Raw genomic sequence first — 135,665 nt, forward strand, 5'->3', positions numbered from 1 at the left:
TTTTTCTAAATACAGCTAACTGTTAAATGACCTAACACATTGTCAACTTATTCAACATAATCTGTGTAAAATTGAAAATGTAAACATATTCATTTTTTTTTACCTCCAGAAATGATAAATTATCATTTAGATAGCCAGTTTGCCAAACTCATAGCTCTAGTTGTTGGGTTCCTGAAAATCGTCACCCTGATATCCGCGCAAACGCGTTCCAGTGGCTGACGGTTTGTTGCTATATTAAGATGGACCTGTGCCATTGTGGAGGAAGGGACATCTTCTCTTCATGTCTGTGTTGGACGCTGTGACCTCTGAGAAGGTTTTACATATTAATGGACAATACATCATCTCAAAACGAGAGCTCTCACTCTGTTGTCACTGCAAAATTTAATGAGTGTCAAACTTTTTTCTACGCAGTGTGTTCCAGCTGTATTTTTAGTTGTACCTCTGTAGCACTGAAGGTATTAGCCTACTTCTGTGAAAGACTTTTGCTTCCCAACGGTAAAGCATGGGAACAATTGTCAGAATACCTGGAGTATTAGACTATATTCTTCCTGAAACGCCACCGTGCCAAGGTTGTTAAAATTTGTAGTTTTATTTCTATTTTATCCTTTTCGATTTAAGTTTCGATTTAAGTTCGTTCTCACTGTTTTAGTTTAGGCGTGGTCATTAATCTGGATAAATTTGAAAACACATCTTTTTCTCTGTTTTTTTCTCTAGGTTTTGGCCTTCCATCCACACCAAAATGTTTTTTGTCCAGCAAAAACCTTCCACCAAGTGGATACATTTGAAAATGTTGTTGTTGTAGTGTGGACAGGAGAAACGGAGATATTTGAAAACAATTAGGTATTTGTTGTCAAGTGACGTAGTCATGTGATCTAGATGGCAGCATTGTTGTGCCTGATATCCACTTTGATAGCGTTGTTAAAGATACAGTGCTATGAAATAGTATTTGCCCCATTTCTGATTTCTTCTATTTGTTTATTTTTCATACTAAATTGTTTTAGATCTTCAAATGAGATATAAAACAAAGGCAACCTGAGTAAACACAAAATACAGTTTTCAAATATATATATATATATACACAGTACTGTGCAAAAGTCTTAGGCACAAGATGTTTCACAAAAGCATTTGTCTTAAGATGGTTATTTATATCTTCAGCTTTAGTGTGTCAATAGGACATATAAATGTTAGACTCCCAAACATTACTTTTGCAAATAGACAAGATTAGAATAGAAGAACAGGGAGCCCTGCAACAGATGTCATGGCCCCCACAAAGCCCCCCACTGAACATCGTGTCAGTCTGAGATTACATAAAGAGACAGAAACAATTGAGACAGTCTAAATAGATAGAAGAACTGTGGTGAATTCTCCAAGAAGCTGGAACATCCTATCTGCCAACAACCAAGAAAAACTGTGTCCAGGTGTACCTAGGAGAATTGGTGCCGTTTTAAAGGCAAAGGTGGTCACACTTAATATTGATTTAGCTTTTTTATGTTTACTGGACTTTGTATGACATTAATTGATAAATGAAAACTATTTATGGCGTTATTTTTGAAGACATCCTCACTATGAAACATTTTTCACAAATGCCTAAAACTTTTGCACAGTACTGTATATTTTTTATATAAGCAAAAAAGTTATCCAACACCTATATCACCCATGCAGAAAACTAACTTGCCCCTTAAACTTAATAGCTGGTTGCGCCACCTTTAGCAGCAACAACTGAAACCAAACGCTTCCGATAACTGGAGATCAGTCTTTCACAACGCTGTGGTGGAATTTTGGCCCATTCTTCTTTGCAGAACTGCTTTAGTTCAGCTGCAATGGAGGGTTTTTGAGCATGAACTCCCCGTTTAAGGTCCTGCCACAGCATCTCAATCGGGTTTAAGTCAGGACTTTGACTAGGCCACTCCAAAACTTACATTTTTCTTCTTTTGAGCCATTCAGAGGTGGACTTACTCCTATGCTTTGGATCATTGTCTTGCTGCATAATCCAGTTGCTCTTGAGCTTCAACTCACGGACTGATGACCGGACGTTCTCCTTTAGGACTTTCTGGTAGAGAGCAGAATTCATGTTTCCCTCAATTATTGCAAGTCGCCCTGGCCCTAAAGCAGCAAAGCATCCCCACACCATCACACTACCACCACCATGCTTGACCGTAGGTATGATGATCTTTTTGTGGAATTCTGTGTTTGATTTACGCCATATGTAACGGGACCCCTGTCTTCCAAACAGTTCCACTTTCGACTCATCAGTCCACAGAACATTCTCCCAAAAGGTTTGAGGATCATCAAGCTGTGTTTTGGCAAAATTCAGACAAGCTTTAATGTTCTTCTGGGTTAGCAGTGGTTTTCGCCTCGTCACTCTTCCATGGATGGCATTTTTGGGCGGTGTCTTTCTAATAGTGGAGTCATGAACAGTGACCTGTATTGATGCGAGAGAGGCCTGCAGTTCCTTGGATGTTGTCCTTGGCTTTTTTTGTGACTTCCTGGATGAGTCGTCTCTGTGCTCTTGGAGGAATTTTGGAAGGTTGGCCACTTTTGGGAAGGTTCACTACTGTGCCAAGTTTTCTCTATTTGGAGATAATGGCTCTCACTGTGGTTTTTTGGAGTCCCAGAGCCTTTAAAATAGCTTTGTAACCCTTCCCAGACTGATGCATTTCAATCACCTTTTTCTTCATAATTTCTGATATTTTCTACCTTGGCATAGTATGAGGATGAGACCTTTTAGCCAACTTCATGCTGCTGAAAAAGTTCTATTTATGTGTTGTTTTATGTTAGATTTTGTTTGAATTTTTGAAACCGTTTAATATGAGATATACACAAAAACGGAAGAAACCAGGAAGGGGGCAAATACTTTTTAACAGCACTGTAAATGTCACAAATGTACAACCTTTTAACCTGTTTAGCATGATTCCCAGTCTACATTTTCACCTGCCTTTGCCGCAGCAATGGACCCTTTTCACACTTCCGCATTTGAGAAGCGGAAGTCATCATAGTTGGGTTAATGTTGGGTAAACACTGCCGAGGTGTATGTGTTTTCACAGTCCTTAAATGTTTTGCCTGGATTTACATTTGGAGACGTTGACTGCATCGTCCATCAACGGTTAAATCTAAACTCAGCAAAGGTTACAAGTTGTTTTTCTAGGGTTATCTGCACGAATACGAAGGTAAGTCGATAAAAATAAATTATTATTGAGAGGTGAGGTAAATCAGCAGGCACATATTTATGTATTAAAGGAAGGATCTACAACTCTATCCCCATAAATTGCAAAAATGCAAAAAAGAGGGCACAGTTAACAAATCTGTGAGATACCTGATGGGGGGCGACGCAGGATGTGAATGGAGAAACCCATGTCCTGCTCCATCAGACTTCTAACCCTGTAAAACACACACACTCGTGTCGGTTGTGATGTGTAATCATTCCAATGAAATTGTGACGGTACAGCACAGATTTCAAAGCGTTTCACAATTCCACCTGTGAAAGACTGCTGTAAGTCCTCATATTGAAAATACTGTTCATAGACGAAAGTGCTTCCTCGTTTAATAGCGAAGTTATCTTCTTCGCGTTTAATTGCCTGAACCCACCGAGCTCGTACAAAGTTCAGCATCTTTTGGAAATTCATGGAAACACAAATAGTGCAAATTTGTGTAAATAGGAACACTGTAGTGGCACTGGTTATTACCGTTCTTTCCGATCGCCGTCATAGTTTACCTAACTATGACGACATCTGCTTCACGAACGCGGAAGTGTGAAAAGGGTCCATAGCTCCACCTGTTCATCCGCCCATTTGGAAAACTCTGTGTTATTCCAAGCTTTAAATACACCTGACGGATATGACGCAGGGCCACACTTATCACGTTTTTATTTATTTTTTATTTTATGTTATGTACAACGTGCATCAAATGGTTTCTGATATACATAAATGAATATGACTGAAACTGCAAGCATGTGTTCGGAGAAAGGTCATAAACGGTTGAAGCAAAACCTAGGGATGGGTAAACGAAAAACATCAACAATTAACCATGAAAACACTTAAATTGCGTGAAATTGCATCGACTTCAAAACATTTCACACCAACTGAAGTCCAGTAACAACTGTATGCTGAAATAAACTTGCCAAAATGGGGCCTCAGTTTTAATTTAATGATTTATGGTGGCATTTTGGGTAGTAATAAGGGCTGGACAATACATCGAATTTTCGCGCTATAATTGCGATGAGTTTGCTGACGATACATTTATAAAAGGGACAATTAAAAAAAAGCAATATCATGAATATTGCTATGATATTAATGTGCTATTTATTTGGCCATTAAGATTCATTGAGCGCTTAAGTAGACTAATTTCACGATCATTCAGGGCTGCGAGATGAATCAAAATAACGATATGGTTAAATGTGATTATAAAATTGCAAAAAGCTGCGATTAACGACAGGTAAACGTGGTCTGTGTACTCTTCAGAATTAATGTGTGACATGCTGTTCTGTAAATAGGGCAGAAATATATTACTTCTATATCAAATAAATCTAATCCTGAAAATAATGATAATTCAGTATTATATTATAATAATTCAGTTGACTGGGTCAGTTTTTGCACACCTTCTTCATTCACAAAAAATATTTTAGTAAAAATTTATGAAGGTAAAAATATGTATCATTGAAAAATAAATAAAAATATAAAAAGTTTACATCATTGAAAATGATTAGATCTCATTCTCCCTTCATTTAGTGAAAAACTGTGGGTAAAAAAAACAAAACCTTTATTATTTTTAAATATATATATTTATTCAATGCCTTCAAAATGTTGAATCTACTTGGCTACAATGGCTGTTTGAATGAAATGGTGTTCCTCTGAATAAAAAATAAATAAAAATCACTTTTTCACCCATTTCAGAGCAAATACATAGATATCAAGGTATATATCGAATATAGTCAATAGACTAAAAAATATCGCGATATCATTTTTGTAACCATATCGCCAAGTCCTAGTAGTAACTTTTTGAACAACTGGTTAGAGGAGGACTTAAATCAGAAATGTATACTGTGACTTTCGGTTCGGTATAACAACAGCTCTCAACATTGTACAAAGAGGAATAGAAAGCATTAAGGATGTGTTCTTGCATTAAAAACAGGTAGCTGGTGTACAACTGAATAGTGCAGAATGCAGATGCGTTTTAAAAGTTGAACTATTTTTAACTTTACATGCCATATTAAAAATGCAACACTCATGTCACAAGATGCAATGAAATACCAATTTCAAACCCCACATTAAATCACAAATTCGAAGTATATATAAATTAAAATCAGCATCAGGCTCTCACAGGTGGAAACGAGCTCGATCTTCTCATGGATTGATTCTTAAACCAAAAATTACTCATGCTCATGCTGTCCCAAACCCATATGTCTTTCCCAAAATCAAGCTTTCAGCCTAATTCTCAAAACGTAATCTTACATAAAGGGTCCGATACTTTATAAACAGTGATTTAGTATAGCGTTTTTATCAAATTTAACAAAGTTCAGGATATATGCTTTGTTTCCAATCATCTGAGTTTAATGTTTTGGAAACATGAAGCTACATGTGAATGCACCATCAAGAAAACCTTCAGTAAAACTGGAGGAGGAAGTGATGATATCTGTGAACCGTTTGCAGAGATAATTCCGCTTCGACAAAGAAGTATATCTCCATGGCAAAGTGAGCGTGAACTTCACATTTTTCCCAAATGAACAAGGCAGTGCAGTACACCTACCATACCTCCTTTTGACCCTGGAAGACAAGCAAGCCTCAAAGTTAAATGGACTAAATCTTAAATTAGGCAATCTAGTATCTTAAGAGTTTTGTGGTGGTGGTGTATGTTGGAGTTTTTAGGGGTTACCATTATGGTGAAGATACGCTTAGGTTGAGGACAGGAACAAGTTAAGAATGTTCTATATTGCTTTACTCATTGAGCAATTGCAATGCTAATCAAAGCAAAGTGCTACCAATCAGCATGCATTCAGCATGCTTGCCCATTCGGGCCAGTGCTGCATTTATAACATTAGTGTTAATAACCAAATAACCAAGTATTCTAACCGAGGAGCGAGCGTGAGTATATTTATCTCGCAAAGACGCGCAAATGCATAATATACTGGACGCGCCAAGGCACAGTCGCGTGCACACGCAAGATCGTGCAGACACCGAGCGCGCTCTCCTAGTACTGTCCTCGCTCTTTTCCAAGTGTCTTAGCAGCAGCTATTACCAATGTGTAGAAAATAGCAGGTAAAAAACCCACTTAATGAATTTCGTAGCGGGATTGCATGTCTTGTGCAACATTTTATGTATCCCCGCACATTCCGTGTTCACAGTGAGCGAAATCCCCACATTTTTCGTTTTTTTACATGTTGGGGAAAATTAGTAATCCGCACATTGGAACACAAGAAATCAACAGTTTCTTTCTATAGGACTTAAAGTCCATGTCTCTATGTGCATAAGTCTCATCATCATCTCTCTCCGTGCAGTGTAGACTGTTTAACGTGCATGCGCTCTCACGGGACAGAGCGCAAGTTTTATTCTCACTTTAAAAAACAAACACATTTTCTCTCATTAATTCGCCTTTATTGACCAAGCACTGAATGAAACGTAATAAACTCTGTTAAACCCTGATTATACAAGTGCCTGGAAATCACGAACTGCTCAATATCCAAAATGTAAGTATACATTTAATTAGGTAATGTTTCAAAACGTAAACATTAATTCGACAAGATAATGGTGTTTGATATGAAAAGCAGCAAGATCACTATATGGCTATTATCAGAGCTGTTCAGCTGCGGGGTGAAGATGAATATTTGAAACAGTCTACTTCATATCATCCTCATGATACACCAGTTTCATTTCTCATTTCTGGAGCGTACAGGTATTTTTGTTTTTGTGCTTGTGCATCAGTCTGTGTAGGTCTTTAGGTTGTCTGATTTCATGTTATATACACATTCTTAATTCACAGATTAGGCCTAATATCTCCCTAATGTATATTACACATCACAACCGATTTGGTAGCAAGTCTCTTCTCAGGGATTCATATGTTTATTACATTCAGCCAATAATCACATCTTTAACTCAGTGATTAAATCGTTGATCCTGTGTGTGAAAACAATACACACGGCCAAACGTTGCATGACTAAACGGGTGACCGAAAACCCATCATCTCCTCCACAGAGCTCTTGGCTTAAAAACTCATGTGTAAATGGCAGTATGGCTGAGGTTAATATGATGTATTTACGAATTTATATCTGTAAAGTGCTTATATGGGATTACATAAGGCATAAATCATATCTTGCAAATTATAAATGTGATTCAGTTTGGGGGGACACTGTCTTAAAAACATAATATATGTGGGGGCCTGGGTAGATCAGTGGTAAAGACGCTGGCTACCACCCCTGGAGTTCGCTAGTTCGCATCCCAGGGCGTGCTGAGTGAATCCAGCCAGGTCTCCTAAGCAACCAAATTGGCCTGATTGCTAGGGAGGGTAGAGTCACATGGGGTAACCTCCTCGTGATCACTATAATGTGGTTCGTTCTCGGTGGGGCACGTGGTGAGTTGAGCGTGGATGCTGTGGTGGATGGCGTGAAGCCTCCACATGTGCTATGTCTCCGTGGCAACGTGCTCAACAAGCCACGTGATAAGATGCGCAAGGGTTGATGGTCTCAGACGCGGAGGAAACTGGGATTCATCCTCCGCCACCCGGATTGAGGCGAATCACTACGCCACCACGAGGACTTAAAAGCGCACTGGGAATTGGGCATTCCAATTTTGGCAGTGCCAGTAGCCCTGATCTTGTATGCTTATCTTTCACCAGTAAAAACTGAGCATGGGACTCTGGTTGAGTTGGCACAGACTGACCACATAGCATTGTCCTGATCTTTTTGTATAATTCGTTAAAAAAAAAAACAAAAAAAAAACTCACTAATCAGTCACAATTTATCAGTTTATGTGCTCTTAAAAACCTTAAATTTGCGAGACATAAATCAGGGTAAATACTGATCAGAATCAGAAAGCCATTGAATTTCTTGTTTTTGCACTGGTGTGTGTGTAATGAAGGCTTGTCCGGACCGTGGCAAACAATGTTGCCCTATTGCTATCTCAATTAAACAAACCACATTTATTCAACAAGGAGTGACCTACACAGAGGGCCATTGTTACCAGTGACACAAGGCACGTCTAGATCTTCACTTTGTCCCTCACAATCAGGCCAACGGTCACATTAGCATCACTTTCAATAGAAGAACAACTGCTAATGGCGGCACGTCTCAAATCCCCAGTGCAGACCAGCGACAGATGTGGATAGCAAAGGGGGAGGGATGTGCGAGATAAGGGGCTGCCACGCGAGAGTCTGTGAGACACTATCTGTGACCAACTTATGGACAAAACGGTCTCCTCCCGCTAGTTAATCCATAAAACACACTTAAGTGTATAGTTAATTTACCTCAACCTCATGTTGTTACAAAACCGTATGACTTTCTTTATTTTGTGGAACAACAGAGGTTAATTTAGTCCCCTAGTCCCCATTCACTTTCATTATAGAGAAAAGAGTGGCCAAGACAAAATTCAAATTCAAAAGTTCACCGTTCCAGATGAAAGAAAGAGTGAGTAAATGATGACAGTTGTCATTTTTGGGTGAACTATACCTTTAAAACCCCATACGAAGTTTGGAGATAGTGCTTCTGTGCACAAGAGGAAATGCTATTTTTACATTTGCAACCCAAATTTGGAGTAACCACCTATATTAAATAAGCGTGTGTCCATGTCATGTGACTAAAACAACCGTGGACTCTGAAGCTCTAGGGGACGTCCCTACTCCTGGTCTTGTCGGGAGGAAAGAAAATAATAAATAATAGGGAGGGGTATGCAGTCGGAGGGCATTTAGCTGATTAACATCGCGCAGCTGCAGTAACCTACAAACAAAGGCCAGATAACATTAACAGACTTGAGCAACAAGGTGACACAATGGTGACTGAGTTCAGAAATGGGGCGTAGGAGTCATGACACATGCGTCCGTAGGCCCCAAGGTGAACGATGTCTCATTTAGAATGGCATAATGAAACTACGCTCAAAAATGCTGTATAAAATTAGGGGTCGGCGGTATGACCAAAATCATATATCACGGTATGAGTCATTTTATATAAAGGTTATGGTTTATATCGCTATCTGTCAATTTTTGGCTGGTAATTGGACCAAAAATATTTGATATATTTCAGAATTATCTAGTCAAGTCAACTTTTATTTATAGAGCACATTTAAAAACAACTGAAGTTGACCCAAAGTGCTTTACAGATCAAACAAATAATGACAAAGTTAAATATAAAACATAATAAAATAATCTTTAAATACAGCATCATGTTTTTATCCATTTCAAACTATTCAATGATCTATTCAAAAGGTACAGAATAAAAATTTTTAAAGAATATTTAAAAATTGTTAATGATGAAGCTGGAACTACACATGGAAAGGGAGACTATTCCATAGATTAGGACCCATCACAGAAAAGGCACGATCACCCTTAGATCTATAGCGGCAACAAGGAACCCTCAATAAAAGTTGATCAGAAGACCTGAGCGCTCTGGTGAGGGAGTAAGGGAGTAGGTCATTGATATATTGGGATGCGAGACCAGATAGTGCCTTGTAGACATAAATCAGAATTTTAAAATCGACCCTGAATTTCACAGGAAACCAGTGTAGAGATGCTAAAACTAGGGAAATGTGATCTCTCTTTCTTCACCCTGTTAAAATTCTTGCTGCCGCATTTCAGGTATCGGGATCAGGTATCGGTCCAAAGAGTCCGATCCAAATTCGATACTCATGTTAGTTACTGTCAAGCTCCATAAAAGAACCATAAAAGCACCATTAAAGTAGTCCATATGACTTGTGCATTTTAGTCAAAGCCACTTAAAGACATGCGATAGCTTTGTGAATCGCAAAACGCTGCGTTTAATACGTAAATATACAGTATGCATGCGCAGTGCATTTTAGTTAATGGCGCTGCTCTGTTGACACAAATACTGTACATAACATGCGCAGGCTGGTGAGGCGGTCGCGGCTATTTTCAGCCCTCAGAGCTCGCAGCTATTTTTCATATTTGAGGCTACTCATGAACAAGACTTCTCAGATGTAGATGCTCAATAGATTGGTTCACTTATCATGGCACCGGAGGAACATTTTACCAGAATATGAATAAGCAGCTAATTAAACTACTATTTGTTATAATAAAAGATTATAACAAATCAGTCATATTCATCGAACATGTCTGTATGGGCTCGCATAAAAAAAAAAAAAAAATTTTAAAAATACAAAAAAAGAGAAAGGCCGAGTGCTCGACCGAGCGTGAGACAGAACGGCACGCTGAAAAACAAAGTATACACCTTAGCCTTTTGATTAGTGACTGATTTTAAGAAATGTGCAGGTGAGTTCAGCATCTCTTTTAGACTAAAATAAATTTACATTCACATTTTATGCACTTGGCAGAAGCTTAAATCAAAAGAAAATTACAGTGCATTTTATTACGTTATGTTCCTTGGGAATCGAACCCAAAACGTTGTCACTGCTAGTGGCATTCGGTATGAGATGAGCTACAGGACCACAAATTAACCTCTTCAAATACTGCAACGTTCAGTGTCGTAATGCAGTACCGCACAAGAGCTTCCTGTGTCAAAACAGCACCACTGACTAAAAACACAACCTAGTTTTCTAGTTTTCAAGCTTCTTCCGAGTCATACAAGAATTATTCATCACTGTTATTTCAACATGCATGAAATCAATGAAGCACCATTGGAAACATAACAGACTCTGTGCTCTTTTCTTCACGCTTCTTGTGTGTTTAGTTTCATGTCTAAGGCAGGACATCCCTCAATGTCTCCTACACCCATCCGGGGAAAAATCCATTCAGCCAATCCACATCCTCATCAATGAGCACTTCCGTTCTTAACAAGCATAAGCATTCCAAAACGCTTCCAACACATTCCAAAAGTGTTCTGCATCAGTGTCGTTGACGACCAAAAGACTTAACCTGAAAGACAACAGACTCAAGTGGCCCTTTAACGCGCACCAGTGGGGGGGATTTATTCACCATTCACTTGAGTAAAAGGCTCTCTCTGGCAAGTAACATCATGCAAAATAACATGACAAAAAATCCTAGATTTAAACTCATAGGGCCTTCTACCTCCAGTTCACCTTACATCTCAGTGTTCAAGAGCTTGACGCATAAACAAGATGCATTATTTAACAATTACAATTATTCTGGCAATTTTTACGAAATACATCACATAATGAAAGTAAAAAATTGGATGTGAATGTCTGCTCATGTTGAAATGAATGATACCTCAAATTGTGTAGCTTCTTGAGAAGTGTGCTACTCGTTTCTAAATTATCTAAACGAGAATATGAGAAGTGATTTTCATCTGGCTGACGAATAAATCTGATAGATTTGTATTGAAGGTGGGAGCCGAGTCATTTCAGACCAGATTATAATAGAGACTTGGGAGTTGGGCTAGTGTGCGAATAAACTGTCCACCCTAACAACCACCCATAATACCCTAGCAACCACTAGCATAACACCTTAACAACTGCATAGTAATGTGCTAGAAACCACTCATAACACCCTAGCATCCGCATAAACACTACGAACCATATGGTTTGCCACCCTCTGTTTGGTAAACATTGGCACATCGGTTTAACTCAAGTTTAATGATGCATCTGGACCACAAGATTTGGCAAAGAAAACAAAGTGTCAAACAGACTTGCAGTTACGACCTCCGCTAATGTACCTGTATGGCTGTGTAGATGGATACGCTCCGCCTGCGTTTCATGTGGGTCAACTCGATGACATCACAGTTCTGCACGCGTTTAGTGTGTAGTTGAAAATGGCAAGTGGAGAAAACGAGCCGCTGATAGAGAAGCCCTCTCCGTTATTCAAGTCTTGGGGGGCCTGGGTAGCTCAGTGGTAAAGACGCTGGCTACCACCCCTGGAGTTCGCTAGTTCGAATCCCAGGGTGTGCTGAGTGACTCCAGTCAGGTCTCCTAAGCAACCAAATTGGCCCGGTTGCTAGGGAGGGTAGAGTTACATGGGGTAACCTCCTCGTGATCGCTATAATGTGGTTCGTTCTCGGTGGGGCGCGTGGTGAGTTGAGTGTGGATGCTACGGTGGATGGCGTGAAGCCTCCACACATGCTATGTCTCCGTGGCAACACGCTCAACAAGCCACGTGATAAGATGCGCGGGTTGATGATCTCAGACGTGGAGGCAACTGGGATTCATCCTCCGCCAGCCCGACTGAGGCGAATCACTACGTGACCACGAGGACTTAAAAAAGCACATTGGGAATTGGCCATTCCAAATTGGGGAAAATATATAAGCTTCCTGTCTTGGAACATTTTCTTTTTGCAGTCAATTACAACAGCGATGGTCAAAAAACATTTAGAAAACAGTCGCTGTTTGCAGACATCACTCGACGCAAGTGCCGTATACTGGTAATACATAGATATATGATTAAAAATTGATGCTGACGTCAATCGGAGATAGTGTGTGGTGCATAAAGAGCCACAGGTGATCCCGAAACTACACACACTCCCCTCTGTTTTTAAGCAGGCACTCAGTGCTAATTTGGACAGAGATGAAACAATAATTAAAGCGTTTGGGGTTTTCATTGCCAAAGTTAAGATTTTGGATTTCAGCATATGATTAAACACTCAAGCCACGTTACGACATCCCTTCTTGTATCCATTTTCAAGGCCGTAACCATGTCTTGAACACTGGGTTGGACTAAACCATTTTGGGGTTGGGGGATCGCAGGTGTTGAGGTCACAAATATAATGGTCCTCTCTGAATGCAATAATTTTCTGAATTAAGGCTTTAAATGCAATAAAGGCCCAAAATATGATACATTTTGGTTTTGAAAGATAAATGTTTTTTTGTTTTGTTTAAGTTCACACAGTACAAGACAAACATGTTTCAGTCATCTTTTCTTTCTTTTTTTGTGCTGTCTCAAAGAAAAGACGAATAAAATTGTAATTTATTTTCATCACTGATGTATCTGTAAAAAGGCAAGAGAATTTGCTGTCTCTGCTCGTTTCCATTCCAATAGCCTTTTACTGATAAAATGGTGTGCATCATGACGTCATTCTTAAAAAAAAAATACAAAAAATACAAAAAAAAAAAACACTTTGTCACATAAGCTTTGGTTTAGTGCAAAAGAAATCTGCTCGAGGTGTTTCCATACAGAATTTAGTATATTGCAAATTGTGTACCTTACTTGTCCCAGATGTCCCCACTTGTGTAAAATGGAGAGATTACTGAGGTAATTTAGTGAAATTGGCCAGTTTACTGTCATTTTAATTTCACTTAACTGCAATCATAATAAACATCAGAAGACCACGTCGAAATGGAAAAGTATGCTTGTCTGTGTTTGGGATTATTAGAAAAAACTGATCGGAATACCTGGAAATATACAATAGAACTGGTGGCACGAGTGAGCCTGTAATGCTATTTTTCACTCTTGAATTAAAATATGGAAAGTCCGTTCACATTGTCATTTTATTTGTCCCTCCGAAAAAATATGTTGTGAAACACGGGGCTGCAGTCTGAACAACACATGAAAACTTCAACACTCCTCTTTTGTATGTAGTCTACTTTTCTAATTTTTCTAACCAAAACAAAATCACACTTGCTTCTTTCTCTTACATTGGGAAATAAACACTAGATAGCATGAAACGCTTGACATGCATAAACATGCATAAGTCCATACATAGCATCCAGCGTTATCAGCAGTCGTTAGGAATTTACAGTAAAATTCTGACCACATTTCCAACAAAAAGGCCATCAAAACATGGACTGTTTGAACGCAAAATTAGGTCAAAAATGGCAAAAAAGAAACAGCTTTCTCTAGAAACTCGTCAGTCAATCATTGTTTTGAGGAATGAAGGCTATACAATGCTCGAAATTGCCAAAAAAAACTGAAGATTTCATACAAAGGTGTACACTACAGTCTTCAAAGACAAAGGACAACTGGCTCTAACAAGGACAGAAAGAGATGTGGAAGACCAGATGTACAACTAAACAAGAGGATAAGTCCATCAGAGTCTCTAGTTTGAGAAATAGATACCTCACATGTCCTCAGCTGACAGCTTCATTGAATTCTACCCGCTCAACACCAGTTTCATGTACAACAGTAAAGAGAAGACTCAGGGGTGCAGGCCTTATGGGAAGAATTGCAAAGAAAAAGCCACTTTTGAAACAGAAAAACAAAAAGAAAAGGTTAGAGTGGGCAAAGAAACACAGACATTGGACAACAGATAATTGGAAAAGAGTGTTATGGATCTTAACCCCATTGAGCTTTTGTGGGATCAGCTAGACTGTAAGGTGTGTGAGAAGTACCCGACAAGACAGCCACATCTATGGCAAGTGCTACAGGAAGTGTGGGGTGAAATGTCACCTGAGTATCTGGACAAACTGACAGCTAGAATGTCAAGGATCTGCAAAGCTGTCATTGCTGCACGTGGAGGATTTTTTGATGAGAACTCTTTGAAGTAGTTTAAGAAGTTCTGAAAATGTTTTTCAAATTGTAATATACATTTTTTACCTTATTAATGGCCTGACTATACATTGTGATCAGCTGAATGGCACTTTGGTGAATAAAAGTACCAATTTCTTTCCATAAGTGCAAAATCTGTACATTATTCCAAATTTTGGCTGCCAGTGTAAATCTCTCTACAACAAATGAAAAATATGTGTCACTAAACCAGATGTTTTATAATTCTGGTGGCTAGCTATGAACATATACTATATAAACGTAGCTATAAATCAACTTGCTCAGCAAGATTCCCTTTGAACTGTTACTCCACCATGACAGTAGTTGACCCGAAAGAGAAAACTGACCTAGAAGTAAAAGGTTCACGCTAATGCAGACTATAGCATCTCCTTGCTGCAACGCTAAGAATGCAATGCAAAACTGAGCTGTGCTATGAATAGTGGCCTGACACATTTCGAAACATAACACACAAAATCGAACTTGTGTATCTAAAAGTATTTCCCTTGCTCATAGAGCTGACATAAGTAACTAAAATTTCTGTTAATCGACCAAGAGGACACAGCTAATTATCCGCTAATGACTATAATCACAAAATGGCCAAATATCGGTTAATTAATATGCCTAGGTCTGGCCGATATATATCGGCGTAACACTAGAGAATTCACCCAGCTATTAACCTTTTAATGGAGTAAGGCCAGGCCAACACAAAGAGAAAAGCTTCAGCATGTAAGACATACAAAGACATATTTTTGTAGGGCAAAAAATTGGTCTATGAATTGGAGACATAACCATTGGCATAATCCAGGTTGTTATGACTCGAGCCTTGGGGAATAGCACCAAAGATGCCTCAATCACTGAGCAGACTTGCTCTTAAAGTGATTATCCATGAACAGATTGCAATATGTCAATGAGGTCAAGCTTCCTGTGAATGGGGTTCATATGGAACCCACAGCAGGCAACGGACAAGCCTCTTTTCAAAATGCTGCAAGAATGGTTCAATGTTCCAAGCATGAACTGAGATGTGCCAATCAGCCACAGTTAACGAAATTGTTTCCCTGACACAGGTGGTATGTAAAGCATGCACGTGAACAAAGACTTCTGGCAGTGTAGGTGTTATGACTCGCATAACCCATGACGGTGACTTTCAGTAAGTTGTTTGTGACGATTTCTACTTTAAAACAGAAACTGTGCTCCATCCATTGACATGGCTGACGATGGATTTAGGATCTGACACTAGGCAGGCCGTTTCTGTAAATCAGTCCATGTCAATAATCTCAAAATGGCCAAATATCTGCCGATTAATTAGCCAGACCAATATATTACAAAACAAAACCCACCTTAAGTGTCTTCATTGATGCCCGAAAACTTAAGAAAACCAATGGAAACCATCTAAATGATCGCATTCTCTTTAAAAACTCTACTTAATGGCATACATCAATAACTAATAGTTTCTTCAGAATGGATAGTTAGACATTACAAGCAGTGCAACATTCATTACGCCATCTAAAACTATTTTAAACAACTTTCTAATTCATATATAATTATTTTACATTTTTGTTAAATGTTAATTACTTGAGAAACGACATGGAAAAATATGTCAACACCATATGACTATTAAAAAGTGAACTGCAAAAAAATGATTAATAATTCATAAGACATTTTAAAAGAATTGGTGACCATTTACAGCACCTAAAATATCAACTTTTCTTTAGAACTATTACATTCAAACACATTTCAATTTAAACATTTGATGTTGAATAATAAAAAGTTAATGCCCATGTTTTTGGTCAACTAGACATGTGAACAGACAATAGTATCTTATCACGACAGAATGGAACCAGTTGGAATTGTTGTATTGTTGAAGAATTCGATCTTTCTTCACTTAGAACGCGATTCCGCGCGAATTCGCGTTGGGCGTGTTGGAATGATACGATGATACAACGTAACCATTCACAAAAGTGAAGCCCGAAACAATGCTAAATAAAAGAAAACATCGTTATCTCACTCAACCAAAACACTTGAGCAAGATCACAAAAGAAGAAGTTTGAAAGGGTCGAGCACGTGGCAACAAGCGAAGGAATGTTCACGTTTAAATTATTCAGATTGTCGCGATTCCGCGAAATTCGTCATGTTAACGACAACAAACACGAGCTCGTGAGAAACAACACAGCAACCGAAGCTCAGCCTGATATCCGCCCATGCTTTCCACATGAACTTGCATGGTATAATGGAACTTTTTGCGCCACTCATATCAATATAAAAAGTCCATCGATCGGATAAAAATCGCCAAACTGAAATACATTACTCACGTTCATGCAGGACGATCCGGTTGTTTCCAGTGAAGCGCTTCAGTATTCGCAGTGTTCTACCTCAAACTGAGTGAGTGTGATCTGCAGCTGCTTCCTCCATCCGCGCTGCGCACGGCAACGCCACCAAACCCCTTTGCCGTTGCCAAGGCAACAGACCCACTTCAGCCAATCACAATCCCTACCCTTCAATACCCCCTGGCAACTGCTGCAGCGGTAAAGCCATTCACTCGATTTCATATATTTTCATTTTTTCCTCTTCTACACTAAAGTCTCTGTAGAATCCCTACAGACCCACGTGAAGCTGAGTCTGTTTTTAACAGTGTTAACCTGATCCTGGATTATTTTGTGCCATGTTTCACACTATCCTGGGTTAGTATTGCATGCGTATTTTACTTTTGGCACTGCAATTCAAGTTACAAGGGTATCCCTGCTCAGGAGGAGGGCTTCATAACCCAGGGTTAAAAGTGGTGCTTACCAGCTTTCAAAAGTACAAGTTTGAAACGGTGCTTAACCAGGAGTTAAAGGTGCACTCAGTAATTATTTCCTCATTAAAAAAGTTTTACTCTTAAAAAAATGAATTGTCATTTTTAAACATATATATAAAATCATGAGCACTCACATTATAATGAAGACTCCAGTCATAACAGTAACCTTATAAAAGATGTTTTATTCTACATGGAGAGGGTCCCCTCATGGGGGCTGCCATTTTAAAATCACATGACCAGCCGAATACTGCTCGCTTAATCTCAGTAACTGCGCTGTTATTGGAAACTTTCACTCTTGGATTAAATTCATCATGACTGACTGTGAATGTCTACAATGGCATCTGTGACTGAAAACTATTAATTTTGAATGATTGATTTTGAATCATCCATGCCACAAGGTGTCACTGCAAGTCCTAGATGACACAAGCAAAAAGTTACTGAGTGCACATATAAAAGTGGCCTTAACGGTTTACAACCTGGGTTAAGTGTAATATGAAAAGTCACATAGATTGCACTTAAAGTACGTGATTAATAAAGCAATAGGCCATGAAAGGTTAACATAGGAACTTGGCGCGTTAATATACAATGTGCAGTCACAGGTGTGCATTTCTCTGCATTTTAAAACAGCTTTGAATGCAACTCATCTAATCAGACTTTAGTATCAGAACTATCAGTTTTATATGGTGCCTTAATCTCATCATGGAATAAATTGCGAGTCGAAATTGTGAGATATAAAGTCACAACTGCGTGATATAAAGTCACAATTGCAAGATATTAAGCCGCAAATGTGAGATATAATCTCACAATTGTGAGAATTAAAGTCATAATTGCGAGATATAAAGCTGCAAATGCATGATAAACTAGCAATTGCAAGATATAAAGTCTCTATTGTGTAATATAAAGTCGCAATTGCGAGAAATGAAGTCGAAATTGTGAGATATAAAGTTGAAATTGACAGATATATTGTGATATATTGTGAAAGTCGAATTTGCGAGAAATACAGCTGCAAATGTGTGATATAAAGTCTCAATTATGTGATATAAAGTTGCAATTCCGAGAAATAAAGTCGTAATTGCGAGAAATAGTCGAAATTGCGAGATATAAAGTCAAAATTGCGAGAATAAAGTCGCAATTGAAAGGTATATTGTGATATATTATAAAAGTCAAATTTGCAAGAAATACAGCTGCAAATGCGTGATATAAAGTCTCAATTGTGTGATATAAAGTCACAATTCTAAGAAATAAAGTCAAAATTGCAAGATATAAAGTCAAAGTTGAAAGATATATTGATATATTGTAAAAGTCAAATTTGCAAGAAATAAAGTCGAAATTGCGAGATATAAAGTCAAAATTGTGAGAAATAAAGTTGCAATTGAACGATATATTGTGATATATTGTAAAAGTCGAATTTGCGAGAAATACAGCAGCAAATGCGTGATATAAAGTCTCAATTGTGTGATATAGTCAAAATTCCGAGAAATAAAGTCGTAATTGCGAGAAATAAAGTTGCAATTGAAAGATATATTGTGATATATTGTAAAAGTCGAATTTGTAAGAAATACAGCAGCAAATGCGTGATATAAAGTCTCAATCGTGTGATATAAAGTCAAAATTCTGAGAAATAAAGTCAAAATTCTGAGAAATAAAGTCGCAATTGCGAGAAATGAAGTCGAAATTGTGAGATATAAAGTTGAAATTGACAGATATATTGTGATATATTGTGAAAGTCGAATTTGCGAGAAATACAGCTGCAAATGTGTGATATAAAGTCTCAATTATGTGATATAAAGTTGCAATTCCGAGAAATAAAGTCGTAATTGCGAGAAATAGTCGAAATTGCGAGATATAAAGTCAAAATTGCGAGAATAAAGTCGCAATTGAAAGGTATATTGTGATATATTATAAAAGTCAAATTTGCAAGAAATACAGCTGCAAATGCGTGATATAAAGTCTCAATTGTGTGATATAAAGTCACAATTCTAAGAAATAAAGTCAAAATTGCAAGATATAAAGTCAAAGTTGAAAGATATATTGATATATTGTAAAAGTCAAATTTGCAAGAAATAAAGTCGAAATTGCGAGATATAAAGTCAAAATTGTGAGAAATAAAGTTGCAATTGAACGATATATTGTGATATATTGTAAAAGTCGAATTTGCGAGAAATACAGCAGCAAATGCGTGATATAAAGTCTCAATTGTGTGATATAGTCAAAATTCCGAGAAATAAAGTCGTAATTGCGAGAAATAAAGTTGCAATTGAAAGATATATTGTGATATATTGTAAAAGTCGAATTTGTAAGAAATACAGCAGCAAATGCGTGATATAAAGTCTCAATCGTGTGATATAAAGTCAAAATTCTGAGAAATAAAGTCAAAATTCTGAGAAATAAAGTCAAAATTGCGAGAAATAAAGTCGCAATTGATAGATATATTGTGATATATTGTAAAAGTCGAATTTGCAAGAAATAAAGCTGCAAATGCGTGATATAAAGTCTCAATTGTGTGATATAAAGTCAAAATTCCGAGAAATAAAGTCGTAATTGCGAAAAACAAAGTCACAATTGAGAGATACAAAGCTGCAAATGTGTAATATAATCTCACAATTGCGAGAATTAAAGTAGAAATTGCAAGATATAAAGTCTCAATTGTGTGATATAAACTCACAATTGCAAGAAATAGTCAAAATTGCCAGATATAAAGTTGCAGTTGTGAGAAATTAAGTCAAAATTGAAATATAAAGCTGCAAATGTGTGAAATAAACTCGCAATTACAAGAAATAAAATCGCAGTTGCGATATATAGTCGTAAATGTGTGAAATAAACTCACAATTATGAGAAAAAGTTGCAATTACGAGATATAAAGGCGCAAATGTGTGATATTAACTCGACAGATGTAAAGTTGCAATTGCTAGAAATTACGTCGAAATTGAGATATAAAGCTGCAAGAGCATGATATAAACTCACAATTGCGATAAGTCGAAATTACAAGATATAAAGTTGCAACTGCGAGATATTAAGCCGCAAATACGTGATATAAACTCGCAATTGATAGAAATAAAGTAAACTGCAAGATATTAAGGTCGCAATTGTGTGAGATAAAGCTGCAAGTGCATGATATAAACTCACAATTGCGATAATTAAAGTCGAAATAATGAGATATAAAGCCACAAATGCGTGATCTGGCTTCCATAAATGTTATTATTAAACATATAACTATAAAACAGACTGTGTGTTCTTAGATAAATTGGAATAATAATAATGGGGACTGTGTCAACTTCCAACCTGTAACCTACCTATCAAGCAGTATGTAGGCTGAGGATTAAAAAATCTAGGGCTGGAGAAATAACTGCATTATGGGATGACCTTGTTGCTTGGAAGCATCTGCCCCATCTCACCCATCTGCTGCTCTCACACATGGTTGTAAAGGCAATTGTACATTGCACAAATATCATACCCTGACATTGCCTAAAAATGGAGGCAAAACGTAATCTCAGACTGGATTTCCTCTGTTTGCACTACAGGCAAAGAAAACCACTGTATTGTTGATTGGATGATTACTGATAAAGAGCTTTCAAGCACCAGTATCCTAGTACTTATGTGCTATGAAACCCATTGTTTAGTGATAATGCCAGGGGATTTAACCTAGAGAAATTCAGGTCAACACTTGGCTGCTCGTAAAACAGGAAGAACAGGATTTTTGTAGCCATTTGCAAGCACAGTGGAAAACGTTTAAACAAACCATTTCTGTTGCCGTTAGTGTTAACCCAAAACCACACAGATATCTAAACACACAATATTCTTGACTCTTTAGAGCCCATCTGTATTACTCAGCTGCTCAGGGCAATTCAAGCCATTTTTAATTCAAAATCTCCACCACAGCTTACAAATCAAATATGGTGCCTTTAGATGCATCACATTATACGTCAATGTCCTTAGATCACAAGACACATGAATTATCAACATTGACTGTGTGACGATGCTTCAAAAATTCTCCTTTTGTGTACCTCTGAAAATACAGCTGCATGAGTTTAAGTATATAATCAAAGTATTTTAATTTTTTTGATGAACTTCTCCTTTTTTAATGTTTAGGGTTGGGGTGAGGAATTGGGTTTGTTTGACTGAAATTTTGTTCCAGCACCAACAAATGATGTTGGTCCAGGAACATGTTCTACCTCAGCCACAAAAAAGGAATATTGTTCAAATTTATAACAAAGTGTGAAAGAACATTGCAGCACAAGGCATCTATCCACCTGCGTCATGTTCTTTCTGTTAACTCGAGCATCATGTTACAGATCAGAGCTATTTTTAGAGCTTGGAGGCACTTTGTGAGATGCCCCGTTCTCCCATAAGCCCTCCAGTTATTCCCAGCAATGCTGAAGATGCAATACCAGCAGTTGGGAGATGAGTTACTGAAATCAGCTTGCCAATAGAGCTGCTTAGAAATCAGCTTTTAAAAGACAGTTATTTGACTCTGTGGCCTGTTCAGGTCAGACTGAAGAACAAAAGATAGACTTGAAGGAGACTGGGCATGAGCAATTGAGATATGAACAATGTTTGTGCCTGGTTCTCCAAAGGATGCTTTTGAGCAATCATGTGAATAAAAGAGAAAGTGATTCATTAAGGATGTCCAGGGGTTGTCTCTGAAGTAGAAGAAAGTACGAGAAGTGAAGGGAATCGTACGAAATGTAACAATTCTGATTCATTAAAAAAATTCTGGTTCCATTAACAATTATTTTAGGAAGAGTTTTTATGGAAATAAGAAATTCAGTTACCTCTTTGACTGATGTATAAGTCTTGTTGGTTCATGTAAAAAGAGCCATCTCGTAAGAGTCATTCTTTCGGAAACCACACTACACTGGTCACGCTGTACGTTTTTGATTCACTAAAAAGAACTGACTCAGAGTAATTTGTTCAGGATCAGACTATACTGGATGCGCTGTGTGATATATGCAGGGCTTGAGTTGAGGGGGGATTCGAGGGGATGCCATCCCCCTTGTTGCAAGAAATACTAAAAAGCATCCCCCTTGTAAAACCACCATCCCCCCTTACCATCCCCTTTAGAGCAGTTGTGTGATGTATTACTTAGAACTAAACATGAAAGTAAAATATTTTCTACGTTTTATAAATAACAGACTGTAAATAAGGGCGATTAGCCGGTCAGAATTAGATTGACGTGTGGGGTTGCCAGATTTCTATAGTTGAAATCCCCCAATTATATCTAGACACTTGAACAGTTTGGAAATATTGTGCCAGGGTGACACTTTATTCACGCAATCTAGCAACCTTGAGCGTGCAAGCTCTGTCCACTGCAAAAAGATGCCGGTTTCTGAAAACACTGGCGAATAGGTATGTCGGAGTTTAGCGATGACTTGTCTTTCCTAGTGTTCACATGAAACTTACGCCACTGAAGGCAAATTTTCAAAAACTTTGCGCACTTTCAAAAATGGCCAAAAGAACAGTTCAAGAAAATATTTAATCTTTCTTTAAAAAGAAGAGAACAGAAGGTACGAGCTTGCTATGACGAGTGTGAAGCTACAACATGTACATGCTTTTAATTCAAACAGTTTTCAGGGTTTCGCCCATAAACTCTTTTGTTTGTAGAAAACGTTTTTACACCACTGTTTAAGCATCCTTCATAGAAACAGCCCAAACTTCCTTTACTAGTTCAGTTATTGTAGTACAAAAAATGTGTGGATGTGACAGTGGGCGAAAAAAAACTTTTCATGATCATAACGTGGATTCTTTTTACAAAATTCATCATAGAATACAGTAACAGAGGGTAACAGGTGCATATTATGGCCATGTGTCCTACGGGTTAATGAAGTGATGCTCATTTTTGTCCAGATCTATTAAATTAAAAATACATTAAAAAAAATGCAATTCACACAAACCATTTACTTGAATACGCCTCTTCTATGATGAGCATATTTTCAATTTCTTTCCATTTCTTTAAAAAAGCTTAAAGTCATATTGATATTTTTTCTGGGGCTTAAAGTGAAAGATGTCATGTGGTGTCCAGAGACAGTAAAAAAAATAAATAAATAAAAAGTCAAAGTCTCATTAAAAGCTGAAATTCCTGAAAAAATAAATGTTGGCATGACTAGTGCAGAATAAACTTTTTTTGTTTTGTTTTCTAAAGAAAAAAGGGATACATAATTTTTTAGGGGCAGTGGTGGCTCAGCGGTTAAGGCTCTGGGTTACTGACCAGAAGGTCGGGGCCCCAGCACTGCCAAGATGCCACTGTTGGGCCCTTGAGCAAGGCCCTTGACCCTATCTTCTCCAGTGGCACCGTATCGTGGCTGACCCTGCACTCTGACCCCAGCTTAGCTGGGATATGTGAAAAAACAAATCAATTTCACTGTATATATGCAAAAAAACAAAACAAATTTATGTATAATGTGTGACCAAAATAAAGGCTTCTAAAAGCAGTGAAACAATTTTGTTCTAAAATATGATTCATATTTACACATACACACCACATGACAATCGTATGTTTCTGGTATGAGAAGGTTGTACTCTCTTTAAGGTCTAGGTCACATCTAATTTTCATAACACATGTTTTTCTGAGTTCTTTCTCACCTGGAAGTGTCTTGGAAAGATGTATTTTCAATGTTTTGTCTATTACTTTTGGGGTTGTTCCTGGAAATCCTTTGTTGGTCCTGGAACAACTTTCCAATCAAACACTTATAGTCCTAATCTAATCTGTAGCCCTAATCCTAACCATAACCATAACTCACCCCCTAAAATCAGAGGGAAATTATTTTTTAATTTCTTATTTTCTAAGCCTAACCCTAAAATCTGATTGGTTGATCAAAATGCAGTTTCGATCAGAAATAACAATTAAAGTCAATTAAATCAAAATGAACCCTATTTAATTTCTTAATACACTTTCCTGGTCTTATTGTGCACAATTCATCACCGCATTTATTCCAAATCTTTTTAATTTTTGCTTATTTTAGATTTTCGTCTTTTAAACTTGCTCCACCTTTGAGACAACACTCCTTTTCGGTTGACGTCACCAACACCTTAAACCACCTGTCGTATAGGGACCATTTTTCACCATCCAATCAATTTATAATGGATAAAGTCAAGTCCTGTTATTACATATTTCCTCATAGACTAACCTGTTTCATCTGTATATACATCAGATTACGGAAGTAAAATGGGTTGTAAAATGCTGTTTCATGTTTACATTAAGTGTGTTAGGGATACATTGAGGGATACATTAAAACAGCTGAAACCAGGTCATAATTTTTTTAAAGAGAATTGTTGGGACACACTTAGTGAAACCAGGACTGTCTCGTTTAAACAGGGATGTCTGGTCACCCTAACTAGACATCAACAATGAGGAAAGCGAGTCAATGTCAAAGGAGATGCTGGAGAAATGCAGTGTGCTTGCTGAAGTCAGCAGAGGTTGACCAATGGATGGATGTCCCCCAAGACGGAGATTTGGAAGGGTGTGTCCATGCAGACTAGGAGTGGGCAGTCTTTGTGATGGTCAGAAGCCCTGCTGTTTTAATAGCCCATAAATCTAAGCATGCTGCTGTAGTCAGCTCACTCAGAGTCTCTCATGCAGAAAATGTATCAGACCATTTTAAAGTGAGCACAAGTGTTCTACTTCACACTGACCACATGTCCGGAAAGCCAATAGGCACTATCCACTCCATTTCAGCCGGCTTAAAGCTCAAAGCCCGGTTTTTTCATTAGATACTTTACTGTGCTATAAGCTTAAGCTGGTTTGTTGATCTAAAAATAAATGCAAAAATATTTAAAGGGATCGATCTGCCAAAATGAAAATTCTGGCATGATTTACTCATGTTGTTCCAAACCCATACCTGTATGACTTTCTTCCTTTCATAGAACATAAAAGGAGATGGTGACTAACATTCCACCTAACATCTCTTTTTGTGTTCCACGGGGTATGGTGTTAAAGTTTCCATATTTAAATTTTTTTTTTTTTTTTTTTTTTTAATGAATACAAATCACATAAACTGAAAAAGTAATATATGAAATGATTTATTAAACTGTAGTTTTTATTCATTTAACCCTATAAAGCCGTTTGTATCAAATATGATACACAATGTTTGATGGCTCCTGTTTCACTCTCTGTTCAAGCTGAAGAGCCAAACAACCTATGGTATGTAAGTTTTACATGTTTATGGCACCATCTAGTGGTTATTTGTGAAAAAATTGGTTTCAATGTTTATATCGACCTATTTAAAAGGGCGGCGGACTTGTGTGAAAATGGACTTTTATGTTGGGATAAATGCAGCTTATTTTAATCAAGTAAAAGTGACATTTATGATTATATTGTTACTGATATTTTAAAATGAGTATTTGCTGAATACAAGCAACTTATGCTTGGTTACAGTTTTGTATATTATTTTATTGAAAAATATTTATAGACCAAGAAGAGGAAGTTGTCGTGGCCAAACTCTCAAACATTTGGTATGTCTGAAAAGTCCAGGGAGTCCTCTGATAATACCCCAAGATTTACCACTGCAGAAAAACTTAAATAACAAATGTCATATACAAAAATTAATTGCTGGGCCTCAGGAGGATAATGACCTTTAAAGCCTAATGGATCAAATATAATACATAAAAAAAAAAGGGAATTTTTTTATAGTTGTCTAATGGAACTAAAAATAGTTTAATGTAATATATATATATATATATATATATATATATATATATATATATATATATATATATATATATATATATAATTTTCTGACAATTTCATATGTCAGGCTTCACACTTTTACATTTGTAATTTTTTTGTATGTATAATATTTAAGGATTTCTCAATTCAATTTTATACAAATTTGTTATGCAATTGAAACTTGTAAAAAAATGTGCTTAAAAAATATGCCTTAAATATTTTTTGGAGTGAAGAAAGAAAGTCATACCAGTTTGGAACTATATGAGGGTTAGTAAATTACGACATAATTTTTTATTTATCACAAAGAACAAATCCTAATGTTTCTTTTAACTTCTGAACAAGATCATAATCGTTCACAATCAGTTGTGAACACTTTCCAGATTTACTTCAGCATGTTGAATTTATGCTGTCATAAATACAAATCACAATCACATAAAAAGAGTATTGTCATTTAAAGTTATGTAAAACAGACAAAGGTCAAAGTACCCATGGTGGTTTGGATGTTACATCATGTTAAAAATGTCTTTAAAAGGTCTGACTGCTGTAGTAGACACCATGCACCAGAGGGTTAAGCTGGTTTTCTTAGCTGGTTTAAGCTGGTCTTCCAGCCTGACTAGCTGAAAATTGCCCAAAACCCTTTTAAAACCAGCCAAAAGACCTGCCTGACCAGGCTTAGGGACCAGCTAAGACCAGCAAACCAGCTTAGGCCGGCTTAAGTTGTTTATTTGTTTGTTTCAGCAGGGTTCTAACTTTCCTACATGAATGGAACACACTTGTTGCTGTACTTTATCAAAACAAGCAGTGACACTGTATCTGGCAGTAGCGAGTTATTGAATTAAGGCAGCTCTTTAATGTACTCTAGTCTGCAAACCCATCTCTGCACATAATATCACATTAAAGCAAGACGCATGTCTGTAGGTCTATCATTTCACATGCAAACTTGCTTGACCTACACACCATCCTGAATAAATGCACATACATTTACGTATTGCCTCTTTTTACATCCACAATGGGTTGAAAATGGCAGACTAAAAATGTCTTGACTGCCTTGATCTCTCTGTTATCGAAACATGATGTACTGTAAAGTGATAGACTACATAAATTGTGCTTGCTTTGCAAAATTCACTTTTGCCATGGCGATGCTATACGGTTGCTAAAACGTTCTGAGAAGCATGTTGCTATGCATGCGGTTGCTAGGGTAGTCTGTGTGATTGTCAGGGCATTGCTACGCGGTTGCTAAGATGTTCTTGTTAGCGAACTATCTGGTTGCTAGAGTGTTTTGGGTGGTTCCTAGGGTTGCTATGTTTCTGCTAAGGTGTTTTTTTGTGGTTGTTAGCACATTGCTATGCGGTTGTTTGGGTGGTTAGTAGGGCGTTACAATGTGGTTGTAGGGTGTTCTGAATGGTTGTTAGTACATTGCTATGTGGATGATAGGGGTTTCTAGGCAGTTGCTAGGGTTGCTGTATTGTTGCTAAGGTGTTTTGTCTGGTAAAAAACTTCAGGGTAGTTGCTACCCTTACATTTGTAGTTTAAGATGAAATGATGCGAATTTGTTCCGTATTTAAGATGGTCAGATGGCATCACTGCGAAATCGTTCCAGAGAGATAAACACTGATATAAGTTGGGAATTTTGCCTTTGGTGGGTAAGGGGTTGTCTGAAAAGTCCACACATTGTGCTAAAGCATGCTAATACTTTGAAAGGTTTGGTAAGGGACCGTCTGACATGCACACAAAACCCCGCCTTCACTAAATGGCAGTTTGAGAGCATTTACACAGATAAAGGCGTTAGGGCGGTCAGACCGGGTAAGCAAGAACTATTTGCATTCACCTGAGGGTAAGTGACAACTAACTGTGGCACTCCCATTGGCCATCTGCTTCGCCTTTATTTCTAAAAATACAAATAAATCCAGTGTAGGTTTGCATCCATTTTTGTTGTTCAGTGTTGCTATGATTAGCATTGAGAATACTGCAATGATTTTAAAGGGATAGTTCACCTCAAAATAAAAATTATTTAATAATTTACTCACCTTTATGTTGTTCCAAACCCATATGACTTTCTTTCTTTCATGGAACACAAAAAGAGATGTTAGTCAGAATGTTAGCCTCAGTTACATTCACTTTCAATGCATTTTTATTTTCCTTATAATGAAAGTGAATGGCTTTCAGTCTATAACATTCTGCCAAACATCTTTTTTTTTTTTAATCTACAGAAAAAGTAGATCTGCTTAAACTGTCATCTCATGTATTATTAACAATTTTGTTACAACTTTGTTGTAATTCCTGCAAAAATGACCATTTAAACAACTTTACAGCTCAAATAATACACAAAATTTAACAGAAGAACTAATGTAAGTGCTATTATAAAATTATAAACTGCACATTTCTGCCTTTAAAACCTCAAACAATTGGCCCCATTCACTTCCATTGTAAATGCCTCACTGTAACCTCGATTTTTGCTGAACATAGAATATTTCTATAAACATTTTGGATGTACATGCAATGCTTAAAGATTAGCCATCAACTTAAAGTTTTACAACACAACCGGGCATCTTCAGGACAGCTCTGTGCATTAACGCGCTCTCGGTTCGTCAAGATGTGAATTGTGGATGGATCTCAACGGGTGGCATTTGCCAGACACAGAGAGCCTTATTAAACACTGCGACAGTGGAGTGTGTTTGCTTACAGAAGCCTCGTGTTTGACAGCTCTTTGTGTGTCTCGCCCTTTATGAAATGTGTCAACAGCTCCTGCTTGACTCTTATTTGTGCTGATAGACACATGAAGGTAATAAAACACTCGACATGCAGTGGAAAACACACAGAAGTGCTGCCGTGCATTTAACCAGCAGGTTTGGTTTGATATTGCTTAGATATAAATATACAGTACACTTATACACATTGTTTTTAGTGCAACATTGATATGATGTGTGGAGTATAGACTGGCCCTCGAAAGACATCAGTAAAGTCATACAAAATAAGCCAAGATGGGAGTGTAAACACATGAAATATATACAGAAAGTGAAAGCAAACATGCAAACTGCAATTGAAGTGACATTCTAAAGAGATCTTATCTCTCATTCTTTGAAGTGGAGTGAAATATGACTCAAATGAAAAGTAAGGTTTCATGTAATCATGGTATTTAAAATCACATTAATTTGTGTGAGTGTCTGTTTGACTGGCTGTGTTCATCTATTGTTCAAGTGTCTCATTTGAACAGCTGCCCAGTTCATCTAACAAAAGGTATTCTTTAAACAGCTCTGCAACACAATACACTGTTTGTAGGAGCAATCAAAATAGCCTATTGATCTCCTGTTGTTTTATTGCTCCAGTGGCCATTTCAAACAGGCCAATGAACACCTTTGGAAGTTTATTAAGTGAAAAGAGCATGAGTTTAAGTAGCAAAGTCTAAAAGGAATGATATTTAACACATCTATCTGTCACATTATTGTGCTCAAGTATTTTTAGTGGTGTTTGCTAAGGGACGTATCTCTAGTACTTAGGGTTAGAGATTTGTTCAAACCTCTTACCCTAAGTAATAAACTTTCACAGCACAACTTATCCTGCACTGTTGTGCTACAGACATGAATAATACCTTGTGACGAAGAGGAGGGCGTGGCTGGGCTGTAATGAGGGACGCCCGGTGCTGAATCAGACCAATAAAGAGGATAAAGAGGAGCCGGGAAGCCAGTTCGAGAGAGAGAGAGAGAGAGAGAAAGAGAGAGAGAGTGAAACTGTGTTTCAGTTGGAAGTGTCTATGTTGTAATTAAAGTTCGTTGAGTGTTCATCCGGTTCCCGCCTCCTCCTTTCCATTAAGAAGGGACCTTTTACATAACTATAATCACGTGACTTGTTGAGAAGAGGTCTATTATTACTTTTCTAAGCAATCCGACTTACGATTTGAACCTTCTACTTTTTGAAACTTTTCACTTACATTGAAGGGGGACCCCTTAATAACCACATAGGAATAACCTAGCAACCACCTAGAACACCATAACAACTGCATAACAACATAGCAAAAAACAATCAGAACACCTTAGCAACAGCCTGACAATGCCACAGCAACCACTCAAAAGACCCTAGCAACTGCACAGTAACGCACTAAAAACCAATCAGAATACCTTAGACACCGCATAGCAACACCCTTGCAACCACCCACAACATCCTAGCAACTGCATAGCCATCTAGCAATGCCATAGCAACCAACCTAGCAACCCTATATTTACGTGCTTAAAACAATCAGAACACCTTAGTAACAGCATAGTAAAGACTCAACAACCACCCAGAACACCATAACAACTGCATAGCAACAGCTAAAAAAAACAATCAGAACACCTTGGCAGCAACCTGGCAATGTCACAGTAACCACTCAAAAAACCCTAGCAACTGCATAGTAATGCGCTATAAAAACAATCAGAATACCTTAGTCACTGCATATCAACACCTTTGCAACCACACACAACATCATTGCAACCGCATATCAATATACTAAAAACCTTAACAACCATCAAGCAATGCCAAAGCATCCATCCTAGCAACCCTATTGTTATGTGGTTAAAATAATCAGAACACCTTAGTAACTGCATAAGAAAGACCTAGTAACCACCCAGAACACCATAACAACTGCATAACAACATGCCAAAAACAAATCAGAACACCTTAGCAACAGCCTGGCAATACACTAGTAACTACTTAAAAGACCCTAGCAACCACATAGCAATGCACTAAAAACCAATCAGAATAGCTTAGTCATAGCATATCAACACCTTTCCACCACCGCATAGCAACGTAGTATGCATAGTATAAAATACATAACAATGTAACTTTATTTTTTATTATTATTTTCTCCCCAATTTGGAATGCCCAATTCCCAAGTCCTCATGGTGGCTTAGTGACTCGCCTCAATCCGAGTGGCGGAGGAGGAATCTTAGTTGCCTCCGCGTCTGAGACCATCAATCCACGCAACTTATCACGTGGCTTGTTGAGCGCGTTACCGTGGAGACTTCACGCTATTCTCCGCGGCATCCACGCACAACTCACCACACGCCCCACCGAGAGCGAGAACCACACATTATAGCGACCACGAGGAGGTTACCCCATGTGACTCTACCCTCCCTAGCAACCGGGCCAATCTGGTTGCTTAGGAGACGTGACTGGAGTAACTCAGCATGCCCTGGACAATGTAACTTTATAACATAAATAGCTAGTATGTGCCTTACTTTGAAGCTTATAACAATAATGATAATTCTCTTCAATTGCCTGGTCCAGTTCTTAATGGCAAAACTGGCCTGGCCAAATAATCAGTGAAGGAAGATGAATGAATTGAAGCTGCTACAACGAGCAGCCCCCTCAGCTGGATAAAATAAACAGCACACGGTAGGCTTTGCTGCTCGGGCTTTCTTGCAATGTAATATTTCACTATGAACGCTGTCTTGAACACTCGGGAGAAACGGGGACAAAAAAAAAACCGGGACTGTCCCCGGAAAACGGGGACGTCAGGTCACCTACCAAGCATCCAATCAAAAGGGCCTAAAAATTGCATAGCAACACAGCAAAAAACAATCAGAACACCTTAGCAACAGCCTAGCAATGTCCTAGCAACCACTCAGAATTTAAATTGTACAGTTATAGTTTTTCTGTATATACTGTATTTATGATATATACACATCAAAATTAAAGGTTTACTTTAAAGTCTATTCATAGCAATGCCATAGCAACCACTCAAAAGGCCCTTGCAACCACATAGTAACATGGCAAAAAACAATCAGAACACCAAGCAACCACCTAGCATTTTGGCTGCAAGTTTGCACAGACAAGCACCACTTGGACAAGCACTCACATTTTCTTCCAAAAATGTAAAAATCCAGTGTTTATGATTTGTTTATAGTAGTCATTGGTTATTAGTATTTGTCAGTATGAAGTATAGTGCTTATCTGAAGTAACACAGTGCACTAGAGACTCTCTTTTTGTAGCTGAGCCCCTCACCCACCCACAGCCTCGGGCACAAGAACACTTTTGTCTTATGGGACAATTGAAATGCTGTCTGCTGCTGTCACTGGCACAATCATCGGCCCCAGTGTGGGCTGCAGCACATGCTAAAACAGCGACCATTGTTCTAATGGAGAAGTTCACACCCCAGACAACAGCATGCATGACTGATGAGTGTAAATATCATGTTTGCATGCGTATTTGTGTCTTCTATATGGGAAAGGTGGGGTAACTTGTCCAAAAGAGGAGGACTGTTGCATTTGTCTCATAAGTATTAACTTTGCTGGAGAAATTAAAATGGAGGCAAATGAGACAGTTGGCATACAGTAAGAGAATAAAACTAGATTTTCACATTTTATAAAGAAAACGTGATTTGAGTTTGCTCTTGCAAAACCTGCGGCCATGATTTTAGTGGACTTCTCATTGCAGAAATTAATAATATCATCCCATTGTTATATCTAAAAATTACAATATTTTCTTCTTTGAAACCTCTTCAACTCAGCAGACCCATCGGAGGGTCCAAAAGGGGGCACTATATTGCAAAAAACAAATGTATGCTTAAAATGTTCAAGTCTCCCGGTATATAAGTCAGGCATATGTGGTATCGTTAGAAAGCTTAGAATCGGAGCTTTCCAGAGATAACCATCACTTCTGCATTTAGTTTACATAAAATAACATAATAAGGTCTGAAACATTCGCTTTGCAAATCAGCGCCACCTCAAGGTCATGTGGTAGAAATATTAATATGAATTGAAAATTATTTTAAATAGCACTTATACAGACAAATCATATATCAAATGAAAGCTCATGTTCTCAGAAATGTGACTGCATAGTTTATTTTGTCGCCCTAATACCACAGTTTGACAAATTTTCAAAACAATTACAAAGTGAAATGTGAATTTTGTGAGTCATTAAATACAAACGTCTCTTTTATGCTCCGATCACTGCTTCTGTAAACCTCGAATAGCTAAACACTTTATATATGCTTTTACCTTAGGCAGTTCCCTAATAAAATAGCCATTTTTTACTTGTCTGTGAGCTTGCTTGTGTGAATAATCCAATTGTGGCAGAGTGGAGGGCGGGACCCGGCCCCTAATCAGGCTGATCAAGCCTGAGAGGGATAAAGGCGACCAGAGGTGGCAGTTTGAGAGAGAGAGAACTGCGGGCAGCTGCCCTGCATGTGTTTAAGTTTGTGTCTTTTTGTTCTATTAAATGATTATTTATATTGTCAAGCTGGTTCTCGCCTCTTCTTTTCCCTTTTACCCTGTTACACTGGTGCCAAAACCCAGGAAGGAGGAGGGATGCTCCGTAGTAGAGTCCTTACCACTACCGTCCACCGAAATCGGAGCAGCAGCGGCCATCCGCCGGGGAACGGAGGAGCCCGGCTGCCTGAAAGCGGAGCAATGGCCACCGACCGTGAGGGGAGGAGGGGCTCCTAGCTGACCGCCTGGAGCGGTCAGGTCCGCTGCCAGGGGCGGAGGAGTCCCCTACAGCCGCTAAAACACGGCGGGGTCAAGAGAGGACCGCCGACCGTGAGCGGGGAGGGGCTCCTGGGCGACCGTCTGGAGCAGGGGAGACCCCTGCCGTCCACCGAAACCGCGGCGGGGCATTCCGTCCACCAGGGGCCGGAGGACTGCCTCTGATCCGCCCAGAGAGGCATGGCTGTCGTCCACTAGAGGGTGGAGGAGTGGCCGAGGACCAAGCCACGGCGTATCAGAGAACCACCGTGTAAACATTTTTTTCTCTCTCCTCTCTCTCTCCCGCTGTCGCTCTGTGTTGGCCTTCCCCTCTCATTTTTTTTTTGTTGTTATTGTTGTTGTGTTTCCCTTCCCTTGTCCCCTCCCAGATCCAGAAAGGCGGGGATGACCTGCCAGCAGACAGGGCCAGAAAAGTGGGGGGGTGGGGGATGTACGTCATGCCGAGGGCTCCCCGGCCTGAAAGAACGAGGGAGGAATTTGGCAGGGTGGCGGACCGTGATGCTGCACACCAATGTTATATCTTAGATGTCCAGAACACAATATGCAGTCCAGCAGGAAAAGCATACTAATCAAATCACCAGAAATATATGTAATTGACTATTGATGATAAAATGTTATACAACGTCACAAAGGGAAGGTTCTCAGCTTTCTAATGACACCAAGACTGAACTTCTAGTCCACTCAGAGGCTGAGATATTTGATTGTCACATTTGTTGCGGAGATGAGGACCCAAGCACAAAGTTCAGAACCAAAAATACTTTATTAATAAAATAATCAAAATCCCACGAGGAGGAAACTAACAAAACTACAACATAGGGGAAACAGGACCAACCGGACCAGGAACCAGGTTGAGGAACAGGATCCATAGGACACTAGAAAACATATACAGGACCGACTAGAGAACAAGACGAACTGGCACTGGATAGCACACGAGGAGGCTAAAATGGGAGAAAAATCAAGCGGGTTAATATAAGGCAGGTGTTACTAATGAAAACAATAATGAGCAACAAGGAGGCTGGGTTTGATGTAAGACAGAGAAGCACGCGGCAATACAGAAACAATTACAAAGCCGCTATTGGGTGGATGCCTTCTTGTTCTCACAAGAAGGCAAAACATCCGATTGGCATGAGCGCACATCAGTCCTGTCAGATCAAAACCCAGACTGACAGAGAGACAGGACCGTGACATCGATGAAACAATGGGGATGGTGCATGAACTGAAAATTAGACAATGTCTATGGACAAGCATATCTGTGAGGGCTAAAATGCGTTAGAGCACCACCTACATTTTGGATCTGTATATTGTGACGGAAGTTGACAGTGGGAAAAAAAACTCTAGTTCATGCAGCCATTTAGTGTAATAAAATAAGACATTTTGGAGGGAGATGGAGTCAATATAACGACAATTACATTCTTACAAATTAGGACAACAAAAAAAAAGTTTTTATTTTCTTTTATTCTATTGATCCTAAGATTGTAAACATATACAATATTATTTATGAGTAATTTGAGTCTTTAAATATATATATATATATATATATATATATGGGAGGGGGTTCCTGAGCAAATGAGACCAATTTTTGGCAATTAGTCCACAGTTTGTGTGAATGGTGAGCTTTTCAATTTGAGTGTGAAAAAATTGCAGGCAGCAGTCCAAAAACGCTCCAGAGCTGAAGAGGTTAAATAGCTTCAGTGTAGTTAAATACTTTTTGTTTGTAGTTTGTACTGTAGCTGACTACTTATTTAAAAGAGTAGCTTGACTGTAGTTTAACTTCAAGTTATTAGTGAGTTGTAGTTTAGGACACTAGAGTTTCCCCAACACTGGTAATATCAATAACAAGTCTGTGAGTTTGTTTTAATTAGTTATGTACAAATGTAAGAGTAATGTACAGCAGAGTAAATACAAACACTGAATGAGGCCGCAGGTGTGTGTTGATGTGTGTGTGTTTTCTTCTTGGGTGTGTGTGTGACCTCTCGCCTGCAGGCTCGGTGGGTTCTGGGTGTGTAAGGGAAACTGCGAGCTGTGGAGTGTGTTTGTGGAGAACGCGTGCTGCCTCATTCTCGCCACCTCACTGAGCAGTGTTTAATGAAGCGAGGAGTGTGTCTGCAGGCAGGCTGGGCCTCGTGTTCCTACGCAACCAGGAGCCATGGGGAGACAGCGAAACGGCTTTCCATGACAACACACACTCTTCCATTTGTTCTGTTAAAGGGATAGTTCACCTAAAATGACAATTCTGTCATCATTTACTCACCCTCATGTTGTTCTGAACCCGTATGACTTTCTTTTCCTCCATGGAACACAAAAAATAATTCAAGTTGTCGTTAGGCACAACGTGAGTACTGCACAATCAGAATTCAGAGCCAAAACGATCTGTTTTAAAATAGAATTTTAACACCATTTGACATTGAAACTAATTCTAAAAGATGACCTGATTATGAAACCAAACCCCTAAAACTCTTTTTAGTGCCTTCTATCAGCAACCATGTCACCTCCTGCATCACGATTATGATAAAAGTACGATTAAAGTCATCAAATGATGTTCTATTCTTAGTGTCCGGCTGACTTCCAAGTGCTGGCCCGCTCTCCTCTCTGGCTGGGCAAGAGAAGGTGTGATAACCTAATGCCAATGTCCCACCGTGTTGGATCAAACCATACCCAGCTGCAGGGACAGAGGGGCCCATTGGCCATCTGTCCCGAGGCCACAGAGCCACACACGGCCCCGGGAGCACCAAAGAAGGGGTGCTAACAGGGAATGGAAGGGGGGGTCTAAAGCTGTTTTTCCCTTTCTCCTAATAACTTTGTCTTCTTTTACTTGTTCTTTTTTAGGTGGGTGCAGCGTCCTTGTAGTGGGGTCGGTATGGAGACTCATTCGCTTTCACTGTCCTATTTATGTTAATGAGCCATCTGCCCTTTCTCTGACGGTAGCTTGAGGGGGAGGTATCTCTGGTGGGACAGATCAGGGCTGGCGGGACGTTGGTGTGTTGGTGATATCTTTCTCTTAGTAATGACTTAGCAGATGGACTTGTTGATTCATTGGAAATGGAGGTAAATGGGTCAATATTGTAATGCTCATTTTTTGTGTCTGGACCTACTTATTTAATTTAAAAAATAATGCATTTAGTAAATACAATGACATGAATGCACCTCTTTTGTAAGGATTTCCACGTTTTGACTAATGAATTTTTGTGACATTTTTAACATGACTTTTCCAGTTGTTCGTGATGAATGGATAAGGATTTTTAAACTCATTTTATAGAGATTGCATATTCACAAAGAGTGATTTATTCCAGATTAAATATTTAAGAATTAAGAACAAGCAGAAAGATTTATATTAACTAATAAAATTAACATTACTTTTCCGTTTTCCAGTATAATTTGCATTACTTTTCCAGGCCTGGAAGTCACAATTTTAATGTTCCCTGAGCCTTGATATTTCCAGGTTTTCCATGACTGTAGGGTCCCTGCATGATGAATATGTTTTTATTTCTGAATTCAAATAAATTTTTTGTAAAAAATAAATAAATAAATAAAAAAAGCCAATGTTGATTACAATTTTGAAATTGTTGGGGGGAAAAAATTCCTTTAGTTGTTTGTCATAACCTTTTATTGTTATTTATTTATATAATATATAATATTATAATTATATAAACATATGTAATAATACATTAAAATTATTTAAATAATTATATAATACATATAATTTTAAATATATATATATATATATATATATATATATATATATATATATATATATATATATATATATATAATATTATAATATTATAAATAGATTAAATATATCATATTTATTAATAAAATATGATTTATGTAATATTAAAAAATGTAAAAATAATTTAAAAATATTCTTATTAATAAAATTAAAAATTTCATGGGATTTTTTTACTATATATATATATATATATATATATATATATATATATATATATATATATATATATATATATATATATATATATAATATTTAATTATTTTTTACACAATGTTTTTAGAGTCTGTAAATCAGTAAAGTTAGTTTAAAATGACATTCAAAACAAACAAAAACAACATTAATACAAAAATTGGCACAAGCATTTTAAACTAGACTTTTTAAAGAAAATGAAATACTTATTTGTCATTGACCCAAGTACAGAAAACATAGAACACACAGAATCAGCCTTTGATTCCCAGCATGCACCTCGGTTGGTGTGTTTGTGTGTGTATGGGCTGCAGAATGACACAAGAACAGTGTGTGATGGGTAGGTGTGAAGGTAAACTGAGAGAGGGGGTTTCACCGTTGTACATGCATGTACTAACTTTTATAAAAATAAATGACACGTAGTTTGATATTTTGATTTTAATACAATGAAATTCAGAAATTTATAAGTTGGACTTTTCCAGCTACTTTTAGAGCCACTGTATATCTGATCTTATTAAAGAGGGGAATGATCTCTTAAAAAAGATCATTTGGCATTTATTATAGATAAGTTTAAAATCAAGCCCCAGATGTCCTCACAAAAAGAGATGCAAGGTAGAAGTCTGGTTTTGGGTAAAAACATTAGATTAAGCAGAGTGAACAGTTATTATTTGTGTCATTACTGGTTTGTGAGCAACGGCCAGACAGATAACATCACAAGGGCATGTCATTTTCACATGATACGGTTGCCATGGCAGTGGCCTACATCACACTAAGACAGTAGGAAAACTTGATTAAGGCCCTCTGAGCAGAAACTTACGACCCCTAACACATATTTTTTCATCTGCTGTAAGCTACAGAATAGCTGGCAACCCTATCACAAAGGCAAATAATCGGCTGTTGGTGAACATGTCATACTAAGCGACCAAAAACTGGTTTGCCCTATGACAAAATATATTTTTTACATTCTCCTAAATTTGTCACAGATGGCAAAATCATATAGTGGGAACCGGCTTTAGCAAACAACTTAGCAAAAAAAAAAAAAAGATGCTAAATTTCAAAATGTAAACAATAAAATAATATACTTTGATAAAAAGGTGTATAGTTTATGGCCATGTCCACACTATTACTGTTTGTTTTCATTTGAAAATGCTGTCCATTACCGCATAATTAAAAAAACAATGACGTTAGGAATGCATATTATGCAACTTCACCCCCCTAAAATGCATATGTGGGTCAAAAAAGACCCAGGTGAAATCTAGATGCTTATTCTATTTAAAACAACATATTTTTTCAAGGAAATTAAACCCCCTTAAAGTGGGGCGATTTATTGGGAAAGTCTCCGTATACATAAGTCAGGCACATAGTGTCATTTGAAAGATTAGAGTCTGAACTTTTCAGAGATAACCATCACTTCTGCATTTATGTTACTTAAAATAACATGGTGTAGAAATATTTATATGAAAATAAAAGTCCTTCACATAGCACATAAATGGACAAGTCATATATCAAATGAAAGCTCTCATTCTCAGGAATGTGACTCTACAGTTAATTTCACAAAGTGAAATATGATTTCTGTAAGTCATCAAATACAAACGTCTCTTTTATGCTCCGATAACTGCTTCTGTAAGCCACGAATAGCTAAAAACATCTGCTTTTACCATAGGAAGTTCTCTAAACAATTAGACATTGTTTACTTGTCTGTGAGCTTTTACTGAATAATCCAATGTTATATCAGAATCAGAATGATTTTTATTGCCAAGTATGCTTACATTTAAATTTATATTTCTGTTCTCCAATATAATTTGCATTACTTTGCCAGGCCTGGAAATCAAAATTTTACATGTCTTACATATCTTACATATCTTAGATGTCCAGAACAAAATATGCCATCCAGAAGGAAAAGCATGCAAAACAGAATTCATCAGAAAATATGTTTTCGACTATTGATGATAAAATGTTTTATATCACACAAAGGGGAGGATCTCAGCTTTCTAATGACACCTAGACAGAGCTTCTAATCTACTCAGAGACTAAGATATTCAATGAAACAACAATGGTGGTGGTGCTTGAACTGAAAATTAGACTGAATGTCTATGGACGAGCACATCTGTGAGGGCTGAAATGCATTAGAGCACCACCTACATTTCAGATCTGTATATTGTGATGGAATGTGATAGAGGAAAAAAAATATTTTTCTAGTGCTTTCTGTCACATAGTGGAATAAAATTAGACTTTTCAAAGTGTGGTTGAATTAACAGAACCAAAATGACATGTTTAGTGGTAAAATATGAAATGTCTCAACACCTCTACCCTACTGTATTGTATCTTAGTACAATGGCTTAAGATAAAAAAATATATATATTTATTTGTTATTTTTTTACATGGAATACTATAATAAATACATATGGATCATATATGGCTGACAAATGTATTATATAGATAGTGATGTAATCTTTCTTATAATTCAAAAAGATATTCGACCAAATGTTAAAATGTCAGTTTTCATGACTAAAGACACCTTAATTGAGGATTAAATGGAGTGTCAGATGAAAAGACCACGTCACATAAAAATGATGTCTTAAAAACTAGACGCTGGGTAATTTTTGACCCACATATGCAGATTAGTGTGGATGTGACATATGTTCATTTATGTTTATATGGATTCTTGGCTGTGGCGATATTGTATTGTTTGCAGTCATGCCAATAAAGCCATTTTGAATCTAATTGAATTGAGTACCAACCTCAGTGAGTGAATTCAATCTCAGTAGATCATATATTCTTGCAAAATGAGCAGTCTGAAATCTGACTTTGAAAAACAATTAGTTTCAGTTCTTTTAAAGTCAGCTACAGAGAACCATGCATTTGATCAACAGTTCAACTGAGCTACATGCCACATCCTGCTTTTACACAGTTTCCTGTCACTGGCAGTACCAGCTGGAGTTCACTGATAGCCCGCTATGTGTATGCCACACCCTCACACACTCCATGTGTTGTTATTTCAATATTAATTGCACTGTGAAGTCACAACAGTTTTTTGAGCTTATTATGATTTCATCGCTGACTCAAATCACAACCAACATTACACAAGACACAAGAAAATATGATGGACTGTAGCGTGGGAATTTGAATCATGTAGACTATCGGATATGTGCAATATGCAGTATTGTACTGTAAGTGGACTGACAACCGTGCCTGGAAAAATATTGACAACTATGAAATATACAGCATGATGTACAATTAAATATTATGTGAATGTACAATAAAGTGGAGAATTCACAAAGATGCAAGTTGAATAAGATATAAATATACTGCACAGCGATTATGGCATACAATGTTTACAATTGCAACTGTAGTTTAAATGGTAGTTCAACGTACTTCTTCAAAGAACACCATGGAGCTTCCATTATAAATGTCCACAAAAGTACACTTACAAAAAAAGAAAACACGGTACATATCCAAACAAACATGGATTTATTGGTGCTGGGTGGACAATACTTTTTGGATTTTAAAACCATGTCTTCTGAAGTGATCTAACTGGTAATGGATGAGATTAAACCACTGGAGTTTTATGGATTACTTATATGCAGCTTTTATGTGCTTTTTGGAGCTTGAATGTTCTGATCACTATTCACTTTGTATGGAATTGTATGGACCTACAGAGCTGAGATAATCTTCTACAAATCTGTGTTTGTGTTCAGCAGAAGAAAGTAAGTCATACACATCTGGGATGACATCGGGGTGAGTAAATGATGAGAGAATTTTCATTTTTGTTTGAACTATCCCGTTAACTTGTATTGAACCTGGAATATACCCTTAATGAAATGGCGTTTAGCGACATCTAGTGGTGGAAATCTATCATTACCGTTTCTGAGTCACTTTCAGTTTACATCAGTGCCACAATAAATAATATAAATGATCTTCAAAAGGTGGATCAAGGTTTGTTTGCTTGTGTTGGTGCAAAACTTTGAAAGCCTTGCATTCTGAAAGAAGACAAGCACATTTTATTCATGCTCAGGCTTTAAACATCAACAAACATAGTGTTTATATGAACATGCATGTATTCTTTATCATCTCACTTTACAACATTTTCACTTTAATTTTGTGGTTAATTTTGTGATTCCAAATTAGCTTAAGACATTACAGACATTAATTGTTCAGGGATGCACTTTATTATTTAATCATTTATAAATAAGGAAATTACCATGAGCAGTCTGCCTTCATTCACACAGCAGAAAAGACACTTTAACACATGTGCACTCAGAAGGTTTATAATGCACAGAAACAATTATGATACAAATGACAGACACAGCTGTTAATGTGCCCTGTTATACAGTTATTATGACATCTTTCATGAAATGTCACTTTTCCCAACTGATTGCACTCATTTGTGCACTAAAATGTCAAACAAACAAACATGTTAATAACCAGACAAACATACATTATGCTTCAGATAAGAAATCATATAGCACATCCTTCATCCACTGTCTCTGATAACAGCATACTGTATGATTTATAATGTACATTCAACAGATACACAATTGCAATCCCATTTTGTCACAGAACTGCATATACTGAAGTCTGAGAGTGGTATACACAGGAAAATTATGAAAGGTCTCTTAATTAGTAACTGCTGTACATGAACATCACAATTTATAGACAATACAGGCAGCTAATCTTTTAATCACAAGAGATGCAGAATTCAAAAGCATCAACATCTTGTTCACGGATTGTGAATCTTTAAAAGGCATGACAATGGCTTCTATGGACAGGTGTTCCACTACCAAACTACCATGGTATTTTAGACATGGTACCATGGTACTGTTCCGGTACTTTGGACATGAATACTTAGATATATAGATTTCAATTAGCATATTCATGTGAATAACTAAGAATCTGCCAGATAAACACTCACAACATTTGTTTTTTATGTGTCTCGGCGTGCATCTTAATCTGTCATTTACGAGAGCAAATGGTCACAATGGTTAACCTAATAACTGATTTAAGTGACAGCTCTGTGGATCTGATGCTAATTATATAAAGGTGATTTCTGATAGACTATACAGTATGCTACTCATAAATCTAAAAGTTTAAAATTGATCAGAAGTATCTCTAAAATGTACAGAAGGTTTTGGAAATTCTTCTGATGTAATAATAATATACAACAAGTATTAACACAGTTAATCCCATTGCTAACATTTGTGCCTGAAGTTTTACATTTTAAGGATCTGAAAAGAGCTGTTCATGTATTTTACACAAAGATGCCAACTCTAAATGAAAGTGAATAGTCATTTGACCACAGCCATTTATTTCCACTGTGTCCCTCTAAAAGTCTGTGTCAAAGCTCCATAAAAGTAAGCAAGTTAAACCAGTCATAATACACATACAACTACCATATTTGGTACAAATAATGTATAAAGTTTAAAGGATCTATTATGTATATATTACAAGACATGTAAGATATAATCGGTCACAATTGTGACCAGTGGGAAAACATAGCGCTTCATTTTTAAATAGCCGTCTGAAGTTTAAAATAGTAAAATTGCAGATTTAGAATTGTTGTTACAATAAAAATACAAGGTACAATTAAAAAGAAATATGCAATTATTCTTGGATTATAATTTCCTTTCCCACCATAATTGCATGTTAGTAAACAGATATTAAAAAATAAAATTACATTAAAATAAAAATATTAAATTATGTTAAACATTAAATACATATGTTACTACAATGACTGTGTAGTTTCCCACCAGTTACAAATGTGACAATATTAAATCACATACTTTCAGTAACCTTTCTTAAAAAAAAAAATTATAATTTTTTATTTATTCTTGGCATGTAGTTTGTTTAATTGGGCTATCCAATGTGTAAAATGCATGATTAAATGGGTAAATATGATATGCAGTTTTCCTCAGGTTAATTTATATAATAAAATATTACATAAAAAAGATCAGTTATATATATTTATAAATGACATATATAACTGGTAAACTAGACAAAGTTACTCAATAAGAGTATTTATTTTAATGTAACCATGACAGTGATATAACTTTCCGATTGACATTACACCAGAGTATTTTTCCCCTTCTGGACTGAACCTGCCTGTTAATACAGGTGACTCTGTTGTTCCCGTAGTAATTAGGAGTCAGTGACAGATTTAACCAGACTGCCCTTCTGTTCAACTCATGTGTCATGAGCAGTGTTGAGTGTAATGCATTACTAAGTAATTAATTACTGTAATTAAATTACTTTTTCATTGATCAAATTAAAGTAAGTGATTACTCTTAATTCATCAGTAATTTAATTACAGTTACTTCTGATGTAATTGCGTTAAATGCTGTATAGACTCTAGAACAAATATATAAAACAATAGTGAATTTAAAATCTAAATTTAACGTCTAATGTTAAAATAAATGTTTTCTAATTTAACGCTGGCCCCTTAAATTCTTTGGCCAGTTCATGAATAATTTATTTGATTTTATATGATTTATTTGAAAGAATTAAAAGAACATTTTCATGTCTATCCTTGTATTTTTCATCTGGTCGAGGTTGATGAGGGTTTTAGAAAGTAATTAGTAATAAGTAATGCAGTTACTTTTCGGACAGAGTAATTAGTACAGTGTAGAAGATGTAATTAGTAGTTAGTAATTAAGTACTTTTTTAGAGTCACTTACCCAACACTGGTCATGAGTCATGACAGTTTCCCAGTGACAGTGCATGATGTTATTTAGTGGCTCTTTCTAAAATTCCTTTTTGTGTGGGTTACATGATTGTTCTACAACTTGTTCACATTTCTGAATGAATGCACCACTGACTGAATGTACCATGGTGGTACCATGCTTTTTGACCAAAAAAATATGGTATATGCCATGGTGAATATACAATGGTGGCCAAAAGTTTGGAATAATGTACAGATTTTGCTCTTATGGAAAGAAATTGGTACTTTTATTCACCAAAGTGCCATTCAGCTGATCACAATGTATAGTCAGGCCATTAATAACGTAAAAAATTTATATTACAATTTGAAAAACATTTTCAGAACTTCTTAAATTACTTCAAAGAGTTCTCATCAAAAAATCCTCCATGTGCAGCAGTGACAGCTTTGCAGATCGTTGGCATTCTAGCTGTCAGTTTGTCCAGATACTCAGGTGACATTTCACCCCACACTTCCTGTAGCACTTGTCATAGATGTGGCTGTCTTGTCGGGCACTTCTCACGCACCTTACAGTCTAGCTGATCCCACAAAAGCTCAATGGGGTTAAGATCCATAACACTCTTTTCCAATTATCTGTTGTCCAATGTCTGTGTTTCTTTGCCCACTCTAACCTTTTCTTTTTGTTTTTCTGTTTCAAAAGTGGCTTTTTCTTTACAATTCTCCCCATAAGACCTGCACCCCTGAGTCTTCTCTTTACTGTTGTACATGAAACTAGTGTTGAGCGGGTAGAATTCAATGAAGCTGTCAGCTGAGGACATGTGAGGCGTCTATTTCTCAAACTAGAGACTCTGATGTACTTATCCTCTTGTTTAGTTGTACATCTGGTCTTCCACAATTTCAAGCATTGTATAGCCTTCATTCCTCAAAACAATGATTGACTGATGAGTTTCCAGAGAAAGCTGTTTTTTTTTTTTTGCCATTTTTGACCTAATATTGACCTTAAGACATGCCAGTCTATTGCATACTGTGGCAACTCAAAAACAAACACAAAGACAAAGACAATGTTAAGCTTAATTTAATGAACCAAATAGCTTTGAACTGTGTTTGATATAATAGCAAGTGATTTTCTAGTACCAAATGATCAATTTAGCAAAAATTATCAAAATGACTTTTTTCAAATAGTGATGGTGCTGTTTTTTACATCAGTAATGTCCTGACTATACTTTGTGATCAGCTGAATGCCACTTTGGTGAATTAAAGTACCAATTTCTTCTGAAACAGCTAAATCTGTACATTATTCCAAACTTTCGGCCGCCAGTGTATAAAGTAATATAGTGCCATGGAGCGGTGATATAGGCCAATTCGTCAGTACTGAAGCCAATGGTACTTTCACATAAATAAAATGAATAAAAAAACATGACACGATCCCATGTTATTTCTGATAATGTGTGAGTGCACTTTTTTTGTACAGGTGCATCTCAATAAATTAGAATGTCGTGGAAAAGTTCATTTATTTCAGTAATTCAACTCAAATTGTGAAACTCGTGTATTAAATAAATTCAATGCACACAGACTGAAGTAGTTTAAGTCTTTGGTTCTTTTAATTGTGATGATTTTGGCTCACATTTAACAAAAACCCACCAATTCACTATCTCAAATAATTAGAATATGGTGACATGCCAATCAGCTAATCAACTCAAAACACCTGCAAAGGTTTCCTGAGCCTTCAAAATGGTCTCTCAGTTTGGTTCACTAGGCTACACAATCATGGGGAAGACTGCTGATCTGACAGTTGTCCAGAAGACAATCATTGACACCCTTCACAAGGAGGGTAAGCCACAAACATTCATTGCCAAAGAAGCTGGCTGTTCACAGAGTGCTGTATCCAAGCATGTTAACAGAAAGTTGAGTGGAAGGAAAAAGTGTGGAAGAAAAAGATGCACAACCAACCGAGAGAACCGCAGCCTTACGATTGTCAAGCAAAATCGATTCAAGAATTTGGGTGAACTTCACAAGGAATGGACTGAGGCTGGGGTCAAGGCATCAAGAGCCACCACACACAGACATGTCAAGGAATTTGGCTACAGTTGTCGTATTCCTCTTGTTAAACCACTCCTGAACCACAGACAACGTCAGAGGCGTCTTACCTGGGCTAAGGAGAAGAAGAACTGGACTGTTGCCCAGTGTTCCAAAGTCCTCTTTTCAGATGAGAGCAAGTTTTGTATTTCATTTGGAAACCAAGGTCCTAGAGTCTGGAGGAAGGGTGGAGAAGCTCATAGCCCAAGTTGCTTGAAGTCCAGTGTTAAGTTTCCACAGTCTGTGATGATTTGGGGTGCAATGTCATCTGCTGGTGTTGGTCCATTGTGTTTTTTGAAAACCAAAGTCAATGCACCTGTTTACCAAGAAATTTTGGAGCACTTCAGGCTTCCTTCTGCTGACCAGCTTTTTAAAGATGCTGATTTCATTTTCCAGCAGGATTTGGCACCTGCCCACACTGCCAAAAGCACCAAAAGTTGGTTAAATGACCATGGTGTTGGTGTGCTTGACTGGCCAGCAAACTCACCAGACCTGAACCCCATAGAGAATCTATGGGGTATTGTCAAGAGGAAAATGAGAAACAAGAGACCAAAAAATGCAGATGAGCTGAAGGCCACTGTCAAAGAAACCTGGGCTTCCATAACACCTCAGCAGTGCCACAAACTGATCACCTCCATGCCACGCCGAATTGAGGCAGTAATTAAAGCAAAAGGAGCCCCTACCAAGTATTGAGTACATATACAGTAAATGAACATACTTTCCAGAAGGCCAACAATTCACTAAAAATGTTTTTTTTTATTGGTCTTATGATGTATTCTAATTTTTTGAGATAGTGAATTGGTGGGTTTTTGTTAAATGTGAGCCAAAATCATCACAATTAAAAGAACCAAAGACTTAAACTACTTCAGTCTGTGTGCATTGAATTTATTTAATTCACGAGTTTCACAATTTGAGTTGAATTACTGAAATAAATGAACTTTTCCACGACATTCTAATTTATTGAGATGCACCTGTAAGTGTGATTTTTTTGTGAGTGTGACATATTCACATACCGTGTTATTTACATGGTACTACAAGGTATTTTAAGGAATACCATGGTACTACCATGGTGCATGTACAAAAACATGGTATTATTATGGTCCAAAAATAAATAATACCCCCCCCCCCCAAAAAAAAATACCATACCATACTTTTTTGTTAGTGGAAGGAGAAAATCTGTTGCGGTTGGTGTATGGCGGCCCCCTGTGGTTGGGAATGGAACTGCTAGTGTGCATGTGTGTGTAAATGGCTCCTCCTGCCACTGAAAATCGAAATCGGAGCTCTCGGATCGGAGTGTTTGGACAGTAAAAACAGCTCCCTCGGAGCTCAGATCGAGCAAATTCCCTGTGCAATGCACGTTAGGTGTTTATTTACATTTTCTGAACCCACGACAGAGTAAAGATCCAAAGGAACGGGCTGCAGCGGTGTGTGTTTTAACCTGAAACCCGTCAAATGAACTCCGTCAGAGCGACCAACCGCAGACCGCGGCGAGTGTCGAGGCCGCGCCCGGTGCCGCCGGACAGAAACAACGCAGAAAGAGGTGAGTATTTCTCGAACACACTCCAAACCGAGCTTGGTGCACGACGGATACCGATCCTAAAGAGTAAATGTGTTGATTCCTGGTGTTTCATGCGTTGATTTGTGTTTTTCGAGGCGTTTCATGCGTCAGGAAACACCGAGGCTTCTGATTTCCCGCAGGCCGCGCTTTGTTTGGCTTGGCTTGAACAGTCTTCTTGTCTGCTGTAAACCTCGTTTATCGTGTTATTTTACTTTTAGTACTGTTAACGATTAAATCTGTGGTTTTATATCTGCTACGAGTCTAAATAGTTGCATAAAAGAGAAATGGCAGCATTTGTTTTACGACGCTACGGTAGCTAGCAGCACAACATAATATCACACATATAACATAAATCCATATAAATATCACTGTCAGAGCTGTTAGGCATTAGAATAGAGATTAAACTACGTAATCATGTCGTTTTATGGCATTTAGGATTGTATATACTTAACAAAGCAGTACAAAAATTACCATGGTAATACCATGTTTTTGTAAACCTTTATTGTGGTAGTACAAAGGGATTCTTTAAAACACATTGGGCTACCATGTAAATAGCATGATATATGAATTTGGTACCATGATACTGTACCATGGTACCACAAGGGCTTGATTTCTAACGTCTTCGTGGTTTAATTTGTCAGCTGTGTTTGTGCTTGTAAACTTGACACCCTCAGTAACTCATTTATAGTTTGAGTTGTTCGGGTTGATTTGCTTTAGTTGGGTGATTCATTGGGGATTAGTGATTTTTAATGACTAGTTTGCTGTATTAGGCTAGTTCATCAGCAACAGACGGCTTTGGTTCTGGTTTGTTGGGTTATAAACCCCTCTGATATACAGTTAGAAGTCATACACAAAAATTCACACTCCAAGGAGGACCAGGCTGTATGTATGCTTTTACATATTTAGTGTTGGCTTTTATAGCTATGACAAATTTAATGGATTGTCAAGTTGGTTAACCATCCAATGCACAGGTGTTCACAAATGTTGTCTAAATTCTTTTACACCTCTAGAACTTTTGGTCAGACAACCACAAGCCATAACAGTTTGCCAATTTGGCATGCAAATCTAACAGCAGGACAGTTTGTTTGGGTTTCTGGTAATCAAACTCGAGAGCTTGTTAAACGAACCACATCTTGACTGTATAATTGGAGTGTAGTCATGGGGTAGGGCTGAAACGATTAGTCAACGTTATCGTTAACGATAAAAAATGTTCGTTGTTGGATAGTCGTTTGATGTCATTTAATGTATCATGAGATCACATTAAACTCTAATGATGACGCGTGAGAGCAGCACTGCAGTTCACATCTGATTGAGGAGAGGAAGAATTACACAACTCACAGTCCAGATGCACCCTAAACTTTCCAAACAGCTTCAGGTGATCACAAAGTATGAGGGAATTATACAAAAATACCAAATAAGTAAATAAAGAAGCACTCTCGTTGTGGACTAAGCGGAGTCGGAGCGCTTTAAAGGAAACACCCCGGTGTTACATCTTTAATGCAGTTATATTTAATGCATTATAGCTTTATTAAAGTTCAAATAATACGGAAGCAGATCATGTAAATAACTACAAACTCCGAAACAGGCATTTCTCTGTGCAGTCAGCATCTCTTCTATGAGTTGCGTGAAGTGTCCCGATCTAAGGGGGAGAGATTGAAACTGCACCCGACTGATGCAGCTAGATTATAATGTGATGACTCGTGACTTATTGAATCATAATATATGTGTCGCTGTGCATTTCTTATCGTGAAGAAATTGGCAATACGCAGCTTTATTAATAAGAGAGAGTTTGTTTTTTTGTGAGTTAAAGATGGATTGAAGTGAACATAAAGGTGAGAGAGGGTAGTCTTCACCCCATTATACACTGAAATAAAATACATTTTTGATTTGTTGTTGCTTTGGCTTGTTTTCCAATATAAATATTTAAAACTCCTTTAAAACAATGTACATTTTCTTTAGCAGCTATACTGCAGATTATTTTTATTTTATCTGAGAATGTTGAATATAATATTAAAAATACAAATATTTTAAAATATCTTAAAATCGTGTCTGGGTAGCTCAGCGAGTAAAGATGCTGACTACCACCCCTGGAGTCGCGAGTTCGAATCCAGGGCGTGCTGAGTGACTCCAGCCAGGTCTCCTAAGCAACCAAATTGGCCCGGTTGCTAGGGAGGGTAGAGTCACATGGGGTAACCTCCTTGTGGTTGCCATAATGTGGTTCTCGCTCTCGGTGGGGTGCATGGTGAGTTGTGCGTGGATGCTGTGGAGAATAGCGTGAAGCCTCCACACGCGCTATGTCTCCGCGGTAATGCGCTCAACAAGCCACGTGATATGATGCGTGGATTGACAGTCTCGGACACGGAGGCAACTGAAATTTGTCCTCCGCAACCCGGATTGAGGCGAGTCACTACGCCACCATGAGGACCTAGAGCGCATTGGGAATCGGGCATTCCAAACTGGGTGAAAAAGGAGAAAAATCCCCCCCAAAAAAACAACAATTAAGTTAAGGGATCGATGCAGTTTTTATGTATCATTAATCCTAAGATTTTCCCAATGATTATCGAAATACCATTTTTTCAGATATAAATGTGGCTGCTCGTTGCACAATAGTCTTTGTTTTTTTAAACATAACACAACTTTGGTAAAGTGTGAGTGGCAGGGTAAATCAAAGTGGATTGTGGATTAGACACATTCCATCTCCAGAGGCTGTTAAAAATTCTGCCGCACCACGCATAGTTTTCCATTAAACTCAAACTAAATCATTATCAAAGGACAGATTATTTACTCTAGCCATTACTGGATGTTATATTGTGTATAAGTATCTTTCATAGACCCTACACAATACATTTTCAGTAATAAGTATGACCTAATCAGTGCTACTAGGGGTGGGACGTTCCGCTCTGACAATGATTTGATTACGATTCTCTACCTAGTAGTTACGATGCATTGTGAAATCCGAAAAGCAGTTTTAACCACCATGCAATTGCGTGGGGCCCCAGATGTCGGGGCCCCCTGGCCGGAGTAGGAAAGCTCTGCAAAAACCGCTTGCGGGCGAGTTCTATTTAGGAGTGTAATGTTTCGAATTTCTCACGATTTGGTTTGTATCATGGTTTAAGGGTCACAGTTTTTGTACGGTTCAGTATTTGCTTTGTTCAGAAAAAAAATATTACTGCCAAATTCAAAGAATAATCTATTTGGTAAACACATCAACAGGTTTGTCTTTAAATAACAATCATTGTTTTACACCAGTAACCATAGTTTAACCATGGCATTTGTAGTAAAATCATAGTAACCACAATATAAACATGGTTACAATATATAGTAAAATCATGGTTACTATATAGAAACTACAATATTACTATAGTAAAACCATGGTTAATTTTCATCAAGGTCCTTAACTAAAAAAAGCATTTTCTCTAATTACTAAATCAACATTTTAACTTAATACCTGCACTAATATGCTACATGCATCAACATAAAGAGCACTTCAACTTCATCTCAACATATATTCAAGTATTGACATGTATTACCAGCATACAGCACTCGTGTCGAGCGATGTCTGCAAACAGTGCCTGTTTTGTAAATGTCTTTTGACCTTTGCTGTTGTAATTGACTGCAAAAAGAAAATGTTCCCAGAAAGGAGAAACGCAGGGGGATTCTCTATCAATGTTTCGTTTTCTCCACTTGCCATTTTCAACTACACACAACGCGTCCAGAACTGCGATATCATTAAGTTGACCCATGTGAAACACAGGTGGAGCGTATCCATCTACAGATCCATTCAGGTGCATTAGAGGAGGTTGTAACTGTACCTGTCTGTTTGACGCTTTGTTTTCATGACCAAAACTTGTGCACCAGATGCGTCATTAAACTTGAGGTGAACTGACCTGCTTGCTTCCCGAACCATGGGTGGTGAACCGTACGGTTCGGTTTTTTACCAAGAACCGTTACACCTCTAGTTCTATTCATGGTTAAACAGTTTTATGGAGAAATTACACATTTTATGGAGATACAAAAGCAATATTAACATAATACACTGCTTGGCCAAAAGAAAAGTCGCATACTCTAATATTTCATTGGACCGCCTTTAGCTTTGATTACGGTGCAAATTCATCATGGCATTGTTTCGACAACCTTATGCAACGTCACAGCATTTATTTCCGTCATGAGTTGCATTAATTTTTGGCCGAGCTCTTGTATTGATGATGGGAGAGTTGAACCACTCCGTAAGGTCTTCTCCAGCACATCCCAAAGACTTTCAATGGGGTTAAGTTCAGGACTCTGTGGTGGCCAATTCATGTCTGAAAATGATTCCTCATGCTCCCTGAACCACTCTTTCACAATTTGAGCCAGATGAATCTTGGCATTGTCGTTCTTTTCCACGACCATGGGATACGTCTTGTGACATGATTGTTTAAGACATGAGAAGCTACACACTGCATCAGTTAGGGTTAAAAGAATTGTTGCCAGCTGAAACATATTAATCACTGCAATAATGATCCAGTCATAGTTTCTTAAATATCTGCTTATTTAAATCCAAACGGCGACTTTTTTTTTGGCCAGGTAGTGGTATGTATATTTCATAATCGGGAAAGAAGGCAACAACAACGAACTTGCGGTTGTCAAATGGATGCAGACAGTTTTGAACAATGACACCTAAAGCCGAATTCAGCAGCATCCATCCATCCATCCATCCTGTAGGTTTGCGTGGTGAACTCGGCTGCACGAACTTAATTTCAAAGTGTACTTTTCCTTTAATCTCGCGTGCTCCGCTCCATGTCTGTTGCGAGAAGGTCCATGTAATATGAGATCGGCACATTGGGTATTAATATATAATAATATTCTATTCTTAAATTTCTTAATCATTGCATCAAATTTCTTTGATAGATCAATGCATCGAAGTATTTTCCCACCCCTAAGTGCTACATACATGGGAATTGCATAATAAACATCGCCATTTCAAATCGTTCAGTTTACACAGTAACACCAGTTTCATTCACTGACCTGCAAACTCATCGTCACACTAATTCTTGAAGAAGTACAAAACCCTTCATAACTTTGGACTGTCATCAGCTTGTAATGTGTGTGATCCCTTGTTCATGCTGCGACCGACTTCAGTAAATGTTATATCGCCCCCATGTGGTCTCCCAAAGCTATTACATCAGACTACATTGAAAGGAATGCAACTGGCAGTGAATTAAAAGCACACAAATTAGGTTTCTAATTTAAATGTCGATATCGATGCCTCAAATATGTATCAGTAAAATAACATGCCGATCAATATTCGATATATTGATATTTATGACATCCATAATTCTAATCACACATGGATACGCTAAAAAAAACATGCACGTCGTCTTTCGTTACATGCACTCACTGGCTGATGGCAGTAGTCTTAAAGAGACGGTACTGGTTTAGCACATTTTGTACATATCAATATAAATATTTGTAATTAGCGCAAATTATGCAAATAAACAATTTTCAAACAAAAATGGTCAAATCCTAAAATATAACCAATGTAATGAAAAATGAATGATAAAATATCATTTGAAAAATTCATATATTCGAATTGTACCTAGAAGGGTTGCCTAGAAGGTTCTTTTAAAATTAAGAGCATTAGTTGAGAATTTATTTTATATGTTAGCAAAATGGACATTGTAACAGAAATGTACCCATATGAATCGATATTGAATCGAAAGCTTGTGTTTTGGAACTGAATTGGGAAATCTTTATCAAAACCCAGCCCTACTTCTAGTTTACTGCTGAAAGTAGATTTTAAAACTCAGTTTGGATGTTATCTGCAAAAAAATGTCTTCTCTTGGCATCTTCTTTGTTGGATATTACCTTAACATGGAGATGTTTTTGTCAAATGCGTTTATTGCATTTGTGACATGCTGCAGCTCACCCCAGACGCTTATTAAGGGTTTCTGATTAAAGAGAATGATGCTACAGTAATTCTCGCAAGGCAAGTTTAGGTGAGTCTGGGACATATTTTGTACTTGGAAAGGATCCACAGAGGCACTAAAAACAAATGTTTTGAAATCTTTCTAATGAAAACTGGGTCAAAACTGCAAAGCTTTAAAACAGGATGGTCCAGGATTGGACTAAGATCTGGCCATAACTGAGGAGGAGCATGGTGTTTATGACAGCTTGTTTTGCATTCAGACAAGAAAATTCTGTCATGATTTAGGCCTACTTACCCCCATGTTGTTGTTCCAAACCTGTAGGACTTCTTTTCTTTTATGGAACATAAAAGGAGATGTTTAGCAGAATGTCCTAGCTGCTCTATCCATATCACAAACGTAAATGAAGACTGAAGCTCCAGAAATGACAAAAAAGCTTATTCCAAATTTGGGTTGTCATGGTGTACGGTGTTACTGGTTTTACTCTGTTCAAGGGACAACACCGGTGTGAAACTTTATACCGGGCAAAAGGAGGAAACATTATGAATGGAACTTCCAATATCAATACAATAGCCTAATGAATAGAATAACCTTAAATAAAGAATAGTTGCCTAATGAAGAGTTTGCGACCCATGATAAATGAACTTAACGCATTGAAAGCCTGATGTTCTTTACCAATGTATCAAATTACACAGGCAGCAAAGTACACGCACTGACAGAAGACGTTTAATTGCATGATGGGAAACTGTAAGATGTCTCTGATTCGGAATGACTCAAGAAATGCTGTTAGAAACGCACTTGAAGAAACACACTTTATTTTTTAAGAACAGATGACAGAAAAGCCATCTGCGTATATCTGATGCGCTGTTTGATTGGAGGCGTGCAGTCTCGTGGAACAAGCGTATGTAGAGGATTCTCACTCTTTGTTTCAGTCTTCTAAATTTTTTTGCAAGAACAGTATCATCTATGAGAATGCTGCAAATGACCTCAGACTATCTCAGCTCAAGATGTGCTCTGAGTTCAGTTCGCTATTTCCTGAAAAGCTCTCGAATTTCATTTGTCATGCTGCATTCTGTCCGTGTACATAGTAATGAGTAGGGATGCACCGATACCAGTTTTTCTTTTCCGATTCCGATCTCAGTATCAGCCGATACCGATCCGATACCAGTTTTGTTTTTTTCATAATCAGTTTAGAATATCTATACCTCATTGAGTGATGCTGATTATATGTAAAGAAACACAAACCTTTAACTACATATTATTTCAATATAAATGTACAAACTATTAAGAAAAACTTTATTGTTAACTAGTCTACTGGATAATGCTGCAGCAAAATTAACAAAGTGTTCAGTAGAAAAGTTTTTTTTTTTTTTCTTTTTCTCAACTTCTATCTGGACTTTAAAAGATTCAGATCTCTTTTTTTGTTCAATTAAGCTGTAAAACATCAGTCCACTTTTCATTCACAGTTATTTTTTGGAACCCATTAAACTTAATATTGTTATAATTTGTAAACAAATAATAATAATACATTAATATTATTTATTATTATTATTGACTTTTAGAATTTTAAATACAACAGTAATATATTTCAATCGTGCACCTTTAACTTTTAAACCCTCACGCTTTTATTTTGACATTCTGAACTCTCCAGGAAGTCCTGTATGTGTCTGTTTGTAGGCAAGTTCGCAGTAGTTTAATTCGCTTCTTATTCAAGTTCTGGTAAAATGCACCTCCGGTGCCGTTCTAAATGCATATTATAAGTGAACCGAACTATTGAGCATCTACATCTGAGATGTTGTGCGTGAGTAGCGCTCAAATGTTGCGCAATGTGTGAAGGCTAAAAATAGCCGCGAGTGTGTGTGTGTGTGTGTGAACAGAGCAGCGCCATTCAATAACGCGCTGGTGCTGCACGTGCATATGATATATTTACATTTACATTTATGCATTTGGCAGATGCTTTTATCCAAAGCGACTTACAGTGCACTTATTACAGGAACAATCCCCCCAGAGCAACTTGGAGTTAAGTGCCTTGCTCAAGGACACAGTGGTGTTGGCTGTGGGGATAGAACCAGTAACCTTCTGATTACCAGTTATATGCTTTAGCCAACTCACCGCCGCCACCACTCACTTATAAAACACAGCCTTTTGTGATTCACAGAGCTATCGCACATCTTCAAGTGGCTTGGAATAAAATGCACAAGTCAAATGAATTACTTGAGTGGTGTTTTTATGGTTCTTTTATGTCATTTTTGGAGCTTGACAGGAACGAACATGACTAACACACAGTATCGGATTTGGATCTGGCTCGTCAGACCGATACCTGGTCCATCTAAAAACGTCAGTATCGGAGCGGATCGGTGCATCCCTAGTAATGAGCTTGCTGGTTAATAACTCCATTAATGAAACAATTAATGCTGAAGTATGTTACTTTTTCAGTTTTAAAATACTTTCTTCTATCCCAGCTTAAAGCTGCACAATGTAAGGTTTTTTGGTTAAAAATTATCAAATTGTCATTATTGATTGAGTACATAAACAACCAGTGTTTAGGGGCCTGGGTAGCTCAGTGGTAAAATACGCTGGCTACCACCCCTGGAGTTCGCTAGTTCGAATCCCAGGGCATGCTGAGTGACTCCAGCCAGGTCTCCTAAGCAACCAAATTGGCCCGGTTGCTAGGGAGGGTAGAGTCACATGGGGTAACCTCCTCGTGGTCGCTATAATGTGGTTCGTTCTCGGTGGGGCGCGTGGTGAGTTGAGCGTGGTTGCTGCGGTGGATGGTGTGAAGCCTCCACACGCGCTATGACTCCGTGGCAACGCGCTCAGCAAGCCACGTGATAAGATGCGCGGGTTGACTGTCTCAGACGCGGAGGCAACTGGGATTCATCCTCCGCCACCCGGACTGAGGCGAATCACTATGCGACCACGAGGACTTAGAGCGCATTGGGAATCGGGCATTCCAAATTGGGAGAAAAAAAAAAAAACAGTGTTTACCCTGATTCACTATGGTAAGCCTATAAAAATTTTCGTCGAGTCCTATTTGGCATGTAATCGCTGGCTTATGGCGTACATCCTTGCGTCATTACGTTATGTCCATGAACACGTAAAAAGAACCGGCTGTCTTGTTCCCATGTAAACTGTAGACAGCGGTAATGCACTGTTTTAGTTAAAAAGAAGAAACTACATTTCAGTCAGTCACACTCGCACAGTTCAGGACAGCAGTCTGGATGGATGTTTATCTGTTATCCGTTGAAGTTGTTTACCTGCTATAATACTTGGATATGTTGTCTGGTAGGGTTGTTGAAGCTTATATTGCTTTTCATGCTTGGTTGAATCAAACAATACTCATGTGTTAACCCGGTGGTTCTCAATTTTTTTCGGGTCATGCCCCCCTTTGAAATAAGATCCCCCCCCCCAATTAATATTATCGAAAATAATTTTGTTTTTACTGAAAATAATGCTTTTAAAAGATTAAACTACATTTTCTTTCATCTTCATTTGACAATTGTTTTTATTTATTTAAAAATACAATGAAAACTGAATGAAAAGTTACACTCAGAAAACCGAATCCATCATTCATCCGCATTTAACTACCAAAATGTTTTATCTCATTGGAGACAATTTTACACTAGAATTGTTTTTTTTTTAATAAAAACTGATAATTGCAAGGATCCATACCTATGAATTGAAATAAGCTTCAGTAGTCTCTATAATTTTTCTTTTTAAATCCTCATTCAGTAATAATAAATGACTGTGATTGTCGCATCCTAGCCAGCGCTGAAAAAAGTAACAAGTATCATGTGACAGCACCGTCTATGCGCTTTCGGTAGCGGTCAGGCCCTCTGGACAATAATTTGCACCTGATTAATGATATTGATAAACTTGAATAAAAACAGACCTTTCCACCATCATTTACTCACCTTCGTCGTTCAAATCAGTATTCATTTTTCATCCGTGAAACATAAGATTGAGGGACCTCTCGATCGTGTTTGTGGCTGTCCGAAAAGCACACCTAAAAGCGCCATTAAAGTCATCCATAACACTCGTGCCATATGATAGTGATGTGTGAGGAACAGACGAAATTGAAGTGTAAATTCACCTCGTCACTCATTTGAAACTGGTGCGCACGCAAGAATGACCTTGTTTACATGAGCACACCTGACATCAGCGCTTTGGGCTGTCAAGAACTGCACACGCAGGAAGCGCTGTGGTGCCAGGTGAAAGTTTAAACAAGGCAAGAGAAAAGGCAGATGGAAAGAAATTGCACACATCGGTTCTTATGTGTATTTTCACTATTTTTGTTGAATGTTTGAAAGTGAACAAGATTTGAGAACGGGTCAGGCTTCCGTGCCCCTCTTGCGATACCTTTTCGGACCCCCTACGTGGCGCGCCCAACACTTTGAGAACCTCTGTGTTAACCGATCGCGATGTATCCATGTTGTCTATGGAAGTTACTGTATACTAATAGTAATGATTTCTGAAATTGCCTTGTTGAAACTTTTATATTGCATTTTTAAGCATATTATTTTCATGCTTAAAGTATATTTTATCCGCATCATTATTGAATCTTCGTTTTATGCTTTTAGTTAACTGTGTTATTGTGAGCATTGCATAGACACACTACTTACTGTAGTATTACGGTTCACTTGCATTATCAACTGAGGCTGTACAATGTAATATAAAAATAATGAAGTCTTCCATTGAACTCGTATCAGCCATATCATGAGTATCACCTCTTAAGTTGATAAGTGTAGTACAATACAAACATTAATAGTAGAAAAAACACTTGAAAAATTACATTAAAATATTCTTGTAGTGATTAAGTCCCCTGTTCTGTGTGTAAAAGCACTTTGAGTGTAGTGTCAGAAAAGCACTGTAAGTGTAAAATTCATTCATTTAAAATATGTGAATACGAGTGTTGTTTATCTTCATCAAAGCAAGTAATATTTCAGTTTTTAATCAAAAAACATATCCACTTGAAAATAGCACATTATGACTTCGGCTCTGAATCTCTCCAGTTGTGATCACACACAGGCAAAGCTCAAATCATGAGATTCATCCACTAGAAGAGCAGTGCCGAAACACAGTTCTCGTAAAGTGGTGTTTGCAAATTGCTTGCAATTTTAAGTTTCAACCACAGGTGTCGCTAGAGAGCACAAAGTTACATAGTGCAGCTTTAATATGCAGATACAACTGCAAGTAAACCATTCATAGGTTAATTTTCTCAAACTGTAAACACAGTCTGTGGCAGTATAAAGATTCCTGTTTGTTTTGAGTGACCCATTTAGACCCGCCCTAACAACATTACTCAACCAGTGTTCTTAGTTGGGGGCGGGGCTATTTGTTCGTTCGATCAACAGAAGAAGAGGGGCGTATTCAGAAAACTGTTTTGAAAACATTGTTTATTTTTACAATTTCATTCGGTGCTGCTAGTGACGCAGAAATTACGTGCTTCAGCTTTAAGCTCAATTTTGGGTCAAAAACGCTCTCAGGCTTAAGTACGTCAAATACCTTCCACTAGTGCCCGACCGATTAATCGGCCAGCTGAGATTATCAGCCAATATTAGCCTTTCACACATATATTGGTATCGGCGTATATGTTTACCGATATGCGCAGATCTGAAAACTTTTTTCAGAATATATAATGCAGAAAACAATGCTTTAGAATTGGTGTCATTACGTAGTTTGGCCAGCAGAGTGTGCTCCGACTGCACTGTTTACAGAGCTGAGCTGACGGTGGTTTTGGTGACGGTGGTTCTGCAGACAGTGTGGAGTTAAGCGGTGTCTTCACGGTTAGTTGCTCATTAGTTTGTGAAATACATACTGGAAAGTTAATAAACAATGACCCCATCATTTTTCCTTTTCAATTTAACTAATATTACGTTAACCCTGTCCCTGGCAACCATGTCACTCATGTTTATCACATCTATTTGCTGTTAGCCAGCTATAGTTTGTCAGAGCATCTTTTTGTAGCTCAGCAGACAACAGTGCGGTGGTGGATTGTGTCTGTTGAGTGTTGATTTCACGCTACGTTGTTACCTAGTTGGTGAGACGCAATGCTGGAAAGTAAATAAAGTCCATCTTTTGCTCTCCGTGACAACGAGCGTATAGCTAACTAGCTAACCACGTAGCTACTTTCATTGCTTTTCAGCTGAGTGGAAGCTAATCTGTAAACATGTATTCACCAAACTGTTTTGTTCAGGATTCACAGTTTGGTACCCCCTTCAACTGAACAATTCCAGTCATTGCATTTACAAAATGTAATATTTAAAAGTCTGGTTTTCCACTGTTGAAAGTTTTAACCTCTATTTATCTCTTGACTCGGCAGGTGTAAATGCTTCTTGTTTTACAAACTGCCCCTAATTGACTGACAGTATTAAAATAGTCAGCATTTGACTGATACTAAACAGTACTACTGATGTTTATTTAGCTATAATTTTAATTTATTCTTTATTTAGATGGTCAGCAACTGATACTGAACATACAGTACTGATGTTTATTTAGTTATTGTATTTTTGTTTATTCATTTTTTTTCTCAGTGTTCATTTCTAGCATTTGTTGCAAATATATGATAATAATGTCAAATATCTTTGATAAAAATATTTAAGAATAAGCAGCCTTCCGAGTACCTTTGCATAGTCATATCGGTGCAAAATTGGTGCACAGTCCACATAGAAAAGGTCTGTTTTCATTCCAGCTCAAAAATTATATCGGCCACCATATCGGTAATCTGTGAATTTTCACCCTCTAAAATCTGTATCGTATCAGTCTCAAAAATCCCATATCAGTCGGGCTCTACCTTCCACTGATAACATCTTGTCCTTTTTTAAACCCCATTCACCTTCTATTCATGTCTGTCATGTATGTCTTTGAAGCTTTGAGTCTATAGTGTGAAAAGAATATTAATTGATGTTGGGGTGATCAAGTATTGTAATTCACTCTCAGCAGATTGCTTAAATGCTATTCCCTGAAATTTAACATGCTGTCAAGCTTATTTTTATCATGTATGATATCAATGCATCACAGAATGCAAACAGTTTATCCTGACAGTGGATCTGTGTTTTTAGTCAGTTTGCTGCTGTGTTGCATTAGTTGGTGGGACATGGTGTTTGTAGTGGTAACTGGACTAGTAGCCCTGGAGAGCTCCTGTTGCTACCAGAGCAACAGCGCTGCATTTGCAGGATGTTTCTCACATTCGCTGAAGATCCTCCGTGCAGAATGGCCACCTTTTCACCTAATGGTAAACTAGAGTCGGTACAGATTATAACACTTATTAATAACATCCACCCACGACAAGCTAAGAAAGATTAAGCGTCGTGTTACAACTGAGCTGAATTGCAGTATGTTTGGAGATCAAGTCAGTCTAGCAGTTAAGTTGATGTATTTGATTTATAAGTTAAGACATTGCAAACACTACAGGTAAAGCTGCTTTGAAACAATGTGTGTTGTGTAAAGCACTATCCAAATAAAAAGACTTGACTTTACGCTAATTTGAAATGGTGTTTGGTTGGACATAACTGATTTGAATATGACTTTCAAAATGTTCCGCTTTTTATGCCTTATAGCGCACGATATTCAAAGCTAGTGTTGTTAAAGCTGTTAGTGGTGAATATTAGTACTAGACAGACATAAAGAACCTAAATTATTCACCCATGCTCTACACTGAAAAATGTGTTGGATTTACTTAAAATATATATGTAGCATTTTTGCATCATGCATTTTAAGTAAATTCAACCTTATTCACGTCATTTTATGTCAGCATAAGAAAACCTAGAAAACCTTGCTTGGGTATACACAAATTTATCAATTCATTCAAATTTATTTACCTAAATAGATATGTCACACAAATAAGATTTAACAACTAACAGCATGTTGTTTCAATTTAACTTTAATATTATTGTTTCTACATAATTTAATTGGTTAAAAAAAAAAAAGGTAACTGAGGTCAGTCATTAAACAATTGTTCCCCAAAGCACTTCAGCTATGTTCACATGTGCAAGGAAAAATTACATGTATTGAAAAGGATCCAACTATACCAAAGGGAACACTAATCAGCCTAATGGTAACTTTACACAAAACAACTAATTAAGGTAAACTGGATATTCAGTAGTACTAGAAAGGGAGAAAATCTATTTGAATTCTTAATTACAACTAATTAAATGCCCCAATATGTTCTTCTGAACACATTAATGCAGATTAAGTAAAGCTAAAAATGTTGTAAATGTGTATGTTTATGAGTAGAAGCTATATATTTTCTTACATTGTGGTTGTTGAGCCAACAAATAGATTTTTTTCAGTGTACGTTAACCTGGATTTTGGATGCATATTTTTCATTATGTATTTTTAGAAGAGATATTTAGCTCGTTTTGTCATATTGTGCAGATACTTTAATAAGCTCATCACAAAGTGCTATGTCATGTTTGTTACCGAAACGCATGACTCGTATATAATGTAGACAGGTGTAATTCCAGATTGTCTTCTGTGTTTTGATAAGAATTGCAAAAGCAATGGTGCTTTTTTTTAATATCAAATCGCTTTGTATCTCAGGGCAATCCTGACCTTTGTCCATTCTTCGTGTATTGCGTTACAAATACGAATCTCTGTTAGGTTCGTAACACGCCATTATCAATTGGAAAACCGGGAGTTTAACAGTACATTTAACACTCTTTGAACTCTACAATCCAAAACATATGATCTATTCCCCAATATCCATTCCTGCTGTAGTGTATATGCAAAAGTATTGTCTAGAGTTGTGTTTTTGAGGCCTTTGAGCAATTTGTCTTCACTGAATACATATTGAAATTTATACTGTATGTTACTAACTTGTTAGTGTTCTAGTTTTAAAAATTTATGTTTTTACTCTTTAGGTGCCCTAAACATGCACCATTATGAGTTTAAATTACTGTTAAGCACAGACTCTGCCATTGAACTTGTTGTGGGTCATCACTTACACTTTAATTTGGTTTCTTAATGAATTGTGTGTTTTCTTAATAATTTGAAGAAGCTCTATCATACGTTGATATTGTCCATCATTGTCATCTAAGAGGAGATGATGTGGTCTGAATTTATTTATTTGCTGCTTGAGATTGTGATCATAGGGGTTTGACATCCCTCATTAGACTAATCTTCTGTTTAAAGGGGTAGTTCATCTGTCATTCTCAATTCTATTCATCCTCATGATGTTCCAAAGCTTTCTTTTTTTCCAAACATTGAAAGAAAATGGTGACTGAGACTAAATGTTCTGCCTAACATCTCCTTCTGTGTTCCAGAGAAGAAAGACAGTCATACAGGTTTGAAACGACATGAGGGTGAGCAAAGGATGACTGAATATTCATTTTTGGGTGAACTATCCCTTTGATTTCTGTCTGAGATATGTTTTGCTTTAAATTTTTCACAACAGTACGTAGTTTCACTTTCAGTTCTCAGAAAACTAGTTTTGTTATAGTTTCAAATGTGAAGCTGGGCCAACATTTGTAGCGCCCCCCTTGAAAATTGGCATGTAAGGGGAGCTCTGTAGCACCCCCGTTTTCACCTACAGTCACCAAAATTGGTACATATATAGTTCTCATAAAGCCAAACAACTTTCATACAGTCATTATCTCCACCCAACAGGAAGTTGGCAATTTTGGCTCTGAACTTTTAAATACTCCTAGGGGATTCATGTGACTGACGCCAAATTTGTGTTTATATGTTTGGTAATGGGGGCTGATCACATTGATGTGGCTATTATGGGTCACGGTCATAGCGCCACCAACTGGCAGCAGGAAGTATGGCACTTTTAACAGACTTTGAAATAGCCGTCTTGTGTTTAGCCCTCTTGCTCTGTAGCGCTCCTTTAAAATGGGTGTGTAAGACGGCCTCTGTAGCACCCCCATTTTCACCTACAGTCACTGAAATTGGTACATATATAGTTCTCACCAAGCCGGACAACTTTCATAATTATAGTCATTAGGTCTGCCCAACATGAAGTCGGCCATTTTGGATTTTTTGTATATTGCAGTCTCTGAATTTTTAAATACTCCTCCTAGGTGATTCATGATACTGTCACCACATTTAGACAACATTATGCCAAGACACTGAAGATGCTTAATTGTTAACAGATTTTTTTATATATCGAACGGTGTTGCCATGGCGAGGCATTAAATTTATGGTGAAAAATGGGAAACAAGAAGTGTTTCAAATCTTCTGTGTGCAATGTGTGATTTAGATCAAAATTGAGATGTGTGTTTAGTCTTGGAAGCTAATCACATGGATGTGACTATTTTGGGTCACGGTCATAGCGCCACCACCTGGCAGCAGGAAGTGGTCTTTAAATAGACCTCTTATATTTACTCAAATTGCTTCAAAATTGTTTAGAATATTGCCAAATGCCAAAAGCATGTGTCCACCTTGCATTTTTTCAGAAAGCCACTGGGTGGAAATGAACCAGTTGTGCTTGGGCCGTCATCACTGCTTGCAGCTATATTTATTGTTGCTGCTGTTGTTGTTATTATATAAGAAGATTATTGTTTTAATATAAAAATTTTGCCTTTTTTCCTCAGTTGGGCCCTCCTACTTCAGTGCAAGCTCTATTTTTAACTTTTGTAATATAGAGACAAAATAAAGAAATAAATGAAATCAATAAAAAATCGGTTCTGCATATCAGTTATCGGACACGTAAACATGCAAATAATCGGTATCGTAACGGCTGTACAAAAATCAATATTGGTCGATCTCTAGTTAAAGTGTTAACGTAGAGTATAGACCTATAGCTTCATGTGTGGATTAGAATACATTTCTGAGCCATTCAAACCAAAAAAATATTAAGATCACCCTATTTATTTTTGTAACTAGGCTAATACCGTTGTGTGATGTCTACTGTTACCTATTTCAGAATGAATTAGGGTTGCACAATTAATCAAAAAGCTAAGCTATGTGTGTAGTTGAGCAATGAAATGGCAGTGGCCAATCAGAGACACAGTGAGTCTACAGTACAATCCTATCAGTAATGACAACCAATCCTTATGTGCAAGTTTTGAATTGTCTGATGTTCTGATACTTGCTTTACAGTATATTTCTTCTCGGTTTGTGACGAAAATTAGTGCTAAAGAAACATCATCTGACACTCGAAAAGAAGCTGTAGAACAAAGGTGAGCAATTTTGAATTATTTTCAATTTGTTAAATGTCGCCCCGTTTTATTTATCATAGGTAAACAATGTGCAACGAGCAACGTGACAAAACTAAAACGATCCCTGACAGGGTACAGACAGGGTCTAAATAAATGATTTATTGTGTTGTTTAAACAGCTATATTTATTATGAGAGCATTTGTGAGTGCAGAACATGAGAGCTTGAGTATTGTTGGGTTGCTTGATTTTTGTATTCAACTTTTAAATAAAAGAATAACATTTGTATTGTTGTATTAAGCTACAAAGTCAGCATGTTTTGAATATTTTGGACATAGAAAAAGTCTTGAACTTCACATTTCACAGACCATAATCATTGTTATCATGTCTATTCAAATAAATGCCTATTTGACCCACAACTACTGTTGGTAGATTTAAATTTTAACAAATCTCACAAAATCAGAAACAGGCTGGTCTTTCCAAAGTGCAGCCGCTGTGACAGATTTGAGGCCAAATATGATTTAATGATGATCTTATGCGAACAAGATCACAATACTGTGATTTTAAATGCAGTAAGGAAGTTCAGTCTAAATCGGCTGATCAGTTTGACTATTGAATATGTCAAATATTATTATTTATGAATGTGGACCAATAATTTAAGCAGTAAAGACACATATTGCATGTCTGACGGTAGTTTTTAATTTTTTATGCCACATTTTTCTGGCTTTGGAAGTGTGTTAAATGTGTGAGGATGTGTATACATCAACCTGTTACATGAAACTGTAAACCATAGATATACGTTAACAAACATTATTATAGTATTTAATGCTTAAAATAAACTGCAGCCCATAACCACCTGATGTTCTGAAGAACCTGCAAGCATGGTTGCCTGCTTAGTGACATCACAGTAATTTCATCTATTAATCGTCATTAATAATCGCGATTACATTATCATGGGCAATAATCGACAATTATGATTTTTGTTATAATTGTGCAGCCCAAGAATGATTTTTTTTTTTTATTGTGTCAGGATTGTTTCAGCAGTATGAAATAAATCTAATGTTTCTATTTGAAAAGGTCGAGTTCGACCTACAGCAGTCTAAAGTGGAAATCTGGTATGTGTTTGGGCTGCAGCAGCGGGTCGACGCTGTCTTAGGTTTCAGGACTGTCATCAAAGGGATGCCACACGGCTAATTCACCAGTGTCATGGCCTTCCGATTCAACCTCTGCCTCTGACCCTGTGTGGTGTCAAGTGTTTCGTTCACCACAGCTGCTGAGGAGATAAGGGTTGTGTTTGTTAGAGAAGGTTTTTCAGAGTGTGTGTCATGCAGTGCCTTGATGAGATTTCAAAGGATAGTTTATCCAAAAATGAATATTTTGTCATTTACTCACCCTCATGTTGTTACAAACCATATGACTTTCTTTTCCACAGTGGGACACATAAGGAGATATTTTGGAGAATGTTGAAGATGCTCTTTTCCATACTATGAAAGCATACAGTGACCAGGAGCTGTCAAGCTCCAAACTGGACAAAAAGCACCATAAAAGTATAATAAAAGTAGGGATGAAACGTTGACATTATGGACAACGTCGACAATAAAAAAAAAAATTCGACACAAATTTTTGTTGTTAAAGTTCAAATAATATGGAAGCAGATCATGTAAATAACTACAAACTCCGAAAATGTCCCGATCTAAGGGGGAGAGATTGAAACTGCACCCGGCTGATGCACACTGGCGCGGGGACGCTCATCCCTCAAGCGCACACGCTTAATGCAGCTAGATTATAACGTGATGACTCGTGACTTATTGAATCATAATATATGTGTCGTTGTGCATTTCTTATCGTGAAGAAAACTGGCAATACGCAGCTTTATTAATAAGAGGGAGTTTGTGTTTTTGTGAGTTAAAGATGGACTGAAGTGAACAGAAAGGTGAGAGAGGGTAGTCTGTCGCCCCATTATACACTGAAACAAAATACATATTTGATTTGTTGTAGTTTTGGCTTGTTTTTCAATATAAATATCTAAAACTCTTTTAAAACAATGTACATTTACTTTAGCAGCTATACTGCAGAAGAAATACATTGTTATCTGAGAATGTTGAATATAATATTAAAAATATAAATATTTAAAAATATCTAAAAATCCTTTAAAAAAAAGATGCATTCACATGAGAAGCAGCATATAGGATATTTAGACATGCTTTTAGAGAACAGATCATGAATATGAGTATATTTTGTCTTTACTGCACTCGCAGAAGTATAACCAAGTGAAAAAATACACTTATATTTGATACATTCCCTTAAAGCAAGTCTAAATATCTTATATGTTGCTTCTCAAGTAAATGTATCTTGTTTTAAGGATTTTTAGACAATTTTAAATGGAAAACAAGACAAAAACACTTGATAACAATAGGAGTTTCTTTACTGAATTAAACTTAATAAAAAGTATTTTTTCCCTTTAATTCAGTGAATGTCATGTAGAGATGATTTTCTCTTTATTGTTAGTAAGCACGTTTGATAAAACCTTTTAAGTCAGGGCACAAGCTGAATAATCGGTTAATAGCTTATGATTAATCGTTGCAATTATCGTTGAATATCATCAAAATCGTTAGTTGCAGCATTAAATTAAAGTGGTCTATTTTTTAGGTCTTTTGAAGCCATAAAGTAGCTTTGTGTGAGGAACAGACAAAATGTGTGTTGGTATTCACTGAAAATTGTCCCCTTTTGTTATAGCACTGTTGTATCACGATACTAATCATTCTATATCACTATAATGATATGCATCACGATATAGTTAATTCATTAACTTTAACTTTTATTTAATTATTATTAAAAAAACATATTGTAATTCCCTTATTCTGGATAATCCAGTCAGTGAATTAAATACTTTATAAATGAAAACTATATATTATAAGTTTATAGTTTTCTTATCTGGAACTTAACAAACATAAGCAAAGTAACAAAAACTAAAACTTGGATTTAAATCAACATAACCATAATACAACATTTCTCATTATGCCACATTTTTAGTCTGATATGTTGTTGACCAATAGTATTATTAGCTTACAAACGTTTCTCAAGAAACTCGCCATCATCTTCAAGCAATGCAGCAAAGGAAATAATATATATGTAAATATCCAACAAAAATTAGGCTTTTGATTATTTAAGTCATCTGGTGATGATGTTTAATTTAAAACCACATTATTTTGTTACATGTATTTTTTTTTCCTTGTCAATGGTTGTTAGAATGTCAGACGGTCTAGCCGTAGATGTTTGACTTCCTCCATAGTGCTTTAAAATAAAATAAAACTCTTATAATTTAAATATCAGTATGATTCAAATGGGTCCTGAAAGTTTTGTGGTCTGCGCCGCATTGTCGAGAGAAGCCGGATTAAGTAGCGCGATCCCGCTCTGCGTTCTCCTGTCTCTGGAGCACAAATATCAGGAAGCCTGCTGGACTCGCGCACACTTGCGTGCAACAGAGATAGCACTTGCGCAATGTGAAACAGATGAGAAGCATATTTAGCACTTATGAAGCACTCCAAACACTAGATAAATGTCATTGAATTTGCTGAAATTCTAAATGCCAGAAAAAGCCTGTCCATGTTTCTTCAATTCTGTCTCAAGTGAAGTCGTGCCCATTCATAGATGCATACACACCCCGCACACATATTGCGATGTACAGGATATAGCAATATTTGTTAATTCTCACTTTATATTGTCACCATGATATACATCATCATAATGCCCAGCCATAATTGTGTGTATTTAGGATATGTAAAATGTTAGCTATGAAATTAGCCTTAGCCAGATGGAGACTAAGACTCAGAAGACTAAGAAGTGCATGAGTCATAGACTAATTTTGTGGTGGTTTTTTGCCCTTCGTGTGTTATTTCATTGTATGGAAAAGAGCCTGGACATTCTGCTTAACATCTACTTTTGTGTTCCACAAAAAAAGAGGAAATCATACATGAAGGTGAGTAAATAATGTCTGGATTTTAATCTTTGAGAGAACTATTTTAAAAGCTGAAATCCTAGTTGTTCCACCTTTCGTTGAGCTGAGTATTTATCACAGGGAAATGCGGGAACTCAAGGACTGCGGTTTCCAGAGCTTTCATTAGGTTTGATTTATGGAAGTGTCTCTCATTTGAGCACCTATCGCCACTTCAACTGAGGTTATTGGTCTCTTATACAGACTCGAGGGATTTTCATCTGAGCAGGGAAATGGAAAAACTTGAGCTGAAACTATTATGCAAATATTGATTACATCACCAACATATGGCGAATTCCATGTGTTTGAATACATTCTGGGAATATATTTAGTAGGTTACAAGCTGTTTGTCATTATCTCTAATGACACAATCTTTATACTGGTGTTGAAACACAACTAGTTGAGATTATTTTCTGTGTTGTAAAAGCCTCTGGGATTTTGTTAGTTCCACTAGTCGTATGCTAGCGTTATGCTTGCCATGGGGTTGTATCTCACTTTGCATACTCCTATAAAAAGTACAGTACTGGCAACGGCAAAGCATGCACTTTTAGGTATAAAGTATTGGCACTAGTTTACTTGTATTAGACTATTGCAGTGTCATATATTGTGTCTTGATTCTCTCACAGATGAGGAAGTTCCTGCCGAGATGGTCGCAGAAGAATCTGTTCAAGGAGCTCAGAATAGTCCGTACCAACTTCGAAGAAAATCTCTGTTACCGAAGAGAACCGCTTGTCCAACAAAGACCAACATGGAGGTGCGCAGAATCAAACTTTAGTGTTTGAGCTTTAGATGTCCAGTATAAATAAAAGATTTCAGTAACCCTACTAAACTCATAAGAGATGTTTTATTTATTTATGAACAAAGAACTGCAATTCTTTAGAATTTAATGCTTTGTCTGAAATATTAATTTAGGCCATTTGGAAAAGCTACAGCAAGTTTTCACACTTGAAATAAATCACATTGACCATGAATGTCAGTCTTGTTCTCGTTTTTTCTTGTTTTAAAGGGTGCTTCCACGTCAACAACAGAAAACTTTGGGCATCGGGCGAAACGGGCCAGAGTGTCGGGAAAATCACAAGATCTGCATGGTAATGGAAAGCTGTCTTATATATTATGATGACTTGATTAAATTTGCCGGAGTTGTATGTTTCCAATAACACCAGTTCTCTTCTGTTCCAGTCACTCCAGCAGAGCAGTACCTGCAGGTGAAGCTTCCTGATGAGGTGGTTTTAAAAATCTTCTCGTACCTGTTGGAGCAGGACCTTTGTCGTGCCGCATGTGTGTGCAAACGCTTTAGTGAATTGGCCAATGACCCCATCCTCTGGTGAGTTCCTCATTACACTTAAAATGATGGTTATATCAGTTGACTAAAGGAATGGACATGAGTGAAGACAATCTTTTGATGCTACTAATATGTACATAAATAAATAGCATCTTGGAGCACCATGGTATATGAATATGGTCATCATTCAGTACTATGGTATTTATCAAAGTACCAGTGTATTACCATCTGATGCCACTGGTGTACTATGGTACTGCCGCTATATTTTTTTAAGGGTCAGTTATCTTGATCTTGTCTGCTCTGCAGGAAGAGACTCTATATGGAGGTTTTTGAGTACACACGTCCCATGATGCACCCTGAGTCTGGGAAGTTCTTTCAGATTAACCCAGAAGAGTACGAGCAGTCCAATCCCTGGAAAGAGAGCTTTCAGCAACTGGTAATGTCTTTCACCACTGGTGGTATGAGATACACTGGCTTTGTAAAAAGTTGCTCACTTTTATATTCTTTGTGGTGTTTTTAATCTTCATTTGAGTGCAAGCAAAGCAAAAGTTGTTTTGTCAGGACTTTGCATCACAATATCATGATTGTTTCGCGATTGAACCTGCACGTCCGCGAAAGAGAGTGAATCAGTGGGATCAGTTTTTTTTTTAAATTCTCTCATGCTGTTCGCTTCGCTTTTGTCCAGTACGAATTTGATTGAAATAGATATGATATAGTGATATATGATTGTATTGACACTGTTGTATTTTGAGATTACTTGTGCATTTTATGGTAAAAAAAATCAAGGAGACAATACAAAGCCAATCTGACAATTTGCGATTTAGGTTTTTTTTCCCCTAAACCCATAAATGAACAGATGGTGCGGTAATGTGATAAGGGGGATGTGGGTGTGTCAGTAATCATTAGTTTCATGAGTGAGGTTTATGTGGGAGCATATTATTGACAAAATACTGACTGATTTGTGACCTTTGTGTTTATAGTATAAAGGCGCTCATGTGAAACCAGGCTTTGCTGAACATTTCTACAGTAACCCAGCCAGATATAAGGGACGAGAGAACATGCTGGTGAGTTCTGGGTCTCTTGCATGGTTTTTTTATAATCTTAATGCTCTGTTTTTCATGATTTGGATGAATTATATAGTTAATTGATAGATTCTGAGTGTTGTTAGGCGTTGTGACTCAAATGTGACCCTTAAATGTGTCAAAATCACTGTCACACAACTAGAAGTGTCATAATAAACAGTTCTTCCACGCAAAGTTCATTAGCTTAACTGTAGGATGTATATGGTTGCCAAGCTTCTTGGCATATTAATACACACTGCCTGGCCAAAAAAAAAGTTGCATACTCTAATATTTAGTTGGACCGCTTTGATTACGGTGCGCATTCGTCGTGGCATTATTTCGACAATTTTAGTCAAACCACTCCGTAAAGTCTTCCCCAGCACATCCCAAAGACTTTTAATGGGGTTAAGGTCAGGCCTCTGTGTTGGCCAATTAATGTGTGAAAATGATTCCTCATGCTCCCTGAACCACTCTTTCACAATTTGAGTCTATGAATCTTGGCATTGTCGTCCTGGAATATGCCAGTGCCATCAGAGAAGAAAAAATCCATTGATGGATAACTTGGTCATTCAGTACATTCAGGTAGTCAGCTGACTTCATTTTATTGCTGCATAGTGTTGCTGAGCCTAGATTTGACCAATTGAAGCAACCCCAGATCATAACACTGCCTCCTGATGCTTGTACAGTGGGCACTATGCATGACGGGTGCATCACTTCATGAGCTTCCCTTCTTACCCTGACGCGCCCATCGCTATGGAATATGGTAAATCTGGACTCATCAGATCACATGACCTTTTTCCATTGCACCACAGTCCAATCTTTACGCTCCCTTTCAAACTGAAGTCGTTTTTTCCGATTAGCTTCACTAACAATTGGCTTTCTTGTGTCCACACAGCTGTTTTTTTTATTAAACCTGTAAGTTCTCGTCGCATTGTGCGTGTGGAAATGCTCTTACTTTCACTATTAAACATAGCCGTGAGTTCTACTGTCGATTTTTTTACGATGTGACATCAAGTGTTTTAGTGATCTCCGATCACGATCATTCAAGATTTTTTTCTGACCACATTTCTTCCGCAAGGCTGACGGTTCACTACTATCCTTCCAGGTTTTAATAATGTGTTGGACAGTTCTTAACCCAATTCCAGTGATTTCAGTAATCTCCTTAGTTGTTTTCTTTGCTTGATCATGGCCAATAATTTGCCCCTTCTGAAACACAGTAACATCTTTTCCACGACCACGGGATGGGGGATACGTCTTCCGACATCCGTCTTCATGGTTGTTTAAGAAATGAGAAGCTACACACTGCATCATTTATGGTTAAAAGCATTGTTGCCAGCTGAAACATATTAATCACTGTAATAATGAGCTAATCATAGGCTCTTAAGTATCTGCTTATTTAAATCCAAATGGCGACTTTTGGCCAGGCAGTATAGAATTCAATTGATCAGTTGTGCAGTTGTGTGTGTTTATATTTTATAGTGGGTTGGAATGGTTCATTCAATCAGATTTTACAGCCAGAAATATCTGTTTTTTTAATCCATCTTTTAATTCATTCCTCAGTATTATGACACAATCGAGGACGCTCTGGGAGGAGTTCAGGAAGCCCATTTTGACGGTTTGATATTTGTCCACTCTGGTATCTACACAGATGAATGGATCTACATAGAGTCGCCGATCACAATGATAGGCGCTGGTAAGCACACACTGTGCCATGTAAAATGTTTAAGGTCAACACGAAACTGCATTCACATCCCCTTTTTGATCGTATTGTGATCTATTTCCAAGTGAAAACATTCTGAGTGACAAACATCATTCAGACCACAAAAAAAAATGTACCTTATGTACCTGAATGGAGCTAGGTGTTTGTAGGGGATGGGTTATTTCTAATCACACATAGCACAGATGCGGTACGGAAACCGTGCGGCGACTCTCGTTAATGTGCGCTCAACTGCCGATATTCTTAAAGAGACCGTACTGATTTAGCACATGTTCTACATGTCAGTGTAAATACTTACATATAGTACAAACTATGCATGTAAACAATAAACGTAACAAAATATATTTATATATATATGCAGTTTCAAAACATCATATTTATTAATGGAATACTTGGAATTTGAGATTTTAAAAAAGTTCAAATCTGACCAATGATGAAAAACTAATGATAACATTAAATTTGTAAAAATCAATTCATCCCGGACGAGCCCCCACTTGTTATGTCCTCCCCAGTTAGAAGGTCCACTGTATAATTAACAGCATTAGCTGAGATTCATATGCAAAAAAAATTAACATTATAACTGAAATGTACCCGAATGGAGACTGGAGAGCTTGTGAATCAGAATCTAAACGAATCGGGGAATCTGTATCAGTACCCAGCCCTAGAAAATGTGCACTGATGGAATCATGCATAATTAGACCAGGAATCTGTATTTAGAAAGTAGATCTTGACTTTAAGCGGATCAGGGCAGATTTTCTTGTGTGTACAGTAAATATTAATCGCACATATGGTTTCACAGCTCCCGGGAAAGTAGCAGATAAAGTCATCATTGAGAACACTAGAGATTCAACGTTTGTGTTTATGGAGGGGTCAGAGGATGCTTTTGTAGGCTACATGACAATTAAGGTAACCACAGTAAATTATGTTTAGTAAGATATAAGTGATATAATGCATTACCTCACATGTGATTGTTCTCTGTTGCAGTTTAATCCTGATGATAAATCAGCTCAACATCACAACGCTCATCACTGCCTGGAGATCACAGTCAACTGCAGCCCCATCATTGACCACTGCATCATCCGCAGTACATGCACAGGTGACCAGAGTGACCTGTTTGCTTTTTATTGCATGTTGTGTAAAAATCTCAACTGTGTCGAGAGCCATGCAGCTTTCTCATTTAAAATATTATTTAAAAATAATTAATGCAGAAGTGCCAAAATTATAGTATTTTCTATGTTTATTTGTCATTAATCAGTCTGTGATGTTTAGATCCTCTCGCAGGTTAGAGTTCAACAAATGTCTTTGCATATGCTTGTGTACCCGCTTTCCAATGATTGCATACATATGAAAGGAATTAAAGTGAACACAAAGGCTGCTCTAATTGTCTCTGATGCTAACAGTCGTGTCTTGTGTTCCTGCAGTGGGCTCAGCAGTGTGTGTGAGCGGTCAGGGTGCATCACCCACTATCAAACACTGTAACATCAGTGACTGTGAGAATGTGGGACTCTACATCACCGACCATGCACAGGTAATTAGAAACTCTCATAGACTATCACATTCCTCCTTTCCTGCATTCTGGAGCAGAGGAATCATTCTGTGTTCGATCTCTCTGGGTTTCTTCTGCAGGGCATTTACGAAGACAATGAGATATCCAACAATGCACTAGCTGGGATCTGGGTGAAAAACCATGGCAACCCCATCATCAGACGGAACCACATCCATCACGGGAGAGATGTTGGGGTGTTCACGTTTGACCACGGAATGGTAAGAAACCTCTCAGTTTGATTTTAGTTTCAGTGTCTGCATGTTAAGAATATTAGTGGTTGCGTCTTAATAACTGACTTTACACTAGAGATTGACCGATAATCGGTTTTACAGATGTTTTTTCTGATATTTACACTTTTTTTGATTAATCGGTCTTCTGTTTTTCAACATCGGGTTTACTGATAAATGGAAAAATCTGGTGCATATGCTTAGAGACACCATTATTCTACTGTGCATTTAACAGGAAACGGTGATGTTCACAGGTAAACTGACTTAATGTAAACCTAATGTTATTTTGGCAACATTGCAAACTGTCGGAAAGCTGAAAGGGCAGCGTGTTTTTGACTAAATTAAAACTCCAGGTGAAGGTGAGGTAAATAGGTCAGAAATAAATTGCTATTGTGCAAAACAATAAAATCCTCATAATAATAATAACCCATAATAATAATAAAAATGATTATAGTGTATTATAATAAAATACAACTGGGCTCCAAAAAGTGAGAGTTAAAATGGACCATTATATTTAAGTTGTTTTGAAAATGTGTGGAATATGTTTATATATAGTATTATTTATACCAATATTCATATGTGACTGTTATGCTTTTATTTTTTTAATCTAATGATTATTTGGTTACCATTGTGCAAAAATAAAAATGATTAAATATTGGTTCTGCATATCAGTTTTCGGACATGTAAACATAAAAATGATTGGAATCGGTTGTTCAAAATCAATATCGGTCGATCTCTACTTTACACCCCTTTTTTTAACTCTAAGCTCAGATGGGCCCGTGAGAGAAAAATTATCGTCAAAATATTAATAACTACAGTCTTGACCAACACAAAATGTGTCTTTTGAAAGCTTAGAAGCTCTACTTTACAGTGCATGTAGGGATTATGACCAGAACTGAACAAGTGCTTTGAAATTTGCAGACAAAGTGTTCTGTTTTGATAATTTATAAAAATAAATAAATTGCGCTGTACATATTATTGCAATCAGTAAAAACATCAAACTGATCAAATAGCCATGTGTCATATGTTGTTGGAAAGCTCTCAAAGAGTAGAAGCCTATTTGTTTTACTCAAAAATATAGCAATTCATAGCCAAGTATATTTCTTTGACAATTATGGTGGTCACTTAAATGCCGCATTTTCGCTTATAACTTCACGAAAAATAAAAGGAACATAAAATATCACATATAGTTACTTGGAGGAGGTGATTATCTTTCAAACAAGCCCACGCAATGCATAGATCATTAGATAATCCACACGAAGCACAACGTTACATATGGTCACCAGGAGATGGCGCCAAGTACGTGACACAGACTCAATGATGTCTCAAATGACACAGAATGAAACTCATTCTGTGAAATCTCATTACTAAAATCATGTCTGCATGCTATGCAAACCTTTAGTCATTGTTGTGTTTGCATGTGTAATTAGTTTTTAATGTACAATTATTATGATTTGTTTGGAGAGGCTTTTGGACACTATGATACATTATTTGTGTAATGCTATAACTTTTGATTGCTTTGAATCAGCACAGATACAGTTGACATGATTGGGAACAAAACAAAAGCAGTTTTTCAGAGTCACCTTATTTACATCCTGAGATGTATCATTTCAAATAAGAAAAATAAATCAAAAGTACATTTTTGGCTCAAATATATATATAATTTATTTTATTTATTTATTTAGCACATACATACATATTACATATTTATTTAATTAAATCACAGCTTTTTGGGGTTTAATAATCACACTAGGCCACACTAGTAGCGAACTGCTTATCTGGAGGTGAGAAAATACTGTCAAAAACACACAGAAACGCGTAAAATAAAGCTTGATTTAAATGGACGTGTAAAATGGCAAAAAAGAAGAACAACTTAATAGTAATGTAGTTTACTGTAAATAAATATAATGAATAATAATAACAAAGCACTTCATTTGACAAAAATATCTCCAATGTTGTTTTTGATTGTGCTGTCAGGATTTTGTATAAAAGCACTTGATTTGATAAAAAATAATGCAATGTTAATAATTAATAATTTCCATTAATACATTTTGGTTGTAATGAATTAATTTGATTAGACACAGTGTAATAAAATTAAACTATCAAATACAAAATTCAACTGTGGTATGCTACAAAAAATAATTCTCAAAAATTGGCATTTTTAAATCCAATTTTTGTGTAGAATTTTCTGTTTGCCAGTAGAGTCCAACAGTTGAGTCAAATATTGCATACTATGCTTGGTATACTTTGCAAGATTGGTGTGTGTATATGTATGTATATATATATATAATATATATATATATATACTGTAAATATGCCATTCTGCACATGCAGCACAGTTGAGGCCTTTATTTTTGAACTTTTGGCTCCCTCTGCAGGGCTACTTTGAAAGCTGCAACATCCACAGGAACCGGATAGCAGGTTTCGAGGTCAAGGCGTATGCTAACCCTACAGTAGTACGCTGTGAGATCCATCACGGTCAGACGGGAGGCATCTACGTACACGAGAAGGGTCGAGGACAGTTCATCGAGAACAAGATCTATGCAAACAATTTTGCGGGCGTGTGGATTACCTCCAACAGCGACCCCACAATTAGGTAGGAGATTGTCCATAAGTGTCATATATATGATTTTAACATTCTATAGTAAGACAACTTTGTTTTTTAGGGGAGGAAATTTAGCATTCTTAATTTGTTTGTAGCAACAGTTACCTAAAAGACTGGTGCCTTGACAACTTGAGTAGTTGTAAACTTGTATCTTTAAACATTAGTTAATAATACCCCTTTTTTCTAACACAGGGGTAACGCAATATTCAATGGCAACCAAGGTGGTGTTTACATTTTTGGTGATGGCAGAGGTCTCATTGAAGGGAATGACATCTATGGCAACGCTTTAGCTGGGATTCAGATCCGGACCAACAGCTGCCCGATTGTCCGGCACAACAAGATCCATGACGGGCAGCATGGAGGAATCTATGTGGTGAATAAAGAGAGAAAATCATAACATACCCTAAACAAACCACATCCATTTTACCATGTTTAAATCCATTCCAACGGGTTCCTGAATTTCCCCTAAAATCAACTCTTAAAATGTCTCAAAAATAAGAGTCTACAGATTCTGCCTGGGCCAGGTCTTATCGTTCAAAACCAACCATTGATGAAGCTTATGGTTTCTTTTTCTTAAGACTTAATGGATTCTGATGATTGTTTTACCAAACATTCAGTATAGACTCATCCCTGATTTTCTGATCTCTCTGGCTTTGTAACAGCATGAGAAGGGTCAGGGAGTGATCGAGGAGAATGAGGTGTACAGTAACACACTGGCTGGTGTCTGGGTGACCACAGGCAGCACACCTGTTCTCCGCAGAAACAGAATACACAGCGGTAAACAGGTATGTATATCTGCATTCAGTCCATGCTGAAACAATAATGAATCCATGATGATTGTGTCAAATCAAGATTTATCATGTAATCTTAATCTGCAAGAGCCTTTCGACTGGGTTCCCACAATCAGAAACGTTTTCTAATTATGCTTAGCTCAAATATATCTCAGTGACTAGAATCTGCTCTCTGTGAGTCCAATTCTTTGGTCAAAGGGCGTTGCGCTGATGCATTATGTCCGTCTGTTTGTCTTCAGGTCGGCGTTTATTTCTACGATAATGGTCATGGTGTATTAGAAGACAATGACATCTACAACCACATGTACTCTGGAGTTCAGATCAGGTCAGTGGCATTTTTAATCAGCTTGGTAGAGTGCTTTTGAAAAGCTCAGTTTTCACTGGACAAAAACGTTGTCTCAGTGTGGACGGAAGGCCAAAACGTAGAGAAATTGATGCGTTTTCAAACATAAACTTATTAGTGTGGACGTGGCCTAGGTTTAGGAATCACATTTCTTTACAAAAACTGTACAGGGGAAGAGTAGCTTAACCTCCTGAGACACCGTGTCCACATGTGTGGACATTATGCTTTGGCTTTGCATAATTTAATTTCATTTAAACCGAGTGATCTCAGTTCAGGAGACTGGTTAACTTTCGAAGCACTGAGTCATGTGACAAAACAACATGGTGCCAATGTCAGCTGAGTTTGTCTTTGGGAGAAACGGCAACAAAACTACATCTAGGAAGAAACCTCATTATGTTTTTACATTAAAACCTGTTTGAATCAAGAGTAGAGTCTGTAGTTTCATCCGATGTGCCATTTATAGAAAAAATAAATGGACTATAGGCTCATTTTCCTTAAAATATCCCATATTCACTGTGCATTATCACATTGAGAATCTATGCGTTCATACATAAGATGGAAAATGTAGCTTTTATAGGCTGTATATGGAGTTAGGATGAAGGTAAGGTGCATTTCAAACTGTTCTGAGACCAGTGCAGATAGACAGCACACTGGAGGTTGTCTTTTCCTAATTAGAGAGCATGATATAGCTTTACCATGCAGCTAAGAGCATTCACTCCTAACATCCGACCAAAAGTTCAGTTTCAGGCTGCAGGTGATGTTTGAACCACTCAACATGTTTGACAGACATGGGGCAATGGTAATCAGTATATACAGTACATTCAGAAAGTATTCAGACCCCTCACATTTTGCTATATTGCAGCCTTATGCTAAAATGCTTTAAATTATGTATTTTTTTCACATCAATCTACACTCCATACCCCATACTGACAAAGCAAAAACTAGATTTTTGATAACTTTCCAAATGTATTAAAAAGAAAAAACTGAAATATCACATTACTAAAAAACTTAGTCCCGCTGTCCACATATGTGGGTCATACGTTTTTTGGAAAACTATTTGGTCTGATTTTTTGGTATGTTTCTTAGGGGCTACTAGTTACATATAAAAAAGGGGAATGGAAAATGTACACATCAGTCACGCTCGGGTCTCAGGAGGTTAAAGGAATATTCAGGGATGCAAACTATTTACCTTTCAGCTAAAGTCACCTTTTCTGATAAAAACATTTTTGGTGAAATTTTCAACATGTTCCTTAAATCACTTGAAAAGGTTACTTTAAGCTTAAACATAAAAAAAGAAGCATTGAAAACAACAAGCACAACAGAAGTTATACATCTGGAACACCTGCTATGACTTTCCCACCGCTCATGAGTTTGCATCCCTACAGATCTACAGAAATCAATTTCCACATCGTTTAGTTTTTTAAAATGAACAATTTAACCTGGAAAATAGCTGTAATATTTCCACAGCAGGCTTACTTCGATGTTCTTTTGCATTCGTCTTGTAGAACCGGAAGCAATCCCAAAATTAGGAGGAATAAGATCTGGGGTGGACAGAATGGAGGAATCCTTGTTTACAATTCAGGTAAAATGTCCCCTCACACTCTGCCATCGCCTTTGTTGTTGGTATCCTGTCATATATAAATGAATGCCAACTAAAGCCTTTATCAGCCAAATAAAAAGGACTGCATCTACGTGCACTTCTGCAGTCATCTCTGGATGGACATCAGATGCACTTAATCATTAAGCTTACAGTTCATACACAATCCTTTTAGTTTTAAAAATAACTTGACCTATACATGCTCATAATGTAGGACTTCTCAAAGTATATTTATGTATTTCCACTGATCACATGGGGGTACAGTGTATTTTTATAGTATACTGTATATTATTAGGTGTGTATTGTGTTCTGTGAATGTGTTCTCAGGTTTAGGCTTTATAGAAGACAATGAGATCTTTGATAACGCCATGGCTGGAGTTTGGATCAAGACGGACAGCAACCCAACACTCCGCAGAAACAAGATCCACGATGGCAGGGATGGAGGAATCTGTATATTCAACGGAGGACGAGGTGAAATTCAGTCAAACCCAGAATTGACCTCATTAGTATATTTCCTACGATCTCAGTAAGTTCTGGAAGTTTAACATCATGGTGTTGCAGGTTTGTTGGAAGAGAATGATATCTTCAGGAATGCTCAGGCAGGAGTTCTCATTAGCACCAACAGTCACCCTGTGCTTCGCAAGAACAGGATATTCGACGGTTTTGCTGCTGGTACGTTTTTAAAGGAAGCTGATCCTGTTACACAACTTACTCTAATAAAAAAGGGACAGTTAATTGTCTTATTAAACAATTCTCTGGTATGCAGTATTCCACAGTCAAATATTTTTAATAGTTTCATTGTTCGCACTACAGATTGTCTTCTAGCATGAAAAACTAATTTCAACTCCAAAACTGATATTTCATGTTCATTTTGCAAAAATGACTGTGCATTGTCCCTTAGATATAAGATTTGTGAAAACTTGTAAATTGAGTTTATATGATTAATCTGTCTGTTATACAGGTATTGAGATTACCAACCATGCAACCGCAACTTTAGAAGGCAATCAGATCTTCAACAACCGTTTTGGCGGGCTGTTCCTTGCATCTGGTGTCAATGTCACAATGAAAGGTAAAATGAAAACATAGCGATTAATTCATTCATTTAAAGATCAAGTGAACTTAATCTGACAGTGATCTTCTGTTCTCTTTGTAGATAACAAAATCATGAACAATCAAGATGCGATTGAAAAAGCTGTGAGTAGAGGTCAGTGCCTGTACAAGATTTCCAGTTACACCAGCTATCCAATGCATGATTTTTACAGGTAACGTCTCCTCTAAACACATTTAGAAATATTTATGTATTTGTTGCCTTTTTTTATGTAACGTTGCAGCTACTGTTTCATGACTTGTACTTTTTCCACACAGGTGTCACACCTGTAACACAACAGACCGTAACGCCATCTGTGTGAACTGTATCAAGAAATGCCATCAAGGACACGATGTAGAATTTATTAGACATGATAGGTGAGTCTTACATTCTGTGAATGTTACTTTGAGTTTGCATTGATTACTAAAGATTTGTTAACAGGTGAATGTCATGAAAACATGTGTAGGTCCCCCTCGTGCCACCAAAACAGCACCAACCCGCATCTCAGACTGGCATTCTGAGATGATATTCTTCTCACCACAATTGTACAGAGTGGTTATCTGAGTTACCGTAGACTTTCAGTTCAAACCAGTCTGGCCATTCTCTGTTGACCTCTCTCATCATCAAGACATTTCTGTCCGCAGAACTGACGCTCACTTGATGTATTTAGCACCATTCAGAGTAAATTCTAGAGACTGTTGTGTGTGAAAATCCCAGGAGATCAGCAGTTACAGAAATACTCAAACCAGCCCATCTGGCACCAACAGACATCCATGCGATTATCTAATCAGCCAATCGTGTGGCAGCAGTGTAGTGCATAAAATCACGCAGATACGGGTCAGGAGCTTCAGTTAATGTTCACATCAACCATCAGAATGGGGAAAAAATGTGATCTCAGTGATTTGTCGCACGGCATGATTGTTGGTGCCAGACGGGCTGGTTTGAGGATTTCTGTAACTGCTGATCTCCTGGGATTTTCACCCATTTATTTTTTTCCGGCATTCCATCCAACATATATTATAAGGGCTTGTCTAAGAACTTGTCAATGTACACCTGTGTCAGATGAATGCTTTTGGAGCGTCTCAGTTGCATTGCATCATAAACATACTGTTTTTAGGTCGCTGTGTCATGTTAAAGTTTGAAACTTAGAAAAACACGTCTTGAAATCCATGCAGTCAGATTTGCACTCCAAGCTGTGCTTGAACACGAAAATGTTTTCTTGTGTTCTCCGTATAAGCTGCGCGTTGCCTATACAGCTGGAGTTTCACTTACTGCCCCCTGGAGAAAACAGGTGGTACTCCAAGCTTGAATTGCTCAGATGGAAGGAATATTCCTTATTATGGTCCAGGGACATGATTAATTACATAAATGTATTTTTACAAATCATGGAAATGTAGTGGTCAAAATGTGTGGGAACCCCAAAATACAATTGTAAAGTTAAAAATTAAGTATACATCATGGTAGTATTTGTTCAGTGTTAATGTAATCTAATTACTATTTTTAGTAGTACAAATAGTGTAGCACAATACATTTCAAATTCTTGTAACAAGGAGTTACTGACTTTCAAGTTAATATGACTAAAAATTGGCTTTGATCTCTTAGAAGAAAATAAAATGTCTTTGAGCCAGGCGTGTTGTCGCGAGTTTCACCCATACAGTTTTTCCACTATCTTTGTAATTGTATCGCTCATTTCTTGCAGGTTTTTCTGTGACTGTGGCGCTGGGACTTTGTCGAACCCTTGCACGCTAGCTGGAGAGCCGACTCACGACACAGACACGCTGTACGATTCGGCCCCTCCTATAGAGTCCAACACACTGCAGCACAACTGAAGCAGAATGCATCAGCAAACAGACTCTATGTGCTCAGTCCAGTGCTAACGAGATTACACGCTAGAAATAATTCAATTTTATATATATATATATATATAAAAACAGAACTCTGAAAAAGGAATTAATGCATTATTGTGTACACTTGGACATGTTGAGAGGAAACATTTCTATTTAAACAAATGAAAAAAAATTACATTCTGCTGTGGACTTGGTGACCCTTTCCCCCCCATACCATTTTTGCAAGCGATTGTTTCAAGATCCGGACAGTTGCGATACTCTTGGCTGCTCGTATCACGTACCAGAAGGTGGTGACTCAGGATTTACGGATGACAGATGTGGACAGTAGAGTGCAGTTCTTAAGAACCTCGCACGAGACGAAAGTCTGAGACATACGAGAGTTACGGCTGCTTTGAAACCAGACCCAGCCCGTATAGACTCGCAGTGCTTCCCATGCAGCGGTCACCGTGCTAGTGTATATGTACGGAGAGAAAAAAAAGACCCAGCACTTCAGTTTTGATTTTGTTTTTTTAAAGACATTTTATTGAGGTTTGATTTTAATGCTTTCTAATGTAGTTTTGTATTTGAGCAAAAAATCTTAAATGTACTTGAATGTCTTTTTATTTTATTAAGTATATTAATTTCGGGGTTGTTTATACCTTAGTCTTGCTGTTATTGTTCTCATGTCGCAGGATGTATGTTCTTTCTGTGAAAGAGATTTGAGGAAAAAAACATTGAGAAACACTAAGTATTCTCCAGTAATGTTTTGAGTTGAAAGGAGTGTTGACGTGATGTAAAAGTGTTTTCACAAGGCTGGTTGCGCAATCATTTGTGAATTAAAGTGAATTAAAAATGTTTATCCCCGCCCCTCTATCCTGATTCGATGACAGCAGGAAAATTTTGAAGTAGTCCTAGAGTTTGTGGCCGTTGCTTAAAAGACGCCAGACTTGTGAAAGCATCGTGTTCTCGTGTCATTTCACTCTGAATGCAGTGAGTGAGGTGACGTGTGAGAGAAAACAACATTGCTGGAGCCGTTAAAAAGGCTTCTTGCTCATTTGAAGCTCTTGATGTTTATCTGTACAGCTTTTTTGTGCTTATTTTTTGCCCCTCCATCCATCTGTATTTGGTGACTGTGGGTTCTCATACAGCCTGAATTGTATGCATGTTCCATGACATCTAGACTTAATATATTGTTAAGTAATCAATAACCATTATGTAGCTGTTAGTAATTAATCAAAAGGTTTAATTTCCTAGTCAAAGAGGAACATGTTACATTTTTAAAAATAAACTTTATTAGATCATTTCAGTAGTGAGGAATTTTGTGAACAGAAACAAACAAAAAAATGGTTTTCCATTACTGATTGCCGATCATTCGAACCAATGTGGCAAACTGTTCACGAGCAGCTCCGGGGTCTTCAACAAATGAGCACAATTTCCTGTTGAGACATTTAATGTTATTAAAACTTCTGCAGATTAAGTACATCAAATTCTACATAAAAGTACTGGAAATGGAAACATTTGTCTATAATAATTATCAGGTAATAATCAAATGAAGCCCATTTTTAGGACCACAAAGAAAAGGGGAAATGGGTGTAATGGTTGTACTGCCTTTAACCTCTTCAGCTCGTGGGCATTTTTGGACTGTCGTCTGCAGTTGTTCACATTCAAATGTAAAAGCTCACCATTTACACATACTGTGCACTAATTTGGTCTCATTCTTTCAGACCTCCTCCCAATGAAAAACAATACTGTATACGTTTACAATCTGATGAATAGATTTTTTTTCTTCTTCTAATTTGCAAGCATGTAATTCAGGTTCTGTTCACTCCATCTGCCTCAATAGTCTTATTTTATTTCAACAGATGACAGCAAGTACTAGAAAAAAAAAATAAATTCCTCCATCACAAAATGCCAATCTGAAATGTAGGTGGCGCTCTAATGCATTTTAGCCCTCACAGATGTGCTCCTCCATAGACATTCAGTCTAATTTTCAGTTCACGCACCACCCTTGTTGTTTCATCGAATATCTCGGCATCTGAGTGGACTAGAAGCTCAGTCTAGGTGTCATTAGAAAGCTGAGATCCTCCCCTTTATGGTGATATATAAATTGTATCATCGATTGCCGATAACATTATTCTGATGATTTGTTTAGCATGCTTTTCCTGCTGGACATTTAAGATATAACATTGGAATATTTACACAAGTAAATAATGTCTAATTTTGAAGAAAACTCGTAAAAGCAGATATAAAGTTAAGCTATTTGTGGCTTACAGCAGCAGTGATCTGCGCATAAAAAGACATTTGTATTTGATGTCTTACAGAAATTATATTTCACTTTGTGTTTCTTTCAAATTGTGGTTTTAGGGCAACAAAATAAACTGTGCAGTCACATTTCTGAGAATGAGAGCTTTCAGTTGATATAAGATTTGTCTAATTGCTATCTGAAAGATATTTATATTCCACCACATGACCTCTGGGTGGTGCTAATGTGCGGAGCGAATGTTTTCAGGCCTTATTTTGTTATTTCATGTAACAAATGCAGAAGTGATGGTTATATAGGAAATGGTCAGATTCTAAGCTTTCAAATGATACCACATATGCCTTGAATACACTGGAGGCCAAAAGTTTGGAATAATGTAGATTTTGCTACTTTATTTCACCAAAGTGGCATTCAACTGATGTAAAAAACAGCAGCCATCACTCCAACACCTTATCCTTGAGTTATCATGCTAAATTGATCATTTGGTGTTAGAAAATCACTTGCCATTATATCAAACACAGCTGAAAGCTATTTGGTTCATTAAATGAAGACATTGTCTTTGTGTTTGTTTTTGAGTTGCCACAGTATTCAGTAGACTGGCATGTCTTAAGGTCAATATTTGGTCAAAAATGGCAAAAAAGAAACAGCTTTCTCTAGAAACTCATCAGTCAATCATTGTTTTGAGGAATGAAGGCTATACAATGCTTGAAATTGTGGAAGACCAGATGTACAACTAAACAAGAGGATAAGTACATCAGAGTCTCTAGTTTGAGAAATAGACGCCTCACATGTCCTCAGCTGACAGCTTCATTGAATTCTACCCGCTCAACACCAGTTTCATGTACAACAGTAAAGAGAAGACTCAGGGGTGCAGGCCTTATGGGAAGAATTGCAAAGAAAAAGCCACTTTTGAAACAGAAAAACAAAAAGAAAAGGTTCGAGTGGGCAAAGAAACACAGACATTGGACAACAGATAATTGGAAAAGAGTGTTATGGATCTTAACCCCATTGAGCTTTTGTGGGATCAGCTAGACTGTAAGGTGCGTGAGAAGTACCCGACAAGACAGACACATCTATGGCAAGTGCTACAGGAAGTGTGGGGCGAAATGTCACCTGAGTATCTGGACAAACTGACAGCTAGAATGTCAAGGATCTGCAAAGCTGTCATTGCTGCATGTGGAGGATTTTTTGATGAGAACTCTTTGAAGTAGTTTAAGAAAAAATGTTTTCAAATTGTAATAGTAATTTTTCATGTTATTAATGTCCTGACTATACATTGTGATCAGTTGAATGCCACTTTAGTGAATAAAAGTACCAATTTCTTTCCACAAGAGCAAAATCTGTACATTATTCCAAACTTCTAGTTGCCAGTGTATGTATTCGGAGACCTGAACATTTTAAGCATAAACTTTTTGTGACACAGTGTCCCCTTTTGGACCTGCCCGCAGAGTTGAAGAGGTTAATTTGTGTTGATGTCAATAATTGTAATGCATTTAATTTTTTTTGCTGCAATACAGTACAAAGTGATTATGACAGTAATGAGAAACAAATGAGGATGGGCCTAATTTCAAAAGCATTGTTTTTTTTTTTTTTTTGTGAGATTCACCCTATCTTTCATTACATACATACAAGTCACTTACTTGAATACTCTGAGGGACACGGTGCTCCTCTCAAACTCTCTAGCCTTCTTATGGCCAGACTGGATGACCTCCTCTGGAATACTAGCCAGTCGAGCTGCATTAAAGCCGTAACTCTTGGGACATGCACCACCAATGAACTTATACAGGAAGGTGATGGTCTCCTGACTCGGGTCCTCACATTCATTCTCCACCATGCATGCCTGAAAGAAGCAATGTTGCAGATTACTTCACTAAATACTAACAACATTCAAACAGTAAAAAGACTTGCATGTCTGCTTTACAGTACTTGACTGTTTCTGAACTGATGGGACTCGAACATTAAAGATGCACCAAGTAAACGAGTTTTACACCTTAAAGGATAGTTCTCCCAAAAAAGAAAATTCTCATCACTTACTCACCCTCATGACATCCCAGATGTGTATGACTTTCTTTCTTCTGTAGAACACAAACAAACATTTTTAGAAGAATATTTCAGCTCTGTAGGTTCATACAATGCAAGTGAATGGTGGCCAGACCTTTGAAGCTCAAAAAAGCAAAGTCTGTATAAAAGTAATCCATAAGACTCCAGTGGTCTTCTGAAGCATTCCACTTTGTTTTGTGTGAGAACAGACCAAAATATAACTCCCTTTTCACTGTACAACTTGCCACTGCAGTCTCTAAGCACAATTATGATTTCAAGCTCGATTACATTTCCTAGTGCTTGATGCGTGTGTAGAGCGCTAGATGGCGCTATAGGAAGTGTAATCGAGCTGAAATCATGAATGCCAAGGAGACTGCTGTCAACATGTTCAGTAAAAAAGGACTTAAATATTGATCTGTTTCTCACCCACATCTATCAAATCACTTCTGAAGACATGGATTACACCACTGGAGTCATATGGATTTCTGAGCTGCCTTTATGTGCTTTTTTTTTGCTTCAAAGTTCTAGCCACAATTCACTTGCATTGTTTGGACCTACAGAGCTGAGATATTCTTCTAAAAATCTTTGTGTTCTGCAGAAGAAAAAGTCATACACATCTGGGATAACATGAGGGTGAGTAAATGAGAGAATTTACATCTTTGGGTGAATTATTCCTTTAAGAGAAATTAATAGAGCAGTTGACAAGTCTGTTTAATAATGATGTACTTGCACATGAGATGAAGACTCAAGTCATATCAGTGTCTAGAAAAATCTGTTCTATTCTACATAAGGGTGGCATGAAAATGCTATGCTAAATAAACACTTTACATATCAGCCAGTAGGTGTCAGTTGTTTAGGGATGCAAAAAAGAACCAGCAAAAATTGTTACTTTAGTGCACCTTTAAAGGAATATTCTGGGTTCAGTACAAGTTAAGCTCAGTTGACAGCATTTGTGGCATAATGTTGATTAGCACAAAAATTTAGACATTTTCTCAAAAAAAAAAAAAAAAGTGTTACAGTGAGGCACTTACAATGGAAGTGAATGGGGCCAATCCGTGAACATTAAAATACTCATGGTTTTGAAAGTATAGCCACAAGATGTAAACAATATACATTAACATGATTTTTTTTTTCTTTTTTTTAATATTTATTTATCACACATATACATTTGCACATATACAGTGAAATTCTTTTTTTTTCACATATCCCAGCTAAGCTGGGGTCAGAGTGCAGGGTCAGCCATGATACAGCGCCCGTGGAGCAGATAGGGTCAAGGGCCCAACAGTGGCATCTTGGCAGTGCTGGGGCTTGAACCCCCGACCTTCTGATCAGTAACCCAGAGCCTTAACCGCTGAGCCACCACTGCTTACTTTTCTGTATAAAATTTTACAACTTTGTTGCCATGATGACGTAAACCCTAAAACGACCGGCGATTTAAACAACTTTACAGCTCAAATAACACACAAGTTTTAACAGAAGAATTAATGCAGGGGCCTGGGTAGCTCAGTGGAAAAAGACGCTGGCTACCACCCTAGTTGGAGTTTGCTATGGAGTTCGAATCCCAGGGCGTGCTGAGTGACTCCAGCCAGGTCTCCTTAGCAACCAAACTGGCCCAGTTGCTAGGGAGGGTAGAGTGACATGGGGTAACCTCCTCGTGGTCACTATAATGTGGTTTGTTCTCAGTGGGGCGCGTGGTGAGTTGAGCGCGGATGCCGCAGTAGATGGCGTGAAGCCTCCACACCCGCTATGTCTCCGTGGCAACGCACTCAACAAGCCACGTTATAAGATGCGCGGGTTGACTATCTTAGATGTGGAGGCAGCTGGGATTCGTCCTCCGCCACTCGGACTGAGGTGAATCACTACGCGACCACGAGGACTTAAAAAGCACATTGGGAATTGGGCATTCCAAAGTTGTGAGAAAAAGGGGAGGAAAATCCACCCCCCACCAAAAAAAAAAAAAAAAAAAAAAAAGAGAAGAATTGTGCTTTTATAAAATTATAAGCTTCACAATTCTGCCTTTAAACCCTCCAAAAATTGGCCCCATTCACTTCCATTGTAAGTGCCTCACTGTAACCTTGATTTTCGTTTTCTTAAAGAAAAGGATGGAGTCTAAATTATTTTCAGTAGTAAATCAACATTATGCCTGTCGATTGAGCTGAACTTGTATTGAACTCTGAATATTCCCTAAAAAATACAGTAATTAAATTCTCCTTAAATAATAATGCTGCCGATAACCAAAGATAATGATTTTGACTCGACCTTCAGTTTGTAAAAAGTAAAAATCATGTTTACAGTAACGGACTTACAATGTTTGCAAGACATTTCGTAATGTTTAAACATGAGGCTTGTATTTATGTTGAATTGCTTATGTTCTTCCATACAAAAATATGATATTTGAGCTGTAAATTTATCTAAATTGTCCTTTTATCTAGCTGGATGAACTTCTGGTTATAAGCGACAAAATTCAGGTGGGTGGAGTTTGCGCAATGTAAACAGTACTTTGCAGATAGCTACGTCATGTTCCTTTCTGGCATGTGTATCACACGAATGAAAGAGACACAGTGACAATACTGTACACTACTGCAATAATACATTATTGTAAATGTGATTTTTGATTGTTCTTACAAACTGAGGGTTGCTGAAATTATTTCCATATACCTTAATTAAAATGTATTAATTCCTTTCAAGTGTTTAGTTTATTTTTTGGCTCTGAAAGTTTTCGGCCAGTTTACAGTGATAATGTAAATGATGAAACTGACCATGTGTCCAAGTCTCACGGCTGGATCTTGGGCGTGGTCCTCCACCAGTGAGTGGTAATGGGTGGAGAACAAGGTACGGCAACAGATCTTCTCGGACAACTCCTTCACCACTGCACTCGCAATGGCTGTGCCATCATACGTGGCCGTACCTCTGCCTTTAGTTAAACAGAAAAGGTGGTTAGACCATTAAAGGGATAGCTCACCCAAAAATGAATTTACATACACCTTACATATACATTTAAACTCAGTTTATCACAATTCCTGATATTTGATCGCAGAAAACATTCCCTGTCTTAGGTCAGTTAGGATCACTACTTTATTTTAAGAATGTGAAATGTCAGAATAATTGTAGAGAGAATGATTTATTTCAGCTTTTATTTCTTTCATCACATTCCCAGTGGGTCAGAAGTTTACATACACTTTGTTAGTATTTGGTAGCATTGCCTTTAAATTGTTTAACTTGGGTCAAATGTTTTGGGTATCCTTCCACAAGCTTCTCACAATAAGTTGCTGGAATTTTGGCCCATTCCTCCAGACAGAACTGGAGTAACTGAGTCAGGTTTGTAGGCCTCCTTGCTTGCACACGCTTTTTCAGTTCTGCCCACAAATTTTCTATCAGATTGAGGTCAGGGCTTTGTGATGGCCACTCCAATACCTTGACTTTGTTGTCCTTATGCCATTTTGCCACAACTTTGGAGGTATGCTTGGGGTCATTGTCCATTTGGGAGACCCATTTGAGACCGAGCTTTAACTTCATGGCTGATGTCTTGAGATGTTGCTTCAATATATCCACATAATTTTCCTTCCTCATGATGCCATCTATTTTGTGAAGTGCACCAGTCCCTCCTGCAGCAAAGCACTCCCACAACATGATGCTGCAACCCCCATGCTTCACGGTTGGGATGGTGTCCTCCATAAATAACGATGGTCATTATGGTCAAACTGTTCAATATCTGTTTCATCAGACCAGAGGACATTTCTCCAAAAAGTAAGATCTTTGTCCCCATGTGCACTTGCAAACTGTAGTCTAGCTTTTTTATGGAAGTTTTGGAGCCTTGGCTTCTTCATTGCTGAGCAGCCTTTCAGGTTATGTCGATATAGGACTTGTTTTACTGTGGATATAGATACTTGTCTACCTGTTTCCTCCAGCATCTTCACAAGGTCCTTTGCTGCTGTTCTGGGATTGATTTGCACTTTTCTCACCAAACTACGTTCATCTCTAGGAGACCGAATGCGTCTCCTTCCTGAGTGGTATGATGGCTGCGTGGTCCCGTGGTGTTTATACTTGCGTACTATTGTTTGTACAGATGAACGTGGTACCTTCAGGAATGTGGAAATTGCTCCCAAGGATGAACCAGACTTGTGGAGGTCCACACATTTTTTTCCTGAGGTCTTGGCTTATTTATTTTGATTTTCCCATGATGTCAAGCAAAGAGGCACCGAGTTTGAAGGTAGGCCTTAAAATACATCCAAAGGTACACCTCCAATTGCCTAAAGGCTTGACATCATTCTGGAATTTTCCAAGCTGCTTAAAGGCAAAGTTAACTTGGTGTATGTAAACTTCTGACCCACTGGAATTGTGATAGTCAATTAAAAGTGAAACAATCTGTCTGTAAACAACTGTTGGAAAAATTACTTGTGTCATGCACAAAGTAGATGTCCTAAACGACTTGCCAAAACTATAGTTTGCTAATATGAAATCTGTGGAGTAGTTAAAAAAATGAGTTATAATGACTTCAACCTAAGTGTCTGTAAACTTCTGACTTCAACTCTACAGGTTTGGAACAAAATGAGGGTGAGTAAGGGATAACAGATTTGGCATTTTTTTTATGTGAACTACCCCTTTAAGTATCAAAGTTCAACAATGAAGAATTAATTACTAAATTTACCCAGTTCATCAAGAAGTACAAGGGAATGGTTGGTGGCATGCAGCAGAATGCTTGCCGTCTCACTGAGCTCTACAAAGAATGTGCTTTCACCTAGAAAACAGAGTGGATGTGAGTATCCTGAGTAAAGTGTACTCATGAAGCAGACAGAAAGGAAGAACCAAGAGATAACCTACCACTCATGATGCGATCAGAGGCACCAAGGCGAGTGAAGACTCGGTCCACAGGGGTAAGACGTAAACTCTCAGCTGGCACATAACAGCCCAACTGGGCCAAGATCACCACCAGACCACACTGAAAGAGACACATTGATTTTTTTTTTTTTTTTTTGGCCGATACCACTTATAACCAAAGAAACTATAGGCCAATACCGATAGTCATCAGAGTTTTACTTAGATGTGTTTAAATTTATAAAGAGGAACAAAAGCTTTTTTAACAATATAATTTCCGATATTTCAGAAGTCAAAGTCTGCTGGTTTCAAAGCATTTTGGGTGTTTTCTCTCATCATGTAGTCAATAGGTAAGTGACGCTTTCACAACTGTCACGTGTATTTATGGCATTTTTTCCACATTAACATGAGAACAAAAAAAGAATAAAAAATGACATATTACATGTTCATAGGAGTGAGTTTTTACAAAGTGGGTTACTAATTAATTATAAATAAACCATCGGTTTTTCATATCAGTGTTTTTATGCTTATTACCGATGGTTTTAATTTGGTCAATAATTTGGCAGCCGATACATCGGTGCATCCCTAACATTGATTATAAACTGTTTTTATTGTGGTCTCAAAAACTATTTGGACACTTAAGTCATACTTGTACATGTCTGAATGTCATTGCATCACTTACAAAATATCAACCCAAGCGGCATATAATTTAGAGAAAGATAGCACACTTTAAGCAAAACTTTTAATAATAATAAAAAAAAAAAGTAATGTTTACAAAGATGACAAAGTATTGTCACATGTTGTGGTTGTCAAACGTGTCCATAATGTGCTGAAATCCACCTGTGTGAACCTGAGGGAAACTGACTTCATACATCCACTAAAAATGATCAAGGAACCAGTTGATTAAAAGTCATTTAGCAAAAATGTCTCTGAAAAGTGAAGTTCTGAGAAAAGATGTTTGCTATCTAATGTAGTGAAATTCAGACATTTTTGAGAGTGGCTTAAGCTTCTAAATACTTTTTAGGGCAGCCAAGAGACCGAGAACAAATGTCTAAAAGGTCCTGCATAAGGTTGTCTTTACACTTAACAGAAAGTGTTAACTTTAGTTGGGTTCATTTGGTTGCAAACAGTACAGACACCTGCATTTACTTAAAGATGAGTCCATACCACATCCTACTTCCTGCCCTAACATCTGTTCATGTGGTTAAGTTTTCCCAAATGATTCTCTCATGTCATCGCCATTACAAAAAAGTATTTTGGTGGTACCTTGTTGAATGACTACTGTATTAAAATAGCACTCCAAAGTTCTTCAAAGAATACAGTGCTGTGAAAAAGTATTTTCCCCCATCCTTATTTTGTTTTTGTGTATATCTCATACTAAATTGTTTCAAAAATTCAAACAAAATCTAACAAATCAAAGGCAATCTGAGTAAACACAAAAGACATAATAAATGATATTGTTATTTATTGAAGCAAAAAAGTTATCCAACACCAACTGGGCCTGTATGAAAAAGTATTTGCCCCCTTAGTTACTAAATCCCCAAATCTATGAAACTGCATTCATAATGGAGTTCAGCTGGACTAGACACACCCAGGCCTGATTCAAAATCAAATCAACACATAAATAGAACTTTTTCAGCAGCACGAAGTTGGATAAAAGGTCTCACCCAGTAGCACACTATGCCAAGGTCAAAAGGTGATTGAAATGCATCAGTCTGGGAAGGGTTACAAAGCTATTTCAAAGGCTCTGGGACTCCAAAGAACCACAGTGAGAGAGAGCCATTATCTCCAAATGGAGAAAACTTGGCACAGTAGTGAAACTTCCCAGAAGTGGCCGACCTTCCAAAATTCCTCCAAGAGCACAGCAACGACTCATCCAAGAAATCACAAAAAAGCCAAGGACAACATCCAAGGAACTGCAGGCCTCTCTCGCATCAATAAAGGTCACTGTTCATGACTCCACTATTAGAAAGACACTGGACAAAAATGCCATCCATGGAAGAGTGGTGAGCCGAAAACCACTGCTAACCCAGAAGAACATTAAGACTTGTCTGAATTTTGCCAAAACACACCTTGATGATCCTCAAACCTTTTGGGAGAATGTTCTGTGGACTGATGAGTCGAAAGTGGAACTGTTTGAAGACAGGGGTCCCGTTACATATGGCGTAAATCAAACACAGAATTCCACAAAAAGATCATCATACCTACGGTCAAGCATGGTGGTGGTAGTGCGATGGTGCGGGGATGCTTTGCTGCTTCAGGGCCGTGGTGACTTGTAATAATTGAGGGAAACATGAATTCTGCTCTCTACCAGAAAATCCTAAAGGAGAACGTCCGGTCATCAGTCCATGAGTTGAAGCTCAAGAGCAACTGGATTATGCAGCAAGACAATGATCCAAAGCATAGGAGTAAGTCCACCTCTGAATGGCTCAAAAGAAGAAAAAATATAAGTTTTGGAGTGGCCTAGTCAAAGTCCTGACTTGAACCCGATTGAGATGCTGTGGAAGGACCTTAAATGGGGAGTTCATGCTCGAAAACTTTCCAATGTGGCTGAACTAAAGCAGTTCTGCAAAGAAGAGTGGGCCAAAGTTCCACCACAGCGTTGTGAAAGACTGATCTCCAGTTATCGGAAGCGTTTGTTTGCAGTTGTTGCTGCTAAAGGTGGCACAACCAGCTATTAAGTTTAAGGGGGCAGTTAGTTTTTCACATGGGTAATATAGGCGTTGGATAACTTTTTGCTTCAATAAAAAATATATATTTGAAAACTGTATTTTGTGTTTACTCAGGTTGTCTTTGTTTTATGTTATATCTCGTACGAAGAGCCAAAACAATTTAGTTTGAAAAATACACAAAAATAGAAGAAATCAGGAAGGGGGCAAATACTTTTTTACGGCACTGTAGAATGGCATTACAATGGTACCATGCCTAAAAAACCATAGCATATCATCTTGAAAAACTATCATTGTATTAAAAGTGCCCTGGAAATGATTACCCACACTCACCTGTCTCATTAGGGTGGACTTGCCTCCCATGTTTGGCCCAGTGACTAGTACACAAGGAGCAAGTGCTTTATTATTATCTTGACACTCATCTTCCTCACTGCCAGGGCAACCAATGAAGATGTCATTAGGAATGAAGTCATCACCGAAGAAGGTCTTGGTAACACAAGGGTGACGAGACCCTCTCAGATCCAGGAAGGGGGAAGACTGAGACCCATCCCCTGGGAGAACCATCTCTGGTCTTGTCATGGGCCCATCACCGCTCTGACTGTACCGTGACATGCTCAACAGCACATCTGCAATGATCAAAAGGAGTATCATTCGTCACTATTAAACTCACAATAGCTATTTAGCCGTTTAAAATGTACAATTTTAAAGAGATGTTCTGGGCTCAATACAAATTAAGTTCAATTGACAACATTTGTGGCATAACGTTGATTACTACAAGAAATAATTTTCACTCATCCCTCTTTTGTAAAAAGAGTCAAATTACAGTTACAGTAAGGCACTCACTAAAGAAGTGAATCGGACCAGTCCATAAACATTAAAATACAGTTTCAAAAGTATTGTGTGTTAACATGATTTTAGTAAGATAAAATCCAGGATTTACTGGCATTTACCAGATAACAAGATTTATCAGCATTGTGTCATCATGGCAACAAAGCTGTAATTCTTACACAGATAAGTTTAGTAAGCGATTAAACTATGAATATTGTTTAAGAGGGTGCATTTAAATGCTTTAATTGTGCATTCAGTTGTACTCAAGTAGCCAAGTACAATTTCAATTTTGATAAAGGGGCACAAATACGGCTGGCCTTTTTTTAAAATTATCTTTCTTAACAATACCAAAATAACAGAAGTCATTGTACGTTTGAACAAAACAGGAGTGGAAAATATCAGAAGAAAAATGTATCTTACCAAGTACAGCCATGCACTCCACAGCAGTTTGCCAGTCTTTGTAATTTTTGTCAAAATTGTAGAAAAGTCTTCTCATGCAGTCCTTCATTGCAGTGTCTCGTTTGTCCTCCCAGCTCTGAAGCTCTGAAAACAGCTGCTCGATCTCTTTGGTCGAGTACCTTTTCCAGCCTTTCTTAGTGGATCTCACCTCGTACTCCTCAGGTACACTCCTCTCGGAAACACTGTCGGGAACTTCTAGTTGGTAACGGTTCTTTCCCGTCCCCCAATAAGCCAGATTCTTACAACCCAATCTCTTCTTCTGTCGGTCCAGGTATTCCTGCAAGCCTCTCTCACAGTCTTTAATTCCATTGAGGGCCTGGTCATACTCTGGGTCGAAGCCAGCTTTTGGAGTGATGACGCCTGTGGTGCGAGCTTTCTGATGGTCGAAAGCTGTGTCCCAACGTTTGAGCTCCGGCGAAAGGTCTGGGAAAAGTCCATCTTCATTTTCAAGACGCACCACCTGTCGTAGTAGTTTTGATTGGAAGGCTTCTGCAATGGGATCCATGATCGACACAACTTCTTTCATGACCTTGAAGCCCTCAAGTGCTGAGAGAAAGTCGGCAATCTTTCGCTTGCTGTAGACGACCTCCTCATACAGAACGGCACGGGAATCCGGGTGATCCTGACCTTTCAAAGGGGTACCCATGCTGTGGATTTTACTCAGTAGTCTCTCAAGATCTGGAAGCTTCTTCAGCAGGTCTGTAACTTCGGTAGCTTGAGATGGTGCCCCCATCAGATCCTCAAGAGCATCTAAGCGATCCCCAACAGAAGACGGATTGCAAAGAGGGGCGCAGAGCCATTGCTTTAGCAGCCTCTTGCCAAAGGGAGTGCAACACGTGTCCAATCGTTCAAGTAGGGTACCCTCTTGACCCCCAGAGCTATTCTGAAGGATCTCAAGGTTGGCAAGGGTCACTCCATCCAGAACCATGCGTTGACGGGTCTGGGCAAAAAAACATGATGCCCCTCCGGCCTGCTCCATCTCCACATCCACAGGAACATACTCCTCAAAGTTGCCCATGGAAAGAAGCTCCTGGTCCACAAGACATTTCTTGAGGTAGAAGATGCAGCCGCCAAGTGCTGAAAGGGCAAGTTCGTACCCCTTCTCTGGAGTCAGACTTAGAGAGTCACTCTCAGACGCCATTGCTTTGAGAGTTAGAGGAAGCACTGATCCGCCATCATCATTGCCCGTCCCTGGACTTTCTTTGAAGTAGTCTTCCTCGGCAAGGACCTTGAGGGTCTTTTGGGCATCCCAAAACTGTGAACCAGCATTGAGTCCTTCCTGTAGAGCAGACGCCAAGATAGCCTTAAAAATTTTGTGTGTCTCAGCAGATGGGTTGCCCCTCTCAAACAGAACCTGGGCTGGGGAATAGTGTGCCACCAGGGTACGCAGACGGGAACAATGTCGGTCATCCTGGAATTGACCAACATGGAAGCGTCCCACAGAGGTATCGATAAAGCAGACTCCATAGATATGCCCATGACCTGCGCTGTCTTCCTCACTCTTCTCTTTAATACTCAGCAGATACTTGCTTTGAGTTTCCGATGGTGCACCATCAAGGACGCTGTAAGTCTGAGTGCCACGCGTGATGATTCTGCAAACTTCTCGCTTGACTACACGGTCAAACTTAGTAGGACGTGCCATTGCTTTACATCGTGCCTCCATCATCTCGGGGGTCTCGGTTTGCTCCACGCGAGCCACTTTAAAACCCTTTTGCACAAGTACGTCTGAGAAACGTCCAAAGCCAATCTCAGGGAAGCCAGAGTGGGCCCATGTACCCTTCATGAAGGTCAAACCCAATTCGTTTACACCAATCACAGCATCCATGTGGTACAGCTCGTAGAACTTACCGACTTTGTAGAACAGAACGGTATCAAACATCTCTGACTTCAGTTGCCACCAACGGCGCATTCCAGGTGTTGTTCTGTTAAGAAAATCCTCGGGTACGTATAGAGTTGTGGGGTCGTAGTTTTCATCAGACTGACGTTTGCGCTGTGCATCCTTTCTCCGGCCGTCCTTAAGCCAGTCGAGTTTTTCATGGTCCCACACAGTGGAACCTCCATCCGTTCCACCCGTACTGTTATTTTGACTCTCAAAATTGTCTGGAGCAGAGAAAGCTGATAATCGTGACTTGGTGTTAGATGCCAAAGAGGGAAGAGCAGCAGGTGCTCGTTTAGAGGTGTCTGAGGAAATCAACTTCTTTGATTTAGCAGGCTTCTCGGAAGTGCGTTTGCGCTTCACTGGTTTCACAGGGCTGTCTGGTTCTGTCTCAGGCTCGCTCTCTTGCTCTTCCTCAGTGCCACTACTCACTCCATCCTCCTCATCCTCATCCTCGCTGCTACCTCCTGCCTGATCAGGTTTGAACTCTTCACCAGAATCATCGCTGTCAGATGCCACTACAATTCGGCGGCGCTTAGACTTTTGACCCTTTCCAGCTGCAACACGAGGTGTACGTTGGCTGGGCTTCACCTTTTCCCCAAACTCTTCCTCAGACATTTCCTCATCTGATACAGTTGATTTCTCAACCTATAACAAAATATAACATTTCATGCTACTAATATTATTAAATGATTAATATATTACTAATTATTATTTAAATGAAGATGAAGATAAATGTATATAAAAAATATCTGGTAAAATGTTCCATCTAATGACATTTCAACCAAATACACAAAAGGCCACATTAAAAGTTAAAATAGTTGTTTTTAACAAATTACAACTCTATGGACTTGCATAGTGTATTTCTAAGAGCTTTAGAAATATGTTTAACTTTTTTGTTCTTCTGTAGTAAAAGCTTTCATGTGGAACATCAAGGCTCGACATTAAGCATTGTGATGTGCTTGTCCTTTGGACAAGTAAATTGGTCATTCACTTGTTCAAGTAAAAAAAAGTTACTCCATAAAGAAAAAAGGACATGTATCGGTTACACGCTCAGGTAATCACGTCAAAGTTTCGATTGTATGTTTTCTAAAATTATGACAGATGGCCAACCTAATATTATTATACCTATGCAATCAACTAGATTCTCTGGGACAGAAATGTAAACTGCTCTGGGTAGAGGAGGTTATTTTATGTTACATGTACACACAGTAGTGAAATAAAGGAAAGCCTTCATCACCATCATTTACAGCAAGGGTGCTCACACTTCTATGGAATAAGATCTACTTTTCCATCATGTTACTGCAGCAAGATCTACCATACACAATATACATGTTGTCATAATACCAAAATTTCAGTAGTCTTTAGTGAAATTTTAGGATTTTTGATACCAGCTTCAATACCAAAACAAATAATAGGCTAACACTAACAAATTTGTTAATTATAAAATAATTAAGTTATTATTCAAGAGTAGTAAACAGTCAGTAATAAAACAACAAAAGAAAAGAAATATATATTTTTTTAAAACACTATAGAAAAAAAAAAGCTGTGCTTTTTAACTGCTTTTAAAAAACATTAACAGTATCAAGTATCAATTAAACATTCGGAATGAATTTGACAAAACTACTATTAGTCTTTCCTATATGAATAATACGTTACTACTTTTATACTAGAGTTATACAAGTAAAGTTAGCCAGCCAAGAGCAGTGAATGGTTTTGTCGTTTTCTTGTTATTGTTGTTTAATATTAAGGATACACTTCTCGGAGCACACTTGCATGTAAAGCACGCCACACACACACACACAAACCTTCTGTCAGTCAAACAGTGCGCAGCTACTAGATCGCAAGGGAATGATAAAATTACGCGCTCTTGATTTTTTCCAACAGCAGAGTAAGAATATAAATGTTGCAATAAGTGACACAGGCCTATACTATATTACAAATATAGCCGGTTTTTTCATTATTGACATTTTAATCAGGCTACTTGTCCAGTCAGGCAACTAAAATTCTCTTTCACTTGCCCCTTTAAAAATCCACTTGACCCGGACGGTTAATGTTGAGCCCTGGAACAACATTATTTGATAGGTACCAATTAACGTTAATGATTACCAATATGCTCTTGAAATACCTTTAAAAGTTTTATTTCTTTGAAATGAATGTTTTTCATCATTTACTCACCCGTATGTTATTCCAAACCTTTACGACTTCCACAGAAGACAGCACATCATAAGGTGTTGAACAACACGAGGATGAGTAAATGAAGACATTTTTCAATTTGGGTGAAATATATTTTTAACACTTGAAATTTATCTTTACTATGAATCGAAACAGAACATATCTTTGCTTATCCAATTATATTGAACTTTTCTGTGAATAAAAATTATTTTGCTCTAGTCCTGCTCACCTCCATATCCTCTTCATCCTCCTCTTCCTCATCTGAGGGATCCATGCATACTGGCATCTTTAGTCTCTGCTCAAGACTGTCTTTCATCGAAATATCTGCCAGCTCCATTGCCTTACGGATCACAGGATTACCGCTGAAGAACACACCGCCTGATTTGGCATCTGCACTATCAGAGCCTTGAAAGAACAACAAAATATATTTAAAGGTCAGAATGAAATGTTTAGCACATTTGCACAATACACGATATTTCAACCCTTATGGGGAAATGAAGTTGAAAAGATAACATTCCTTTGTATAAAAAAAACGTTATTCACCTTGATACTCTCTTATGTACTTTGTGTTAACCCAGCCTCGTGTTGGTGGCTCATCAAAGAAGTGAACATGAAGTCTCTGGTCTCGACCACGGCCCCTCATCTGCTGTCCGCTCAGAGGTTGAGGAACAACCATACAGGGCCACCAGGGATGCCCTTCCATCTTGGCCCATACCAAAGTACCAGCATTATACTTAGAGGAAGAACTACAGGAGAAACATTGAACATTAATTGTGATGTTCATTAAATCAAATTTACATAGGTCGTTATAAATTAAGTACTTTTGGAAACAAAAATTATTTTCAATAATTCCAACACACAAATACATGTAGCTGACCCAAAAAGCAGGTCTATTTGGACACTTCCGCCAGTTTTTATGTGCATTGCCTGACATTCATCCATTAGTAATGTCTAAATACTTTTTGGGGTCACTGCAAGTATTCTTACATTAGTATGACATAACTATTTTGTATGAACATGCCCATTTATAATTCTGTTTCAAAAGACTTTTCAGTATATTTGTGAATTTAACTGACAATGTTTATATAAAATTATTACCATGGAAATACCGTTGTTTCTACAATAAAACTGTGGTAACTTAGGCAAGCCGAACTGACTCTTAATTATTCGCAGGATATGAATTGTTTCACTAGTTTAAATGCTTATTCTTGACATCGGGAATGTAATTACTACTAAATTCTTGATATGTATAACTGCATTTTCACTAGTAGAATTTCACAATAATCTGTCATCCACTCCTATTCAAAACAAAATTAGAGATTACTGGTTCATCTAAAACTAAAGGAGTATTCCGGGTTCAATACAAGTTAAGCTCAATCGTCAACATTTGTGGCATAATGTTGATTACCACAAAAATGTATTTTGACTAGTCCCGTCATTTATTTAAATAAAAGTTACGGTGAGGCACTTACAATGGAAGTAAATGGGGCCAATTTTGGGAGGGTTTAAAGGTGTCATGCATTGAATTATTTATTTATTTTATAATGTTCACTGAGGTCCACTTATAATGTTAGTCTTTTTCTAGTCATTTTCTATCCTGTTTTTGGCCCTCTGATTAAAATACTCAATTTGCGGGTCGTGTCTCCTTTAAGACTTCAATGTAAATGCCCACTGCTATGATTGGGTAACATCTTTGCACATGAAATAAGTGCATAGCTGCTAAAGTAAATGTACATTGTTTTAAAAGAGTTTTAGATATTTATATTGGAAAAGAAATCAAATGCGTATTTTGTTTCAGTGTATAATGGGGTGAAGACTACCCTCTCTCACCTTTCTGTTCACTTCAATCCATCTTTAACTCACAAAAACACAAACTCCCTCTTATTAATAAAGCTGCGTATTGCCAGTTTTCTTCATGGTAAGAAATGCACAGTGACACATATATTATGATTCAATAAGTCACGAGTCATCACGTTATAATCTAGCTGCATTAAGCGTGTGCGCTCGAGGGATGAGCGTCCTCGCGACAGAGTGTGCATCAGCCGGGTGCAGTTCAATCTCTCCCCCTTAGATCGGGACATTTTCAGAGTTTGTAGTTATTTACATAATCTGCTTCTGTATTATTTGAACTTTAATAAAGCTATAATGCATTAAATATAACTGCATTAAAGATGTAACGCCGGGGTGTTTCCTTTAAAGCGCTCCGACTCCGCTTAGTCCACAACGAGAGTGCTTCTTTATTTACTTATTTGGTATTTTTGTATAATTCCCTCATACTTTGTGATTACCTGAAGCTGTTTGGAAAGTTGAGTGCATCTGGATTGTGAGTTGTGTAATTCTTCCTCTCCTCAATCAGATGCAAACTGCATTGTTGCTCTTGCATTATTATCATTAGAGTTTAATGTGATCTCATGTTACATTAAATGACATCAAACGACTATCTGACAATGAACATTTTTGTCTACTATTTTTTTTATTGTCGACGTTGTCGATAACGTCAACTAATCGTTTCAGCTCTACTTATGAATAGTTCCAATAATAAGCTTGGAAAGTTTGGTGAAAACATTCAAATACTCAGTACATGTCTAACAGTCTGTAACATATGAAGCAATACAATTAACATGGAGACTCACACTTGTCTGTTGCGATATTACTGTCGGGTCCAATATAGTTGGCACTGCATCCACTTTTAATTTAAGTCTCTCTGCAAAGCCTGCATCGAACTGTCTTGTTTGGAAAATAATCCACAGTAAAATTAGGCGAACAAACAAACAGTGTTACTGATGCGATCCGGGACTTCATTAAAAATAAACATCAGCCACTCTTTCCTAATGTTAGGACCATTAGATATCCAATGCAAAGAGTCTATTTTCCCGCACCCTGGCACTGCACAATGTTTTGTAAACTTTGCAGGCATCTCGAACCTCTTGCTGCTCCAATAATCCCTGTGTTTATCCCTTCCGTGCCGACTCTCATCACAACTCTAACCGCGAATGTGTGGGCGGGCCAAAGAGGCGATGATGAAGTAGGCGTTGACCTGTTAATGCAGAAGAAGACTTGTGCTGATGTATTCATCTCTATTACGTAATACAGACGAGGAAGATGTTTAAGAAGATCGGTTTCATTAACGCCTATTTTTGGACTAACGAATATGTTTTGAGTTCAGAAACTTACAATATGTTTTTATAGTACTATGACCTCATATGTCATGAGATCAAGGAAAATGTGATTTCTCAATGCATGACACCTTCAAAGGCAGAAATGTGAAGCTTATAATTTTATAAAAGCACTTGTATTAATTATATGTGTATTATTTGAGCTGTAAAGTTGTTTAAATCGTAATTTTTACAGTCGTTTTAGGGTTTGTTGACATTACATCATTTTGGCAAACGAAGTTGTAAAACTGGCAATAACTTTACACAGAAAAGGTTAATAAGTGATCTTATCACACTTAAATCATGTTAACACACATAATGTTTACGTCTTGTGGCTATACTTTTAAAACAGTGAGTATTTTAACATTTATGGATTGGCCCCATTTATTTCCATTGTAAGTGTCTCACTGTAACACCGGTTTTTGCTTTTTTTTTTTTTAAAGAAAAGGAGGGACGAGTCGAAATAAATTTTGTGGTAATCAGCATAATGCCACAAATGCTGTCGATTGAGCTTAACTTGTATTGAACCTGGAATATTCCTTAATTTCTTACTACCGGTAATTAAAACTCCAATTTCACATCTCATCAATGCACTTCTTAATAGTAAAGAATTTTTATTATTTTTTTTTTATCAATGATTAAATTGACTAGTGCAAATGTCCATTCCTGATATCAACATGTTAATTATAACTAGTAAAAATGTTATGTAAATGTATTTAACCCTTGTGCGACCTTTGGGACATTTTTGTTTTTTCAGATCATTTTGGCTGTGTTAATGCCAATGGCATACCTTCTACCAAAGGTGTGTATTTTCTGGGGAATTTTGATATTTCAAGCTCACTCAGGACCTTAAGGGCAAAAATGTCCCCACTGAAACCCATTAAAACTGCAATATTTGATCCCAGTGTCATTAAAGCATAAAATCATGAATTCTATGATATTATGCTTTCAATCCGGAGCCCTGGCTTCAAAATTGTAATTTGTAATATTTTCCACCAGATGGCGCCATTTTTCTCATATTTAGCCAATGGAGCAAATACAAGCTTTTCCCCTATTTTCTGTATTATAGAGCACTGCTCACTGTGTGAGTGTGTTGGTATGGATGTCAGAGTGTGCTTTGTATGTGTGTATTGAGAAATTTGTGTGTGTGTAAAAAACAACAGTGGGATTATGTAAACAAACTGGCATTTAAAGGGTTAAAATCCTGAAAATGAATGAATATTTGGTAGTTATGATCAGGACTGATGTTGGTTAAAAAATATCTAAGTCAGTGAAAGTGGAAAATAATATTAATATATAATATTTTTATGGCAGTTTTTTGACGTGGACATTTTTGTCCTCTAAGGACCTCTGAGTAACTTTTTTTAAATTGACACACAAGGTTTAAGCATGTTAGATTTGGGATTTTTGTATATCAATAAATCTGAGAGTAATTGGAGATATCTAAAATGTTTTTGTTTTTTACTATTTACAACCACATTACAGATATCAGAAATAAACATTACCACTAATGAAAAACAAATAAGTGATATATATAAAAAAAAAAAAAAAAAAAAAATCTGTTTTACTAGTTGCAATTCAGATGTTGATATACACTGTTTTAGAGATCCCTTATTCATTTATAATCTTACAGTAGTAACTATGTAATTTTGATGTCAACCATTGTGATTGTGGTCTTTTATTTTGTAACTAATGCTCCTATTGGTCAGTTTAGCTTTACAAAAAAAAAAAAAAAAAAAAAAAAAAAAAAATCACACGAGGCGCAGTGAAATTTGACCCATGATTCCCTCCTCCATACGATCTCCCGCCAAAACACACATCCAAAAAAAAAAAAAAAAAAAAAGGGAGGGCAAAACTGTATAATTACCATATTCATTTACCATGTTTTACACAGTACTTTAATGCACCTCAAATCATACCAGGGTTAAAGTCCATTTACTTTTCCATGCCCAGCAAAAATGGTATTATGCCTCAAAACCATGGTACTTTTTGTGTTAGGGACATTTATGACATAATTTTTCAACTGAAAAAATCAGGACTGTTTCAGACTAACAAATATATATATATATATACACACACACGATTTACATAGGCTTTGCAATTCTACTAAAACAGGTTTATTTACTGTACCTCTCCTTTGCAGTGACCGCTTTCCCTCCGAACAGTTTTACATGTCCAGTTTTTGCCTGAGATTTAACAGGTTTTGAAGCAGCTTTCTTGCTGTTGACTTTCGCCTCTTCTTTAGGTGAGGTGTTGGACTTTCTCACTGCTGAGGGCAGATCTGCTTCAACTGGGGATGAGTTGGATTTGTCCTTCACAGCGGGAGGAGGCGACTTCGTGAAGAAATTAAAGAGGGAACTTTGCTTTGCCATGTCTCCAAAGGCTGATGTGCAATAGAATGTTTAATTAATCCAAAACAGAATTGCTATATTCCATTCCAGCAATGCCAGTCCTGGCTGGGTTATTGTGGAGCTGAGAGAGTTCGCGGGAAAACGCTGCCACAGCCCGGAACTGGAAGAGGCGGGCCGTGTGACGTCACGTGTGCATGGGCATATAGGATTACACTACCCATTTGGCCGATATGTCAAAGTTTTGTGTGTGTGTGTGTGTGTGTGTATTTACAGCTTCATTGTAAACATAATCACAAATACAACAACAAATATAAATGATCACATTTTCATAGTCAGTAAACCAAATAAGAAATAAGCACAAATGCAAATGAGCTAGGCTTGCTTTTATGTTTACAGATTATATAATTGTATCTTCATAATGCTTAAGATGAAAAACCAACAACAAAAACAGCAACAACAAACAATCAAATCCGCATTCCTATCTTAGGAAGTTTTATTTTCTCATTTGAGACATTTGTACACAAGAAAGTATACTATTTTAGATCTATTAATTCCAAGTATTCTTATATGAAATACACAAAACGTCCAATAATTATTATAAAACGATTACAAAATATCTTAATCCAATAAACGATTGTGATTGGCTGATCTCAATCAGCGCGGAGAAAAGTAACGTATACCACGTGATAACACCTTTTCCGCTTATTAAAAAAATATACATTAAACGGTTAAAATATGATATCGATATATATGTATATGAACAGACTTTAGGGTGAGACTGTAAGCATATATTAATAGTTTTATTTTTTCCCATAAATTTCACGATGCAGCATATTCAGAATTATGCGATGTTGGGACAGGCAAAGAAAGCGGTAAAAATACCATTGTGTTATCTGGTGTCCCCTTTGGCACCAGCAGGGCGCAGCTTTCGCCTATTTAAAACCCCACATCAAATCTGCCAAAGTGGCAGGACATTTGAACGTGCTTGAAAGAAAAAAATTGACAAAATCATAGTAGACTTAGACGCATTAGACCTGCTCTCTTTTGCTACTATTTTTACGCATTTTAGAAAAATCATCAAAACGGTGAAATAACACAAATATATGTATGGAAACTATAAAGTGACCAAAACATAATAAGCAAATCAGAGCTATCTTATGTTTGAGCTTCAAGTAGCCACACTTTGTCGAGATTATAGGGTGAAACGCGTGACGTTCAACTGTGATGTAGTGGTTTGAATGGTTCACGTGAGTCTTTTGAATTCGTTAACCAAACGAGTTGTTTTTTTATTCAGTTCAATCACCATTTCTAAAGAATACATCTTTATTAGGTAACAAATGAGCCTCTTTATATGTATTTATACAAGTCATTAAATCATCTAATTCGTTAAAAAAACAAAAACGAAGTATTTCACGACCGAAACAATGGAAGTAAGCGAAAATGACTCGAATTTGAAGATTAATTCAAAAGCATTTATTCGTTTACAAACAACACACTAACTGGGATGCTTTTAAAGTGAATCCATGTACCTTCCATTCATTCCATATCCATTTTGAAATCAAAAGAAAAAGAAAAAACAACCTTTTTATTTAGCAATTATTTGCCTTGCTAAATTATTCACTAAAACATTTTTTTTTCCTTTTAAGAAAATTCATTATGCATTCGGAAAATTATTTACACAAGGTTTATTTCTATTTCTTCTGCTCCAAACTTACTTCAAACTTACTTCTCTGTCTGCTCGTATGAATGTAACACATCATAAGAAAGTGTTTCACCGCTGTTCAAATGCACTTTGGATCGCATCATTTATATGTATAAATGTTTTCCATCTGAAAGGACTAAATATTAAATGAAACAAATGACAATAAAATGCAAAGTAATCTCTTCAGTAATCAAAATACTTTTTGAATGTAACTATATTCTAATTACCAATGATTTAAATTGTAACTGTAGTGGAATACAGTTACTTATATTTTGTATTTTAAATACGTAATCCCACTACATGTATCCTGTTACTCCCCAACACTGTCTGTTTCTCACCCACACCTATCATCTCACTTTTAAAGACATTAATTAAACCACTGGAGTCTTATGAATTACTTTTATTCTGCTTTTATATGCTTTTTAGAGCTTCAAAGTTCTTGCCACCATTCACTTGCATTGTTCAGCAGAAGAAAGAAAGTCACACACATCTGGGATGGCATGAGTGTGAGTAAATGATGAGAGAATTTTCATTTTTGGCTGAACTATTCCTAGGCTTCTTCTCACTATTTTTTCCTCACTAAGGAGTTTTTCTTTCGTGACACATCAAACATTTTTCTTCTTTATTTCTACTTGGCTAGAAAGTGCTTTGTGTCTCTATTTAACCTTGATTCTTTCACACATGCAAGAACACCTTTTAGAGCCAAACCCTTAATGTTCCATTTGGCAAATTAATAACAGATCCAATTAAGTAATTACTGTCTATGGGAAAAGCACATTCACAAAAATGAAAAGGTCTACAGAGCTCTTGGCATATGGATATGAACACTCCAATAAGTGTACAATGGGTAAAAATAACACAAGCCCTGATGAGTCATCACAATAGCCTGAATTAGCAATGAATCACAGTGTACTGCATCTTATGTCTCTGGTTAGATAGTAAAGTATACAAAAATTATTTAAATAAATCTGAATGTTTCAACTAGTTAATGATTATAATATAAAGGTTTATATAATTCTAATGAATAAATAGGCTAATACTTTTTAGGGGCATTATATATATATATATAAATATATATATATATATATATATATATATATATATATATATATATATATATATATATATATATATGAATGTAAAAAGGCATTGTAGAATATGAGGCATGCTTATAACAATGCAGACACAATTTTATTTATTTATTTATTTTTAAAGGATAGTGTAATTATATTTTGTGGTCATTTGTGTGATTTATGTGTGTTCTTATTTGGTGATTACCACTTGCACTATCAGTTTGGATGTCACAATTCTTTGCCAGCAGCAGTAATAATTCACAGTGCTAGACCATCAGGGAGAATATTTAATTTCACCTCGCCCTATCCTATAATACTTCATCATTGAAGCATAATTGCTGTTTGTTTAATATGTTTCCCTGTAGCAGTCAAAGTGACATACAACGGCTGGCGAATGTTATGTGTGGTAATGTTTGTCAGAGAGAGTTCCCTAATTCCTCTAGCTGCTGTCTTCCACCCATTCTTGTTTTAAGCCCTTTGGCAGAGGGACTTTTCGTCTGAAATTATAAAATGATCAATAATTGCAGAGAATGTAATTATGGTGCAAACTGAAGTTGAGTATTTAACTCTGGGGCACTATAGTGAAAGATATAGCGATGAACTCAACAACTCTCTACTTTTTGGGTCTCTCCTTTCTTTGGGAATGTACCACCTTTTGCATTTGCAAAAGCAAGTACAAAAAAACAAGCAAGTACAACCCCATCCCCCCCCCCCCCCCCTCATATTTATACAATGATCATTGGAAACAATGTTCAAGCCAAATCTACACCCTTGAGTCATGTAAACAATGAAGTCTCATGAATGACCTCGTTTCCACCTGGTATTATCACAAAAATCACATACGAATGTGGCCAAAAAACACATGTGAACGCATCACATTTGAGGTGTAAATGCTAATCCGTCCTGTATGCATCCCGGCAGCAGTGAAGCGCCACCCCTCACCAGTCAATCAACCACTGCACTCAAACAAAAGTTTAAAGTCTGCCGATTACGAACGGGTTTTAAAGGAAATAACCAAAAAGTGGATACATACATTACACAATCACGAGAGCTTCACGGATCTACTTTAATGTGTCTGATATCAACACAGATGAGAAGCAGGAACACCTGAAGCTCTTTTAATACAGGCAATCCACTAAAATAATGGAAAATTCTGCTTAGATTAAATTTGAACCACATCTGGGAGAAAAGGCGCACCGTTATTTTTCATGCTTTCTTTGTCTTTTCTGACTTTGTCGCACTTTATTATCATGCACTAAAACACTGACATAGTGAATGATGCATGTGGTCATGAAACGGAGACCCTCCTCTCAAAATCCGATCACAAGTGGTCACAGGAGACGCATTTAAGCGACCATGTGTAAACAGAGATGTCTCACCTGACCACATGTGATCGGATCACCCAAGACGCATCTTAATACCAGGTGGAAATGGGGTCTAAGTGACATCAAACCTAGTGCAACATGTCATGCAACGTTAAGTTTGAAAGTATGCAAATGCAAATCGAGAGCGACGGCTAGGGCAAGATATTCCGCAAATAACACAACCTGATCTCATACATTCACATTACAATACCTACATTTTTGCAAAATTATTTTTACATGGCTCGTTGCTCGTATCACGGCAGATTCCTGGTGAAATGAACACTTGAGGCGTTACAACAACAATGACTTTTAATCACTTTCAAACAAATCATGATCAAAACGGCAGATTATCAGTTCATAAACACTTACTTTTCGATCTGTTCCTCACACAATGCTATCTTGTGAAAACTAAACACTTTTATTATATTTCATGACTTTTGCATTACACAATCAACTACATTTACAAGCTTGTTCGAGTGTGATCAAATTGCACGTCCACGTCCTATTCAACTTATAGTGGGTTGCACTTGCGATGTAAAGAACAGGAGTTGATTCCTGAAGAGGACGTGAGTCGACATGTGAGCCAAAAGTTTCATAGAAGCACCACAAAATTACACAAAATGTTTTTCATCTAAGATTTGCTTTCAATGACACTTTCAGTTAGATTTAGTTTTAACCTTGTATTTTGGCTTGGCTATACACAAAGCATAATTTCATTTAATTTAAACCTACTGATCTCAGTTCAGGCTGTCAGTAAAGGGTTACACTTTCGACGCATCAAATGAGTCAGGTGACAAAACAACATGGTGCTGATCACAGCGAAGTTTGTCTTTGGGAGAAATGCGAACAAAACTACATCTGGTAAGAAACCTAATGAAGTTTTTACATTGAAACCTGTTTGAGTCAAAAGATTAGAGTCTCTAGTTTCATCCGATATGCCATTTTAAAAATTTGAGCGATTTATCATGAAACGCCACGCTGTTGAACAAAATGTACACTAATGTGTTCCTTAGAAATCCTACATTTACCTGTACTGTGCATTATCACATTGAGAATCAATGGGTTCATCCAAAAGATGAACAATTTTGCTTTCAGAGGCTTTATATGGAGTTAGGATGAAAATAAGGTGCATTTCAAACAGTTCTGAGACCAGTGCAGACAGACAGCACACTGGAGGTTAAGTCATTCACTAAATAGGGAGCAAGGGAGCATCCTATAGCTCTCTATGCAGCTAAGTGCATTCAATCTGACCAAAAGTTCAGTTTCAGGCTGCAGATGATGTTTGGATCACTCCACATGTTTGACAGACATGAGACAATGATAATCAGTACATAGATTCAGAATTTATAATGTATCATTTTATTTTAACATGGTTGACAGTGATTGGATGTTGCTGGCCATTACTTTGAATCAGAATTAATTATGCTAAAAAAATCTGACTTTCTATAACTTAGTGGACATACATTTCTAGGAAAACTAGATTATTATTTATTTTATTTTATTTTTTTCATGTTAAGGTGCTACTGCACACAGCAGTCATGCTCGGGACTCAGGAGGTTTAAGGTTTAGGGTAGGGAAGTCGGTTTTGTTGATTCAAAACTCGATAGAGCATTAACCTTAAAAACCTCATCTATTTGGGAGAACATTTAACTCGCTTTTAGCGCCACACAGTGGACATTTCCCCTCGGAATTACCACGATACATGTAATGAACCATGTAATGTCACTATGCAAAAATGTCACATTTTTCATGAGATCAGACTGAAATAACAACATTCACATTTTGGTATAACCTAGAGCAACATGTTCAAAGCAAGTTTTAATGTATGATCTGTTCCTCACATAAGCTATTTATGGCTTCAGAAGACTTGGAATATTTGAAACTATGGTGCTTTTGTGGTCTTTTTTGTCTTTATTAGAGTTTGGCTATGCTTTCGTTGTATGGAAAAGAGAAGTGTAAACTTTCTTCATAACTTCTCCTACTGTGTTCAGTGGAAGAAAGCAAGTTAAATGGGTTTGGAATGAAATGAGGGTGAGTGAACAAGAGAACTCTTAACTTTAAGGTGCTTAACTACCAACTGACGGATGGTTTCTACTGAAGTGTTCAGAATTAGTATTCATACTTAACCAAGTATGCATATGCATGTCTTGTCTCTCGTATGGATTGAAAACATCTCCCATACCACACACACACACCACTGCCTGCTAGGCAGCAAAATCAAAGAGATGATTAATTTGCGCAAGTGAGTGAAGTGACTAAGCGCTAATCTGACCATTAATTGGAGATCTGAGAGTTGGGCGTCTTGGCAGAAAGAAAGTAATTAGGCATCAGCACCTGAGGCTGCGGATGAGGCTCTTTTAACCCTTGAAGTTGATGTATGGAGCCTTGGCTAATAGTTCATGTGTTTGCTTATTTGCTTTTCAGTTGATATTTAGAGGCTGTTTTCATCACAAACTGCATGATTTGAGGTATCATTCATGTCTGTAGCAGAAACGTATGGGACAAGGTACGTCACAAAGCTTGATACCTAGGTTTAGGGGTTTGTTTAAATCACTAATCCTATTAATGAGCAATAGCTGTATCTCTTCTTTCACAGGAGACAATTAAAAGGAGTTAGAGCTGTTAGAGCCATGCTCTATAGCTTTGATTTGGTCTCTACTTCAGTCATCTATAGAGTCCGTTGAATCATGTTTATGTTCCTCTGAGTCTGAGGCAGCTTTTTTTATAGTTTGATTCATTCTGAGGATTGAGACTCTCTGCAAATACACCAGACATTTATGCTACCAGAAGCATCTAATTAGAGCTGCAAAGTTTGTGCATTTTGTTGTCTGACAGCCAACATAAATGAGCACATACAGGTGCATCTCAATAAATTAGAATGTCGTGGAAAAGTTCATTTATTTCAGTAATTCAACTCAAATTGTGAAACTCGTGTATTAAATAAATTCAATGCACACAGACAGAAGTAGTTTAAGTCTTTGGTTCTTTTAATTGTGATGATTTTGGCTCACATTTAACAAAAACCCACCAATTCACCATCTCAAAAAATTAGAATATGGTGACATGCCAATCAGCTAATCAACTCAAAACACCTGCAAAGGTTTCCTGAGCCTTCAAAATGGTCTCTCAGTTTGGTTCACTAGGCTACACAATCATGGGGAAGACTGCTGATCTGACAGTTGTCCAGAAGACAATCATTGACACCCTTCACAAGGAGGGTAAGCCACAAACATTCATTGCCAAAGAAGCTGGCTGTTCACAGAGTGCTGTATCCAAGCATGTAAACAGAAAGTTGAGTGGAAGGAAAAAATGTGGAAGAAAAAGATGCACAACCAACCAAGAGAACTGCAGCCTTATGATTGTCAAGCAAAATCGATTCAAGAATTTGGGTGAACTTCACAAGGAATGGACTGAGGCTGGGGTCAAGGCATCAAGAGCCACCACACACAGACACTACAGTTGTCGTATTCCTCTTGTTAAGCCACTCCTGAACCACAGACAACGTCAGAGGTGTCTTACCTGGGCTAAGGAGAAGAAGAACTGGACTGTTGCCCAGTGGTCCAAAGTCCTCTTTTCAGATGAGAGCAAGTTTTGTATTTCATTTGGAAACCAAGGTCCTAGAGTCTGGAGGAAGGGTGGAGAAGCTCATAGCCCAAGTTGCTTGAAGTCCAGTGTTAAGTTTCCACAGTCTGTGATGATTTGAGGTGCAATGTCATCTGCTGGTGTTGGTCCATTGTGTTTTTTGAAAACCAAAGTCACTGCACCCGTTTACCAAGAAATTTTGGAGCACTTCATGCTTCCTTCTGCTGACCAGCTTTTTAAAGATGCTGATTTCATTTTCCAGCAGGATTTGGCACCTGCCCACACTGCCAAAAGCACCAAAAGTTGGTTAAATGACCATGGTGTTGGTGTGCTTGACTGGCCAGCAAACTCACCAGACCTGAACCCCATAGAGAATCTATGGGGTACTGTCAAGAGGAAAATGAGAAACAAGAGACCAAAAAATGCAGATGAGCTGAAGGCCACTGTCAAAGAAACCTGGGCTTCCATACCACCTCAGCAGTGCCACAAATTGATCACCTCCATGCCACGCCGAATTGAGGCAGCAATTAAAGCAAAAGGAGCCCCTACCAAGTATTGAGTACATATACAGTAAATGAACATACTTTCCAGAAGGCCAACAATTCACTAAAAATGTTTTTTTTTATTGGTCTTATGATGTATTCTAATTTTTTGAGATAGTGAATTGGTGGGTTTTTGTTAAATGTGAGCCAAAATCATCACAATTAAAAGAACCAAAGACTTAAACTACTTCAGTCTGTGTGCATTGAATTTATTTAATACACGAGTTTCACAATTTGAGTTGAATTACTGAAATAAATGAACTTTTCCACGACATTCTAATTTATTGAGATGCACCTGTATTATAGTGACAGTACAACGAAACGACTCATTGGACAATCATTAAAACACTGTTTGTCGTCAGATTTTGCATTGTTGTGTTATACAGTATATTCTTCCTCATCGTATTGTAACTATTAAAATACTTTCTCCTTACTTGACTTCCTTAGGAATGTAAACACTGTGACTCTTTGATGCTTTTAAAACATTGCACTGTTTAGTTGAGCATATGGACTAGCTTGATTTAGCAGCAATGGTATGAGTTTGGGGCGGGACTATCTAGTTGTCCCACTGATGACAGATGGAGGGAGTGTTTTGGAAACCTATCTGAAAACAGCATTTTTGCAAATCCATTTGGTGACCCTTGTGGCACAGACATTCACAACCCAGTTGTCTTCCGTAATGTGAAGTATTTTAAACAGAAACAGTATATTCAACAAGAAGGGCAGCTATTTAATGTAGGATGAGACTTTAGAGGGGGCTTTTTGAACGGGTTGTGGAGGTATTCCTATTGCTATGTGTTTTTTTCTTTTCTTTTCCAATCTATCATTAATTGCAATTATTGTGTTAAAGGAATATTTCAGCTTCAGTACAAGCTCAATCGACAGCATTTGTGGCATAATGTTGATTACCGCAAAAATAATTTCACCTTGTCCCTTCTTTTCTTAGTTATTTGTCACCGATGTTATGTCATCATGGCAAGCAAGTTGTAAAATTAGGTAGAACTTTACACGAAAAGGTTAGTAAGTGGTTTTAATGTTTACAGAATGGTCCCTTTCACTTCCATTGTAAGTGCCTCACTGTAATCCAGTTTTTTACTCTTTTTAAAGAAAAGAAGAGATAAGTCAAAATTAATATCTGTGGTAATCAGCATTATGCCACAGATGCTGACGACTGAGCTTAAGGTGTTTTTCTTTAACTGGCATTAAATATATATATATATATTTAGAGTAACTTGCACTGATAAATTGTGCACAACAAGGCCAGAAACATGTATTAAGATGACAGTAAATAAGGGTTCATTTCAATTTTATGTTTACTTAAAGCTAAATCAATGTTTCTCTTAGTATAGCAGGGTTTTTTACATTTCAGTTTTTTCGGTGGCCGCCCAAGCAAAATTTTGGGAAATAAAATGAATGATATTCATCTCACATTCTGCACTTTATACGCACTAAATATGCTTCTCATCTGAGATGCGTGTTTGTGCAGCACGTCTGAGGCCTGGTTTTCGTGCGGGTTTGGTGAGACATTGCCATCTGCCAAAATAAGGGTTTTTCAAGTACATCACTCTTACTAAGTTGATTTTACAGCAGTAACAGTAACTGTGGTATTTTGCCAAAAATGTTGCAGTTTCATATTAAATATGCTTATCTATTATGTGGAATCTATAAGACTTTTTTATACATATCTCGAGGCAAACAAGGCCAGTTTATTCACTAATGTAAAACATAATTCAAAAATAATACAGAGCAGGTGGCGCAGCTGTAAGTACCTGAAGAACTGAGATCTAGGAATCCTGAAATTTCAAAAATATATTTGATAATTTTTATGAAAAGGCACATTGTTTCAGGTCATATGGAGTAACCCTGAGAAAACGTCTTGATATTCTGGAGAAAAAAAAACAAACAAAAAAAAACATTTACTTTGAAGAATATGTTTTGAATGGTTACACCACATGATATTAAATAATTCGACTTTATATTTTGAGAGAAAATGCTATAAAATGTTTTTCAAAAACTTGTGAAACCAACATTGACACAAAGAATATGTTTCTTGACCCGTGTTGTAAGGGGGTTCAGTGGAAAGGAGGAGGCGAGAACCGGCTTGACAACTTAAATAATAATTTAATAAACAATTTAAACAAAACACACAACCAAAAACACACAGTACAGCTGTCTGTAATTCTCTCTCTCTCGAACTGTCGTCCCCGGCCGCCTTTATCCCTCGCACGCCCCATCAGGCTGATTGGGGACCGGGTTTGTCTCATTCCAGCCCGGCCCCGCCCTCCTCGGCTCTACACGTGTTTTTTTGTTTTGTTTTTTTTTCTTTTTTTTTTTACTAGATTTTTAAAAGATTTCTCATTTTTATCACCTCAGACAACCTTATTTGTCAATGACCCCAATAACTTCTTTTAGTCGCAAGTCTTCCATAAGGAGCTAGGGCTGGGTAAAAATGTTATTTTCCAATTAATCCTGTCATTAGAACAATCTCGATATTGATTCTTAAAATCTCTTTTGTTTTTATTTGAAAGTGTAATGCAGTTTTGGTTGTGTTGACTATTATATCTTTTAGATAGCTTAATAGCAATTGAACTGCATAGTTTGGGCCCTGATGTTAATTTCAAAAATGTATGTGTTTGAAATGTACCAAGTTGGAAGGTTTCCTGTATAATTTCCAGAATTTGCTGCGAGAGATTTACTTTCATATGCAAGCGAAATGGAACTTATACTTAAATATGCGCAAATGAATCAGAATTTAATCAAATCGGGAAATCTTTATCGATACCTAGCCCTGTAACCATCTATAATTTAGTAAGCAACAATGCTGAAAAACCTGGTGATATTCTCTAAAGACTGACAACAGAATCAGTGCAGGGCTTTAATTTTATGGCGGTTTTTGTCAGTGTGTTATCGGCTGTGAGTTCGTTTTCCATTGATCTGATGAGTAATTGCACCTTTAGGTCAATGCAATCCTTTTAACCTGTTAGTGAAACCACGGAGGGAAAGACCACTCAAACTCTATTGGTTACATTCCTGCACTCATGTCTTAACCCAAAATGTCAATGCTTGTAATTGTAATCTAGAATGTTCCAGCTGTGACAACTCCATGCCTCATTGTGACCTCACAGTGTGTGTTTCAGACTGCCAATCAAAATTAATCAGCAATTTCCTCTATTGGAACTTAATAATGGTTTACAAGACATAATAAAAACGAAAAACAACTCCCTTGTAAATCACAGCTGGTATTGACTGCAAAGTCAATCGAACTCGCTTGTGCTGCAATTAAGAAAAATGCAGTTCTCTAAGAAGAGAGTGAATTATGTTGACTGGGTGCTGTAAACTATATACATTTCAATTGATTAATCCCAGGCATATATTTGTGGATTATCACTGTATTATTATCACTATATATTTTAGTATTGACAGAATGAAAGAAATGCATTCTAAAGTTTTGAATGAGATGTGATTTCCTTCATGGAGAGGACCTTTAAAACCTTCAATTTTACACTGTTCCTCACACGGAGCTATCAAATGGTTTCAGAAGACTTGAGTCGTTTGGAATACTTTTATAGTGCTTTTTTGGAATAAATGATTTTGACTGACTGTTCCTTATCTGCTTGTTACATCTTTGATATTGTTGAGAATTAGTTAGGTTTAGGGGTATGGGTGGGGTTAGGTGTTTAAAAACATCTGTACTATAGTGCAATGCTACTAAAATTATTGTGACCAAATTTACCTGCCTGTTACATGTTTTATATTGTTTATAAGCGGTTAGGTTTAGGGGTGGGGTGGGGTTAGGGTATCTGAAATATTCATATGATAGTATAATGTAACTATTGTGTTTATAAGTATTACATAAACATAAACACATAAACATACTGCTGTTAAACACACATGATAAATCCAAACCTATGACGAAATGCTCTGAACTGAGGTGAGAATTAAATGACAAAGACGTTTTAATGATGCAGGCAAAAATTTGCTATGGTGACTTAATGAGACTGCCCTGGCAAAGTCCTGGTCACACCACACTTCACGCTCTGTTCATTCCCATTGAAACACATCAAACACGGGAGACCGGAAACACAAGCTCGTGTGAAAAATATCGTGTTTCGTTGTGGACAAAAGTTCAGGTTTGTTGAACTCTAACCTGCGTATCCGGATGACGAAAAGTATATTTTAAAATTTTGAATATAGTATTGTTTTTACTAAAACCAGAAGCATTCCCACATGACATCATGTCCTGGTCCATTGCGCTGTCTGGAAAAAAAAAAAAAAATGTTTATGTTCAGAGTCTAGTGTGACCGCCTCTTAAAAGTGAATATGATGTCCCAACCTAAAGAAATGTTATTATCATTAATGAAAACTAAATTAAAACTAACATAGTTGGAAAAAACTAAAACTACACGAAAATACATTTGCATGGCTCCCAAACGTACTAAAATACAATAAAATGACCTCAAATCAATATACGTTTTAGTTTCTGATACAGGGTATATTATTATTTTTTTTAAACCTTTAGAATCCACCTTCACTGAACATAAAAATGCCCGTAGATAAGACTGAGAAATTTAACGATGATATCCATAAACGCTTTAGCTTTAGCAGCCATGTAATACTAAAAATAAAATAAAAACGAACTAATCTGAAACCAGAAAACACTGAAAAACTAAAACTAACAGTCAAAGAGTGAAAAGAAATGAAAACTAAACTAAACTGGAATGAAAAATGTAAAATAAAAAAGAAATAAAAACTAAATTCAAAATTCAAAACTATTATAATCCTTACCTGAAGCCAGGCACTCATTAACATACACCTTGGTGTACCCAAAAATTACATGACACTCAAAAAAACTGTTCTTTGGTTGAATCTGTTTCAACTGTGGACAGTGGTTCCACGTGATTAAAATGAGTTTTCTTAACAAAAAATTACTATGTAATCTCAACACATTGACACTATGTAATCTCAAACATTTTGCGTAGAAAGAACCTAGTTGAATTGGGTAAACTCATCAAAATTAGATGTGTTGATGTAACTCAAATACATCTATTTTTATTTCTTTATGTACTAACTAGTGAAAGGAAATGTTAGCATGCTAAAAACATGCTGGTTGGAAGCACTACAGAGTGTAGTTTAGTTACTATGCTATGAATAGCACAGCATTAGCTCCACGAAGTGAGCAATCAATTTAATGTACAACATCTACCTGTCCTCATCGTTAGCTCAAGCTCCACACTTCACCGTAATGGTAATCCCCAAAACTCCAAAATAACAGAAACTATTCTAAATCTCAATATAACAAAACACGAAACACTAACAAGTATCCCACTTTATATTCATCTTGCACAAATACACACAAAATAACACTTAATTTGAACATTTACTTTCCCTACTGTGTCCCAAGCAAAGCATGCTGGAAAAAATAAATCCCTTGCTCAGTTTCATCAATTCTACAATAACACCACAAAATGTTGTAGTCCCAACTCAAATGGATTAAGTAAACTTCCATTTAGGGGCCTGAGTAGCTCAGCGAGTAAAGACGCTGACTACCACCCCTGGAGTCATGAGTTCGAATCCAGGGTGTGCTGAGTGACTCCAGCTAGGTCTCCTAAGCAATCAAATTGGCCTGGTTGCTAGGGACGGTAGAGTCACATGGGATAACCTCCTCATGGTCACTATAATGTGGTTCGCTCTTGGTAGGGTGCATGGTGAGTTGTGTGTGGATGCCGCAGAGAATAGCGTGAAGCCTCCACACGTGGTAACGCGCTCAACAAGCCACGTGATAAGATACACGGGTTGATAGTCTCAGACATGGAGGCAGTTGAGGTTTGTCCTCCACCACTCGGATTGAGGCAAGTCACTACACCACCACAAGGACTTAGAGCGCATTGGGAACTGGGTGTTCCAAATTGGGGAGAAAATGGGAAGAAAAATGTAAACTTCCATTTTACAAATTTAAATGGATAGAACACAATGAAATCAAATTGTGACAATGTTCTAGAATTGTGTTGCTTTAGTTCATTTTAATCAAGTAAATTGAACAAGCAGCAAAAACAAAAAAAAGAAAAAGAAAAAAGTTTTTTTTTTTTAAATTGTGAATGTTTTATCTCTTTGCAGTGTAAATTGTAATGATGAGTTATAAGACTGTAGCTCAGTAAGTGGTACCTGTTATTTTTTGTTAAATCTGCACACTGTAGTTCTGTTCCAAAACATTGTCCTGCTGTCTGCAGCTGCGTTTAAAGTCTTCATGTTGGGAGTGCCTTAAATTCTCTACGATGCCATAAATTGGTGTCTAGGAAGACAGCTAACTAGGTTTTGGGTCTGAGCTTCTGTGTGTGTGTGTGTGTGTGTGTGTGTGTGTGTGTGTGTGTGTGTGTGTGTGTTTGTGGGAGTGTTTGTGAATATGTGCAATTACAACCTTTCTCTGCCCCCTTTTGGTGGAGCTTTTCTTCCTTTATCGGTTTTCATTAATGAAACTTCTGCTATGAAGAAGGATTTCAAAGGTTTAATGCTTCAATCCTCCATTTTGGCTTTCTCCATTCGGCCTGTTCAGGAATTAGCTACAAACATTTAAACCAATGCCCTTTTTGCATAATGCACTTTTGGACAATTACTTGATTTGTGCATGCTTTTAACAGTTGTATTGGTCTCAGAGTTGGTACTGAGGTTTTGCAGTCTCAAATCAAGTGTCCTTGGATCGAACATTTATAAATGAGAAATACACAGAAGAATAGTTAGTCAGTTTTCATTTTAGTTCTCACCCCCTTGGTATTAGATATTGCCACTGTAGCCCAGAGTTCATTTAAATTTCCACACTCATTTGTTTATGTGTTTAGCAGGTTTCAAGAGGCCAATGTCTAATGGAAATGTATTTGTTGTCTGTTTCCTAGGCACAGTGGCTGTAAAAGTGCTCTTTTCTGTCCTGATCTAACCAATTTTTGGGTCACTGAAATTAATTGAGAGAATGATTCAGAGGCACAGTACAATGTTCCATCTGCTATGTCTATGGTAATAGCTTTGATCAGGACAGTTTCTGCTCACCAAGTTTTAAAGGGGTCAAATAATGGGAGATAAAAGAGTCTAACGAACCATGAAAATATAGTCAAAGCCAACTGGGCTGATTGTGACGTCATCACAACAACATTCCGCAGTCAATATGGCCAATTTGTAAAAAAATATATACTGTATATATTTATTTGGCCAATTTACACCAGGCCATCTTCCAAGATTCAAATCTGCTTCCACGCCGACACAGAGAGAGACTGCACTATATTCACAGTTCACACATACCTTTGATGAGGCAGCTGTCTTCGGTTTTGGATACTACTGGAACACTGTTGGTTCAACTGTGTGTTCTTGTGTATGGGTCCCTATTAATATCCTTTGGGAGAGAAGAAAGAGACACAAAGATATAAATTGTTGACATACAGTAAGAGTGTAGAGCTCTAAACTTAGTGTGGATAGCATTGCTTGAATAAAGAATTTGATGAGAAATGTTTGAGTTTATATCAAAATCTCTGACTTTTAATGGCAGATTTTGGAATCGTGGTAAATCTGAGCACAGTTTAAGACATTGCTCTTCTGAAACTCTATGGAGGATTACTGGGGTCATTTCCTCATAGACTTGAGCAAAAGTGTCTATTTTGTCTACATTTAATCTCATTGCTGTCTAGGAGAAACAACTAAAATATTAAAGAGATCACATGTGTTATTTTTCTTTCATATGGACGATTGTCAAAATGTCTCCAAACCATGAGAGTAACAATTTAAACTCCTGAGACCCACATGCGTGGACATTACATTTTGGCTTCGCTATAGGCTATGCATAATTTAGTTTCATTTAAACCAACTGATCTCAGTTCAGAAGACTCTAGGCTGTCATTAAAGGGTTAAACTTTCGCCGCACCGAGTCATGTGACAAAACAACAAGGCACCGATCTCAGCTGAGTTTGTCTTTGGGAGAAACGGCAACAAACCTACATCTGGTAAGAAACCTCATTAAGTTTTTACATTAAAACCTGTTTGAGTCAAAAGAGTAGAGTCTCAAGTTTCATCTGATATGCCATTTTAAAAATGTTATCGATTGATTGCGAAACTGCACGCTGTTAAACACAATAACCATGTACATGGACTGTAGGCTCATTTTCCTTAAAATATCCTATATTCACTGTGCATTATCACATTGAGAATCAATGGATGCATCCAAAAACAAAATGTTGCTTTCAGGGGCTTTATATGTTAGGATGAAAATAAAGTGCATTTTAAACTGTTCTGAGACCAGTGCAGATGGACAGTACAGTGGAGGTTATGTCATTCACTAAACAGGGAGCAAGGAAGCATCCTATAGCTTTCCTATGCAGCCAAGTGCATTCATTCCTAACATCCAGTCAAAAGTTCAGTTTGCAGATGATGTTTGTTCCACTCAACATGTTTGACAGACATGGGACAATGATAATCAGTACATAGATTCAACATTTTTCATGCAAAATGTTATTTTAACATGGTTGGCAGTGATTGGATACTGCTAGCCATTACTTTGAATCATGCTAATTTCTGATGTAATGCCTGTAACTTCTCAAAAACATGAATAACCAACACTCCTGGAAACATTATACAAAATTTGATTAAAAAAAACGGACTTTCTATAGCTTGGTATTATTTAAAATTTCACAACTTAGCCCCCCTGTCCACATAAGTGGACATACATTTTTAGGAAAACTGTTTGGTCTAAAAAAATATACAGTGTATATATACAGTATATATATATTTATATATTTGCATGTTTCTTAGGGGCTACTAGTTACAAATCAAAAAGGGGAATGGAAAATGCACACAGCAGTCATGCTCAGGACTCAGGAGGTTAAGGGCTAAAGCTCTAGTTTAATCGCTTATGATTGCACAACAAAGGTTATTTTAAGACTTGATACAGTATGTTGTGATAGTACAGTTGTGACACATTAGTGTTGTAGCTGCTTACAAGATCAGTTTAACAGTTACAGTAAATTGAGTTATAAAAACATGTATATTAGTGTCAGAATATTAGATTTGAGAACTCCTATTAACACCATACCATTGTTAACAGGGGATTGTTTGCTATATACGACACTTTCTAACCCATCCAATGTTGTTTATGTAATAGTTTGAGGATTAACTAGTTTACTGATTGGTTACTTTTTAATCTGATTAATGTTGCAGCATCCATGCTGAATTCACTGTACACAAATTTGACAGTAATATATCAGTCCATGCACAAAATATTAAAGGGAAGGCCATGAAATTCATATATCGGTCTCTACAGGGCCATTGGCAGGGTCACTGTCGTCCCTAATGCTATCCTATCATGACACCAATTATGCAGTTAAAATGCATTTGTATCCAGTGAGAGTGCCATTTATAAGACATTACTGTGGAATGATAGTTCACTAAAGGACACAGTTATATTCCCCAAAGCTTTCTTCTACCCATGGTGCTCTTGTCTTGTCATTATTAAATGTGTTCTCCTTAAAATACAATAGTTAACATTCTTTTATGGTTGAAATTGTACACTGTTCAGCAGTACATTTTGTGCAGTGAGGCAGTGCAACTGTAAACCACAGAAAAGATCATTATGTGGTTGAAAGGAGTTATGATACAGTACATTGACTGCCCATAATTAGATCAAGAATGTCCTGGTCATATTGCACCCCAAAATCAAAAGAAAGGAAAAAGAAATTATGGTTTGCCCAAAGAAAATGAAGCCTGTTTTAAAGATTTTTTGTACTATAACAGTATTTTCATGACATGATTATACACATTTCCACCCCAAATTCTCATTACAGTAAAAATTACACAAATATAATTAAACGTGTTAAAAATATCATTTAAATATATTAAAAAATAAAAAAAATTTAATTACTTTCATGTGAACAAAAATATATTTCATATTTTAGAAATGATTATTATTGATAATAATTATAATTATGGTGATGTAAATACAAAATAATTGTATTAAAGTGATTTTTAAGTTACTGTTTTACAGTAATTATCTAATTGAATCATTTAATGGGCATGCTTACATGCACAACATTACGCTGATATCTACCAAAAATCAGTTTGTTTACATGAGATTTGAAATCACAGTTTTTCTCTGCTTTTGACATCAAAATGTAAACGGTAAGCCAGTAAGTATGTCGAGAAAGGTGTTTGCATGCAATGTGAAAGCAGGGTAATGGGTTATCTTCTGGTGTTGATTGGTTAATTCTTTTTTTTTAAATTTCTTTTATTTCCTTTTATTTTCTACCCTTTTCTTCCCAATTTGGAACGCCCAATTCCCAATGCGCTCTAAGTCCTCGTGGTGGCGTAGTGACTCGCCTCAATCCGGGTGGTGGAGGACGAATCTCAGTTGCCTCCGCGTCTGAGACTGTCAATCTGCGCATCTTATCACGTGGCTTGTTGAGCGCGTTATCATGGAGACATAGCGCGTGTGGATGCCCCACACACAACTCACCACGCACCTCACAGAGAGCGAGAACAGCACATTATAGTGACCAAGAGGAGGTTCCCTATCTGTCACTCACTCGATGTTGTGTCGATGTAGTGACACTAGGGGGTCACTCTTGGGAGCCCGAGACACCTCTGGTCTTTGATAAAAGGCCAATGAAAATTGGGGAGTGGTATTTGCATGCCACTCCCCCGGACATACGGGTATAAAAGGAGCCGGTATGCAACCACTCATTCAGATTTTCTCTTCGGAGCCGAACGGTCATGCTCACTGAGCTGAATTCCCACAACTGTTCATTCACATCTACTGGATCTGACGGTGCATTTCAGCGGCTTCTCCCCCCTCTGCACTGGTGCACTGCAGAGAACGCCCCTGAGTGCTTCAGCAGAAATAAAAGTGTATATTTCTCTAAAAGAATATATTTCTCTAAAAGAGCGGCACACACGGAATGTCTTTTTAAAGATGAGTACATCTTTATGAGTACACCGTCTCTTCAGCCCTTGGACCGACCTCACGGGCAGGCGTTCCCCTAGAGCAGGTCTCCAGGCGGGTCGTGGTCATGACAGATGCCTCCAAAATGGGCTGGGGTGCCGTTTGCAACGGGCACGCAGCCGCCAGCTTATGGACAGACCCGTGGCTGCGTTGGCACATCAACTGCCGCGCTATCACGGCATGTTACCCTCAGGGGAATGTGGAGACTCCACCCTCAGGTGGTCCAGCTGATCTGGAGTCGATTCAGACAGACACAGGTAGACCTGTTCGCCTCCCAGGAATCCTCCCACTGCCCACTCTGGTACGCCCTGACCGAGGCACCTCTCAGTATAGATGCGCTGGCACACAGCTGGCCCCCTGGACTGCGCAAATATGTTTCCACCAGTGAGCCTACTTGCACAGACCCTGTGCAAGGTCAGGGAGAATGAGGAGCAGGTCGTCCTGGTAGCACCCTACTGGCCCACCCAGACGTGGTTCTCGGACCTCACGCTCCTCGCGACAGCCCCCCCCGGCGAATTCCCCTGAGGAAGGACCTTCTTTCTCAGGGACGGGGCACCATCTGGCACCCGTGAACAGACCTCTGGAATTTCCATGTCTGGCCCCTGGATGGGACGCGGAAGACCTAAGCGGTTTACCACCCGCCGTGGTAGACACAATCACTCAGGCTAGGGCCCCCTCTGTGAGGCGCCTGTATGTCTTTAAGTGCCGTCTGTTCGCTAAGTGGTGTTCTTCCCGACGAGAAGACCCCCAGAGATGCGCAGTCGGATCGGTGCTTTCCTTCCTGCAGGAGAGGTGGGAAGGGTGGCTGTCCCCTTCCACCATGAAGGTGTATGTAACCGCTATAGCGGCACACCACGACACAGTGGACGGTAAGTCCTTAGGGAAGCATGACCTGATCATCAGGTTCCTGAGAGGCGCCAGGAGGCTGAATCCCTCCAGACTGCACCTCGTTCCCTCATGGGACCTCTCTGTAGTTTTTCAGGGTCTACAGAGAGCCCCCTTTGAGCCTTTGCAGTCAGCTGAGCTTAAGGCACTCTCCTTGAAGACTGCCCTCCTGACTGCGCTCACTTCTATCAACAGGATAGGAGAACTGCAAGCATTCTCTGTCAGTGAAACATGCCTGGAGTTCGGTCCGGGCTACTCTCACATGATCTTGAGACCCCGACCGGGCTATGTGCCCAAGGTTCCCACGACCTAGGGACCAGGTGGTGAACCTGCAAGCACTGCCCCAGGAGGAGGCAGACCCAGCCTTGTCATTGCTGTGTCCTGTGCGTGCTTTACGCATCTATTTGGATCGCACGCAGAGCTTTAGAGTCTCTGAGTAGCTCTTTGTCTGCTTTGGTGCACAGTGGAAAGGAAGCACTGCCTCCAAGCAGAGGATCGCCCACTAGCTCATTGACGCCATAACTATGGCATATCACGCCCAGGACGTGCCGCCCCCGGTAGGGCTATGAGCCCATTCTACCAGGGGTGTAGCGGCCTCCTGGGCCCTGGCCAGGGTGCCTCTCTAACAGACATTTGCAGAGCAGCGGGCTGGGTAACACCCAACACCTTGCGAGGTTCTACAACCTCCGGGTGGAACCGGTTTCATCCTGCGTAGTGGCATGCAATACAAGCGGATAAGTCCGGGATAGCCGGCCGGGTGTATCGCTTGCACATAGCGCCTTTCACCTCCCCTGAGCTGAAGACGTGCGCCATTAACTCCCAGAAGTGTTCACAAACTATGTTCCCTGGTTGACTTCCTCAGAGCTCTGTGGCAGTCGAGTTTTCGGAGAGACTCGCTGCCGGCCCAGTACACGTGCTAACTAAAAGCCCTGTTCTGGGGTCGGTGCTCCACATGTGGCAGTTCTCTGTAGGTAATCCCATGCGATGTATATCTTCTGCTAATTCATTTCCCTGTTGGCAAACTGCATCTTCCTTGGGCAGAGGCCCCTCTGCCACAGTCTCCATGCTTGTAGTAACTCCTCCCCTGTTGGGTAGGACCTACAATGAGACTTTCCCACATGACATACTTCCGACATAGCTCGGCAAGGCCATGTGACGTATTCCCACTTAAATATCCCCCCTCTTTCTGGGCGAGGTGTGGTCTCCGCGGTGTCCTCCCCTTAGGAGGGACACCCCACCAACTAGACCTGGTTGGCCCAGTCGGATAATCCCCCTTTTTTTTAGGGAGTGGAAAAAAAAGAAGGGGAAAAGAGGCTTTTTCTTTTGGGTAGTCGACTTGTCCCCAAAGAGCCGTTCAACACTCATAACTATGTTGGGGGAGGTTACGTGTCGGCCTGGTGCGCTGGCTATGAGGCAAACAGTTGTCTGCCCATCACACACCGCCAGTTCATGTAACACAGTTCAGCCAGTTGTGGCGTTTTGTATAGGGACCCCTATCTGTCACTACATCGACACAACGTCGAGTGAGTGACAGATAGGGAACATCATGATGGAGGGAACGAGACGTTGTGTCCCTCCTGCCACAACGCTGAACTACCCGCTGAAATGGCCGGGACCTTGTCTCGGCTCCTCAGCATAAAACCTGAATGAGTGGTTGCATACCAGCTCCTTTTATACCTGTATGTCCGGGGGAGTGGCATGCAAATACCACTCGCCAATTTTCATTGGCCTTTTATCAAAGACCAGAGGTGTCTCGGGCTCCCAAGAGTGACCCCTAGTGTCACTACATCGACACCACGTCTTGTTCCCTCCATCAGGGAACAGAGGATACACAAGTAACCATGATGTTACCCCATGTGACTCTATCCTCCCTAGCAACCGGGCCAATTTGGTTGCTTAGGAGACCTGGCTGGAGTCACTCAGCAAGTCCTGGATTCGAACTCACGACTCCCGGGTTGGTAGTCAGCGGCAGTACTCGCTGAGCTACCCAGGCCCCCTGATTGGTTAATTCTTAAGCCGTTTATGACCTTACCCCAATAAACAGTAGGACCTTACACACTGTCGTGCATGTAAATGCACTTAATGAGAATCACCATTAAAAATAATGAGAATTTTAGAAATATCAAGAGTACAATGCAAAAAAGTAAAATGTCCGAATGTATTATGGTAATGACAATTCAGTGGAAAAATGTGCTTTTTTTTTGTATTATCTTTTGATTTTGGGGTGAAATGTGGCCTGGATATTTCTTGAAGAATTTCACTCATGTGCAATTGTATCTGAAGATGTCCAGCCGAAAAAATACCTGTTCCCCTTTAAATATGCCTGAATTTAAAGGTTTAGTAGTCACTGCAGGAAAAAAGCCATTTTGTCTGTTAGTGTTCAGTAATGCCTCGTGTGTCACCAGCAGCGGGGGAGAGGGCCATTGGCATGCCGCAGGCCAGCATGTCAGATGCCAACTTAGCTGGACATTATGGAATAAATAATTCCACAGTGTCTCAATGGACTTCAACTGACCTGCAGTGCTTATGACCTTCCAGGGACCAGGATCAAATCACCCCCAGCACCATCCTGCCGAAGAAGCAGCTTAAACCAGCCTACGCTGGTTTTCTGGTCTTAGCTGGTCTCCCATATTGATCTGTTTGCTTGTTTTAGAGGAATTTTAGGGTGCTTGTCAGCTGGTAAGGCTGAGAGACTGGCTAGATCATCTTAAACCAACTAAAACTAGCAAAGTGTCTTGTTTAAGCTGGTTTAAGCATTTAAAAAAAGTTATTTATTTTTAGCATTGCACTCACATATTAGTTAGTTAAGCTGCTGCACAGTAACCAATCTGCACTGAAGTAAAAGAAAATATTTTTTATGTGTTTGAAGTTACATGACCACACAATATTGTTTGTTGAGTTATACATTTAATCTAGAAGCACCTTTAAGCCATACGGTTCACCATAATCACAGTGCTTCATTTACCACCTGTCCCTAGTAAGCTGAACTTGTTATATCCAGTGATCACCACTAGAACACTGACCTTCTTTAAAGATCTCCAAGAGAAGGTGTTGCTCAATACAGAACATGTATATTTACAGTATGTGTGTTTTTATGCATTCTTAACAAATTGTGGTGGGGGCCGAATGGTCCTTTGGTGATGGTCCTGCTGTGTTGCACCCTCCCTGTACCAATATTATCTATAGTACAGAAAAATCACAAATGAGATCTCTTTAATATCACAATTGTTTTTCCTATGCAGCAGTGAGGTGAAATGGAATGTAAATGAAGACTTTTGCTCAAGTCTCCTGAGAAACAGACAGTAATCTCACGTGCCTCTTCTAGCATTTCAGAAGAGAAACCTCTAAGACAAAATGTATACTATGAAATACCAATATCTGAGCAATCAAAATGTCCTACGTACCTACTTACTTACCTCCTTCCTTACATACATACAGTACCTACTTACTTTCTTACCTAGTACCTCCTTAACGAACTTGCATACCTATTTACCTTCTTACCTACCTACCTACATTACTAACTTACCATCTTGCCTATCTACTAACTCGCTTATTTGCTACTTACCTCCTTCCTTACCCACATACAGTACCTACTTACCTACCTACTTATCTACCTACCTGCTTATCTACTTACTTAAATATTTACTTACTTGTTACTAACCTACTTTCTTACCTATCTATCAACTTACCTGCCTACCTACCTACCTACCTACTTAACTTACTAACTTACCTATCAAGCTATTTAATTTACTTGCCTACTTGCCTATCTACCTATTTACCTCTTTCTTTACCTATATACAGTGTCTACCTACCTGTTTATCCACTTAATTACCTATTCACTTATTTACCTACTAACCTACTTACTTACCTACCTATCTATCAACTTACCTACCTACCTACCTAACTTACTAACTTACCTTTCAAGCTATTTAACTTACCTGCCTCCCTAATTAACCTTACTTACTGACTTACCTACCTACATACCCACCTACCTATAGGTAAACTTAATTATACTTACCAACCTACTTTACTTACTTACCTACCTAAATGCTTACATTTGTGGGCAGATAAAATTGTCAAAATAAGGAGATCTTAGCCAAAGGGAAGATTCTGGCGCATGCTGCTTAAAACCTGGTACTGTGCTGCAGACACTCTTATCTAGTTCCACTGTAGACTTCAGAAAGCTCCCAGAAAGCATGTCATCTCTACTGTTTATTGCATTCTGCTGTGTTAAAAAAACCTGAAGAGATATTGAACTGAATCTCAGGGTTCTCTTTGTTCTTCAGGCCTTCTGTCACCTCTCCACATGTCCTTTCATTTTCATCTGCTCTCCCTCTCTGCAAGCCCTTTCTTTTATCCCCAAAATTGTAGAAATAATGGATAAAATAAATGCATATTCAGATACACACTGTATACAATGCCATCCAACATTATGATGACTGTGGCGCAAAAGCATAAAATCTTTAATCGTCAAATGATCACACCATGACTTTATACTCATGCATAATCCATCATAGAGGCTCTGCATTCATTTATATGCACATATACAGCAGTATTATATAAGCCTGTATTTTGCTGACACTGGATGTAAGATTTCACTCGTCGTCGGTTTTCTCTCTTCTCTTTCTAGTGCTGAAACATCTATTTTTGCTACAGATGTACAGTATGCTGTGGTCATCTAAGATGACTGAAGGTGTGGTACAACCTTGAATGATTGTAAATTAATAAGTGCATTTTATTCCAGAGACAAAAAGGGTTTGTTTCTTTTATCAAAATGTAACAACTTGTCTGCCTCTTAAACACTTTTATTTTCACTCCCTCCCCTCCAACCGTCTGTTTCATAGAGATGACTTTTTACAGTCCAATTTTAATAGGATAAAATCAAGTTCCGCTCTATTTTGCCCAGTTCTAAGGCAGCATCACATGTATTCTTTTGCGGAAAAGACAGTCTCTTAATGCACATCAACAAGATGTGTGAAACTAGTCGAGAGAATATATATAAACAATACTTTTATTTCATTCGATACTGAAAAGTAGTAAAGGGTTTGTTCACCCATTAATTAAAATGTTGTAATCATTTAATCACCCTCATTTTGTTCCAAACCTTTATGACTTTATTTCTTAAGGCACATTGTTAGAGACTGACATGTCTAAAAACTGCACATCCATTTACATTGAAAAACAATAGGAAAAGAGTGCTAATGGACACAAAAATGCATTTGGTGTGAACAGCCCCCTTAGTCATAATTTACTTTCACTGTATAGAAAAAATAAAGTGCAATGAAAGTGAATAGCAACATCTCCTTTTGTGCTCTACTGTAAAAAGCAAGTCATACGGGTTTGGAACAACGTGAGGATGAGTAAATGATGACAGCATTTTCATTTTTGGGTGAACTATCCTTTTATCCAAACTGTAGAATCAATTATGAATCGAGTCTACTAAATGCTTCATGCAAGAAGTGCTATTGTTGTTCATGGTGTTGCTGCCTATGTAGAATGTTCCAAATCAGTCCCATATGTGGTTCCATTACTGTTAGGAGGATACTGCACACAGTAGACACCAAGGCATTTTGAACTATATAGCTACAGTATATAGTTGTTGTTTAGAGTCAAAACAGCATTTAGCTTGTCAGGAAATAATTTGTGTGTTCTGCGCTTCTTGTTTCAACTCGCTGTGGGCTGACAAGATTGCTGCTGAACAGATTGTTCAGGTGTAAGTCGAGTACTATTCAAAGTTGTGGTATCTGTCGAAAGCACTCAACAGTGAATGCATGGGCCTCCGTGACATTGCTGAACTGAAGAGAAAAGTGCCGCTACTGCTAAACAGGATCACATATGAAGTTATACACATGCCTTCAGTTTAGAAATAATTTAGGCTGGCCCTTGAGAGCAGGTGTAGCCATTAAATTTGTGAAAGAATGATTGCAGTTGACATGTGCTGAGCCAACAGGGTAATCGGTGTAGATTTCATTCCTTAATCCGTTTTGAAGATGGGCTAACTTTGTTTTCTAATGCAATAAATATATATAATTTACACAGCAAAGGACCCATTCAAAGAACAGTCTGTGATCCTGTAGTGGTATTGTTGTGGGGCATCAATTTCAGCAGGGACAGATGCTTTATGAGCCAACCTGTGCCAATTTTTCCCAACAATACGAAAAGACACTTCAAGGCAAATGCTCCTTCTATTTTGCCTAGCCAATCTGAGGTAAACTGCATATTGTGTAATGCAACTGACATGCTAAAACTTCAATAATCACCACAAAAATAGACCTAAAAATAAGATATCATTTCACAGTGTTGCATAAGAAAATTTATAAACACATCATCCAGTTCTTTATTTGATTTTGCAGATTTTAAGGTTATTTTGCCCATGGGACAGATATATTAAACCTCTTGTTGATTTGTTTAATCGGCCACATTTAGACAGAGCAATGATATTTCTTGTTAGCATTACGGTTGCATTGTACAAACTCTAAATTATTTTACTACACAAAGGTGTTATTATTCTTTATTTTAATAAAAGACATTTTTCAGACACTTGAACCGATGAGACTATAACATTTCTGTTGTATTACAAAAAAATAAAAAAATAAAAAAATCTTATTATATACTTACTATTACAAAACATCTTAACTCTAGAATCCTGTCTTATCTGTTTAGTAACATGGGGATTTAAATGAACCCTTTTAGCTTGGATGGGACTGCGAGAACAAAATAATTATAAAAATATTAATAACTACAGTCTTAACCAACACAAAATATGTATCGTTCGTTTTAAAGCTCAGAAGCTCTACTTAATGCATGTAGGCATTTGGACCAAAACTGAACAAGTGCTTTGAAATTTGCAGACAAATCAGAAGTGTTCTGTTTAGATAATTAATTGTTTTGCACTGTTCATATTATTGTAATCGGTAAAAACATCAATCTCATCAAATAGCTTTGTGTCATATGTCGTTGGAAAGCTCTCAAAGAGTAGAATACATCCAGCCTATTTTTTTTTTTACTCACAAAAAAAAAAAAAGCAAGTAATCATGCATGTTTCATGTAAACAGGTGTTGCTCATATGCCATGTTTTCACTTATAACTTCACAAAAAATAAACAGAACATAAAATGTCACATACCATTACTTAGTGGAGGCGATTCGCTTTTAAACGAGCTTGCACACAAAGTAATCGGATGCATAGATCATTAGATAATCCACAGGAAGCACAATGTGCACACAGCATCTTGCTATCTGGCTATAAACATGAGCCGAATGTGTCATAGAAGTACCACAAAATGACATGGTTGCATTTTATAATTTCACATTTGCTTTTTATAACACTATTGGTTAAGTTTAGGTTTAAGGTTTAGGGTAGGGAGGTTGGTTTTGTTGATTTAAAACTCGATAAAGCATTAATCTTGAAAACCTCATCTGTTTGGGAGAATATTTAACTCACTCTCATCACCATACAGTGGACATTTCACCTCTGGAACTGCCGCGACACATGTAAGGAGCCATCCAATATATTTTTGCTAAAATGTCGCAACTTAATATTCATGAGATCAGGCTCAGAAATATTGTTTGCTTTGGTAATCTTTCACCAAAATGTAATTTATGTTTGCTTTTACAACCACTTTCCTTTTTGTTGTGCACTGTAGTGTTTCAACCACTGATATACAATACAGAACTGGATTGCTCATGACGTCACAACAGTGAAGCCACTGCGCCCTCATATTGCTATGCCCAAATGTTCCAATGTCCCTATTGACTTAACCCTTGTGCGTCAATAAAGAAAAGTTACTCAGAGGCCCTTAGAGGACAAAAATGTCCGCGTCAAAAAACTGCCATAATAAGATTATATATTAATATTATTTTCCACTTTCATTGACTTAGATTTTTTAACCAACATCAGTCCTGATCATAACTACCAAATATTCATTCATTTTCAGGATTTTAACCCTTTAAATACCAGTTTGTTTACATAATGCCACTGTTGTTTTTCACACACACACACACACACACACACACACACACACACACACACACACACACATATGTTGGTGCAGCTATCATTGTGAGGACTCTCCATAGACATAATGATTTTTATACTGTACAAACTATAGATTCTATCCCCTAACCCAACCCCTAAACCTAACCCTCACAAAAAACTTTCTGCATTTTTACATTTTCAATAAAACTTCGTTTAGTATGTTTTTTAAGTGATTTGAATTATGGGGACACTAGAAATGTCCTCATAAACCACATTTATAGCATAATACCCTTGTAATTACCAGTTTGTAACTTAAAAAAAAAGTCCTCGTAAACCAGTTAAACCTGCCCCCCCCCCACACACACACACATTTCTCAATACACACATACAAAACACACTCTGACATCCATACCAACACACCCACACAATTGTAGCTGCATCATTTATTCAACTGGCCTGCAGTGCTCTATAATACAGCAAACAGAAAATAGGGGAAAAGCTTGTATTTGCTCCATAGGCTAAACATGAGAAAATCAGGTGTAAAATATTACAAATTTAAATTTTGAAGCCAGGGCTCTGGAATGAAAGCATAATATCACAGAATTCATGATTTTATGCTTTAATGGTACTGGGATCATATATTGCAGTTTTAATGGGTTACAATGGGGACATGAAGGTCCTGAGTGTAACTACACAGTGTATTATAGATGTATTATAGGAACTGAGGTGTTGGCATTAACACAGCCAAAATGAAAAAGACACAAATGTCCAGAAGGTCGCACAAGAGTTAATAGGAAATCATCTCATTTCAGCGAGTAAACATTAGTAATTCAATCACCGATTTCATATCTGAAATCTGCATGTACATCCCTACAATGCAAACGTCCTACACATGTAATTAATTATTTATTTATATGAAGTCGGGAGTTTTTCCTGTTTCTTGAAAGCCTGAGCAAGTTATGTATATCTGAATCAAACAGTATCCACATCTAACAAACTTTGGTGATCGGTGAACAGATCAGCTGAATGTAAAAAAGTTCACTGAAACTGAGGTAACATACAAACAGACATTTTCAGACTTATTTATTATGAACATCGAAATGTTTGTTCAGAGTTTTATGTTTTTATCAAAAAGTGCCTTGTTCTCGCGGTCACTTGAATAAGAGTGCACAATCTCTCTCCCTCACATGCAGCACCTGAGGGAGACACGCAAATCAAAGCTGGTTCAAATTAAACTGATACGCTAGGTTTAAATGGCAAAAAAACACGTATTTATGACATGTATCCATGTATGACTACAGAGAGCACATTGCTATAAAAACAAACAAATCCCGGGCATTTAAGGTGATTTAGAAATCCCGGTCTGACTTTTTTAAAGTCCCTTTTGGGGGTAAGGACGTATTGTCACCCTAAACAAGCAGATATTACAGCTTTTCCTACTTGCATTAAACTTGTGGACAGTTTTGCCACTTCCTTTGGTGATCGTTTTGCTGTTCTGACATCACAGTCTGCGTATTTCTTCACCCTCATAACGAATATTATCCATAACGAGCAAATTAAACATTAAACATGATTGTCACTAGAGGGAAAAATGCAACTGTCGTATCTGCAGGTCGGAGACGGTGAAATGGGGGCTTTTTCGCCTGTCAGTCGTTGCTGCTCTATGAGAATTCGGGCATACCAAGATGGCCGCTCGAACACTTCCGGTGGCTTCAACTCCTGCAGGCAGTTTACCGTTGCGTCAGCGATCCAGTTCTATATATAAATCAGTGGTTTCAACCAATGGGTTTCAGGATGGGAGGAGTTTTCCACAATAGCTACAAACTCTGATTGGAAAATGAAAAGTGGGCATTACATACCAATTACCAACGGTTAAAACTAAGTCCGGCCCACATTTTTTCACATTAAATTTTCCATTTCACTAGGAAATACTGCACATTACAGTGGCTTGTAAAATGGCTTGCAGATGTTTCAGTGGTACTTGAAGGCACTCAAGACTTTCCAATTAAATCAAAATAATTTAATTCTGATAGAACCAGCTGAGTTTCTTATTCTGAGATAATGTTTTGATTAGTGTTCTTACTGGCCATGTTAGACACCTCAGGGCCATTCATTATTATAAACGTCTTCAGTTGTAGTTGCTTTTTTTTTTCTTTTTTCGGTGGATTTGGTAGGCAGTGATTCAATGCAGAAGAACATAATA

The 135,665-nt window shown here is 37.7% G+C and overlaps 3 protein-coding genes and 1 long non-coding RNA gene across 5 annotated transcripts in view; 2 read left to right on the plus strand and 2 right to left on the minus strand.

Annotated features, from left to right (window-relative positions):
• LOC127411956 (forkhead box protein N2-like) overlaps positions 1-16,977 on the minus strand; it is a 48,166-nt gene extending 31,189 nt beyond the window's left edge. The window contains exons 1-2 of one of the 2 annotated variants that reach the window (XM_051647921.1): positions 16,854-16,925; positions 3,314-3,378 (exon numbers count right to left, since the gene is read on the minus strand). In XM_051647921.1, coding sequence (XP_051503881.1) covers positions 3,314-3,365 — 52 coding nt within the window. In that variant the 5' untranslated portion in view covers positions 3,366-3,378; positions 16,854-16,925. Of the gene's footprint in view, positions 1-3,313; positions 3,379-16,853 lie in introns of both variants that reach the window. The other variant, XM_051647922.1, reaches the window with a different exon arrangement.
• A 30,356-nt stretch (positions 16,978-47,333) lies between these two features.
• On the plus strand, positions 47,334-84,046 carry LOC127411927 (F-box only protein 11-like). The gene is made up of 22 exons (XM_051647839.1): positions 47,334-47,644; positions 69,285-69,412; positions 69,665-69,746; positions 69,838-69,982; positions 70,247-70,376; positions 70,921-71,004; positions 72,562-72,694; positions 73,518-73,624; positions 73,703-73,814; positions 74,140-74,246; positions 74,345-74,482; positions 76,870-77,087; positions 77,289-77,469; positions 77,759-77,881; positions 78,127-78,212; positions 79,736-79,812; positions 80,155-80,298; positions 80,389-80,499; positions 80,789-80,896; positions 80,981-81,089; positions 81,193-81,291; positions 82,614-84,046. The coding sequence occupies exons 1-22, from the start codon at positions 47,557-47,559 to the stop codon at positions 82,741-82,743; spliced, it is 2,640 nt and encodes an 879-aa protein (XP_051503799.1). The 5' UTR covers positions 47,334-47,556; the 3' UTR covers positions 82,744-84,046.
• LOC127411915 (DNA mismatch repair protein Msh6-like) lies at positions 84,010-105,506 on the minus strand. Its single transcript, XM_051647817.1, has 10 exons — positions 105,148-105,506; positions 100,406-100,608; positions 100,092-100,267; positions 95,773-98,335; positions 94,858-95,150; positions 91,862-91,979; positions 91,689-91,778; positions 89,800-89,954; positions 86,641-86,840; positions 84,010-84,176 (listed from the first exon to the last, which is right to left on the minus strand). Exons 1-10 carry the CDS (start codon positions 105,387-105,389, stop codon positions 84,095-84,097), a joined length of 4,122 nt encoding a protein of 1,373 aa, XP_051503777.1. The 5' UTR covers positions 105,390-105,506; the 3' UTR covers positions 84,010-84,094.
• On the plus strand, positions 98,342-100,586 carry LOC127412009 (uncharacterized). The gene is made up of 3 exons (XR_007892378.1): positions 98,342-99,966; positions 100,082-100,296; positions 100,441-100,586. It is a non-coding gene; the product is annotated as an uncharacterized LOC127412009 (long non-coding RNA).
• Positions 105,507-135,665: the final 30,159 nt, after the last annotated feature.

The sequence above is a fragment of the Myxocyprinus asiaticus genome, chromosome 21 (assembly GCF_019703515.2).
Source record: "Myxocyprinus asiaticus isolate MX2 ecotype Aquarium Trade chromosome 21, UBuf_Myxa_2, whole genome shotgun sequence".
NCBI classification, from domain to species: domain Eukaryota; kingdom Metazoa; phylum Chordata; class Actinopteri; order Cypriniformes; family Catostomidae; genus Myxocyprinus; species Myxocyprinus asiaticus.

What these genes read in the sequence shown, in the direction of transcription:
- LOC127411927 (XM_051647839.1), top strand. Translation starts at nt 47,557, where the DNA reads ATGAACTCCGTCAGAGCGACCAACCGCAGACCGCGGCGAGTGTCGAGG. An exon ending in AAGAGAGCTTTCAGCAACTG is followed by an intron (nt 70,377 to 70,920) that starts GTAATGTCTTTC and finishes TTGTGTTTATAG; the next exon opens with TATAAAGGCGCTCATGTGAA. An exon ending in GAATTTATTAGACATGATAG is followed by an intron (nt 81,292 to 82,613) that starts GTGAGTCTTACA and finishes CATTTCTTGCAG; the next exon opens with GTTTTTCTGTGACTGTGGCG.
- LOC127411915 (XM_051647817.1), bottom strand. Translation starts at nt 105,389, where the DNA reads ATGGCAAAGCAAAGTTCCCTCTTTAATTTCTTCACGAAGTCGCCTCCT. An exon ending in GCGGTCACTGCAAAGGAGAG is followed by an intron (nt 100,609 to 105,147) that starts GTACAGTAAATA and finishes TTTCTCCTGTAG; the next exon opens with TTCTTCCTCTAAGTATAATG. An exon ending in CCGTGAGACTTGGACACATG is followed by an intron (nt 86,841 to 89,799) that starts GTCAGTTTCATC and finishes TGCTTCTTTCAG; the next exon opens with GCATGCATGGTGGAGAATGA.